Genomic DNA, 144,179 nt, shown 5'->3' on the forward strand with positions numbered 1-144,179 from the left:
TTTTTAGTTAGCTTTGCGACAGTATCAAAAAGAAATTTCGGATTGTTCTTATTTTCCTCAATTAAGTTGGAAAAATAGGATGATCGAGCAGCAGTGAGGGCTCTTTGATACTGCACGGTACTGTCTTTCCAAGCTAGTCGGAAGACTTCCAGTTTGGTGTGGCGCCATTTCCGTTCCAATTTTCTGGAAGCTTGCTTCAGAGCTCGTGTATTTTCTGTATACCAGGGAGCTAGTTTCTTATGACAGATGTTTTTAGTTTTTAGGGGTGCAACTGCATCTAGGGTATTGCGCAAGGTTAAATTGAGTTCCTCGGTTAGGTGGTTAACTGATTTTTGTCCTCTGACGTCCTTGGGTAGGCAGAGGCAGTCTGGAAGGGCATCAAGGAATCTTTGGGTTGTCTGAGAATTTATAGCATGACTTTTAATGCTCCTTGGTTGGGGTCTGAGCAGATTATTTGTTGCAATTGCAAACATAATAAAATGGTGGTCCGATAGTCCAGGATTATGAGGAAAAACATTAAGATCCACAACATTTATTCCATGGGACAAAACTTGTTCCAGAGTATGACTGTGGCAGTGAGTAGGTCCAGAGACATGTTGGACAAAACCCACTGAGTCGATGATGGCCCCCTGAAAGCCTTTTGGAGTGGGTCTGTGGACTTTTCCATGTGAATGTTAAAGTCACCAAAAATTAGAATATTATCTGCTATGACTACAAGATCCGATAGGAATTCAGGGAGGAACACTGCATATGGCCCAGGAGGCCTGTAAACAGTAGCTATAAAAAGTGAGTGAGTAGGCTGCATAGATTTCATGACTAGAAGCTCAAAAGACGAAAACGTAATTTTTTTTTTTTTTGTAAATTAAAATTTGCTATCGTAAATGTTAGCAACACCTCCGCCTTTGCCGGATGCACGGGGGGTATGGTCACTAGTGTAACCAGGGGGTGAGGCCTCATTTAACACAGTAAATTCATCAGGCTTAAGCCATGTTTCAGTCAGGCCAATCACATCAAGATTATTATCAGTGATTAGTTCATTGACTATAACTGCCTTGGAAGTGAGGGATCTAACATTAAGTAACCCAATTTTGAGATGTGAGGTATCACAATCTCTTTCAATAATGGCAGGAATGGAGGAGGTCTTTATACTAGTGAGATTGCTAAAGCGAACACCGCCATTTTTAATTTTGCCCAACCTAGATCGAGGCACAGACACGGTCTCAATGGGGAAAGCTGAGCTGACTACGCTGACTGTGCTAGTGGCAGACTCCACTAAGCTGGCAGGCTGGCTAACAGCCTGCTGCCTGGCCTGCACCCTATTTCATTGTGGAGCTAGAGGAGTTAGAGCCCTGTCTATGTTCGTAGATAAGATGAGAGCACCCCTCCAGCTAGGATGGAGTCCGTCACTCTTCAACAGGCCAGGCTTGGTCCTGTTTGTGGGTGAGTCCCAGAAAGAGGGCCAATTATCTACAAATTCTATCTTTTGGGAGGGGCAGAAAACAGTTTTCAACCAGCGATTGAGTTGTGAGACTCTGCTGTAGAGCTCATCACTCCCCCTAACTGGGAGGGGGCCAGAGACAATTAATCGATGCCGACACATCTTTCTAGCTGATTTACACGCTGAAGCTATGTTGCGCTTGGTGACCTCTGACTGTTTCATCCTAACATCGTTGGTGCCGACGTGGATAACAATATCTCTATACTCTCTACACTCGCCAGTTTTAGCTTTAGCCAGCACCGTCTTTAGATTAGCCTTAACGTCGGTAGCCCTGCCCCCTGGTAAACAGTGTATGATCGCTGGATGATTAGTTTTAAGTCTAATACTGCGGGTAATGGAGTCGCCAATGACTAGGGTTTTCAATTTGTCAGAGCTAATGGTGGGAGCCGTCGGTGTCTCAGACCCCACAACGGGAGGAGTAGAGACCAGAGAAGTCTCGGCCTCCGACTCCGACTCGCTTAATGGGGAGAACCGGTTGAAAGTTTCTGTCGGCTGAATAAGCGACACCGGTTGAGCATTCCTACAGCGTTTCCCTCCAGAAGCCATGAGAAAGTTGTCCGGCTGCGGGGACCGTGCGAGGGGGTTTATACTAACGTTACTATCTGTACTTACTAGTAGCACAGACGCTGTTTCATCCTTTCCTACATTGAAATTACCCTTGCCTAACGATTGCGTCTGAAGCTGGGCTTGCAGCACAGCTATCCTTGCCGTAAGGCGATCGTTCTCCTGTATATTATAAGTACAACGACTGCAATTAGAAGGCATCATGTTAATGTTACTTAGCTTCGGCTGTTTGAAGTCCTGACGAACCATGTCCAGATAAAACCTCCGGGGTGAAAAATTTGAATGAAAAAAGTTGAGTGAGGGAAAAAATTAAAATATACGGTAATGAAAAAGTAAAAAACCGTCAGGTAGCAAAGTAAGATCGGCAACAAAACGCACAGCAGCGTAAACAAGTCTGCAAGTTGTGACCGGAAACAGGATGATCATCAAGATTCTTGGAAGAATGTTTTATGGACAGATAATTCAAAAGTATAACTTTTTAGACATAAACAGAAGGTTACTTAATGCAAAAACTAAAGCAGGGTGGTTGGTCTAGCAACCCAAAGGTTGCGTGTTCGAATCTCATCCAGGCCCCCAGTGTCCGGTCTAGAGAGTGAAGTCACAAGCCCTGGTCTGCCCTATGTACCGTAACTTACAATTGCCAAAAAAGCCAAACCAAACATTTTTAGATGGCCATTTTGGACTGCGTTTATTATGATCAAGTTTGATCCCCACAGTGAATTATTTAAAAGTTTGCTACAAATCGAGATATTTAATGAAATAGTGATCCATTCTGACTACTACATTTGTCGTCACACAGGACCACGTGCTGACACAGACCAATCATGGGCTGACAAGATACAAGGAGGCTCCATAGACATTAAGGTTGACTCTCTCAGGTAGGATGAAAACAATTACATCAACCATGATCCTTTGCTAGTTACGGCCACTTTCAACATGATATTTTGCAATTTTTTTGTGCCATTCAGACCCATTCAGCAATATGGCACGCTTCAAATTCATCGGGACTTCTCCATAGAAATACTTGGATGACATCACCGCCATCACTATCTACTGGTTTTAATGTCTATGATTTCATCATGGACAACTTCAGCATTTTAGCTAATCAGCAACTTTGCAACTACTTAATACTTTTTAGCTACTTTGCAACTACTAAGCATGTTAGCCAACCCTTCCCCTACTAACCCTTTAACCTAACTCCTAATCCTAACCTTAAACCTAACATGAACCCCTTACCTTAACCCCTAGCCTATCTAACGTTAACCACCTAGCTAATGTTAGCCACAACAAATTGGAATTTAACATATCATACTTTTTGAAAAGTCATAGCATATTGTATGAATTGCAATTGGTAACATATATACAAATTGTAATTTGTAATATATAATACGAAATGTATGATCGACATCCACAAAATAATACATACAGTACCATACGAAATGAGTGTCTTTGATTTACATGTACTGTGTTACGTCTACCCCTATGTCCAGGTTGCTCCATAATAAAGCAAAATGTAAAATATAAATTTCTGTTTGCACATGATTTTCAGTAAAGTGGACTGTTCACTAGATAATGCTTCTCAGTCTACTGCATGATGGATCACATCAATTTCAAGGACTAATGATGACTAATGATGACAAAGAAATTCATAGAAGAAGCTGGTGATCCTGATAGCATGACCATACCAATGTTCTTTGAGTGTGTAATAGAGCCACACAAATTGGAGTAACATGTGTGGCTCTATGCTAAATATCATTACTCAAACGCATAGTTTAAACTTCAGTATTTAGTAAAAAAATTCATAACATGTATAATCTATGCTTATTTATCATTGCTCAAACGTATAGTTTAAACTTCGGCATTTAGAAACAACAAAAATGTATCCTCTTGTAACTTATCTGTAGCCGCAGAAGGTATCTCATAGTCACCTTCTCTTGCTCCATCCATGAAAGAAAATAAATAAATAGAGATAAATAAAGAATTAAAGAGAAGAAGAAAACAACATGTAATTAGCAGCTCTGATTATTGTTGTTAAGATGTACCTTGTGATTAGGATGCCTTTGAGCTGAATGTGTTGGTATGCTTGGGAGATTGCCTCAAACAAGAGCAGTGGGAAGAATGTGAATGTCAAAAGGAGGACATTCACATTTTGAATATCTGTTTGCCTAAAAAAATCCTAATTTAAAGTACAAATGCGCTCAATTTCCCAACTCTTATATGGTGCCCCATATTTGTATAATACCTTGCGGTCCACAACATTACACAAACACGATTATTCTCAGGAATCAAATTACAACGTCAATTAACAGTAGATTAATCTTTAAAACAGTGGTCAGTCAATCACGACCACACAGTATTGATTTCTTAATCATTTTAATTGGTCTCCTCTAATGCAGCTTCTTCTGCAAATATTATTAAGATAGCCTTTGATTGATGAAGGTTGTTAATTTCTTCACACTCTTTCTAACCAAGACATGACTTTCTTCAGTGGAAAAAAAAGGTAATTTTCGTCACACTTTAAGAAGTTGTAGTTGTAACACTGGAAGTTTTGTTCAAGTGAAGTGGAACCAACTAGTGTGAGAAAGGAGACACAAAATACAAAAGATAAAGAGCTAGAGAGAGTGTAGGAGAGCCATAGTGAGAGCAAGACAGAGAGCTATAGAGACAGAGCGAGAGGACAAGAGAGAGCTGTAGAAACAGAGGTAGAGAGCGAGAGAGAGCTATAGAGAGAGCGAGAGAGCAATAGAGACAGAGGGATGGAGAGCAAGAGAGCTATAGAGACAGAATGAGAGAAAGCTATGGAGACAGAACGAGAGATAGCTAGAGGCAGATGGAGAGAGAGCAAGAGAGCTATTGAGACAGAGTGAGAGAGAGCTAAAGAGACAGACAGAGAGGGAGCTATTGAGAAAGAGCGAGAGAGAGACTGTAACGGCTGTCTTTGGAGAGAGTGGACCAAGGTGCAGTGTGGTTAGTGCTCATCATGAATTTGTTGAAGATAGAACACTATAAACACAAAAAAACAAGAAACCGACAGCCAAACAGTTCTGTCAGGTGAAAAACACTAAACAGAAAATATCTACCCACAAAACACAAAGGAAAAACATGCTGCCTAAGTATGACTCCCAGTCAGCAACAACGATGTACAGCTGTTCCTGATTGGGAGCCATACCTGGCCAAAACAAAGCAATCCCCAACATAGAAATACAGACATAGAATGCCCACCCAAATCACACCCTGACCAAGCCTAAATAGAGACATAAAAAGGCTCTCTCAGGTCAGGGCGTGACAACCCCCCCCCAAAGGTGCGGACTCCGGCCGCAAAACCTGAACCTATAGGGGAGGGTCTGGGTGGGCATTTCTCCGCAGTGGAGGCTCTGGAGCGGGACGCAGACCCCGCTCCACCACTGGCTCACCCCACTTCACTGGCTCCCATAGAGCGTGATCTCCTACCGCCGACCACAGACTGGGGACCCTCTCAGCGGGCACCGGACTGGAGGGCGACTCTGGCTGCGCCCGGCTGGTGGGCGACTCTGGCGGCTCCGGACAGGCGGGCGACTCTGGCGGCTCCGGACAGGCGGGCGACTCTGGCGGCTCCGGACAGGCGGGCGACTCTGGCGGCTCCGGACAGGCGGGCGACTCTGGTGGCTCCGGACAGGCGGGCGACTCCGGCTGCTCCGGACAGGCGGGCGGCTCCGGCGGCTCCGGACTGGCGGGCGGCTCTGGCGGCTCCGGACTGGCTCTGGGCGCAGGCACAGGATTCACCAGGCTGGGGAGACATGCAGGAGGCCTGGCTATGGGCGCAGGCACAGGACTCACCAGGCTGAGGAGACATGCAGGAGGCCTGGCTCTGGGCGCAGGCACAGGACTCACCAGGCTGGGGGAACATGCAGGAGGCCTGGTTCTGGGTGCAGGCACAGGATTCACCAGGCTGGGGAGACATGCAGGAGGCCTGGCTCTGGGCGCAGGCACAGGATTCACCAGGCTGGGGAGACATGCAGGAGACCTGGCTCTGGGCGCAGGTACAGGACTCACCAGGCTGGGAAGACATGCAGGAGGCCTGGTTCTGGGCGCAGGCACAGGATTCCCCCAGTTGGGGAGACATGCAGGTGGCCTGGCTCTGGGTGTAGGCACAGGACTCACCAGGCTGGGGAGACATGCAGGAGGCCTGGCTCTGGGCGCAGGCACAGGACTCACCAGGCTGGGAAGACATGCAGGAGGCTTGGCTCTGGGCGCAGGCACAGGACTCACCAGGCTGGGAGACATGCAGGAGGCCTGGTTCTGGGCGCAGGCACAGGATAGACCGGGTCCTGAAGACGCACTGGAGGTCTAGAGCGCACGGCCTGCACAACACGTCCTGGCTCGATGCCCACTCTAGCATGGAACTTGCGGGGGGCCGGGATGTTTCGCACCGGGCTATGAGCGCGCACTGGAGAAACCGTGCGCTGTACCGCATAACACGGTGCTTGACCAGTACTACGCCGCTTCCGGTAAGCAAGGGGAGTTGGCTCAGGTCTAACGCCTGACTCCGCCAATCTCCCCGTGTGCCCCTCCCAAATAATTTTTGGGGCTGCCTCTTCACCTGCTTCCCCGGCAGGTTGTCGCAATGGTCAAATAGCTGTTTCCAAGTCCAGTCTATTCTTCCCTCCAATTCCTCCAGCGACCAGGATGCCATCACCTCCCGAGCACGCTGCTTCCTCCACTCCTGGTCCTGCTCCCCTCCACGCTGCTTGGTCCGTTTTTGGTGGGTAGATCTGTAACGACCGTCGTCGCAATGAGACCAATGTGCAGCGGAGGATGTGTTCATCATAAAGGATTTTAATAAACGAATGAACACTACAAACAAAAGACGAAAAGAAACGACAGCCAAACAGTCCTGTCAGGATTAACACAAACCAAGACAGAAAATAACCCACAAACCCCAAAGGAAAAACAGGCTGCCTATGTATGACTCTCAATCAGCAACAACGATCTACAGCTGTTCCTGATTGAGAGCCACACACGGCCAAACCAAAGAAACAAACCAACATAGAACGCCCACCCATGTAACACCCTGGCCTAACCAAAATAGAGAACAGAAAAAAACCTCTCTATGGCCAGGGCGTTACAGAGACAGAGCGAGAGAGAGCAATAAAGACAGAGCGAGAGTGAGAGAGAGAGAGCTATAGAGACAGAGTGAGAGAGAGCGAAAGAGAGCTATAAAGAAAGAGCGAGAGAGAGCGAGAGAGCTATGGAGAAAGAGCGAGAGAGCACAAGAGAGAGCTAAAGAGACAGAGCAAGAGAGTTTTTAGTTTTAACCTCTCTAGGGTATGTGGGACGAAATCGTCCCACCTACTCAACAGCCAGTAGAATCCCGTGGTGCGTTATTCAAATACCTTAGAAATGCTATTACTTCAATTTCTCAAACATATGACTATTTTACACCATTTTAAATCGGGTATGTTTTTTATCCGGCCGTGCAAATACTGCCCCCTACCCTAGAGAGGTTAAATAATCTTTATTGGGTCTGGGAGCCCACAACACAATAAATATTCATACAAAACCATAGTTACACATCAATTAAAAACACAACTCCAAATCCTCCTCCACTGTAACTAAACACAACAGCCTCTGAATACCCCATATACTCATAAACAGATCAACATTGTTGAACAGTTTATAATAGGCAAACTCAACACTCAGTCTCGCTGCCAACATTCCCTCCAGCATTCCCACCACATCCACAGACCCCTGTCTCGAATACTGTTCTTTCGGGTCTTCCATATCGCTAATTTAGCTGCCCCTAACACAAAATCAAGCAAAACAACTACACCCTTTTGACTAAACCTGTTCTTTAGCCCAAAGATAAACAGTTGGGAAGAAAAAACCTTTCCCAGAGCTGAGAACCAAGAAGTGATCAGGTCAATCATCCCGACCAACCTGGGACACTGTAAGAACAGATATGCCAGAGTTTCAGACTCAGCACAGAATGGACACCCCTCCCCAGCGGTAGGATCCAGGTGTACCAGATGCATATTGGTGGCTATGGCTCCATGTATTATCCTCCATTGGAGGTCAGCTGTCCGCTTTTCAATAGGCAGTTTGTATAGTGATCGCCAACAGCCTTTTGGGGATGCCTGGACCAAACACACCCGCCCACCTCGTCAATTTTACCTCTTCCAGGGAAGAGGCATGGGACACTTTTACACATATTCTGTACATGGCCTTCTTTCCCACCTCCTTGAACTCCCCCAGCTGGGGTATCGAAGGAAAGCAGCATCCCCACATCCTCCTCGAATTCCCCCACCACAGCACTAACAATCAGTGCTGGGAACACATAATCCAGACCCTCCTTCCACCGATCAGAATTGGACGTGTCAGTCACATACTGCAGATGAAGTACTGGCAAGGAGTCACAGATCTCAGGGACGACCTTCCTCAGTAGGCGAGATGACCGGATCCCCGCTCTTTCTCCCAGCTCCTCCAACGATCTGCTCCTGCTCCGCATCAAATTACCCAGCTTGGTACACCCCACACCTAACAGGCATGAACACAGGCTGGCTGAACCCAGAACACGGGACTGGATGGCAGTGTTGTAAAAAAGAGGCTCTTCAAAAAGCCACATCCCTGGTAGCGTGCCGGCCTTACGGGACTTGACAAGAACTCTCCAAGCCTGCATGACAGACTCATAGAATGGAGTCAGGCCAGACAAATCACCCCCCTCCAGCTTTAAGAGGAAAAGGTGCTTGTCTAAGCCCAAACAGCCCGCTCTCCTCATCAATGTATAGGCTGTGTCGACCCAGCTAGAACCGTCTCTGTACAACAGTATCTGGGCTGCTTGAAGCCGGAAAGCCATGATCCTGGAAGAAATGTCCACCAGGCCTTGCCCACCTTCATGCAGTGGCAGATACAGGGCCGCAGCTTTAATCCAGTGTTTTCCAGACCAGAAGAAATTCACAAGGGTCCTCTGAAGCTCTTGTATCAGACTGGCTGTAAAATCATTAGTCTGTGCAACAGGGTAGAGGCAGCAAGATTATTAGCTACCAGTACTCTTCCTCTATAAGACAGCTGGGGTAGCACCCATTTCCACCTTGACAGTCTGGCACACACTTTCTCCACTACACCCTCCCAGTTCTTTTTCTGAAAGACATCGGAGCCTAGAAAAATCACCAATGTCTTCATCCCATCTCTGCCCCACTGAAGCCCCCCTGGTAATGGTGGAGCGGACCCTGTCTGAAGCTGACCTGCCCACAGCGCTTCACTCTTTTCCCAATTGACTCTGGCTTAGGAGGCCCCCTCATACACCTTTAAAGCATTTGAGAGAACCTTAACATCCTCACCCCCTGTAATAAAAACTGTCACGTCATCTGCATACGCAGACAGTGCTATCGTGGGACCCTTCATTACACCTGGCACAGAGAAACCAGTAAGCCTCGCCCTTAAAAAACAAAGCATTGGTTCAATTGCCAGACTATATAACTGCCCTGAAATGGGGCATCCCTGCCTGGTGCCCCTTTGGACAGGGATGGGGCAACTCAAACCACCCCCCACCTTCACCATACACGAGGCCCCAGCATACAGTAAATTCATCCAAGACAAAAAAACATCCCCAAACCCAAAGGCTTTCATTGTTTTAAACAAGTACTGGTGGTCCACACGATCAAAAGCCTTCTGCTGATCCAAAGAAAGTAAACCCACATTTACAGCAGACAAATTACACATATCTAAAACATCTCTAATTAGAAACAAGTTGTCAACAATAGAGCGGTCAGGTACACAGTAAGACTGGTCCTTGTGGACCAACAATCCCAGATACTCTATCAACCTGTTTGAGAGACATTTAAATACAATTTTATATTCTGCGCACAGCAAAGCAACAGGTCTCCAATGTTTTATGAGAGCCAAATCCCCCTTTTTTGGCAACAGTGAAAGCACTGCACATTGACAGGATACAGGACGAGAACCCTCATGAAAGGATTCACACACTACTTCATAAAAATCCTCCCCAATAGACCCCCAAAAGTGCTTATAAAACTCAGATGGTAAACCATCGATGCCAGGGGCTCGGCCTGTTGAGAGCTGCATAACTGCTGTGGACAGCTCTTGCAGAGTAATGTCAGAGTCCAAAGCAACTCTCTGCTCAGGTCCCAAGTGAGGAAGACCATGTAAAAACTGTTCAGTACACAGAGAATCACAATCCTCCACATAATAGAGGGCAGAGTAGAAATCCACGGCATGTTGACGCATTTCACTGTCATCCGTGGTCACCTTCCCATCAGGGAGACAAAGGCAGACCATCTGTTTATGTTGCAATGTCAACTGTCCTAGGTTTCTAAAAAAAGCGCTAGGAGCATCCATATCCTCGAGGGAAGCAAAACGAGACCTAATCAAATGCACCCTTCACTCTTTCATGTAGAAACAACCTCAGTTCATGTCTCTTGTCCTGTAAGTTCATGACTAATGCAGGGTCGTTCTGAGTGAGCGGCTTCAATTCAATAGATTTGATGTCCTGTTCAAGGGCCCTGATAGTCTCTTTAACTTCAATACGAGACAGAGCAGTATACTGTTGACAGAATAATCGTATTTGGGCCTTCACAACCTCCCACCATTGTCTCAAGGACTTAAAATTCCCTTTTATAACTCTCCATTTTTCCCAAAACAACAAAAACCTTTCCCAAAACATGACATCATGTAACAATTTAACATTAAAATACCAGTAAGATGATGACCTTTGTGGACAGGACAAATGAATATCAACAGTAACAAAATGGTGATAAGAGAAACCCACAGGAGTAATGTCACACCTTCCAACCCTACTACAGTTTGCTCAGATACATACAACCTGTCTAACCTGGCTGTACTGACACGACCTTCATTTACTTTTAGCCATGTGTACTGCCTAACTTTTGCATTCCTTACTCTCCACACATCAGAAAGCTCAAACTCAGTTAATAGACCAAACAGGCAAGTGGCTAACCGCAGGTGAGGTTCTTCAGCGGTGCGATCAACCCCTCTTGGTCACACTGTCTTAAGGTTTCCTTTATTTTATCAAAAACAACAATACGCTCTGTACCCTCATTATGAGCATAAACATTAAAGGAAAAAAAAGAAAAAAACATAACATCCGCCTTGACCAATAAAACCCGACCCTTGACAATCTCTGTTGTAGATACCACAGTCACCCCTAAGCCTGAGGAAAACAAGATTGCCACCCCAGCACTGAAATTAGTACCATGACTGAGTATATGCTGCCCCTCACACCACATACCCCAGTCAACCTCATTAGCCTCATCACTATGTGTCTCCTGTAGAAAAACTACATTAAGCCTTTTTTGTTTTATTACTTCTAATGCCCAAGCCCTCTTATTCCTGTCCCTTCCCCCATTAATATTGAGAGAACCTACCCGTAGTACCTCCATATGGAAAAGAGAAAGGAAAAGCAGAAGAAATCACAGAGAAACCAGACAAAGAGAAAAAACACCCTATGAGGCATGATCATCATCATTGTTAATTTTCTCTTAACCTGACCACGTTTCCCACTACCTTTTGCTGCTGTGACAGCAGTAACAAATTTCCTCAAGCGAAAACGCTTCTTCTCACTCAACTGGTCTAACCCCAGCGTCTTCTGTAACATCACAGCTGACCTCACAAACTTATCAACATCAAAAAAATCTGCCAATTTGACAGATTTCCCAAAAGTCTGATCCAGAAACCCATTTACCTCCTCTAGATTGTAAATTGAGTCCTCACCAGCTGCTATCGTATCAGGAGAGATATCCATATCCTTCTCCTGATCCTCCTCAACAGAGGCCACAGACCCCTGACTCCCCTCCACCACATCCCTTTCAACACTCCCCACTTGCACCCCATCACTCGTACCAGGCATCTCCTCCACTACCTGGGAGACTAGCTCCACCTGAAACCCATTACTCGTAGTGGGCATCTCCTCCACTACCTGGGAGCCTAGCTCCACGTGAACCCCCTCCGGTACCCCATTACTCATAGTGAGGATCTCCTCCACTACCTGGGAGCCTAGCTCCACATGAATCCCCTCCTGTACCCTAGCACTCATATTGTGCAACTCCTCACCAGTCTGAGGAAAAGGCTCTTCAGATACATCCTTACCTTCTACAACAATGTTTTTCTGCTGCATAACATTTCCCTCTGGTACAAGTTGCAACTCTGTGCCCTCAACACGGACAACGTGTTCCTCAGCAACAGGTGCTTGTGGCTGATCTACCGCTGTCGGCCCACCTCTCCTTACATCAGTGGGCCCAGGCGTTACGAGGACCACCTGCGCCCCTCCCTCCGCACTCCGCCCTTTTCGGACAAGCATGTCGCTTATGGCCAACATCCCCACACTCAAAACACCGTTGACTACCCATACTAGCATAAGCAATATACAGTCTGTTGTCAATACTTAGCTTTAAACGATAACTCAAGTCTTCTCCGGTGAGTCCAAAAACATAAACACCTGTCGCCGAAACGACATAACCTGTTTCAACGCCGGGTGTTTGCAACCCAATGGGACAATCTTAATTGAACTTGCAATAATTCGCGCTTCAATAGCTCATTGGGAATAAACGACGGTACATTCAAAATCGTTACCCTTGTTGACGGAGAAAAAAGCAGCATAACGTGAATAAACATACCTTTAAGAAGTACGCCATGCTCAACCATACGATCAACAAGGCGCTCTTCTTTAAGAAAAACCACCACCGCTTTTTTCATCCGTGAAGCATAAGCAACATTCTCTTAGCCTGCCTTCTCTCCTACGGCGACCAGAACCTCCTCCACTGTGACAGTAGCTTCAGTAACACACCTAAAGCCGTGCCGAAGTGACAGGGACGGCATCCCCATTTGGGTCACCATCCCTGCCAAAGTCAGGGTAATTTCGACACGAAAAACAATATACTTAATTCTACCACAACAAGTAAATAAAAATAATAACCTTTAATCATGCATAGAAGAAAAGGGGTATCACCAAGAAAAAGAAAACCGAAAGAAAACCCAGGATATCTAACTCTACACAACACTCGTGCTAGCACTCACTCAAACAATTCCCAGCATGCACCAAACACTCCCAGCATGCAGAGAGAGCGAGAGAGTGCGAGACGGAGCTATTGAGAAAGAGCAAGAGAGAGCAAGAGAGACAGAGCAATAAAGACAGAGCGAGAGTGAGAGAGAGAGAGCTATAGAGACAGAGCGAGAGAGAGAGCTATAAAGAAAGAGCAAGAGAGAGCGAGAGAGAGAGAGCTATAGAGAAAGAGCGAGAGGGGGCAAGAGAGAGCTATAGAGAAAGAGCGAGAGAGAGCAAGAGAGAGCGAGAGAGACAGAGTGAGAAAGAGCGATAGAGAGTAATAAAGACAGAGAGAGAGAGAACTATTAAGAAAGAGCTGTAGAGACAGCGAGAGAGCTATAGAGACAGAGCAAGAGAGATTGAGAGAGAGCGAGAGGGAGCTATAGAGACAGCAAGAGAGAGAGCTATAGAGACAGAGCGAGAGAGAGTGAGAGAGAGCTATGGAGACGGAGCGAGAGAGATTGAGAGAGAGAGAGAGCGAAAGGGAGCTAGAGACGAAGCGAGAGAGAGTGAGAGCTGGAGAGAGAGAGGTATAGAGATAGACGAGTGAGAGCTAGAGACAGAGCGAAAGAGAGCTAAAGAGACAGAGCGAGAGAGAGCTATGAAGACAGAGCAAGAGAACGCGAGACACAGCTATAGACAGCGAGAAAGATCTATAGAGACAGCGCAAGAGAGCGAGAGAGAGTGAGAGAGAGCGAGAGAGTTCTATAGAGACAGAGCAAGAGAGAGAGCTATAGAGACAGAGCTAGAGAGAGCGACAGAGTGAGAGAGAGCTATAGAGACAGAACAAGAGATAGCTAGAGACAGAGGGAGAGAGAGAGAGCAAGAGAGCTGTTGAGACAGAGCAAGCGAGAGCTAAAGAGACAGACCGAGAGAGAGCGGGAGACAGCTATAGACAGAGCGAGATACAGAGCTATAGAGACAGTGAGAGAGAGCTATAGAGACAAAACTAGAGTGAGAGAGAGCTATAGAGACAGAACGAGAGATAGCTAGAGCGAGAGAGTGCTATAGAGACAGAGCGAGAGGGAGGTATATAGACAGAGCGAGAGAGATATAGAGACAGCAAGAGAGAGAGAGCTATAGAGACAGAGTGAGAGAGATTGAGAGAGAGACAGAGCGAGAGACAGCTATAGACAGAGCGAGATAGAGAGCTATAGAGATAACGAGAGAGAGCAAGAGATAGCTAGAGACAGCGAGAAAGATCTATAGAGACAGAGCGTGTGAGCGGGCGAGAGAGAGCTATAGAGACAGAGCGATAGAGAGCGAGAGAGAGCAAGAGAGAGCTATAGAGACAGAGCTAGAGAGAGCGAGCAAAAGAGAGCTATAGAGACAGAGCGAGAGAGAGCGAGAGAGAGCTATAGAGACAGAGCTAGAGAGAGCAAGCAAAAGAGAGCTAAAGAGACAGAGCGAGAGAGAGAGCTATGAAGACAGAGCAAGAGAGAGCGAGAGACAGCTATAGACAGAGCGAGATAGAGAGCTATAGAGACATAACGAGAGAGACAGCAAGAGATAGCTAGAGAAAGCGAGAAAGATCTATAGAGACAGAGCGAGAGAGAGCTATAGAGACCGATCGAGAGAGAGCGAGAGAGAGCTATAGAGACAGAGCTAGAGAGAGAGAGAGCTATGGAGACAGAACGAGAGATAGCTAGAGACAGAGGGAGAGAGAGCAAGAGAGCTGTTGAGACAGAGCAAGAGAGAGCGAGAGACAGCTATAGACAGAGCGAGATAGAGAGCTATAGAGACATAACGAGAGAGACAGCAAGAGATAGCTAGCGAAAGCGAGAAAGATCTATAGAGAGAGCGAGAGAGAGCGAGAGCTATAGAGACAGAGCGATAGAGAGCGAGAGAAAGCTATAGAGACAGAGCTAGAGAGAGCAACAGAGAGTGAGAGAGAGCTATAGAGACAGAACAAGAGATAGCTAGAGACAGAGGGAGAGAGAGCAAGAGAGCTGTTGAGACAGAGCAAGCGAGAGCTAAAGAGAGACCGAGAGAGAGCGGGAGAGAGAGCTATAGAGACAGAGAGAGAGAGAGAGAGAGAGAGCTATAGAGACAGAGCAAGAGAGAGCAATAGAGACAGAGCGAGAGACGGTGAAAAAAAATACATAATATATCATATTAGGGAATTGGGCAGTATCACTGTTGTTATGTGAAATAAGGTCCCCCCACTGCAGGTTGGTTCCAGGCAGTAAAATGATACATGAAGAGGATAAAAGACTAGTCAATTACGGCAGCGCATTATTAACCTAAACTAATTAAGACCTCTGGGTAATGTGGGAAATGAAACACTAGCCGCGCCTTCCACAATGTGGAGTCCCATGGCTATGCCATACCGAAGCTGTCTTTGTTCTGCATGTCCCTCTCCCCAGCTCTACTGGCACCTTCTGAGCTTGTGTCTGTGTGTGTGTGTGGCCAACAATCTTGGCTGAGTAGTGAAGGGATAACCATGGAATGAGGACTTGCAGTCCAGGCAGCAGCAGAGATACAGGCTCACTAATCAAACATTCTACTCTCCACAACTCTACTGCATACTGTATATAGATTTTCCTCCCGCACCAAATTGCACTTCACACTCAAAAGGAACGACCTCCATCAACTCTATTGTGTGAGAGAAATCCACTCAGAAGTGGGTTTGGGGAATGTTCAAAGAGGACGGACATAGGACTAATATAAACAGTGGAGGAAAAAAGGGAAACCTTACAGGCTCAGATATAGATTAACCACAAGCCAGTTCCTTGATTGATTTAGTGTGTTTTCCTCAGTGCTACCAACAACAACAGAGTGTGTTTGGAATGTAGAAACACTGTGAAAACAAAGGTCATGAGAGCTCAGTGGTCATGACCAAGTCGCATGTATATGGCCTGTTCTCAATCTAAAGTCTGAGTACCCAGATCGAGGAAAATTCATGTTTTTAGACAAATAATCTATTTTCACAAATTTGGCGCAGCATTCACAACTTTAAATGGTTTTCAACAGGCTTCACTAATCTGTGACCTTGTATAGAGATTGTTTCGCAGTCTGTGAAAGCTTGTATGGTATATTCTCATTGGATAGAGTACAAAGTGTGGCTTGCTCTTATTGGATAGATTTTGTTGGTTAAACTCTTAGAAAAAATCTGCTATTTTAAACCTTAAAAGGTTCTTCGACTGTCCCAATAGGAGAACCCTTCGAAGAACCCTTTTTGGTTACAGGTAGAACACTTTTGTTTCAGGTAGAACACTTTTGTGTTCCATGTAAAAGTCGTTCTACAGAGAGTTCTACATGGAACCCAAATTGGTTCCACTTGGAACCAAAAATAACCCTTTTGGAACCCTTTTTTTTCTAAGAGTGTAGCTTCCCAAGCAAACTTTGCCTGCATGTTGTCAAGTAGTAGCTGAAACATAGTGTTATGATATCTGCTAGAGTGATAGCAACACTGTACCACTCTGTAACACTCCAGTGAGTGAAAAGAACAACAGTATACCACTCTAAAACACTTACCTGAGTAAAAAGATGGTTATCATTGACTAGATAGTCTGTTCATCCCCCCCATGTTATTCATGCCTTTGTCCACTCTTACTGCAGCCAACATTTTCTAGATGAGATACGTTCTACATACTTTGCATATTAGGTCTGGGTTGGAGTCACACATGAGGAAGGAAACACTCAACTTGCTGTCATACAGCATGAAGTCATGAATTAAAGCATCCTGTCATGCTAATTGCACTGCTGCACTTCAGAACTGCTTCACTAAAATTACAACTTCCTTTCCTTCTCTGTGAATGTCTCCTCTGGAAAGGAATGCTAACTATAACCTGTTGGGTCCAGCAGCTCCCTGGAGCAGTGTTGTAAGCCGTGTACATAAGCGACGGATAGCCATCAGTGCAAACAAACGAGTTTGCATACGGTACACAAATGTAATCTGCAAACATGAGCAAGGCTTGGTCACTGAATTTGAAAAACAAAGCTAATGAGACTAGTCGCAAACGTGATCTCTAGGTGTTACTGCTACTGATTCAGTCTCAGTGGTGATCGGTGTGGTGCTTTCCTTTTTGAAAGACGTTATGCTACAGTCACATAGAGGGAACATGACAAACGCACAGAGCTAAATGATGCAGATCAGTACGTCCCTCTCTAACCAGGAGGTTCTAATGCAAATACTGTCTCACAGGTGACCTGAATCCAGCTCGCTTTGAAGTTCTGTGTCAGTGATCTTGCTAGTCATCAATTTGTGGAGCTTATATCATTTCTAAAACTTCCTCTCTGTACAGGGAATTGCAGCAGGCCTTTTCTCCTCTCCATGATGTGGTTATGATGCCGCTGTAGGGCTCGAGAAAGTAAAGTGCTGACGTCAGCGAATGCATCTGGCATTTCCTAATCCTTCTTTAAAACTTTATCCATTTATTTACCAAGGGATGTCTCCATGTGCACCAGTGGGCTAAGATTTACTTAGTCATGAATTATTATAGTTTTAATATGTAACACGCCAGAAATAGCATCATTAATTAGATCATGCCAAACAGTTGTTGTTGCTCAGATCATTTTCAGTGTCACGAAAGTCAAGAGTAGATTTTCTGAAGACACATTCAAAGCCATACTTCCAATTAAAAACGGACAGACAAAGACTGTGTCAAGCTTTCAGTATGTCAACAACAATCATGACTTTTTAACAACATGCAGTACTGTACATACTTCTCTGGATGAAAACCTTTAACATTCATCACCAGTACTGATTTGAATTCTGCTACTTCATCTGGCACTACTTTGTCACCCTCAGGCCTAGTTTACGTCAGTCAAACAGTGGCAGGATGTGAAGTCTGGACAGGCCCTCACTAGATCTTCACTAATGATAGGATTCTATGACATTACATTATCTTGATTGATTTATTCCCCAAAAACCTGTCTTTCACACAGCTATTCTTTGACTTTCCTAATGAAGTGATTTTCTGTTCAGGTTGTGACCTATCCAAATGCCGTCTTTTTCATATTTCATGTTCATATTTCCATGTTCAAACGTCAACTTCTAGTCCCTCTGCCTTCGATATCTACACTGTATTAGTCTGAGTGGACTAATTAAAAAGGACTGCATGCGTCAACAGAAATACATCATCATGCATCAATGGATTGATACATTGATACAGTATTTGAAGCAAGTGTGGATGTGATCAGAAACACTACTGAGCAGAAACTATTGCTCTTGTAATGTTTGGTTTGTTGGCCTATTCTTAAATACGAATCTGTACATTTCCAGATCGGAATTCTCCAAAATGAACTACACACCAACAGAAACAAATACATTTTCTTGTCAAACAACGATCAGATCCTTAGAGAACATTGTGCACTCCTCAAAGGAATTCCTTCTAAATTCCATAGACACATGTACTCCCAGATTGCTGCTCTATAACATTCCCTTCTCTAAATTGATCGTATGAAGCTGAATTATTAATAGCTAAATGATTTTTCAAACGCTCTATGAAAGTTTCCAGACTCACATCTTCATGTAGTTAACCTATGAATGAAGGACTGCCCATGATCCAGGCCTTTACATGTGTTGAGACAGTAATACACCTAGACCAAGACACCAACGTAGCTCTGCTCTCCGATCCTAACATGGCTGAAAGTGGCTAGGCTGGATTATAAAGAAAGCCCTGAGCTCTGCGTTTGTTGCTTGTGTTCTATGTATTGCTCTAAGCCTGAAGCAGCAGACACAGGCTCCCACAGAAACAATGAGGATTTGAACCTGGAAAAGTGATTTCAACTGCAGACGTATTGCACTAGGACGTTTCAAGACAATTTCCTGACTGTGTGGGTTACTAAGTTGAAACCATCCAAGTAAACAGAACCCTACCAGTTTAAAGGACAGTTTAGACCATGAAACACATCTGAACTGATTAATAGTGTCACGACTTCCACCGAAGTCGGCTCCTCTCCTTGTTTGGGCGGCATTCGTCGATCCACGTCACCGGCTTTCTAGCCATTGCCGCTCCACTTCTCATATATCCATTTGTTTGTCTTGTTCCATTACACACCTGGTTTTCATTCCATAATCACTGCATGTATTTAGTCCTCTGTTCCCCTCCATGTCTTTGTGTGTAATTGTTTATTGTTATGTGGATATTGTCAGGCGCTATACTTTTGCTATGTTCCGTGTTTTTGGCACGTTTTTGTTCTTATGTGCTGTCATTTTTGGACCGGAATAAAAGTGCGCCTGTTTACTACACTCTGCTCTCCTGCACCTGACTTCGCCTCCCGTACACACCCATAGCAGAATTACACACCGAACCATGGAGTCAGCAGGAGCAGGGACCCCGGTTAGAGGAGTCGAGGAGCGCGTCCTGGAACATTCTGCTATGTTACATCATCTTGGTGCCATGATGGATCGCGTTGTCCAGACTATGGACCGCTGGGAGAGACAGGAAGTCTCCCTAGTGCCTCGACCAGCGCAACCAGGGTTACCTCTACCTGTCCTGTCCGGAACCAGTCCCAGTGGGATGCGTCTCTCCCTTCCCAGGTGGCTGCTCCCATTACTTCACTGCTGAAGGGGGGTCCCGTACGGTTACAGTGGTCGGCTGAGGCGGACGGGGCTTTTGGGCAGCTAAGAGCTCTGTTTACTTCGGCTCCTGTGCTGGCCCATCCGGATCACTCTTTGGCGTTCATAGTGGAGGTGGACGCGTCCGAGGCTGGGATAGGAGCCGTGCTCTCACAGCGCTCGGGTACGCCACCAACACTCCGCCCCTGTGCTTTCTTCTCGAAGAAGCTCAACCCAGCGGAGCGTAACTATGATGTGGGGGACCGGGAGCTGTTGGCTGTGGTTAAAGCGTTGAAGGCGTGGGGACATTGGCTTGAGGAGGCTAAACACCCTTTTCTCATCTGGACTGACCACCGGAACCTGGAGTACATCCGGGCAGCGAGGAGACTGAATCCTTGTCAGGCAAGGTGGGCCATGTTCTTTACCCGTTTTGTGTTTACCCTGTCCTACAGACCAGGTTCCCAGAATACGAAGGCAGATGCACTGTCCCGACTGTATGACACAGAGGAGCGGCCCATGGATCAGACTTCCATACTCCCGGCCTCTTGCCTGGTAGCGCCGGTCGTGTGGGAGCTGGACGAGGACATTGAGCAGGCGTTGCGTACAGAGCCTGCTCCCCTCCAGTGTCCTGTCGGGCGTATGTACGTTCCGTCTGCTGTCCATGACCAGTTGATCTATTGGGCCCACACGTCACCCTCCTCTAGTCATCCGGGGATCGGTCGGACGGTGCGCTGTCTGACTGGGAAGTACTGGTGACCCACCTTGGCTAGGGACGTGAGGGTTTATGTTTCCTCCTGCTCGGTGTGTGCCCAGTGTAAGGCTCCGAGACACCTGCCCAGATGTAAGCTTCACTCCTTACCCGTTCCACAACGACCTTGGTCACACCTGTCTGTGGATTTTTTAACTGATCTACCTCTTTCACAGGGAAACACTACTATCCTGGTCGTTGCGGATTGTTTCTCTAAGTCCTGTCGTCTCCTCCCTCTGCCCGGTCTTCCTACGGCCCTACAGACTGCCGAAGCCCTGTTCACTCACGTCTTCCGGCACTACGGGGTGCCTGAGGATACAGTGTCTGATCGGGGTCCCCAATTCAATTAGAGAGTCTGGAAGGTGTTCATGGAACGTCTGGGGGTCTCGATCAGCCTTGCCTCGGATTTTCACCCCAAGAGTAACGGGCAGGTAGAGAGAGTCAACCAGGATGTGGGCAGGTTTCTGCAGTCCTATTGCCAGGACCGGCCGGGGGAGTGAGCGGCGTTCGTGCCCTGGGCCGAGATGGCGCAGAACTCGCTTCGCCACTCCTAAACTAACCTCTCCCCCTTTCAGTGCGTATTGGGGTACCAGCCGTTCTGGCGCCGTGACATCAGGGTCAGACCGAGGCTCCTGCGGTGGACGACTGGTTCAGGCACGCGGAGGAGACATGGGAGGCCGCCCATGTTCACCTCCAGCGAGCTGCGCTTCGCCAAAAGAACAGCGCGGACCGTCATCGCAGTGAGACCCCGATGTTCGCACCGGGGGACCGGGTCTGGCTCTCGATCCGAAACCTGCCCCTCCGCCTGCCCTTCCAGAAGCTGGGTCCGCGATTTGTGGGGCCATTCAAAGTCCTGAGGAGGGTGAACGAGGTGTGTTACAGATTACAGCTTCCCTCTGATTACCGTATTAACTCCTTGTTCCATGTGTCTCTCTTCAAGCCGGTGGTGGCTGGTTCGCTCCAGGAATCTGAGGTGTGGGAGATCCCTCCGACCCCTCTGGACATTGAGGGGGCCCCGGCGTACTCCGTTTGTTCCATCCTGGATTCGAGGCGTCGGGCAGGGGGCCTTCAGTACCTTGTGGAGTGGTAGGGGTACGGTCCGGAGGAGAAGTGCTGGGTTCCAGTTGCGGATGTTTTGGACCCCGAACTGCTGCGGGAGTTTCACCGTAGCCAGCCAGATCGCCCTGCGCCTCGCCCTCCAGGTCGTCCCCGAGGCCGGTGTCGGCGCGCCGCTGGAGCCGTGCGTCAAGGGGGGGCAATGTCACGACTTCCACTTCCAGAAGTCGGCTCCTTTCCTTGTTCGGACGGCGATCGACGTCACCGGCTTTCTAGCCATCACCGCTCCATTTCTCATATATCCATTTGTTTTGTCTTGTTCCATTACACACCTGGTTTTCATTCCATAATCACTGCATGTATTTAGTCCTCTGTTCCCCTCCATGTCTTTGTGTGTAATTGTTTATTGTTATGTGGATATTGTCAGGCGCTATACTTTTGCTATGTTCCGTGTTTTTGGCACGTTATTGTTCTTATGTGCTGTCATTTTTGGACCAGAATTAAAGTGTGCCTGTTTACTGCACTCTGCTCTCCTGCACCTGACTTCGCCACCCGTACACACCCATAACGAATAGTACCTGTGTCCTGCTGGTAATAACCAAAATCATTAAACCTGTAATCTTACATTTTTTTAAATGCCATTCCCCTTAATTAGTTTGACTTTATTATGACATAGACTGTTCAGTAGTTCCTTAATGAATCAAAACAATTTTGATAAAATTACTGGAAATACTGTTTTCCCTGTGTAATACTGGAACACCTTCCTTATGAAGTGTTGGTAGCTCTTTGTACAACATATTATTGGGCCTCCGCCAGACTATTGATGTCTGAGATCCGTTGGGGATACAACACATCTTCTTTACCTCTCTGCCAGCTGACAGGTCCTTTAGGATTACGTTTAGAGGTGGAGAAGATGGGAGTAATAGTTTTAGAGTAATAGTGTTACAATGTGCGTTAATGCTTTAGAACGAACACTCTCTGCTGGTTGAACAGATGAGATGTGGCAGCAGACAGCCTCTGTCATGAACAGTTAGACACGCTTCATTACTCCAACCATTCCCTCTCTGTTTATGATACAGTGATACCTGTGGACACCGCCAGTCACTGGACCATATTTCCAGTTTACATAGCTTTACTCACGGAAAGGGCATCTGTGTTTACTTGCTTGAGTAGTAGTCGCACAGATTAATTCAAATTAGACAGAATATTTGAGAACTCCTTTAGTATGGGTGCATGTAATTACTGCCTTCCCATAATGCTCTGATAAGCCTCAATGAGAGGGTATGAGGAGAGGGGCGTGTAAGGTTCTAGTTGGTTTTCTGAACAAAAACAAATTAGTGTAATGGCATAAACCCATTTGAGTGCTTTGATCAGGAAGCAAGGAATGTAGGGATACTTTTTTCACTTCTGAATTAACATCCCTACTTTATTAAGCTTCTCAAAAATTGGACCTAACAGTAAAGTAGTTCTAATGCTGCTAGTCCTAAAAGCTACAGGGATTTTAAAACCGTTTTCAAAATTCTGCTTTTCTACTTACTTCATTACGTTACAGTTTGCCTGTGGTGTTTGAGTGAATAATCTAAAGGAAAGATGTGGAGATGTAAGCCTCAAGTGAACCCATAGATAAGGGTGGTCGAAAGAAGTGAACAACAACTTTTCAAATAGTGGCTGCCCATACACTATACTCTCTTTCACAAACCATGTCTGTATTTCTAAGAATCAGCAAGTCCCATTCTTCTGCTGCCTTTTTAAAAGCATTTTGTAAACAGCCCTTTTAAGCCTTGGAGTTTAAAGGCAGAGGTTTACACAAGCCAACCAGAGCACCTGGGTAGACGTCAGACGAGTAGTGTTTTGTTGTGTCAGTGCCATGTAAGATGTGCTCCACTCTCTAGATCAATCAGACTTTCATTATTAATTCAAAGGGAGAGTTTTCCTTTCATGTCCTGCAGTCTATTAAAAGAGAAGTTAACCATACAGGGAGGTAAATGGTTGACAGACCTTTTGCTCACTGAATTACCCAGCCCACATGCTTCTCTGGGATTGCATGATGCCCCGCTCCTGTTTATCGTCCTGCATTGCCTAATGAAGCAATTGCTCCCTAACACCTAAAGCAAGAAACAATAAGCACTCTCAATCCCACAAGGTTAATGGGATATTTTATCAAGTGAGAGTTGCACAGCCACTTTCCAGTTAATAATCTGGAAAAATATGATGAGAAGGTAGCGGAGATATGATAGGCAGTAATCAGGGGGACATCACTAGGACTGAGGGAGGGTTGGACACAAGGACATTAAGTGGAGAAGATTTTGAAATGAATTGAAATGGCGGCGCCTCACAGAAGCCAAGCGTCTCTGTTTTGATGGAGGTGAGACCAATCAAAATGGCCCTCTCTACACACAAAGGGGGAAGGGGGTAAGTGGGGAGAGGGGAGAGCAAAACCTCTGCAGAGTACCAGTGACTGTGCTCTGTGCCTTTTGCAGGAGAGGAAAATACCAGCAGGTCAAAGGGTAATGCAAAAGAATAAGCTGGTTCAGTGTATCCTGAATTAGTTCATTTGATCCTCAGACCTGCTGTGTATCATCTGCAACCCAGCAGCAGCAGGTGGTAAAATGACATTTACTAAAAGAAAGTATACCTAGACACACACATGCATGCACACACAGATGCACATACACACAAATATGTTCTCTTGTTTTTGATCTGAATTATATTTGCTTAGATCTAACCGTTATGAGTGCCTGAACATTTAATTATAATTATTAAAGCTTCAGCGGTGAAGATACACATATTAAAACTACATGTTAGCACCCCTGCGGTTGCTGCTGAATTCATTCCTTTAAAAGCCTAATATATTTTCATTATAATGATGTCATTTATTTATTTGTTTATTACTTTTGCGTACAGAAGACTTAAGACAAATAGCATTTGTGACCCATGTCATTTGAAACTATAATTTAAGCATCTACAATCACTTAAGGACACATACTGTATTCATAAAGACAAGTCCAGCTCATTGAATATTGCAATTCAATATATTTGTTGAACTGACCAATGCAGTCAATGGCCAATGGGCACTAAGTACAGTGCCTGTACTCAAACCAGTTCAGAAGAGTGGGTCTAGGCCTCTAATGAACTGTGAAATTACGTTACATAAAGCAAAGACTGGGCTGAGATTGTCTTGGTGCCTAGTGCCTGGCTTCCGGTTTGGAGCGAGCAGCCGCACCACGCTTCGCTCCACAGGTAATATTACACTTCACTACATTACAACGGCTTGATTTGTTTGATCTGAGCAATTCTTCTTAGCTAGCTACATAGCCGTCTTTGTATCAAAGATAATTGTGTAGTTTAGAGTAACTGAGTAATTATCGAGGCTAGCTATCTTCGTCCTCCTAACGTAGTCAACACTGCTAGCTGCTAGCTAGCTAGTCATCACTGCTAGCTAGCCAACTTCTACCGACTAACAGCACTGCAGAAACTATTACATCGTAACGACTTGATTAGTGTGGTGTTAGTGTTAGTTAGCCAGCTACATAGTTGTCTTTGCTGTCTCTGTATCTAAGATAATTGTGTAGTTTGAGTTTGAGTATTATCGAGGTGAGCCAGCCAGCCCGCGACGCGGCGCCAGACTTACTCAACACACCTAGTCATCATTAACCCACTGCCAGCTAGCCAACCGTTACCGACTAGCAGCGCTGTAGATACTAATACTATACAACGGAACGATTTGACTAGTGCAGTGTTACCTAGCTAGCTACTTAGTTGTCTTTGTCATAGCTTGATAATTGTTAGCTAGCCAGCCATCGAGGTTAGCTAGCCAGCTATTTCCGTCCCCCGCGACGCCATTTTTCCTAACCCAGCCAACTATTACCGACGCGCAGCATTGTTGAAACTAAATACACTACAAGGAACGTCTTGATTAGTGTTATGTTAGCTAGCTAGCTACAAAGTTGCTTTGTATCATGACAAGGTGTAGTACTGAAACTACCGAGGTTACCTAGCCAGCTATACGTTCAAAGTCAACAACGCAGCCACTGCTAGCTAGCCTACTCCACCAGCCAGCAGTACTGTATCATTTTAGTCAATAAGATTTTTGCAACGTAAGCTTAACTTCCTGAACATTCGAGACGTGTAGTCCACTTGTCATTCCAATCTCCTTTGCATTAGCGTAGCCTCTTCTGTAGCTTGTCTACTATGTGTCTGTCTATCCCTGTTCTCTCTCCTCTGCACAGGCCATACAAACGCTCCACACCGCGTGGCCGCTGCCACTCTAACCTGGTGGTCCCAGCGCCCACGACCCACATGGAGTTCCAGGTCTCCGGCAGCCTCTGGAACTGCCGGTCTGCGGCCAACAAGGCTGAGTTCATCTCAGTCTATGCTACCCTCCAGTCCCTAGACTTCCTGGCGCTGACGGAAACATGGATTACCACAGATAACACTGCTACTCCTACTGCTCTCTCCTCGTCTGACTACGTGTTCTCGCATACCCCTAGAGCATTGAGCCAGCGGGGTGGTGGCACTGGAATCCTCATCTCTCCCAAGTGGACATTCTCTCTTTCTCCCCTGACCCATCTGTCTATCTCCTCATTTGAATTCCATGCTGTCACAGTTACCAGCCCTTTCAAGCTTAACATCCTTATCATTTATCGCCCTCCAGGTTCCCTTGGAGAGTTCATCAATGAGCTTGACGCCTTGATAAGTTCCTTTCCTGAGGATGGCTCACCTCTCACAGTTCTGGGTGACTTTAACCTGTTAGGGCTAGGGGGCAGCATTGACACGGCTGGATAAAAAACATACCCGATTTAATCTGGTTACCACTCCTACTCAGTAACTAGAATATGCATATACTTATTACATATGGATAGAAAACACCCTAAATTTTCTAAAACTGTTTGAATGGTGTCTGTGAGTATAACAGAACTCAAATGGCAGGTCAAAACCTGAGAGATTCCTTTACAGGAAGTGGCCTGTCTGACCATTTGTTGAACTTCTTTTCCATCTCTATCATTTACTAAGGATCTCTGCTCTAACGTGACACTTCCCACGTCGTCCATAGGCGCTCGGAGCCCGGGAAAAAACAGAATGTCGTCATTCCAGCCACAGGCTGAAACACATTATCGCCTTTCTCAAGTGGCCGATCAAGAGACACTAGCTTATGCGCGTGACCCCGACCGCCCCCGCCTTTGGGATTTTTTCCTCTGTTTGCCGAAAAGGAGATTCCCTGTCGGAATATTATCGCTTTTCTACGAGAAAAATGTCGTAAAAATTGATTTTAAACAGCGGTTGACATGCTTCGAAGTACGGTAATGTAATACTTAGAATTTTATTGTCACGAATTGCGCCAAGCGCGTGACACTTCTTTACTATTTCGGATAGTGTCTGGAACGCACGAACAAATCGCCGCTATTCGGATATAACGATGGATTATTTTGGACCAAACCAACATTTGTTATTGAAGTAGCTGTCCTGGGTGTGTATTCTGACGAAGACAACAAAAGGTAATACAATTTTTATAATAGTAAATATGATTATGGTGAGTGCTAAACTTGCCGGGTGTCTAAATAGCGAGCCCGTGATGCCTGGGCTATGTACTTAGAATATTGCAAAATGTGCTTTCACCAAAAAGCTATTTTAAAATCGGACATATCGAGTGCATAGAGGAGGTCTGTATTTATAATTCTTAAAATAATTGTTATGCTTTTTGTGAACGTTTATCGTGAGTAATTTAGTAAAATGTTAGAGAATTCCCCGGAAGTTTGCGGGGGTATGCTAGTTCTGAACGTCACATGCTAATGTAAAAAGCTGTTTTTTGATATAAATATGAACTTGATTGAACAAAACATGCATGTATTGTATAACATAATGTCCTAGGGTTGTCATCTGATGAAGATCATCAAAGGTGAGTGCTGCATTTAGCTGTCTTCTGGGTTTTGGTGACATTATATGCTGGCTTGAAAAATGGGTGTCTGATTATTTCTGGCTTGGTACTCTGCTGACATAATCTAATGTTTTGCTTTCGTTGTAAAGCCTTTTTGAAATCGGACAGTGTGGTTAGATTAACGAGAGTCTTATCTTTAAATGGCTGTAAAATAGTCATATGTTTGAGAAATTGAAGTAATAGGATTTTTAAGGTTTTGAAAATCGCGCCACAGGATAGCCGTGGCTGTTACGTAGGTGGGACGAATTCGTCCCGCCTAGCCTAGAGAGGTTAACCTCCCCACGTCTACCTTCGACTCATTCCTCTCTGCCTCCTTCTTTCCACTCCTCTCCTCTTTCGACCTCACCCTCTCACCTTCCCCCCCTACTCACAAGGCAGGCAATACGCTTGACCTCATCTTTACTAGATGCTGTTCTTCCACTAATCTCATTGCAACTCCCCTCCAAGTCTCCGACCACTACCTTGTATCCTTTTCCCTCTCGCTCTCATCCAACACTTCTCACTCTGCCCCTACTCGGATGGTATTGCGCCGTCCCAACCTTCGCTCTCTCTCTCCCGCTACTCTCTCCTCTTCCATCCTATCATCTCTTCCCTCTGCTCAAACCTTCTCCAACCTATCTCCTGATTCTGCCTCCTCAACCCTCCTCTCCTCCCTCTCTGCATCCTTTGATTTCCTCTGTCCCCTATCCTCCAGGCCGGCTCGGTCCTCCCCTCCTGCTCCGTTGCTCGACGACTCACTGCGAGCTCACAGAACAGGGCTCCGGGCAGCCGAGCGGAAATGGAGGAAAACTTGCCTCCCTGCGGACCTGGCATCCTTTCACTCCCTCCTCTCTACATTTTCCTCTTCTGTCTCTGCTGCTAAAGCCACTTTCTACCACTCTAAACTCCAAGCATCTGCCTCTAACCCTAGGAAGCTCTTTGCTACCTTCTCCTCCCTCCTGAATTCTCCTCCCCCCCCCCCCTCCCTCTCTGCGGATGACTTCGTCAACCACTTTGAAAAGAAGGTTGACGACATCCGATCCTCGTTTGCTAAGTCAAACGACACTGCTGGTCCTGCTCACACTGCCCTACCCTGTGCTTTGACCTCTTTCTTCCCTCTCTCTCCAGATGAAATCTCGCGTCTTGTGACGGCCGGCCGCCCAACAACCTGCCCACTTGACCCTATCCCCTCCTCTCTTCTCCAGACCATTTCCGGAGACCTTCTCCCCTACCTCACCTCGCTCATCAACTCATCCTTGACCGCTGGCTACGTCCCTTCCGTCTTCAAGAGAGCGAGAGTTGCACCCCTTCTGAAAAAACCTACACTCGATCCCTCCGATGTCAACAACTACAGACCAGTATCCCTTCTTTCCTTTCTCTCCAAAACTCTTGAACGCGCCGTCCTTGGCCAGCTCTCTTGCTATCTCTCTCAGAATGACCTTCTTGATCCTAATCAGTCAGGTTTCAAGACTGGGCATTCAACTGAGACTGCTCTTCTCTGTGTCACGGAGGCTCTCCGCACTGCTAAAGCTAACTCTCTCTCCTCTGCTCTCATCCTTCTAGACCTATCTGCTGCCTTTGATACCGTGAACCATCAGATCCTCCTCTCCACCCTCTCCGAGCTGGTTATCTCCGGCGCCACCCACGCTTGGATTGCGTCCTACCTGACAGGTCGCTCCTACTAGGTGGCGTGGCGAGAATCTGTCTCCGCACCACGTGCTCTCACCACTGGTGTCCCCCAGGGCTCTGTTCTTGGCCCACTCCTATTCTCACTATACACCAAGTCACTTGGCTCTGTCATATCCTCACATGGTCTCTCATATCATTGCTATGCAGATGACACACAATTAATCTTCTCCTTTCCCCCTTCTGACAACCAGGTGGCGAATCGCATCTCTGCATGTCTGGCAGACATATCAGTGTGGATGACGGATCACCACCTCAAGCTGAACCTCGGCAAGACGGAGCTGCTCTTCCTCCCGGGGAAGGACTGCCCGTTCCATGATCTCGCCATCACGGTTGACAACTCCCTTGTGTCCTCCTCCCAGAGTGCTAAGAGCCTTGGCGTGACCCTGGACAACACCCTGTCGTTCTCCACCAACATCAAGGCGGTGACCCGATCCTGTAGGTTCATGCTCTACAACATTCGCAGAGTACGACCCTGCCTCACACAGGAAGCGGCGCAGGTCCTAATCCAGGCACTTGTCATCTCCCGTCTGGATTATTGCAACTCGCTGTTGGCTGGGCTCCCTGCCTGTGCCATTAAACCCCTACAACTCATCCAGAACGCCGCAGCCCGTCTGGTGTTCAACCTTCCCAAGTTCTCTCACGTCACCCCGCTCCTCCGCTCTCTCCACTGGCTTCCAGTCGAAGCTCGCATCCGCTACAAGACCATGGTGCTTGCCTCACGGAGCTGTGAGGGGAACGGCACCTCCGTACATTCAGGCTCTGATCAGGCCCTACACCCAAACAAGGGCACTCCGTTCATCCACCTCTGGCCTGCTCGCCTCCCTACCTCTGAGGAAGCACAGTTCCCGCTCAGCCCAGTCAAAACTGTTCGCTGCTCTGGCACCCCAATGGTGGAACAAGCTCCCTCACGACGCCAGGACAGCGGAGTCAATCACCACCTTCCGGAGACACCTGAAACCCCACCTCTTCAAGGAATACCTGGGATAGGATAAAGTAATCCTTCTAACCCCCCCCTTAAAAGATTTAGATGCACTATTGTAAAGTGGTTGTTCCACTGGATATTATAAGGTGAATGCACCAATTTGTAAGTCGCTCTGGATAAGAGCGTCTGCTAAATAAATGACTTAAATGCTATGAAACTGACTATAGGACGAGGAGGGCCAGGGCTACTGATCTACCGTAATTTCCAGACTATAAGCCGCAACTTTTTTCCCAGGCTTTGAACCTCGCGGCTTAAACAATGACGCGGCTAATATATGGATTTTTCCCGCTTTCAATTTTTTTTTTCTCCAAAAAAACACATTCTGTGACGTGCTCAGTTTTTTGCCGGCATGAAGCTTTCATTAGACCAATGAAATTGCCGAACGGGTTAAGGTCAAACAACTTTTTTGTTTACTGTTTAGATTAAATCGAGCGCTCTCAAACTTCCCATCATTCTGATTACGGTAGTCATTTTGTCACCCTCATCATGGCAAAGACACGGAGAAATGCATATGATGCAGCTTTCAAGTTGAAGGCGATTGATCTGGCTGTTGGAAAAGGAAATAGAGCTGCTGCACGGGAGCTTGGTCTTAATGAGTCGATGACAAGCCGTGTTTCATTAAAGCCTATTTATTTTTTGTTACAAGCCGTGTTTCGTTAAAGCCTATTTATTTTTGTTACAAGCCGTGTTTCGTTAAAGCCTGTGTAAAGTGAATTTGTTTCAATGTACCGGTAGGCACCTGCGGCTTATTTATGTTCAAAATATGATTTATTTTTAAATTCAGTGGGTGCGGCTTATATTCAGGTGCACTCAATAGTCCGGAAATTACGGTAACTTAAAGCTAGGTGAATGAGAAGGAGACACTACCGCAGTGGGTTTGGAAGCTTACCTCACTGTTATTGTTTAAATTGAAGAACTTCCTTGAGATTTACTGTATGTGTGGATAGCGATGGTTGGCTTCCCTCTTCCCTAAATAGGGGGGAATCGTTAAGCAGGGTTTCAGGTGGGCAATTGGCTGTCACGATCGTGAGGAGAGACGGACCAAGGAGCAGCGTGATTGGAGTTCCACATCTTTATTTTAGTGAAACTTAAACAAACCAAGAAACAAACAATGACCGTGAAGTACCATAGTGCTGCATGCACTCACTCAAAACAATATCCTTCAAAACACAGGTGGGAAACAGGCTACTTAAATATGATCCCCAATTAGAGGCAACGATTACCAGCTGCCTCTAATTGGGAACCATACAACTCACCAACATAGAAATACAATGACTAGAACACCCCCCTAGTCACGCTCTGACCTAAACACCATAGAGAACCAAGGGCTCTCTATGGTCAGGGCGTGACCGTACCCCCCCTCCAAGGGTGCGAACTCTGGCCGCAAAACCTGAAAACAAATGGGGAGGGTAGGGGGTGCCTAGCCTGTTAGGGCTAGGGGGCAGTATTGACACGGCTGGATAAAAAACATACCCGATTTAATCTGGTTACCACTCCTACCCAGTAACTAGAATATGCATATACTTATTACATATGGATAGAAAACACCCTAAAGTTTCTAAAACTGTTTGAATGGTGTCTGTGAGTATAACAGAACTAAAATGGCAGGTCAAAACCTGAGAGATTCCTTTACAGGAAGTGGCCTGTCTGACCATTTCTTGAACTTCTTTTCCATCTCTTTCTTTTACTAAGGATCTCTGCTCTAACGTGACACTTCCCACGTCGTCCATAGGCGCTCAGAGCCCGGGAAAAAACAGAATGTCGTCATTCCAGCCCCAGGCTGAAACACATTATCGCCTTTCTCAAGTGGCCGATCAAGGGACTCTGGGCTTATGCGCGTGACCCGACCGCCCCCGCCTTTGTGATTTTTTTCCTCTGTTTGCCGAAAAGGAGATTCCCTGTCGGAATATTATCGCTTTTCTACGAGAAAAATGGCGTAAAAATGTATTTTAAACAGCGGTTGACATGCTTCGAAGTACGGTAATGGAATATTTAGAATTTTATTGTCACGAATTGCGCCATGCGCGCGACACTTCTTTACCATTTCGGATAGTGTCTGGAACGCACGAACAAAACGCCGCTATTCGGATATAACGATGGATTATTTTGGACCAAACCAACATTTGTTATTGAAGTAGCAGTCCTGGGTGTGCATTCTGACGAAGACAACAAAAGGTAATCAAACTTTTATAATAGTAAATATGATTATGGTGAGTGCTAAACTTGCCGGGTGTCTAAATAGCGAGCCCGTGATGCCTGGGCTATGTACTTAGAATATTGCAAAATGTGCTTTCACCAAAAAGCTATTTTAAAATCGGACATATCGAGTGCATAGAGGAGGTCTGTATCTATAATTCTTAAAATAATTGTTATGCTTTTTGTGAACGTTTATCGTGAGTAATTTAGTAAAATGTTAGCGAATTCCCCGGAAGTTTGCGGGGGTATGCTAGTTCTGAACGTCACATGCTAATGTAAAAAGCTGGTTTTTGATATAAATATGAACTTGATTGAACAAAACATGCATGTATTGTATAACATAATGTCCTAGGGTTGTCATCTGATGAAGATCATCAAAGGTGAGTGCTGCATTTAGCTGTCTTCTGGGTTTTGGTGACATTATATGCTGGCTTGAAAAATGGGTGTCTGATTATTTCTGGCTTGGTACTCTGCTGACATAATCTAATGTTTTGCTTTCGTTGTAAAGCCTTTTTGAAATCGGACAGTGTTGTTAGATTAACGAGAGTCTTGTCTTTAAATAGCTGTAAAATAGTCATATGTTTGAGAAATTGAAGTAATAGGATTTTTAAGGTTTTGAAAATCGCGCCACAGGCTGCAAGTGGCTGTTACGTAGGTGGGACGCAAGCGTCCTACCTAGCCCATAGAGGCTAGTGTCGGTGTCGGCTCCGGTGCGGGTCGAAGCCCCCGCCCAGACCTCGGATCCGGCCATGGCGCCAGGCTGAACGCTGTGCCTGGACTGGGCATCGGCGCAGAGGAAGGCTCCGGCCTTGGAGCGGTACTGGATGCCGTGCCTGGACTGGGCACTGGTGCAGAGGAAGGCTCCGGCCATGGAGCTGGGTTGGCCACCGTGCCTGGACTGGGCACCGGCACAGAAGAAGGCTCCGCCTTGGAGCGGGACTGGACGCTGTGCCTGGACTGGGCACCGGCGCAGAGGAGGGCTCCGGCCATGGAGCTGGTTTGGACGCCGTGCCTGGACTGGGCACCGGTGCAGAGGAAGGCTCCGGCCATGGAGCTGGGACTGGACGCCATGCCTGGACTGGGCACTGGCGCAGAGGAAGGCTCCGGCCATGGAGATGGGTTGGCCACCGTGCCTGGACTGGGCATCGGCGCAGAGGAAGGCTCCGGCCATGGAGCTGGTTTGGCCACCATACCTGGACTGGGCACCGGCGCAGAAGAAGGCTCCGCCTTGGAGCGGGACTGGATGCTGTGCCTGGACTGGGCACCGGCGCAGAGGAGGGCTCCAGCCATGGAGCTGGTTTGGACGCCGTGCCTGGACTCGGGATCGGCACAGAGGAAGGCTCCAGCCATGGAGCTGGGACTGGACGCTGTGCCTGGACCGGCACTGGCACAGAGGAAGACTCCGGCCCTGGAGCGGGACTGGACGCCGTGCCTGGACTGGGCCCCGGCACAGAGGAAGGCTCCTGCCATAGAGTGGGAATGGACACCGTGCCTGGACTGGGCACCGGCACAGAGGAGGGTTCCGGCCATGGAGCGGGACTGGACGCCGTGCCTGGACTGGGCACCGGCGTAGAGGAAGGCTCCTGCTTTGGAGTGGGACTGGACACCGTGCCTGGACTGGGCACCGGCGCAGAGGAAGGCTCCGGCCTTGGAGCAGGACTGGACGCCGTGCCTGGACTCCTGGGCTGTTGACTGTTGCTGGAAGCTCCGGACCGTTGACCGTCGCTGGAAGCTCGGGCCATTGACCGTCGCTGGAAGCTCCGGGCCTTTGACCGTTGCTGGAGGCTCCGTGCCGTTGACCGTCGCTGGAAGCTCCGGACTATGGATCATCACTGGAAGCTCCGGACTGTGAACCGTTGCTGGAAGATCCGGACTGTGAACCGTCGCTGGAAGCTCTGGACTGTAAACCGTCGCTGGAGGTTCTGGGCTGTAGAGGCGCACTGGATGCCTAGTGCGTGGAGCCGTCACAAGACGTACCGGGCTGGGGAGGCGCACTGGAGGCCTGATGCGTGGAGCCGGCACAGGTTGCACCGGACTGGTGACATGCTCTTCAGGGCGAGTGCGTGGGACTGGCACAGGACGTACCGGACTGGGGAGGCACACTGGAGGCCTGGTGCGTGGAGCCAGCACAGGTGGCACCGGACTGGTGACACGCACTTCAGGCTGAGTGTGGGGAGCTGGCACAGGACATACCGGACTGGGGAGGCACACTGGAGGCCTGGTGTGTGGAACCGGCACAGGTGGCACCGGACTGTTGACATGCACTTCAGGAAGGGTGCGGGGAGCTGGCACAGGACTCACCAGACTGCTGACAGGCTCTTCAGGTCGAATGCCATGCAGAACACACCTACATAACATTTCTCTCCTCTCTCTTTCTCTCTCCCAACTCCTCCATCGCCTCCCTGACGGTCTCTGGCTCTTCAGGGTGAGTGCGGGGAGCTGGCACAGATGGCACCAGACTGGTGTCACGCTCTTCAGCACACCTGCGCTGCAGCATACTCCTCGCCAAAGTCATTCTCCGATAACCCTGCTCACACTGCTCCATCGACTCCCAGGCGGGCTCTGGCTCCCTCCTTGGCTCGGCCGACCACCCCTCATGCACCCCCCCCCCCAAAGAAATCTTGGGGTTTCTGTGGCTGCGGTCCCCGGCGTCGTCGCTGTCCCCCTATGCTCCTTGGCGACTCCCGCCAAGGAAGGGTCTCGTGTCCTCCCATGATTTCTTCCCAGGTCCAAAACTCCTTTACCTCCATTACACGCTGCTTGGTCCTTGCTTGGTGGGATATTCTATCACGATCGTGAGGAGAGACGGACCAAGGTGCAGCGTGATTGGAGTTCCACATCTTTATTTTAGTGAGACTTAAACAAACCAAGAAACAAACAACAACCGTGAAGTACCATAGTGCTTCATGCACTCACTCAAAACAATATCCCACAAAACACAGGTGGGAAACAGGCTACCTAAATATGATCCCCAATTAGAGGCAACGATTACCAGCTGCCTCTAATTGGGAACCATACAACTCACCAACATAGAAATACAATGACTAGAACACCCCCCTAGTCACGCTCTGACCTAAACACCATAGAGAACCAAGGGCTCTCTATGGTCAGGGCGTGACATTGGCGCATGAGAAGAGGGGTATGTGAAGCCAGCAAATGATTGACATTGTAAGAAGGAATTCTGACTGATGCGGTGAGACAGTGCTCTTCTTGGAGGGATTCACTAGGATTCACATGCCTTTCATTATTTCACTGTGCTGAAAAGTTACTGGCAAAATCCCAGAATTTCAAGTATTATACATTTAACAATACATTATAGAAAGTACGGAACATGAGACAAAGTATGAGTGTCCATAATATGGGCACATTTTGAATTGAATTGTCTGACAGTATGTTATGTTCTGTTTGATTTTATTTAATGGGGAGTTGAGCACATTTGAAGCACATGCCCTTTCAGACTCATTCCCCTTGATGTAATGCTCACAGGCATGGGTATGGAATTTTTCATTTTGTTGTTCCTTCTGAGTCTTGAACGACTCCATCAATATCCACCGTAGAGGCTGATTATGTAGCAACTAAAACAGACTCAAGTATTGTTTGCTCTTGCAAAAAAAGGAAAGACACTGAAGTTCTTATCACACTCAATTGATTTCTACCTGTAGATAAGGCTGTGGCGCTGCTGTGCTTTTATAATACTGTTTACTGAGATCCAAGGGCAAGTGACTCAGCTGGCTCTCTGGTAACAACTGGGCCAGCTCATCTTGTTGCGAACAGGTGGAGAGCGTTGAGGCAGAACACACTCCCTGATTCGGGTCACTGTGGTTATTTTACTTATTTTTATTTATTTTTCTCCAGTGAGACTCCAACAGTCCAACACCCGACCCTCATTTCAACGATTACGGTCCCCCTAGGCCCGTGGGTGGTGCAGATAATTTGCTTAATTTGTTTCCATTCACTTTTAGGACATGGATCAAAGAGCTGTTAAATTGCACTGACGTGGCGTCTAGGAGTGACTGAGAGAGACGCATTGAGCCCTCTAGCTGAAGGAGGAGACTCTAGTTCACTGCTATGTGTATGCCAGAAGAAGATGGAGCCACCTACTCATTCCAAACCAGGCCAAACTCCATTACTGACTGGATAATAGTGACATCCAAATCACATTACATCAATGGAATATACACTACATTCGTGCACAAGTACGTTTCTTCAGTATTTTCGTATATATAGTCCCTAACATGAAGATAAAGTACTGTGTATTACAAACTCATACAAAGCTTCTCTAAACCTTATCTCACTCTGCTCCAAAAACTAATTCAAACTTGAGATCAGCGGTTTCTCTATACTTTCTTTCCACAACCTTTTCTTCTTGCTAATTAAAAAAATATGCTACATAAATCATCAACTTACCAGAGTGTATGATCATAAAAAGCACCATTCGAATGATGCAATTAGCCATATGACTCCGATGAGAGATATGCAATCAAAGTATAAAGGCAGCAGTGAGTTGGGGGAATGAAAGCAGGAGTCTTCAAAGAGCTGGAGCCCGTTGAAAGCCCAGGAGAGGGAGCTGGTACATGCTGCGGGAGGGTGGGATCAGTTGTCTTCTTAGGAGAGAAGTGACAGAGCTCCTTCTGGACTAGAGGACACAGGGAACCAATAATCAGCAGGGATTGTGTGTCTCTCTCTCTCTCTTTTGTCTTAGAAAGTGCAAGAAAGTAGAGGGGCCTGTGAAGTAATTAAAAGTGACAGTAACCTGTCACTTGAAAGAATAGGACACGCCAAGTGCCGAGTCAACAACTAAAATGTTGATAGGACAGCGTTTTGAGATGAACCTCCATGTCTACTGGGCTTTATTAGCTAGTCCAACAATCAAGGGCATTTATAAAAGGAAGAAACAGTTTTATAAAAGGAGGAGGAAGTTCAAAAGAGTGGATGTCTGATAGCAGATGTGCCTTTTTTAGAGACACAGGTAATGTACCTCTCAATCTTTAATCACACAAATGGACGGATTTCTGCACTAGATGCCAATTTCTGCATTAGATTCCAGTCTAGGGTATTTCAGAAAATGCTGTTTGTCTCCTCAGCTCTGGAAGAATCACATGGTAGGAAAGTGACAGGAGTCATTACAGGCAGCCGCTAATGATGAGAATGATCGCCTAGCTGGGAGAGGAAAAAAATGTACTTTCAAGTCTATTAAGACTCTTACAAATAACAGATAATTGCTGCTGCTTTAGCACACAGGCCTAATTGTGTTGACTGTGTAAATCAAGTAGCCTATGTGGTAATTAATGTGATATTTCTCCAAGCATTAGTCTTGTGGCCTCTGTCAGAGTAAGACAAGATGAAGAATATTGGGATTGCAGTTAATATAGCAGTGGTGCATAATAGGAGATATTAATTTAGTAAAACAATGTTCTACGCTAGACTCTGGTGCCCAGAGGACTCTGATTTCCTGAGGGTCAAAAGGTTGCAATGCATTTAAACTAGTGTAGTCTACCTGGAATTATGTCTCATTATGGTGTCGTAACAGCTGTGGGAGGAGTGCTTTAGCGACAGATTAACTGGAAAGGTCACATGCACACACACAAGTGCAATCCTACTTTGAGAATAAAGCATAAGAAAGTAAAATCCCACTGATAACACAATAAGCGCTAAAAACACAACAATGAGAACAAAATGTATTCCTTAACACATCTAACATCTGGCTTTTTGGAGATGTTTGCAACATCATGAATGTGTGAACAAGGTATTAGCATAGTCATTATCTTATGGAGGAAGTGTTTCATTAACACGTCCAAAAAATGTAAATGATTCAAATTATGTCTCTTATAAATAAATAGTGAAACAAACATATTCCTTAGCTATTACACTGATAAAAATAATACCTTCTTTGTATTAGACATGTAGTTATAGCTAAACAAATCATTATAGAATCCAATCACATTCCAACAAATCCTTACTTCAAATAAAACAAATCCTTACCAAACAGCCTTGGGATCACATACTATCAGTTCATTCTCAAGAAAAACATAGTTGACGATGCATTACATGTTTTTTACAACAACACACCTATTATTGTCAATACAATGCTGCATTGCATACTGCACGTTGAGGTAGGCAATACAAGTGTGGTTATAAAGTACGTAACTTTATCTCTTATTTATGACATTTCTCTTCTAATATTCATTTTTTCGTATATATATATATATATATATATATATATACAAATATATATAAACAAATATTTAATGTGTTCCAGGCTCTGTTGACAACCTCAAATGCATATATATATATATATATATATATATATATATATATATATATATATATATATATATATATGCATTTGAGGTTGGCAACAGAGCCTGGAACACATTAAATATTTGTTTTCAAGTTTGGATAAATGTCTTCTAGAATGTTCTGTTCAAGCGCCAATAAGCGATCCTAACAACTTGGGGCTCCAAGCTTTCATATTGAACTCCCAAAATCTCTTAGCCTTCAGATGCTGGCTTCTGCTATATGAGACTTCCAACAAAATCAATGGAAAACAACTTGTTTAGGCCTGCACAGAATACTAAATGCTGCTTTCACCTAGGCTTTCACTCTAATCACACACCCGTTGTACATTAGCAAAACCCAATATTCTTCAAGTGTAGCGGATGTTCTCTTTACAAACTATATTCCTGCCTCTGTTCCATTATGGACTTTGTTATTGTAAGACTATTTAAGGACATTGCTATTGTCAGACAATTTAGTGATTCTGTTATTTTAAGACAATTGAATGACTTTGCTATTGTAAGACTATTAAAGGACTTTGCTATTGTAAGACTATTAAAGGACGTTGCTATTGTAACACTATTTAATGACTTTACTATTGTAAGACTATGTAATAATACTGCACAGTATGATGCCAATAGAGCAGATGTCCACATGATAGCTAATGATGTCCATTACATGGATCATACACAGTATATATCTGCAACCATATTGACTATGTCACACTAGGACACATTTGCTTGCCCAGTACCCTCTTCAGTTTTGGACAAAGAGAGAGGGAGGGGGCTTTCAAGGTAGCAGGCAAGGGATTATGGGTCGATGATTTTAGGTAAACCAGAATCTACTGGGTGCATGACATGTTTTGACCTTCATAAAATATTGATTTACTGTTCACCTGTGAACATGCAGAGGACAAATAATAAAATAAAACGCTTTGAAGTTGTGCAGTTGTGTGTCACATTGTTTCAAAAATGTGAACAGTAGCTTTTTCTTATGCAACCAATTCTAGCAGAGAATGTATCATTATAATTGGAATGCAAGGTCCATAGTAATCGCTGTAATTACTTAGCAAAATAATTGGATCAACATCAACACTGTGCCAAGCATGACATGACCAGACTAGTATTTTCTTTTTAAATGCCTAAAGTGGGCTGTCAGATATTGATTGACAGGATCCCCTGTCAATCAGAAAATATGAAGATTGTATGAATACTGTATGAGTGACATTCTGTTTAGAATACTAAGCAGTAGGAAAATCTGTTGGATTCAAAGACAGTATGTTAAATTCCCCAGATACTTCCAAACACAGGGTAAAATAAGTGCACAGTTAATGCTGTATTTTCTGCTTGCATACTCTGAAGTGGGGTTACTAGCTCACATTAACATGAACTCACTGTGTGCTAAATTCTATTAGTCTAAATTCTAGTACATTTATGGACCTCAACACTGAAATTATTGTGGAGAAAGTCTGGAAGTGGTTAACATATTCCATGACATGTATCTATTTTGTCTTATCTTACATAATAAGAATTACAGATGAAAATTTGTACTTTAGATGATGTGTGTTTTGTTACAATTCACTACATCTGGAGAGTTTTATATAACAAAATAATGAAGTATATTTGAAATTCAGAACAAAGAAAATAACTGTAAATCCGAACTGGTCCTTCACTCCCTCGTCACGTAAAGAGTGGGTTTTGCATTGATCAGCAAAGGTTAAGTAGAAGATGTTAATGAATCTTGAGAACTTTGATAAATGAATATTGAGTTTATTTTTTTTTTAATTATCCTGCCAATTATAGCTGTGCTAGATGATTCCCTCTAGACAAGAGCGGAGTGGATCTATTTTTGAAGCAGCTTTAATATTGTTGAAAAGAGTCTTGGGCAGCAGTGCTGTATGAATCCTCCAGAACCTTAGCTCTCTTCTGAACACCCCACCAAATGATATTAGATACACAAGAGGGCTTGACGCCGTGAGCCATTGTGGAGAAAGCAATAAATAACATGGCAATGTCAGAGATGTCATAAATCAAAATTCAGAAATGGCTGAACGCTGTTGGACATTTTCCTCTCCAATACTGTTTTATTCCGCTGAATAATGAATAAATTAGAGAGAGGCAAGGCAGGAGGGGGTGTTTGAATGTACAGTATTCACGTGTGTCTTTACCATTTATGTTTATGTGTATGCATACGGGTGGGTGTGTAAATGTGACCGACCGGCTCGATTCGGTGTTACGTAGCAACATTTGAAAAGGTGTTTTTTACATTGGATAAAAGTAAAGACTCAGAGCTAGAAAATGTATATCATACACTATAGTTGAGGAACAATGGGAAAGTAATTCTGCTTTGAAAGTTGACAAACTTGTCACCTCACTTTTGAGAAAATGGCCCGTGAATCTTTTGGTACACCTACTGGAGAGCTCTTCTTTGTCTACACCCATTCAGCATCATTCACACCCTCTTAAGCTTTAGCCCCACCCAGCTCTTCAAGGATTCACATGTGAGGCCATGTGCTAAACAACCAAAGATTTCAAGACTAAAGGCTGGTTTGCACTACGGGTGTGTTCGTTAATTTAATCTGGAGTGCCAGAGTGTGCTCTGGGTGTTTGTAAACTCAGAGCATTGTCAGATTGACTGTTCGTAAATTCAGACCCTTTCGTTCTCAGAGCGTTCAGAGCGCACACTGGATGCTCTAGCCGAGGAGAAGGGTTGATCCGAGCGTTCTGATCTAACAACAGCAGTCAAGAACACAAGCTAACTCGCTAATGTTGGCAGCTTGCTAGCTATTTCCAGACACAAATGAGAGAACAGCTCACTCTGACCATTTTACTCACCCTAGCAGAGCTTGTTAGGCTGTTTTTATGTTATCCAGAGTGTTGGTGACTGCAACAATTGGTGCTGGCAACAATTTAATTACGCTTTTTTGCCAATGTTTACTGACACCTGCCATATTCAATGGGTGTTAGTTCATGAGAGTTCGGAACTTTGTCAGTTATTCTGCACTCTGGCACACTCAGACGAGAGTTCTCTGAAATCAGAGGAGACAGCCAGTGACATCATGAATATTATATGGACATTTTTACATTTACATTTACATCATTTAGCAGACGCTCTTATCCAGAGCAACTTACAAATTGGTTAATTGCATGGTGTAGTCTTTTGTTTAGACATGTAGCTAGCTAGCTAAACAATGAACCATAATCACAACTCATAACATTACATGCATGGTGACCAGATGCTGAAGTGAGTAGTCGTGCTGTACCTCACTCCGCGGGTAATATTACATTTCATTACATTACATTACAACGGAACGATTTGATTAGTGTAATGTTAGCTAGCTACATAGTTGTCTTTGCTGTTTTTGTATCAAGGATAAAGGTGTAGCTTTGAGAAACTAACAAGGTTAGCTAGCCAGCTGTATTCGTTCGCAGCGACGCCGTTTTCCAAACAAAGTCAACACCACAGCCACTGCTTGCTAGCCAACTTTACCAACTAGCAGTACTGTAGAAACTAAATACATTACAACGGAACGATTTGATTAGCGTAATGTTAGCTAGCTACATAGTTGTCTTTGTATCAAAGATAAAGGCGTAGTACAGAGTAACTATCGAGGTTAGCTAGCCAGCTACATTTTCAAACAAAGTCAACAACGCAGCCACTGCTAGCTAGCCAACTCTACCAGCTAGCAGTACTGTATCATTTTTAGTCAATAAGATTTTTGCAACGTAAGCTTAACTTTCTGAACATTCGAGATGTGTAGTCCACTTGTGTAGCTAACAGGACTGACTTTGTGTTAGCTAGCCAACGTTTAATTACTTCTGCATTATGAAAGGAACTAGACACGGACACGAATGATCCATTGGTAGTTTGTTGTAACCAAGTATTGGTGCTAACCGTGTGTTATTGGATGCTAGCATGCTAGTTAGCTACGGCGTCATAGGATACGGTGCACTGGGTGGGTTTCACGGAAGAATACTGTACCAAGTTATCTAGCTGAATAAACTAAGTTTGAGCCTATTCCTGGAAACATTGAACCACTGTAGTTTACATCAATTATAATTTCTAAAGTGGAAGTTGGAAAAGTTATATTTCAGTGTTTCAGTGAATGGTTAGTGAGGGAGGCCCTGCTCTCTCGCTTCCCCAGTTGTTTAGTTAATTTTCATGCCAATCTCCTTTGCATTAGCATAGCCTCTCCTGTAGCTACCCTCCACTCCCTTGACTTCTTGGAGTTGACGGATACATGGATTACCACAGAAAACACTGCAACTCCTACTGCTCTCTCCTCGTCTGACCACGTGTTCTCGCATACCCCGAGAGCATGTGGTCAGCGGGGTGGTGGCACTGGAATCCTCATCTCTCCCAAGTGGACATTCTCTCTTTCTCCCCTGACCCATCTGTCTATCTCCTCCTTTGAATTCCATGCTGTAATTCTGAGTTTAGTGAGCTCCGAACTTGGCGGGTGTCAAAATAGCTAGCCTTGATGGCTGAGTTATGTACTCAGAATACTGCAAAATGTGCTTTCGCCGAAAAGCTATTTAAAATCTGACATATTGATTGCATAAAGGAGTTCTGTATCTATCATTCTTAAAATAATTGTTCTGTATTTTGTCAACGTTTATCATGAGTAATTTAGTAAATTCACCGGAAGTTTTCGGTGGGGATACATTTTCTGAACATCACATGCCAATGTAAAAAGCTGTTTTTTGATATAAATATGAACTTGATTGAACAAAACATGCATGTATTGTATAACATAATGTCCTAGGAGTGTCATCTGATGAAGATCATCAAAGGTTAGTGCTTCATTAAGCTGTGTTTTGTGTTTCTGTGACATATATGCTTGCTTTGAAAATGGCTGTGTGATTATTTTGGGCTATGTACTCTCCTAACATAATCTAATGTTTTGCTTTTGCTGTAAAGCCTTATTGAAATCGGACAATGTGGTTATATTAATGAGAGTCGTATCTTTCAAATGGTGTAAAAAAGTCCTATGTTTGAAAAATTGAAATTATTGCATTTTTGAGGTTTTTGTATTTTGCGCCTCGCGGCTCCACTGGCTGTTGAATAGGGTGGGATGGTGACGTCCCACTAGCCCAGACAGGTTAACCTCCCTACGTCTACCTTTGACTCATTTCTCTCTGCCTCCTTCTTTCCACTCCTCTCCTCTTTTGACCTCACCCTCTCACCCTCTCACCGTCCCCCCCTACTCACAAGGCAGGCAATACGCTTTACCTCATCTTTACTAGATGCTGTTCTTCTACTAATCTCACTGCAACTCCCCTCCAAGTCTCCGACCACTACTTTGTATCCTTTTCCCTCTCACTCTTCTCCAACACTACTCACTCTGCCCCTACTCAGATGGTATTGCGCCGTCGCAACCTTCGCTCTCTCTCCTGCTACTCTCTCCTCTTCCATCCTATCATCTCTTCCCTCTGCTCAAGCCTTCTCCAACCAATCTCCTGATTCTGCCTCCTCAACCCTCCTCTCCTCCCTTTCTGCATCCTTTGACTCTCTATGTCCCCTATCCTCCCGGCCGGCTCGGTCCTCCCCTCCTGCTCCGTGGCTTGACGACTCATTGCGAGCTCACTGAACAGGGCTCTGGGCAGCCGAGCGGAAATGGAGGAAAACTAGCCTTCCTGCGGACCTGGCATCTTTTCACTCCCTCCTCTCTACATTTTCTTCCTCTGTTTCTGCTGCTAAAGCCACTTTCTACCACGCTAAATTCCAAGCATCTGCCTCTAACCCTAGGAAGCTCTTTGCCACCTTCTCCTCCCTCCTGAATCCTCCTCCCCCTTCCCCCTCTTCCCTCTCTGCGGATGACTTCGTCAACCATTTTGAAAAGAAGGTTGACGACATCCGATCCTCGTTTGTTAACCTGTTGGGGCTAGGGGGCAGTATTTGCACAGACGGATAAAAAACGTACCCGATTTAAACTGGTTACTACTCTTGCCCAGAAATGAGAATATGCATATAATTAGTAGATTTGGATAGAAAACACTCTAAAGTTTCTAAAACTGTTTGAATGGTGTCTGTGAGTATAACAGAACTCATATGGCAGGCCAAAACCTGAGAAGATTCCATACAGGAATTGCCTTGTCTGACAATTTATTCTCCTTCTGTGGCATCTCTATCAAAAATACAGCATCTCTGCTGTAACGTGACATTTTCTAAGGCTTCCATTGGCTCTCAGAAGGCGCCAGAAAGTGTAATGGGGTGTCTGCAGTCTCTGGGCGAAAAACAGTAAGGGTTTTGGAGAGTGGTACTTCTCTGTGTCACGGAGGCTCTCCGCGCTGCTAAAGCTAACTCTCTCTCCTCTGCTCTCATCCTTCTAGACCTATCTGCTGCCTTTGATACTGTGAACCATCAGATCCTCCTCTACACCCTCTCCGAGTTGGACATCTCCAGCACGGCTCACTCTTGGATTGCGTCCTACCTGACAGGTCGCTCCTACCAGGTGGCGTGGCGAGAATCCATCTCTGCACCACGTGCTCTCAGCACTGGTGTCCCCCAGGGCTCAGTTCTAGGCCCTCTCCTATTCTCGCTATACACCAAGTCACTTGGGTCTGTCATATCCTCACATGGTCTCCAACTGCATGTTTGCAATCACACGCTAGCTTTTTCTCCATCTCCTTAGCTATCATACTCTAATTCCACTGATTTCAAAACTCGGTCCTCCAGAAAGTGGAGAGCAACACTTGTGCAGTTCTACTACGTGATATCTTTCAAAAAAGATGCGTTAGAAAGAATTACCTACAAATACAGACCAAATCATGTTATAGAAAGAAGAGTGCTACATGGCAGACCAATCCAAACTCATCTCTCAGCTTGTCCAGCCCACTCATTATCTCAGCCAATCATGGCTAGCGGGAAGGTTGCTGGCTTTTTCCGTAGCTAAACCGACCTGGCTCGTAAATTTAACAATTTTGTTCATATTTTCAGATGGCATACAATTTTGTTATTAAGGCACTTCCAGAAGGCATTTCTGCAACAACAAAAAAAAGCATTTTGATTAAAAAAAGAACGTTTACGTTCAAATGGCTCTCGCGTGAAGTAGTGAAGCATGACATACGCCTAGTTTCCTGAAATGAGTCACATATATGTGTGTGTGTGTGCATGCGTGCATGTGTGCATGTGTGCATGTGTTTTTGTGTCTGTGTGCATGCGTGTGTGAGTAGGCCTATGTGCACTTAGCTTACAATGACTGTAAACTGAGACAGGCAAGGGCCAGGTGTGTATGGACAGTCCTAAACATGACCCACACTACAAAGGCCACATGTGTCACAAAGGATTCACATTTCCCACTGTCAAGACAATTTACAAGTCAGGCAGACTCCCTATGCGGAAGCACTGTGGAGGATCGGGATGGTTATTTCCAAATCGGTCACGCTTTCATTACAGTGTGAAACTCTCCTCTGTGACTTAGCTGTGGTGTCTCAGAGCCTGTCTCTGCCTTTGACGATATTTCCCAATGCCAACCCACCCCAAAATAATCATTCATTGTATTCTTATTTTGTAGCATATCATGTCCGTGAGTAAGTGGCAATTACATGAACATTGACTATGATGATTGCAGTTTTCACTCAACTGTGGTTTATCTTCTGACTCAGGGAGCAGTTCTCTACTGTATTTCCAGCTCATTGCTTCACACTTCCCACCTCCATCACACACATGCACACGCGCGCGCACACACACACACACACACACACACACACACACACACACACACACACACACACACACACACACACACTGACAGGGTTGCTCTTCTCTGTCAAACCAGGCAGAACACTCCATCTGTGCCACACTGTACAGCATAACTCTGTCTAAACTCTGCCAAAGCTAAGTGGTAACAGTCATTTTCTTTCAACTGAGTGTTCAATATACTTCTGAGTTAATGTACCAAGGGTGACTTTGTCCTCTCATTTTATTACTTGATCCGCAAACAATCTATTCAATTTACACTACCGCTCAAAAATTTGGGGTCACTTAGAAATGTCCTTGTTTTTGAAAGAAAAGCACATTTTGTGTCCATTAAATTGACATTAAATTGATCAGAAATACAGTGTAGTGTCACGACTCCCACCGAAGGTGGCTCCCCCTCCTGATTGGGTGGCGGTCGTCGTCACCAGCCTACTAGCTGCCACTGATTCCCTTTTGTTTTCCCCCTTTCCATTATTGTTTGCACCTGTTCTGTGTTGGGGTGATTAGCGGGGCTATATTAGCCAGTAGGCCCGCCTGCTCTTTGTGCGGGATTGTTTCTCATTTGTATTGCTTGTGTACACACTGTTGGTGTTTTGCGCTAGTGCGTGTTTTTGCGCCGACTGTGTTTGTCCCCTTTGTTTGGGGCACTTTGTTTTGTGTACGCTCCTATTGCTATTTGGGGTGGCTTGTGTTTTCACCGTTTGCCTCATTAAAAGCCATTACCCTATATCGCTGCTTCCTGTGTCTGATTCCTCTCCCACAACGCTCAAGCCTTACATGTAGACATTGTTAATGTTGTAAATGACTATTGTAGCTGGAAATGGCTGATTTTTTATAGAATATCTACATAGGCATACAGAGGCACATTATCAGCAACCATCACTCCTGTGTTCCAACGGCACGTTGTGTTAGCTAATCCAAGTTTATCATTTTAAAAGGCTAATTGATCATTAGAAAACCCTTTTGCAATTATGCTAGCACACCTGAAAATGCAGTCCTGATTAAAGAAGCAATAAAACTGTCCTTCTTTAAACTTGCTGAGTATCTGGAGCATCAACATAAAAAATATATATATATATTTTCTTTTGTATTACTTTTTTTACCTTTATTTTACTAGGCAAGTCAGTTAAGAACAAATTCTTATTTTCAATGACGGCCTAGGAACAGTGGGTGCCTTGTTCCTTTCGGTTACTAGTCCAACACTCTAACCACTAGGCTACGCTGCCACCCCGGCATTTGTGGGTCCTCTTGCTCAGCTGTGCACCGGGGCCTCCCACTACTCTTTCTATTCTGGATAGAGCCAATTTGCGCTGTTCTGTGAAGGGAGTAGTACACAGCGTTGTACGAGATCTTCAGTTTCTTGGCAATTTCTCGCAATTTCTCAGAACAAGAATAGACTGACAAGTTTCAGAAGAAAGTCTTTGTTTCTTGACATTTTGAGCCTGTAATCGAACCCACAAATGCTGATGCTCCAGATACACAACTAGTCTAAAGAAGGCCAATTGTATTGCTTCTTTAATCAGTACAACAGTTTTCAGCCTTTTAAAATGATAAACTTGGATTAGCTAACACAACGTGCCGTTGGAACACAGGAGTGATGGTTGCTGATAATGGGCCTCTGTATGTCTATGTAGATATTCCACAAAAAATCAGCCGTTTCCAGCTACAATAGTCATTTACAACATTAACCATGTCTACACTGTATTTCTGATCAATTTGATGTTATTTTAATGGACAAAAAATTTGATTTTCTTTCAAAAACAAGGACATTTCTAAGTGACCCCAAACTTTTGATTGGTAGTGTAGATTGTAGAGGCTGTTAACTCATGTAACAAATGTATGGGTCTTGTGATCCATTCAGAACAATGTATGTTCATGTTTGACGGTTTTTACTGGAGCGTCTCTGCATACTTCTAAATAGTGTCAGCATACACACATTGTCTGATAATGACACTGGCTGTCAGGATTTGACATTGGCATCTCAGCCCATAGCCTAGTGGGAGTAGCTACCTGAGGAAACGTACAAGACTAAGCAGTGTTTGACGAGAGCAGAGGGACCAGTGGTTAGACACTCAATCAGAAGGGGACAGAAGGGGTACCAAACCTCTGGGGGTCACACAGCAGCTGTTGTCTGTCGTTTTGATGTCCCACCAACCACATATACAGTACCAGTCAAACGTTGTGACACAGCTACTCATTCAAGGGTTTTAATATATTTTTACTATTTTCTACATTGTAGAATAATATTGAAGACATCAAAACTATGAAATAACACATATGGAATCATGCAGTAATCAAACAAGTGTAAAACAAATCAAAATACATTTTACATTTGAGATTCTTCAAAATAGCCACCCTTGACCTTGATGACAGCTTTGCACACTCTTGGCATTCTCTCAACCAGCTTCATCTGGAATGTTTTTCCAACAGTTTAAAAGGAGTTCCAACATATACTGAGCACTTGTTGGATGCTTTTCCTTCACTCTGCGGTCCAGCTCATCCCAAACCATCTCAATTGGGTTGAGGTCGGGTGATTGTGGAGGCCAGGTCACCTGATGCAGCACTCTATCACTCTCCTTCTTGGTCAAATAGCCCTTACACAGCCTGGAGGTGTGTTGGGTCATTGTCCTGTTGAAAAACAAATGATAGTCCCACTAAGTGCAAACCAGAATGGATGGCGTATTGCTGCAGAATGCTGTGGTACCCATGCTGGTTAAGTGTGCCTTGAATTTGAAATAAATCACTGACACTGTCACCAGCAAAACACCCCCACACCATCACACCTCCTCCCCCATGATTCACGGGGGGAACCACACATGCGAAGATCATCCGTTCACCTACTCTGTGTCCCCCGGCGGTTGGAACCAAAAATCTGAAATTTGGAATCATCAGACCAAAGGACAGCTTTTCACCGGTCACATGTCCATTGCTCGTGTTTCTTGGCCAAAGCAAGTCTCCTCTTATTATTGGTGTCCTTTACTAGTGGTTTCTTTGCAGCAATTCAACCATGAAGGCCTGATTCACACAGTCTCCTCTGAAAAGTTGATGTTGAGATGTGTCTGTTTCTTGAACTCTGTGAAGCATTAACATGGGCTGCAATTTCTGAGGCTGGTAACTCTAATAAACTTATCCTCTGCAGCAGAGGTAACTCTGGGTCTTCCTTTCCTGTGGCGGTCCTCATGAGAGCCAGTTTCATCATAGCGCTTTAAATTTTTTGCGACTGCACTTGAAGAAACTTTAAAAGTTCCGTATTTACTCACCTTCATGTCTTAAAGTAATGATGCACTGTCGTTTCTCTTTGCTTATTTGAGCTGTTCTTTCCATAATATGGACTTTTACCAAATAGGGCTATCTTCTGTATACCACCCCTACCTTGTCACAACACAACTGATTGGCTCAAAAGCATTAAGAAGGAAAGAAATTCCACAAATTAACATTCAACAAGGCACACCTGCTAATTTAAATGCATTCCAGGTGACTACCTCATGAAATTGTTTGAGAGAATGCCAAGAGTGTGCAAAGCTGCCATCAAGGCAAAGGGTGGCTACTTTCAAGAATCTCAAATATAAAATATATTTTGATTAGTTTAACACTTTTTTGGTTACTACATGATTCCATATGTGTTATTCATAGTCTTGATGTCTTCACTATTATTCTTCAATGTAGAAAATAGTAAAATAAAGAAAAAACCTTGGTGTGTCCAAACTTTTGACTGGTACTGTACAAGAAAACAAGCATGCACACACACACACACACACACACACACACACACACACACACACACACACACACACACACACACACACACACACACACACACACACACACACACACACAGAGAGAGAGAAGAGAGTAGCTGGTAATGAGAAACGTTCAACCATTGACTGGGACTTTGGCCACTGAATTAGTGGACACAATCAAATGAGAGAAGAAATTAGCAGCTTGCCCCAAGAGGTTGTCAAGCTGAGGATGGGGTTAGCTGAGGGATAGTTAGTGTCTGTCTGTGCTGCTCTACAAACACATTGGACTTCTTCAAAACAAAATCAAACCTTCATTTGATAGCCAAATGACCAAACCTCTCTTTTAGGTTGTAGTACAAATACATCTGAAACAGACAGCTGCACATCCAAACACACTGAGCTACTCCTCTCTTCCAATCTTTTCCTATCTCTCTCATTATAAACATGAATTTACCCATCAGGAGAGAACGCTCTTTGATGTGGTGAAGTCTTTTGATGAGGTTAGCTATATTTCCCAATCAAATCATAGACAAATGGAGTGAGGTAGTCCCTTCAACCAGGCAGCAGCATACTGATGCAATGAAAGTATTTTCTTCCCTTGGAAAGTAAAGTGTACATACTTTACTATGCTACAACTAAGAAAACTTATGAAATAATGATATGGCTTCTGTTTATTGCAAGGCTGGGTTTTATTATTCTGCCACAAATAAAAGAGACGAAAGCAGCGAGCGTCTTTAAGTGGTACATTTAAACAATTTTGTTTGCTTGTCTCTTGTCACTCAAATGGGGTATTTAAGGCTCAAGGCTTTCAGGAAATTCCCCTGTGCCAAGCAAGCGACTACTCATGAGGAATATGATCAACCCTCACACTGTACTGTTTACTCTGGACTGAGAGAAAGTACATTAGCATGGATTTGCATAAGTTGAATGTGGTTTTTTTCTCCATTAATATTTATCTAAGACAAATTTGGCATCCATATCTGGACATAAGGGACAGTTTCTATATTGTCCCTGTATTCTCAACTTAATGACTTACCAGGTCAGTAGTGAAGTGTGGGAAGTATGTGTGTGAGGGGGAGGTGGTAGATTCAAACCCTCATGCTGAGCATTGTCAAGTAAATGTAGGGTTTGTGATAGCTGTGTAGGTGGTGGTTGCGTTTTTTTGTCAAAGCCAAAATGTGTATATATGATATGTATTTAAATGAGTGAATGAGTGTGTTTCCGACCTGTGCAGTCTAGTCTACGTAGCTACCATGAGGCCTCAGAATGACAGTAAAAGGGGGGAGCTGAGCCTGGCTGTGCTGCCATAGAACCGCGGCGGGGCTAATCTCTTTGTGAAAATGCTGATATGCCTTGAGACTCCACATTAGGAGGCCATCCTCCCCTGTCATCAGGGCTTTAATTGCCACAGCCAGGTGCAAACAGCATGTAATCTTGTTTGTCAGCTCTGGCATTTTATTTCTAATTTCGTCCTTTTGACAAGCAATTTGGGAATAGAGACGGATTTGGAAGAGCAGGCTGCTGTACACTAGAGGGGTGGAGTCTGATTTAGGGGAGAGAGAGAGAGTGCGAGAGAGGGTGGAGACATAGAGAGAGAGAGTGTGTGTATGTGTGAGCATGCATGTGTGTGTGCGTGTACGCTCCCTTCATCACTCATGCTCTGCCTTGTGATCTATGTATCTGCCCAGCCCCAGTCTTGACCTGAGGAATCCCTGGCTCAGTGAGTGCAGAAAATGACCCTCTTGTTCCTAGGCCTCATGAATAGAAAGCCCTTGCTTTGACTCATCTGGCTAGAACACTATAGGATGTGAAATTGGATCATTCCTTCGCCTGCTTTTCGTGGACGTTCCCTGCAGGCTTCGTCTAAAGCTCACACAGACAAAAAAAAACATCATAACAGCCAGCCAATAATAATACACAATACATATGCAGCGACAACATTGCATTGACGGAGGATTGACAGGCAGTGGTGTCACATCTCCAGCATCGAGATGTGAAGCAGATGACCGGAGCTGAGGGTTTGAATGAGGTTGGAGAAGAATACCTTTGCTCCCACAATGCAACAGAGCTAGTGGCCCACAGAGTCACGGGAGCTTGGCCCTGGTCGGGCATGAGCTGCCCTCAATCCCCCTCCTATTGTCCCATTGTTGTGGCTGATAGTGTGTTTGGATACTCAGGTGTGCCTCCTCTTGTGGCTCACCATGCTCCTATTCCCTTCGCGTGCCCCAACCCCGTCTCCATTTTTGCCATTGTCACATTGTTTAGCATAGGGAAGAGGTCCTTTGTGCAGAGGACCAGGAGGTATCTTCTGCTGTGCCTGTACAGAATGATGAGGGTGCTTTAGTAGCTGGAGTGCTTCCTCTGCCGGCTTAGTATTCAAATGGAGGACACAGCCATGGAGAGAGCACCCTCAGAGATAGAGGGCACGTTTAACAAATGGATCTTTCAGAGGAAACCTGAGCTGATGTAGTTTACTCCATATGAGATGAGGAACATCCATGGAGATGAGAGCAGGAGCATGTGACAAAGAGAAGAAGAAAAGAACAGCAAGCCACCGTGGCACACTGCTCCTGCATGTCTTATGACAACAGCACGGCTTTCTCCATACAACCAGCGACTGCACTGGAGGTGAACGGAAATTAATTTCTCAGTCTACGAAAACAAGAGGGGGATTCAAATGGAATTGTGACAAAGAGCGCAAAAGCTCATGCTCCTGCTCACTTCACATACAGAACATTAGCTGTGACAGTGTGTGTGTGTGTGTGTGTGCGTGCGTGCGTGCGTGCGTGCGTGCATGTGCTCTCTCAGGGTGAAGGCAGGGTGCTTCATTTCATTTGAAAATACACTCTTCCATCTGAAAACTGTGGAGTATAATAAGATTTTTAATTAAGTCCCCTGCTTTATCATGTTTTACAAAGGAGACTGGGGGTGCCATCATGAATGTCCCGCATTAATTAATTGTTTTGGAAACTTTTCAGTGTGTTTGATGATAGCGCTTTAATCTGCAATATGGGAAGAAATATGGTATTTTTAATTCTACTGGGTTTTTCATTGGCTCACATGCACCACATCCCTGACCATACCCACAATTCCTCAATTATTGATGTTGTGGTGTTGGTTAATGTTGATTGTAGCCGTGTGGCTTTTTTCTCTGGGAGTGCAGAGTAGCAGTCTGCTGTCCTATGTGCAGTGAAGCAGTCAGCACAGCTCCTTATGGAGCAGAAGCAGCATAGAGCAGAGTGCTGTTTCCCCTCAGGGTTGGTAGAGCTTATCACATGACTGACTGGAGCACCTGGGACATTCTGTACCAGAGGAGGAAGAGAGATAAGGAGAAACCGGCTGAGAAGGAAGACACTCTTCCCATGAGACTCACTGGTTTGGCTTGCCTGGACTACTGGGAATACGGTGACTACTGGGGGCATGATGCTGTGACACATGTCTAAGGTGAACTTCTACTTCTTGGCTCTGCTACCCAGAGAGGTGATGCAATCAATGTCATCTTCCATTCAACATATTGTTTGTCATCTGAAAGTGTCAATCAGGCCTAATGTTATGTTCTTGAAGACTTGGATATCGGTTCACATATGGAAGGAGGGGAAGAACTAGGGAGTAAGTTTTCCGAAACAGTGTCTGGGAGGAGGGGATATGTACTTTTAAACCTCTGCTTGCCAATCTCTCAGCTAAGTGTATTTACTAATTCTGGTCCAACATTCAACTCCCACTCTCTCATAGATTGCCCAGCTATTACTTTCTACTATCTGGACCCCTCTTCTTCTCTGTTGACCACCATCTACAACTTCAGAGCAATGGACTTACTTTCCTATTCCAGCTGTCCCACTTCACCCTTTATAGCCTCCATCTTGGGTCAATTCAAAATGCATGTCTTCGCACTGAGGTCCTCCACCCAGGAGTCAAAACTTCTGAAGCTGGTTATTGATTCGTTTCTATTGGAGTCTATCGCCTCTGGCTAGAGGCAGGTATTCTAGGGTGTTTTGGTTATTGTAATAATTCTTGTTCATATTCGATCAAGGTTTTCAATTGGACTCTATCTGTCTATCTTACATTTTTCAAAAATGTTGTGTGTTATACGGTACATGGCTGGCAGTCAGTCAGTTTGATTAATGAGTACTATACACGGTCATTAAGCTACTGTCATTACTAATGTCACCTACTTTTATCATCTGGCCCTCAGTGAACTATGTTCCCCTTTATATTTTGATCAGTGTCTCAGCTCTAGTGTCCTGGGGTCCCAGCATATCAGAAACCTCAACCAGACCAAGGCTTTGGATGGCTCGCCCTTTCATTTCTGAAGTGTACTAGCCGCATGCAGAGCAACTTTTTCTCCTTCTCCAGACGAGTCTCGAGGATGGTCTGAGCCCCCCTGCTACGCCACACTTATTCATGCCAGAAAAAGGCAAAAGCAATGGGTGCATTGTCCCTGTGACATCAAAGGCCAACACATGAAACACTTTGGTGTCCGAGTCTGGTCTGCCTTCTCCTTCAGCCTGATTCTTGATCAGGCCCTTCCTTCCTTCAGCCAGAGGATGTGGGAGGCTGGCTGCAGTCCTACGGTGGCCAGCCTTGTCTTCATCCTGTATCCCCTTTAAGCCTGGCGTGCCACTGAGACTACTGTTTCACTTTGTGCTGCCTATTTTAGCCATCCATCCATCCATGGATCCGTCCCTCTACCCATCTGCCTGTGTGCCTGGCAGCTATGATACCCACAACTTCTGTCTGGTCTGGTTCAAAGCTCCAGCCTGGAAGTCCCATAGAGGGAGGGATAGGGTCGGGGGCTTGATGTCTGTGGAGACAAACTGTTGGAGGGATTCTAATGAGACCAGTGGGGATGAAGGGGGATACTAGCATGGCCTGCTATAGAGGAGGGGACAAGGTGTAGAAGAGAATGAGAAGTCGTCACGTCATAGAAAATGAAAGTAGAGGGAAGGAAGGACCGGGAAGATAGATAGATAGATAGATAGATAGATAGATAGGTAGGTAGGTAGGTAGGTAGGTAGGTAGGTAGGTAGGTAGGTAGGTAGGTAGGTAGGTAGGTAGGTAGGTAGGTAGGTGGGTAGGTAGGTAGGTAGGTGGGTAGGTAGGTAGGTAGGTAGGTAGGTAGGTGGGTAGGTAGGTGGGTAGGTAGGTGGGTGGGTGGGTAGGTAGGTAGGTAGGTAGGTGGGTGGGTGGGTAGGTAGGTGGGTAGGTGGGTAGGTGGGTAGGTAGGTAGGTAGGTAGGTAGGTAGGTAGGTAGGTAGATAGATAGATAGATAGATAGATAGATAGATAGATAGATAGATAGATAGATAGATAGATAGATAGATAGATCTAGATAGAAAACAAAACCCCACTGTGATTGAGATGAGTGGTGAAAAAACAATCAATCAAAGACTGAGGCTGTAAGTACATGGCATCATAGGCATCAGCACTCCTTTGTTTCCCCCCTACCTGGGCCCAAACAGGATGTATCCCTGGGAGAAAAAGGGCTAACGTATACTACCTCGTGGCAAGCAGCAGGTGATATCTGCACTCACAACACCATGGGTGCATCCTGGTTACATTAGAACACATGATTCAGTTATCTGAAGTTTCTGGACATGCAAACTTCTCTAAGGTAAGCTCTACATATTTCCCAATCAGAAATACTAAATGTAATTTTTGAACCCCTACTGATCTGATCATTACAAAGAGAAACATAATGTGTTGTAGTGTTGTAGGTGAGAATATAGCACTTGATTACTAGGTGACATGACAGTACTGTACACTGAGTATACCAAACATTAGGAACACCTTCCTAATATTGAGTTGCACCCCCCCACCCTTTTGTATTTGCCCTTAGCATGGAAAGCGTTCCACAGGGATGCTGGCCCATGTTGACTCCAATGCTTCCGACAGTTGTGTCAAGTTGGCTGGATGTCCTTTGGGCGGTGGACCATTCTTGAAACACATAGGAAACTCTGGAGCGTGAAAAAACTATTAGCGTTGCAGTTGTTGACACAAACCGGTGCTCCTGGCACCTACTACCATACCCCCTTCAAAGGCACTTAAATATTTTGTCTTGCTCATTCACCCTCTGAATGGCACTCACACAATCCATGTCTCAATTGTCTCAAGGTTTAAAAATCCTTCTTTAACCTGTCTCCTCCCCTACATCTACACTGGTTGAAGTGGATTTAACAAGTGACATCAATAAGAGATAATAGCTTTCACCTCGATTCACCTGGTCAGGCTATGTCATGGAAATACACTCAGTGTATGTACAGTTGAAGTCGGAAGTTTACATTCACTTAGGTTGGAGTCATTAAATAGGGTGACCATATTTTAGTTTTCAAAAAAGAGGACAGTGGGAGCGGGAGGCAGACGGACACAGTGGGCGGTAAATACAAATGCTTTCACAACCATGCAACTATGTTATTGAACTTTAATACATAAAGTAATACATCCTTTCCATTCAACTGTTGGCCCTCAACAATAGAATAATAACAACAACAAAAAACTTTTTTTTTTTTAGCTTTTAACACCTTTCTTTTCATGGCCATAGGTTAAAATAAAAAACAGTTATAAAACAATCCACTATTTCAGTCAAAAATAATGTCAGTCCTCCTGATGCTCTCTGGTATACTTTCCCGAAGATCGAATCTTTCCCAACAGACCTTGATTACCAATCAAGTAGGCATGAAAGTCTTTGCAAGACATGTTTTTAAAGTTGTATTGTGTACACAGAAGCCCCTTCAGTGACTCAACAGACAAGTGATTCCTTTCCTTTGTCCACTGGCTTTGCATCAGTGAAAAAACTCTCTCTACATTTGCATTGTGAGAAGGAATAGCAAAGAAAAACTGTGCAATCTTCAGTAGCACTGAATGAAAATCTATGCTTTTGGACCTTTCAAAATATTTGGTCCACTTCTTGTGTGCTTGCAGATTACTGAACTCTCCATCACTGTTACGCCTTTCTGTGAATTTCTTCAGGACGGTGACCTGATCATAGAACTCTGCATCATCAATTGGCACCCCCTTTTCTCCCAGGTGTTTTATACAGGCTTCTATGTCATTCCAGTCAGGTGTCTCACTCAGATCCATCCACGTGAAAGAGGAGAACTCCTCCATGGGTGCCATCCATTTCTCCAGATACTCCAGGCATGAACTGTACAGACCTTGTACTTGAGCACTGAAATGGTCACAATTCTTACCAAGTCCATCCTTGTGCTTTTGTGCCAATAGTCCCTTAACTTTAAGGGACATGAAGTTATTGGTCTTGCGTTCAAGAAGCATGGTGTGGACTTTGTTCAAAAGGTTCTTCACTTCCACAATTTAATTACTATCCCTTTCCATCTCCTGAAAGTGTGAATGAAACACACACATGAGTGAGTGCATGTGCCAGAGGTACATTTCACTGAACTCATCTTCAAAAAACTTCTTGATGAAGGAGGGTGTTTTTTCCTGTGACAAAAATAATGCTTTCATGGCTGGAAACATCTGTAGCAGCCTCTCAATGCCTGGGAATAATGACAGCCATCGCGTCTTGCTGTGAGAAAGGAGACTTCTGTATTCAACATCAACAAATTCACAGTACTCCTTCAGATTCTCTGTGCGCACAGTGTAGATGTGAAAGTATTGACATATTTTGAAGATGATGTTCTCAATATCGACATCTAGTGTGTCTGCCCCGTAATGAACACAATTGTTCAAGACGTGTGCTGGGCAGCCCACACCGATTGAAGACTTGTTGCAATGACTTCTTTAAGTTTGCGAAAACATTCTTTCCTTCTTCATCACGCCGGATTCCCCCGAACATTGTATTGCACTTGCCACCTGTAAATGCAATACATTTGGAAAAAATCCCATTATTTTCAGTGTTTCTTTGATGTATTGTGGGATCGTATCAGCTGTCTCATTTGGAGTGTTTTTAACTTCGACTAATTTACTTTGCACGCCACCATTCTTCCAATCAAAATACTGAATAAGCAGAGGGAATATTTTCACAGCACCGTGATTGCTCCCATCAGTAGAAACACCACAGTAAGGTATGTCTTCTAGTACTTTCTGAGCTATGTCGACAGAATGTGGTACTATCACAGCGTTAACAATTGCTTCGGCCTTAGTACGAGCGCTTTAACATTTTTGCGCAGTCTCGGAATTAGGGAAAGCCTTTTTTAACAAGGCAGACGTGCAGTCCATTGATCTGTAGCTATTGTGATGCTTCGTGTTGTGGAATGCAAAAACTCCCTCCACAGCAGTAACAGCATCTTCTGTTTTACCTGCTATCACAAAATAGTCAGTTAATTTATCTGACGAACTCTCTCCTTTAGCTGCAATTTTGTGTTTTGCGGAGCTTATGTGGGCTTCTAGGTCGCTAGCACCTTTATTTGACACTGACACGTACGTGCCAGCTTTGCAGGTCATGCATTCTGCTTCACACGGATCCCGACCAAGACGAAAACACGGGAATTTTCTTTGTAAATCGTCTGTGAATTTACATTTGCGTTTGGGCATTTTTACGCTGTTCTGGAGCCATGTGCCACTGTTGACAAGCAAGCTGCTGCTCTGTCTCTTGGCCATGGTGAGGGTAATGATTGTTATGCAGTGTGACCAATGTTTGCGTAGGCCTATATGACCCACCAATGGTTGCGTGTGAGAAGCCTGTGTTTCAGACATAAAGAAGTGGATGGCTGCAAACTTTCTACTTTTAAACTCGGACAAAACAGAGATGCTTGTTCTAGGTCCCAAGAAACAAAGAGATCTTCTGTTGAATCTGACAATTAATCTGGATGGTTGTACAGTCGTCTCAAATAAAACTGTGAAGGACCTCGGCGTTACTCTGGACCCTGATCTCTCTTTTGAAGAACATATCAAGACTGTTTCAAGGACAGCTTTTTTCCATCTACGTAACATTGCAAAAATCAGAAATGTTCTGTCCAAAAATGACGCAGAAAAATTAATCCATGCTTTTGTTACTTCTAGGCTGGACTACTGCAATGCTCTACTTTCCGGCTACCCGGATAAAGCACTAAATAAACTTCAGTTAGTGCTAAATACGGCTGCTAGAATCCTGACTAGAACCAAAAAATTTGATCATATTACTCCAGTGTTAGCCTCCCTACACTGGCTTCCTGTTAAGGCAAGGGCTGATTTCAAGGTTTTACTGCTAACCTACAAAGCATTACATGGGCTTGCTCCTACCTATCTTTCCGATTTGGTCCTGCCGTACATACCTACACGTACGCTACGGTCACAAGACGCAGGCCTCCTAATTGTCCCTAGAATTTCTAAGCAAACGGCTGGAGGTAGGGCTTTCTCCTATAGAGCTCCATTTTTATGGAATGGTCTGCCTACCAATGTGAGAGACGCAGACTCAGTCTCAACCTTTAAGTCTGTACTGAAGACTTATCTCTTCAGTAGGTCCTATGATTAAGTATAGTCTGGCCCAGGAGTGTGAAGGTGAACGGAAAGGCTGGAGCAACGAACCGCCCTTGCTGTCTCTGCCTTGCCGGTTCCCCTCTTTCCACTGGGATTCTCTGCCTCTAACCCTTTTACAGAGGCTGAGTCACTGGCCTACTGGTGTTCTTCCATGCCGTCCATGGGAGGGGTGCGTCACTTGAGTGGGTTGAGTCACTGACGTGGTCTTCCTGTCTGGGTTGGCGCCCCCCCCTTGGGCTGTGCCATGGCGGAGATCGTTGTGGGCTATACTCGGCCTTGTCTTAGGACGGTAAGTTGGTGGTTGGAGACATCCCTCTAGTGGTGTGGGGGCTGTGCTTTGGCAAAGTGGGTGGGATTATATCCTGCCTGTTTGGCCCTGTCCGGGGGTATCATCGGATGGGGCCACAGTGTCTTCTGATCCCTCCTGTCTCAGCCTCCAGTATTTATGCTGCAGTAGTCTATGTGTCGGGGGGCTAGGGTCAGTCTGTTACATCTGGAGTATTTCTCTTGTCTTATCCGGTGTCCTGTGTGTATTTAAATATGCTCTCTCTAATTCTCTCTTTCTCTCTTTCTGTCTTTCTCTCGGAGGACCTGAGCCCTAGGACCATGCCTCAGGACTACCTGGTATGATGACTCCTTGCTGTCCCCAGTCCACCTGGCCGTGCTGCTGCTCCAGTTTCAACTGTTCTGCCTGCGGCTATGGAACCCTGACCTGTTCACCGGACGTGCTTGTTGCACCCTCGACAACTACTATGATTATTATTATTTGACCATGCTGGTCATTTATGAACATTTTAACATTTTAACATTTTGACCATGTTCTGTTATAATATCCACCCTGCACAGCCAGAAGAGGACTGGCCACCCCTCATAGCCTGGTTCCTCTCTAGGTTTCTTCCTAGGTTTTTGGCCTTTCTAGGGAGCTTTTCCTAGGGAGTTTTTCCTAGCCACCGTGCTTCTTTCACATGCTTTGCTTGCTGTTTGGGGTTTTAGGCTGGGTTTCTGTACAGCACTTTGAGAATATCAGCTGATGTACGAAGGGCTATATAAAAATAAATTTGATTGAAATTTGATTTGATTGAGAAAGCGGGACCTAAAGAGAAAGGTCAAAGCAATGCAAAACCCCAAAAACACACACAATGAATGGCGACCGTATCCCGGACATTTTGGGCTATTTAGAAATCCCGGCCGGACGCATTTTTTTAGGTCCAAAAAGAGGACACATCCAGGAAAAAGAGGACGTACTGTATGGTCACCCTACATTAAAACACTTTTTTCAACCACTCCACTGCCGAACGCCGCTCGAACAAGGAGAGAAGCCGACTTCGGCGGAAGTCATGACAGTACCGCCCCCCCTCGACGTGCAGCTCCAGTGGGGGCGGGGACGACCCGGAGGGTGAGGCGCAGGGTGATCCGGCCGGCGATGGTGGAACTCACGCAGTAGTTCAGGGTCTAATACATCCGCCACCGGAACCCAGCACCTCTCCTCCTGACTGTACCACTCCCACTCCACGAGGTACTGAAGGCCCCCCACCCAATGACTTGAATCCAGGATGGAATAGACGGAGTACGCCGGGGCCCCCTCGATGTCCAGAGGGGGCTGAGTAACCTCCCGTACCTCAGACTCCTGGAGCGGACCAGCCACCACCGGCCTGAGGAGAGACACATGGAACGAGGGGTTAATATGGTAATCGGGGGGAAGATGTAAACTGCAACATACCTCGTTCACTCTCCTCAGGACTTTGAATGGCCCCACAAACCGCGGGCCCAGCTTCCGGCAGGGCAGGCGGAGGGGCAGGTTTCGCATCGAGAGCCAGACCCTGTCCCTTGGTGCGAACACCGGGGCCTCACTGCGGTGATGGTCCACACTGGTCTTTTGGCGCAGTGCTACCTGCTGGAGGTGACCATGGGCAGCTTCCCAGGTCTCCTCTGCGCATCTGAATCCTCAGGCACCCCGTAGTGCCGGAAGATGTGTGTAAACAGGGCCTCCGCAGTTTGTAGGGCCGTAGGGAGACCAGGCAGAGGGAGGAGACGACATGACTTAGAGAAACGATCCATAACGACCAAGATCGTGGTGTTCCCCTGTGAGGGAGGAAGATCCATTAGAAAATCAACTGACAGGTGTGACCAAGGCCATTGTGGAACGGGTAAGGGATGTAGCTTACCTCTGGGCAGGTGTCTAGGAGCATTACACTGGGCGCACACGAAGCAGGAGGAAACATAAACCCTCACATCCCGAGCCAAGGTGGGCCACCAGTACTTCCCAGACAGACAGCGCACCGTCCGACCGATCCCCGGATGACCAGAGGAGGGTGATGTGTGGGCCCAATAGATCAACTGGTCACGGACAGCAGACGGAACGTACTGAAGTCCGACGGGACACTGGAGTGGAGCAGGTTCAGTATGCAATGCCCGCTTAATGTCCGCGTCCAGCTACCACACGACCGGCGCTACCAGGCAGGAGGCCGGGATAATGGGAGTCTGATCCATGGGCCGCTCCTCTGTGTCATACAGCCGGGACAGTGCGTCTGCCTTAACATTCTGGGAGCCTGGTCTGTAAGACAGGGTAAACACAAAACGGGTAAAGAACATGGCCCACCTTGCCTGACGAGGATTCAGTCTCCTAGCTGCCCGGATGTACTCTAGGTTGCGGTGGTCAGTCCAGATGAGGAAAGGGTGTTTAGCCCCCTCAAGCCAATGTCTCCACGCCTTCAAGGCCTTAACCACAGCCAACAGCTCCCGGTCCTCCACATCATAGTTCCGCTCCGCCGGGCTGAGCTTCTTTGAGAAGAAAGCACAGGGGTGGAGCTTCGGTGGCGTGCCCAGCACTGAGAGAGCACGGCTCCGATCCCAGCCTCTGACACGTCCACCTTCACTATGAATACCAAAGAGTGATCCGGATGGGCCAGCACGGGAGCAGAGGTAAACAGAGCTCTCAGCTGCCCAAAAGCCCTATCCGCCTCAACTGACCACTGCAGACGTACAGGACTCCCCTTCAGCAGTGAGGTAATGGGAGCAGCCACCTGGCCAAAACCCCAGATAAATCTCCGGTAGTAATTGGCAAACCCTAAAAATCGCTGCACCGCCTTTACCGTGGTGGGAGTCGGCCAATTACACACGGCTGCTATGCGGTCACTCTCCATCTCCACCCCTGATGTTTAAATGCGATACACTAGGAAGGAGACGGCCTGCTGAAAGAACAGGCATTTCTCAGCCTTGACGTACAGGTCATGCTCCAACAGTCGTACAAGTACCCTGCGCACCAAGGACACATGCTTGGCGCGTGTAGCGGAGTATATCAGAATGTCATCGATATACACCACTACACCCTGCCCGTGCAGGTCCCTGAAAATCTCATCTACAAAGGATTGGAAGACTGATGGAGCATTCATCAACCCGTACGGCATGACGAGGTACTCATAATGCCCTGAGGTGGTACTAAACACCGTCTTCCACTCGTCTCCCTCTCGGATACGTACCAGATTGTACGCACTCCTGAGATCCAGTTAAGTGAAGAAGCGCGCCCCGTGCATTGACTCAATCGCCGTGGCGATAAGAGGAGTAACTGTAACTGTACCTCACCGTGATTTGATTGAGACCTCTATAATCAATGCACGGGCGCAGACCTCCATCCTTCTTCTTCACAAAAAATCAAATAGAGGAGGCGGGTGAAGTGGAGGACCGAATGTACCCCTGACGCAGGGATTCGGAGACATATGTCTCCATAGCCACCATCTCCGCTTGCGACGGGGGATACGCGTGACTCCTGGACGCGTTCCTCGACTCCTCTGACCGGGGTACCTGCTCCTGCTGACTCCATGGTTGGTGTAGGATTCTGTTAGGAGTGTGTATCGGAGGCGAAGTCAGGTACAGGAGAGCAGAGTGTAGTGAACAGGCGCACTTTTATTCCGGTCAGAATGACAGTACAAAAATAACATAAAATGTGCCCAAAACACGGAACATAGACAAAAAGTAATGCGGTGTAAAATTATCCACAATATCAAATTACACGTAACACAAACAATCCTACACAAAGACATGATGGGGAACAGAGGAATAAATACATATGAATTGATTGGTGAATGAAAACCAGGTGTGCAGGTAACAAGACAAAACAAATGGATACATGAAAAATGGAGCGGCGATGGCTAGAAACCCGGTGACGTGGACCATTGAACGCCGCCTGAACAAGGAGAGGAGCCGACTTCGGCGGAAGTCGTGACAATTCTCTCTACTATTATTCTGACATTTCACATTCTTATAATAAAGTGGTGATTCTAACTGACCTAAAACAGGGAATTTTTACTGGGATTAAATGTCAGCGATTGTGAAAAACTGAGATTAATTGTATTTGGTTATGGTGTATGTAAACTTCCGACTTCAACTGTATGTGTAGTATGTATGTATACTCATTACACAGGATGTGTGGGTCTATTTGTTAAAACTTTGAATGAATTATGTGGTTTTGTTGTGCTGTGTCTTCCCGTATTTCTGTGCATTTTACCTGCAGAGTACATCGTACTCCCAAAGACAAGAGATTATGGTGTTGATTTGAGAGTGTGAATTAATTGACTCCTACCACATTTGCAATCAAAAAATAGCAAAGCCATTGACAGGATTTTACGTCCATCCACCTCCTACTGCCAAATCGTCCTCCCAAGCTTTGAGCTCAAGCTGACTTTAGGCAGTCAGAAGAAAATGACCATTCTTGGCATGCTTATCTCGATTTATACTAAGCAATAGGACTGGAGGGACCAGGAGCAGGGTTCTTCAGAATCAAAGATGGATTTATGTCATGATTGTCAATGATCTGTTCACCTGCTCCCTGAGACAGAGTCTGCAGTCAGTGAAGCTCAGTTTGAAATCCTGGTTTTGGAACTGTCAGATAGACAGGGGTGTGTCCATATCTGCTGCAGGCCAGTCAATGAGGCATTGATTTAGAGAACCTGGCCTTTGTCTGAGATGCCCAAGTGATGTATGGGCCTCATCTTAAACAGGAACAGAATATCAAATAAAATACAAAGCAATTAAAATATGAAGGTATGGTTGCATGATCTGAAACTTTGATTTTAGCACCATCTACCATATGGAATAAACTCTTGATAAGTGTGTGTATTTCCTGTTTACTTTTGATGTGTTTCATACTTTAGTACCATGATTGATTACATTTATTCTCTGATAAGCAGAAACAAAAAAGTCCATATGCAGTCCGCATATTTGATGCAAATATTTATCCTCAAAGACCTTAGTTGGTTAATGAATGCAACGTGGCATAGACACTGGCTGTGTGTAGCAGAGACACACACCACGAACGATCCATCATTATTCTGTTTTATTATCAGCCAGGTATTGAAATGCTGCCAATTAACTACCGATTTAATTTTCTCTAATTCATGGCCACTACTTTATAGGATTTACCTGGACTGAGATGTGAAGTGAATGTCAAATTAAATTCATAAAATACAAATATGACGAACAGCGCTCAAAATTGCCTTCCAAAGGCCGTCCCTGGCTGTCAAAGTGAGACGGTTTACTAAGCCATGTTTATTCAGGTTTGTTTAGGATGTATTTTTGTGTGTACGCTTAGATGTGGAGTTTATCAAGTCACAGCGAAATCAAAATTAAGCCAATTGGTGCGGCACCAGCTCAAAGCATTGGCTTGTTAGTTCAACACTGGGTTAGCCGGAAACACTCCAACTCTCATTATTTCGGTCCTTTGTTTATTCTGGGTCAAAAATAGACACTGTTACGTGTTTCTGAAAAATGTGAAAATAATCTGTTGGGGGGGGGATCTGCTATCTCCAGCACTATTGTATCAGTTGTGTTTGTGTTCCCGGTAGTGTTGGCTGGACTCAGAGATTAATCAGGCCAACACACAGTCCTCAGTGGGGCCTCGGGTTCTCTACTGGGACTTACTGCATTTTACAGATACCCTGCTTTCTCCATCCCTGACAAACTGTTACAGACAGGCTTAATTTAGTCCTTAGATTGATGAACAGGAGTGATGCTCATTGTCTAGTATTGTCATTATCATAGATCAATATTATTAGTTGTTGGCCACAGTCTGTGTTGTGCTCATTTGTTGACTCATTAGCAACAGAGATGCAATTTGTTGATCTTATTTCATTGGACCAGCAATAGCAACTCAGCCTTGTGTCTTCCATTATTTTTTCCCATGGGCATAGTGGTAAATGTGTCACCCCATCCATCCATCCCCTCCTTTCTGTTCGCAGCGAGGGGGTGAATGTAGATTAAAGCTACTGTACAATGAGCAGCAGTTGATTGGGAAGAACCCGGGCTTCCATGTGATGGAATGGGCTTTAAATGATATAACCTGATGGATTAAGTCCCTCTATTCCTCTTATCGCCCTCAGCCGTGCACATTAGAGTAAGTGCCTTGATCATCCATGTGCAAACCCACTGGGGAAGGTGCAATACGCCGGGCATATTCCTAGCATCACATGAAACTCCATTTCACGGCCGGCTAACCTGATTGAAAGTAATAGGGGGGCCAGGACGTGATGAAGTGACATACCCAATAACTTTCATTACGTGTCTGTAACCTTGTCCCATCCAGCTAATTCATTTTCCTGTGGCAGTCATATGCCGTCAGTGTGGTGTGCTGCCTTGGCCAGAGAGAGACAAACCTCCATTTCACCTCCCACTGTGGTGCCTGGGAATGAAAATATAACATTGGTCATAGCTGTCTTGGTGGATTTTTCTTCGTGTGGACGATTTAGAACCAATATCGGTTTGCTTTGGAGACAGGGTTTTTTTCTATGGTCGCTGCCTCCTCACCCTTACATAAAACCTCTCCCTCTTCCTGATGAGTAGGGTTGCTCTGTCCCATTTCACTGTGACAGTCTAGCCATAAAACCAGCTCCTCTTCAAGGTCTTGATTTAGTTTCCCCCAAGGATGTAAACACTATACATTAAAACTTGTTCGTCAATGGGCTTGTTTTCTTTAAGATTTTGTGGGTTTGAAAGAATTGGATGAATGCATAATACATCACAAGACCAGGTCCTAAGATGCCTTAAAAGAAAGTAACATGTTTTCTACCAGCACTAGACTTTATGGCCATGTTAACATTTCCACTAGTATCTCCAGTACCACAGAATGGGAAGGTTGTGTGCCTGTCCTCTGTTTAGTCTTACCTCAAATGCTTGGAATATATTATAGCTTTATTGTATTTCTCATGTTATTGCAGCTATATTTTCCTTTATTTTTCTTCCAAACCACAATTAAATCGGAGACTGTTACTTTTTCCACAGCACAACTCTCCCCAGCCTGGTGATCCATGCAGCCACAGACATGGAGGACAGCATATGAGCACCACCTAGCGTTAGCTTCCCAGAGAGGACAAACTCACTGCTCAAACAGGATTAGTGTTGGTAAATACAATTCTGGCAAACAAATTTCTTCACGATAGAAGCTAAACAAACGGCAATTCCCCTGGCAGCTCACCAGAAACCACACAGAGGTCAGAGAGCTGTATGTGTCTGACGCAGTGACAGAGGGGGTTGTGATGAAAATCCGACAGACAACCTTGATTGCAGCAGTAAGACAAATGTGTGTCTCCATGTTAGTTGGCTCTTTCATAGCCATTTACATAGCTTGGGTTGCTTCATCCATTTTGGACTTGCCTCATGAGCTACGTTCAACTGTTCAAAAGAACCCAAAATATAAGCTTGTTTTACTGCAATTTTTGTAAACAAAATAAATGTAAACAAAGACTATATAGCCTCAAAACATTGTTAAAACTATAATTTTGATATCATGAAGGCTCAGTCCTTGCATCTCTGTTTATGAATTTGTTAGTGGTTACATTTCTTCAGCCCCATGCCTCAGCGTTTTGCTAAAACGGGCAGGGATTACACTTTGTTATTGTTTAAACTGCTGATTGCCACTTTAAAAGAAATTGTATTAGCACAAAACCTTTACCTGAGATGGCAATGAAAGTAGTATTCCATTAAATGTCATCGTTGTTGATTTTGGTTCTTTTATAACATTACCCCAGGGAATATTACCAGATCAGAAATGCTGCATTATAATGTTGTCATTATGCTTATTACAGGTCTAATGTATTGTTTTGTCCTTATTGCAAAGATAACTGCATCATTAACAAAGGTTTATGTTTCCTATAATGTATGTCTGTCATCGTTGTAAAAAGCCAGAGTGAGGAAGGACTGTTTTCTCCACCTTCCTAGCTCACACTCCATTCCTCTTCCTTTTATTTATTGTGTTTTCATGTTAATGCTCAAAAATGTCTACATTTGTCACATACAGTAGAATATCTTCAACTCAGAGTATTTCCTTAATGACAGCATTGCCTTTATGGAGCTGTGGCCCCCCTGTTTCCTCTCCTCCACTGATATCAGATTATATTGTGAATGAGTTCATTGCCTCTCTCTGCCAGTGCCCTCGCTACCTCTTCCCAAACAGTGTCTAAGCTACAGACAGCAGAGGAAAGTACAGACACCTCCACTATGGGGCTTTGTTTGGTTTCTGTGTACCTCTGAGACAGTAGCTAAAACACACTGGTGATGAAAAAGAAATGTCCTAGATTTGGAGGGAAGGGGGCCAGGAAAGACTAAGACAGAATAAAGGGTATGTTTGACAATGGCATTCTGCTTCAGTTGGAGTAGCTTCACTACTTTCTCCCCATCTCTTCTCTCCACATCTCCCAGCAGATAGAAATCCAGCCATGACATAGACTCATAAATCCCCTCTCTCCTCTACCCTGGTCCCAGACTAAGCGCCCAGCCTCCCCAAGGGTAGTGGGCCTCTGTCAGTCACTGAGCTATGCCCCCCTCTCCCTTTAATAATAAGGCTTTAATAAGGTAGGGAAGTCAGCGTGCCTCTTCATCACGCTCAGCCCCATGGTCCTGGCCAGATCACTGGGCTGTCTGCTAAGCGGCCCCTTGCAATGGGGGAGGGATGGATGGGGTGCAGAGGGGCTGGGCTGGGAATGAGGCCTCAGCTATTTCAAGGCTTCCATGCGTCATGCTGTCCGGGGCCCGTCAACACATGGTCGTCTTTGCATTAGCCTGTCCTCAATATGAATGGCTATCATGGATCCCGGCTTTCTATCAAAGAGAGTGGCTTGATACACAGAAACAGGTGCAAGCTAGGGGAATGCAAAGAGCTGAAGCTAATTATTGTGGCTGCAAGGGGATTTCAGGCCCCTGGACAGTTCCTTTTAGAGCTGTTGGTGATCAATGACAATAGGTCATTTTAGAAGTTACTGATATCTATTGGTTACACTCAACATGATGTCATTGGCAGTAGGAGATGATTGAAATGGGGTTTTATAGTCTTTACTTTACTTAAGAGTTCAGTGTGGTAGGCAAGATCAACATGGATCTGCTATTTATGCAGCTATTGTCTACTTTGGTGGTTATTAGTGATCATAAATTCAGGCCAGATTCTTTCTCTCTCTTTCTTATTATTTCGATCCTTCCTCCTCTCCATCCTACTGGCTGGTGTTTTGTCTCAGAAGAGGAAGGAATGTAAACACGCTCCAGGCCAGAGAGAAGGCCAACAGTTGCATGTCCAGAACATTGTGAATGGGGTGGCCAAAGTGGGACACAGACCAAGTTTAGGGGGAATATAACATTTTGATGATTTTTGTTACAAGGTGGATTTTTTTCAAAGTAATTATGATGGTTCAACACTTTACATTTTACATTTACATTTTAGTCATTTAGCAGACGCTCTTATCCAGAGCGACTTACAGTAGTGAATGCATACATTTCATACAATTTCATACATTTTTTTCTGTGCTGGCCCCCCGTGGGAATCGAACCCACAACCCTGGCGTTGCAAACACCATGCTCTACCAACTGAGCTACAGGGAAGGCTATGTACCAAACCTAAGCTAAATGCTTCAGCTTAGGTTTCCCTGTTCAAATAAATCATAAATACATTCCAAAAGTCTTCTTACAGTTTACATGCAATATTAGAATTGAGCATACATCAGTAAATTCACTTGAAAGTGAATTGTACTGTGACATTTTAGGGGGGGGTCTTTATTTTTTTACGGAACCTCCTATGTGTGCACTCGCTTGCGCATGACCGGAAATGTTTTATGGGCTTCATAGAAAAGACATGTATTATTACCTTTTAATGTGTCAGGGACACAACCAGTCATGATGTTTTAATCTGATTGTCAAACAAAGCACTTCAAAAAGTAGGTTAAGTCTATTCCAAAATAAGTCCAGCATCCGAACACAATTTTGGTGCACTGGAAAGGGAAATCTGTTACAAACACCATAGGTGTAATGACCTTCAGCCTACAAAGTGGTGTGTATTCATGGATGCCAAGGAAAGCCAGGCTTCCCCAAATGTTTTGATAACTTCTGATTCGTGTCTTTCTGTGTTTGTTCGCTCTGAGGCTTTCTTGGTGAGATTGATGAGTCTTGCTGCTGGTGCGCGTCTTGGTCAAAATTTCCATGGGGGGAGTGAAGGCCAGAGAGAGCAAGCAGTGGATCATGTACCATTATACTGCTGCTTTGTTCACATTTCCCATTCAGCTTTCATTTCTCCGTCTCAAAGGTCAAATCCTTTCAGAGGGAAAGCCGCATAATGACACATAAGAATCCATAATTGCCTCACATTCGAAGAAAAGAACACGGATCCTATTGGAGTTGTATTATAACTGGCAAGGAGAATAGCCTATTAAAGGACGGAGGGGAAACTGATGAGATGAAATCATGTGACGAACGGTTAGTGGTAAGATGCCAGCGATACAAAGACACACCATGTCAATAGCAAGCTCATTATTCTGCCTTGGTCTGTGAACATTGTAGGAAAGGCAGAGGACTGGAGACTGAAGTCAAAAGCTCCCAGAGTAAATGACTGTAAATCAACTGCATATTCCACTCATCTACTGGGGAGAGGAGGGTGGTAGGGGAGGGTGGGTGGTGGATGTTTGTCGCTTCAAAGAGTACGCGAAGGTTTTACATTTCACATCCCAAGTGACCTTTGGATGGTTGGTGTCAGAGGCTTTTGTCTCCTCTTTATTAATGTGGTGTGGGTTGGCTGAGTCTTGGCGGTATGCTGGGGGTGGACTGGGCTGCCTGCTGGATGCCTGCCTCTCTGAACACTGTGCTAATTGAATTCACTAGACCTACTATCAGGGTGCCTAATGAGACAAAGTGGAAGTGAGGTCTGGGGCCTATCGACAACCCCCACCCCTACCAGCTCCCCTCCCCCATCCCTCACACACCAAGCAGTGCCTGGGGCAAATGCTTCACTCAGATCTGCCTCAGATCTGTCAGCATGGGGCTTGTGAAGAGGACCACAGTCAAAGGCCTGGCACACAACAGCCACCCTAGAGCTCACCTGGGAGATCACAGCCGACGTGGACTCTGGACAGGCCACTGCATGCTGCTGGAGAGGCTGAGGTGTGGAATCACTGTAAAATCAGAGCAGAGCAGTCTTGTTATTAGTATTAATATCAAGCATTCGTTTTATTATCAGCATCTACAGCAGAAGCAGCCACAACATTCATCACCATAATCATTTTTACATTTTACATTTTAGTCATTTAGCAGACGCTCTTATCCAGAGCGACTTACAGTAGTGAATGCATACATTTCATACATTTTTTTCCCTGTACTGGTCCCCCATGGGAATCGAACCTACAACCCTGGCGTTGCAAATAATCAACATCAGTAGTTACTGCTAGTGATACTGACAATGATTCTGAAGGGGTGGAACATTTACATTTCTCACAACAAAAGTCAAAACTGATTATAAGAAAAATCTATGTCAGTTGATATACAGTATTTGCATGTATGTAAGTAGCACAAACATTATTTTTAGAGCTTTATTGTGTGATTGCCTAGTGAGCCCACACAGCATGAAAAGCAGCAGACCAAGCCTGATGAAAGCGATCCAGCAGCCCACACAAAGCAAGTGTCACGTAAAGTGTTCCTAAAATAAGAGAAACTGAACTAATTACGCTCTGTTGTTGTTTATATGTCATTTGTGCCTCCATGTTTTATTCATCAGGACGCCAGGCGGCTATGCCATTTCTTTTTTTCCTCTGTTAAATCTCATTTCAAACGGGACCGTTGAGCCATGGAACTGCATTCCGAATCCCAATGAATGTGTTTCTCCATGGTGAAGGAATAAAATATATATCTTTGTGAGAGTGAAGCTTCGGCATGGCAAATAGATTGAGAGGGCTTTCTAAATGTTACCTGACAATCACTGCCACACAGCAAGTCAGGCCATCTGAGGCCGCGGGTTAAAAAACTGGAAAGAGATGACTTGTTTTGGTACTAAGACACCTGGTTCAGAGTGCCTCCAGAGCACTAATTGCTCAAAACACTTTGATGTTTGTTGTTATTCCGAGCAGGATGCTCCACCATCTTGACAGGCCAAACTTTAAAACATGTTGAGTCCCCAATTACAGAGAAATACAGGAAAGACAGAGTATTAATTGGCTAAGTCAATCTTCTATAGACACTATGGCTCTGGATGGCTTCCCTTGGTCCTCACATTACCTGCTAAGCTGTGCTTATTTGTTGAGTGATGCAAACAATGCTCAATAACTACCTGTAGGATCTCTCCCAGTTAATATGCCTGTCATATTCCCTGCAGACTGTGATATGTGTATGGTATGCACCAGCTTCCCTCCGGGAGTGATCAGAGTCGCTAGGGAATGTCTACTTGTTCGAGCAGCACCACATCAACAACCACCATAAGCTACAGTAAAGGTTATACATGAATACTGGTAGTGTACATTTTGAAAATAAAAAGTAAGGAAAAGTGCAATGTAAGGCATCTCTCCTACAGGTCTACAGAGGATAAGGTCAAACACATGGTATACATGCTCACAATAAACCAAACATACACTCTCCAGGTCTCAGAGCTCATATGAAACCTTTCTACTTTCCTCCACTGGGCTTTCATTAAGCATTTCTGAGCAGCCATCTGGCTGACTCTCAGTTGAAGGCTCTGCTCTGAGCCCAACACCTGATACTCCGCTCTGCTACTGGGATCACAAGGCCTGTCTCAGAGCCTGTCTCAGTCCAAGAGAGAGAAAGCATGAGAGAGAAAGAGAGAGAGGATGAAAGAGAGAACTAGAGAGAGAACAAGAGAGAGAATTAGAGAGAGAGAGAAAGCATGAGAGAGAAAGAGCAAGAGAGAGAAAGATTGAGAGAGAGAGTCAGAGAGAGAGATGTGGAGACTGGAGAGGGATGTGGAGACTGGAGAGGAAAAGAGAGAGAGAGAGAGAGAGAGAGAGAGAGAACGAGAGAGAGAGAGAGAGAACGAGAGAGAGAGAGAGAATGCATGAGAGAGAAAGAGAGAGAGAGAGAACGAGAGAGCGAATGGGAGAGCGAGAGAGAACGAAAGAGGGAATGAGAGAGAAAGAGAGATGGAGAAAGAGTGAACAAGTGAGGGAACGAGAGAGAGAGAGAGAGAGAAAGAGAAACTGAGAGCTACAGACCGAGAGAATGGGAGAGTGAATGAGAGAGAGAGAGGGAGAGAGAGAGCTACACAGAGCGACATAATAAGAGAAAGAGAGAGCGAATGAGAGAGAGAAAGATGTACTCAGTAGGAGAGGATGTACTTAGAATAAGAAGTAAAGGAGAGAGGAGTGGGGCTTTTGAGTACATGTGCCCCAGAGAGGATAGTGTAAAGTGCCCATTGTCTTCTTTCCATCAGGAGCTACTTCTGGGGTAAACCTAGCCAAGCATTTTCTACCTGCAAATCCCACTTTGAAGGTGGGCAAAGCGAAGCCTCTATTGTGGCCGTTGAATGGAACTGCACCTCAGCACAATAAATCCCCTACTCAATGCTGTGGGTGTGTACCAGGCTTTAGTCTACGCATGATTCATTTTCTCTTTCCACTTTGACAAACCGATGGGCTAAATGCAGAAAGACAGTTTCACCTTGGATACACCTGCATACCTAGTCTGAGGTGATTGGCAAGGCTCTGTGACCAATATAACTTAAGGCTTGACTTAGCATTCCTATATTCCCAGCAGAAGTGCGTGCACAGGGGAACAGTGTAAAACAACAGTGCAGATTTCTCGCCACAGGATCCACAAGGGAAATAACAAGCTTGCTTCATCCCAAATGATAATCTTAATGATAACCTCTAATTGTTTACCTGCAGGTGTACTCTTCTGGAGAGTGGAGGGGAAGAGGAGTTAATCGTGGGAAGCGATGGAGCTGGAGAAGGGAGGATTAGAGAAGGGGTCCTGAGCTCCTGACTGCTGAAACAAAAGAAGGATTTTGTCTGATCAGAGAGAGCACTTAATTAAGCCTGGGGCAAGGTGGTAATGGATCTGTACCACAGAACAGTCATCTGGCTGTCTACTCTCCTTGCTCATAGCACTCTGATCACTTAGAGGAGCACAATCAGGTTCACGGACAAGACACACTAACACACACAAGATACACTAACACTCGCCATCTGAACCCATCTCTTGGGAGATTCTGAAAAAGAAAATGCTGCACTATGAGCAACAAGCCTTGAGAAAAGAGTGGAGTGATGCAAATTATAGCCACACAATGTAGGTGTAGGCCTATTTCTTGTACGCATTAATATGTGGAAGAAAATGTTCTGCCTTTATCCACACACCTGCTTATGAAATGGCTTTTGTTATTTAATGGCTTGTCATTGTATAACAAATGAGAACACTGTTATTGAACTTGTACTTAGTTTTGTCTGCTTTCATTAATTAGGAGGAATTAACAAAAAACATTAAAAGTGTGGTTTAGTATTACCAGGATCCATTAATTAGTCTATCCTGGTGTTTTCTAAAGCACACTCAGCAATGCTAATTGGAACCTAAAAGGTTTAATCAAAGTAGCCCCTTTCTTTCTTGGAACACATGAAATATTTATTTTTCTCAATGTTTACTTGTGTTCCACTCCATGATGATAAAAAACATGGTGACCTAAATGCAACAGTCGTAAAGAAGCGTAATTATATGAATGTGTAGTACTCCTCGCTGCCTAAGGACAATGAATATTGCACTGCAAAATTGACTGTCTCTTTGTATTTCAAAGTTCTCATTAAAGAACTTCACATTGCCTATGTTCTCTGTTTCTCATCTCTTGAACAAATAAGATGGTCGCAGAACAAACCACAGGCTGATCCCCCACCCGTTGGCTTCGTGATTTTGCTCATATGAAATCATAATGATGATAATTTATCAAGCAAGCCAAATCAGAGGAACACAGATGGTATCTACTACAGTAGTTATTTAAGGAACAGGTTGAATGAGTGACAACAGAAAGTTTCCCCCCAGCTCTATGGTAACTTCTGGTCCCTGTAGTAAAATTCAGTTTTACTCAGACCTCATCAACATTTTTAGTTAGCTAGGCAAGTCAGTTAAGAACAAATTCTTATTTTACAAACCCGGACAACGCTGGGCCAATTGTGCGCCACCCTATGGGACTCCCGATCACGGCCGGTTGTGATACAGCCCTTTGTCAATTTGTCTGTTTTTGCACTGTGTATTCTTTTGAGCAACTGCAATCTTCATTACCCCTAAAGCCCCCCTTTGGTGAGCCACTCCAAGCAGTATTAGGTATGTGTTCCTAATGTTTTGTACACTCACTGTATGCTCTACTTTTCTTCTGTTATTTTATTCCACAGAGGAAGCCCTATGATTTCTAGATCCTGTACTTGGTGTCCAAGGTGAAAAAGGCATTTACATAATCTTTCACAGGTAGATATTTTCCATCCACAAGCCATGCAATTTGTATTCAACCAATATTGTATTACAGCCATTTACAATGCATGTCTGTTTCTTTGTAAAGCTAGTCCCAGTATAATAACGTGTCTAACACCTTCAAATAGACTGTACTGAAGAACAGCCTCAATTCGTTGGGGTATGGACTCTACATGGTGTCGAAAGCATTCGACAAGGATGCTGGCCCATGTTGACTCCAATGCTTCCAACAGTTGGCTGGATGTCTTTTGGGTGGTAGACTATTCTTGATACACACAGGAAACTGTTGATTGTGAAAAACCCAGCAGCGGTGCAGTTCTTGACACATTCAAAACGGTGTGAGTACTACCATACCCCGTTGATAGGCACTTAAATATTGTGTCTTACACATTCACCCTCTGAAACGTGCACATACAAGGCTCAATTGTCTAAAAAAAACCTGTCTCCTCCCCTTCATCCACACTGATTGAAGTGGATTTAACAAGTGATCATAGCTTTCACCTGGATAGTCCATATCTTTATTTTATTTAACTAGGCAAGTAAGTTAAGAACACATTCTTATTTTCAATGATGGCCTAGGAACAGTGGGTTAACTGCCTTGTTCAGGGGCAGAACGACAGATGTGTACCTTGTCAGCTCGGGGATTTGATCCTACAACCTTTCGGTTACTAGTCCAACGCTCTAACTACTAGGCTACCCTACCGCCCCATATCATGGAAAGAGCAGGTGTTGTTAATGTTTTTTACACTTACTGTATATCAAGTATGAAATTCACAGTGCACACAAAAAATGTGCAGTTGCTGTTTATGACTTGTGGGTTCCACATGATTTCTTTATTCTCAAGTCACTGGATTCATTGTTGAGTGTTAGAGAGCTATACAGTTTGATAAATAGAGTTGCAACTGGGAGGATATTGAATAATTGCCCAGAGAATTTGTCAACCTGTGTACCTTATCCTCAAGGCTGAGTAATATTTTCTGACAGTACAACCAATGTATAAAGAATACCAAATACAAACAATCGTCATACAGTTGAATCAAGCAACAGAAAATAGAGAAAATCCTAAGCATCTTCATTTGTCACTGTTGTGATGAAAGCAAGGATTAATTCATGCAATTCTGGAAGAGACAATTAAATGTGGGGAAAAGCTTCGAGCAACACTAAAGCATTAAAATTGCATTAAAATGTTGTTTTTTTACCAAAATAAATAACTCCCTAAATATGTTTGGTTTCGTTTTTTACTTACAAGACCTTGTCTTTTTCATTTGATTTCCAAAGTACTAACTTTTTTGGTATGCCAGTCAAAAGTTTGGACACACCCACTCGTTCAAGGTTTTATTAGTTTAAAAAAAAAAAAAATTTACATTGTAGAATAATAGTGAAGACATCAAAACTATGAAATAACACATATGGAATCATGTAGTAACCCAAAAAGTTTTAAACAAAACAACATATTTTATTTTTATATTTGAGATTCTTCAAAGTACAGTAGCCACCCTTTGCCTTGATGACAGCTTTAAATACTCTTGGCATTCTCTCAACCAGCTTCACCTCGAATGCATTTCCAACAGTCTTGAAGGAGTTCCCACATACATTACTGTTCAAAAGTTTGGGGTCACTTAGAAATGTCCTTGTTTTCCATGATGAAATGAGTTACAAAATGAATAGGAAATATAGTCAAGATGTTGACAAGGTTATAAATAATGATTTTTCATTTAAATAATTATAGTGTCCTTCAAACTTTGCTTTCGTCAAAGAATCCTCCATTTGCAGCAATTACAGCCTTGCAGACCTTTGGGATTCTAGTTGTCAATTTGTTGAGGTAATCTGAAGAGATTTCACCCCATGCTTCCTGAAGCACCTCGCACAAGTTGGATTGGCTTGATGGGCACTTCTTATGGTGTCACTTCTTATATGGTCAAGCTGCTCCCATAACAGCTCAATAAGGTTGAGATCCGGTGAATGTGCTGGCCACTCCATTATACATTTTACATTTTTTTTTTACATTTTAGTCATTTAGCAGACGCTCTTATCCAGAGCGACTTACAAATTGGTGCATTCACCTATAATATCCAGTGGAACAACCACTTTACAATAGTGCATCTAAATCTTTTAAGGGGGGGGGTTAGAAGGATTACCTTATCCTATCCCAGGTATTCCTTGAAGAGGTGGGGTTTCAGGTGTCTCCGGAAGGTGGTGATTGACTCCGCTGTCCTGGCGTCGTGAGGGAGCTTGTTCCACCATTGGGGTGCCAGAGCAGCGAACAGTTTTGACTGGGCTGAGCGGGAACTGTGCTTCCTCAGAGGTAGGGAGGCGAGCAGGCCAGAGGTGGATGAACGGAGTGCCCTTGTTTGGGTGTAGGGCCTGATCAGAGCCTGAAGGTACGGAGGTGCCGTTCCCCTCACAGCTCCGTAGGCAAGCACCATGGTCTTGTAGCGGATGCGAGCTTCGACTGGAAGCCAGTGGAGAGAGCGGAGGAGCGGGGTGACGTGAGAGAACTTGGGAAGGTTGAACACCAGACGGGCTGCGGCGTTCTGGATGAGTTGTAGGGGTTTAATGGCACAGGCAGGGAGCCCAGCCAACAGCGAGTTGCAGTAATCCAGACGGGAGATGACAAGTGCCTGGATTAGGACCTGCGCCGCTTCCTGTGTGAGGCAGGGTCGTACTCTGCGAATGTTGTAGAGCATGAACCTACAGGATCGGGTCACCGCCTTGATGTTGGTGGAGAACGACAGGGTGTTGTCCAGGGTCACGCCAAGGCTCTTAGCACTCTGGGAGGAGGACACAAGGGAGTTGTCAACCGTGATGGCGAGATCATGGAACGGGCAGTCCTTCCCCGGGAGGAAGAGCAGCTCCGTCTTGCCGAGGTTCAGCTTGAGGTGGTGATCCGTCATCCACACTGATATGTCTGCCAGACATGCAGAGATGCGATTCGCCACCTGGTTGTCAGAAGGGGGAAAGGAGAAGATTAATTGTGTGTCATCTGCATAGCAATGATATGAGAGACCATGTGAGGATATGACAGAGCCAAGTGACTTGGTGTATAGCGAGAATAGGAGTGGGCCAAGAACAGAGCCCTGGGGGACACCAGTGGTGAGAGCACGTGGTGCGGAGACAGATTCTCGCCACGCCACCTGGTAGGAGCGACCTGTCAGGTAGGACGCAATCCAAGCGTGCGCGGTGCCAGAGATGCCCAGCTCGGAGAGGGTGGAGAGGAGGATCTGATGGTTCACGGTATCAAAGGCAGCAGATAGGTCTAGAAGGATGAGAGCAGAGGAGAGAGAGTTAGCTTTAGCAGTGCGGAGAGCCTCCGTGACACAGAGAAGAGCAGTCTCAGTTGAATGCCCAGTCTTGAAACCTGACTGATTAGGATCAAGAAGGTCATTCTGAGAGAGATAGCAAGAGAGCTGGCCAAGCACGGCGCGTTCAAGAGTTTTGGAGAGAAAGGAAAGAAGGGATACTGGCCTGTAGTTGTTGACATCGGAGGGATCGAGTGTAGGTTTTTTCAGAAGGGGTGCAACTCTCGCTCTCTTGAAGACGGAAGGGACGTAGCCAGCGGTCAAGGATGCGTTGATGAGCGAGGTGAGGTAGGGGAGAAGGTCTCCGGAAATGGTCTGGAGAAGAGAGGAGGGGATAGGGTCAAGTGGGCAGGTTGTTGGGCGGCCGGCCGTCACAAGACGCGAGATTTCATCTGGAGAGAGAGGGGAGAAAGAGGTCAAAGCACAGGGTAGGGCAGTGTGAGCAGGACCAGCAGTGTCGTTTGACTTAGCAACGAGGATCGGATGTCGTCAACCTTCTTTTCAAAATGGTTGACGAAGTCATCCGCAGAGAGGGAGGAGGGGGGGAGGGGGAGGAGGATTCAGGAGGGAGGAGAAGGTAGCAAAGAGCTTCCTAGGGTTAGAGGCAGATGCTTGGAGTTTAGAGTGGTAGAAAGTGGCTTTAGCAGCAGAGACAGAAGAGGAAAATGTAGAGAGGAGGGAGTGAAAGGATGCCAGGTCCGCAGGGAGGCGAGTTTTCCTCCATTTCCGCTCGGCTGCCCGGAGCCCTGTTCTGTGAGCTCGCAGTGAGTCGTCGAGCCACGGAGCAGGAGGGGAGGACCGAGCCGGCCTGGAGGATAGGGGACAGAGGAAATCAAAGGATGCAGAGAGGGAGGAGAGGAGGGTTGAGGAGGCAGAATCAGGAGATAGGTTGGAGAAGGTTTGAGCAGAGGGAAGAGATGATAGGATGGAAGAGGAGAGAGTAGCGGGAGAGAGAGAGCGAAGGTTGGGACGGCGCAATACCATCCGAGTAGGGGAGAGTGAGAAGTGTTGGATGAGAGCGAGAGGGAAAAGGATACAAGGTAGTGGTCGGAGACTTGGAGGGGAGTTGCAATGAGATTAGTGGAAGAACAGCATCTAGTAAAGATGAGGTCAAGCGTATTGCCTGCCTTGTGAGTAGGGGGGGAAGGTGAGAGGGTGAGGTCGAAAGAGGAGAGGAGTGGAAAGAAGGAGGCAGAGAGGAATGAGTCGAAGGTAGACGTGGGGAGGTTAAAGTCACCCAGAACTGTGAGAGGTGAGCCATCCTCAGGAAAGGAACTTATCAAGGCGTCAAGCTCATTGATGAACTCTCCAAGGGAACCTGGAGGGCGATAAATGATAAGGATGTTAAGCTTGAAAGGGCTGGTAACTGTGACAGCATGGAATTCAAATGAGGAGATAGACAGATGGGTCAGGGGAGAAAGAGAGAATGTCCACTTGGGAGAGATGAGGATTCCAGTGCCACCACCCCGCTGGCTCGATGCTCTAGGGGTATGCGAGAACACGTAGTCAGACGAGGAGAGAGCAGTAGGAGTAGCAGTGTTATCTGTGGTGATCCATGTTTCCGTCAGCGCCAGGAAGTCTAGGGACTGGAGGGTAGCATAGGCTGAGATGAACTCAGCCTTGTTGGCCGCAGACCGGCAGTTCCAGAGGCTGCCGGAGACCTGGAACTCCACGTGGGTCGTGCGCGCTGGGACCACCAGGTTAGAGTGGCAGCGGCCACGCGGTGTGGAGCGTTTGTATGGCCTGTGCAGAGGAGAGAGAACAGGGATAGGCAGACACATAGTAGACAAGCTACAGAAGAGGCTACGCTAATGCAAATGAGATTGGAGTGACAAGTGGACTACACGTCTCGAATGTTCAGGAAGTTAAGCTTACGTTGCAAAAATGTTATTGACTAAAATGATACAGTACTGCTGGCTGGTGGAGTAGGCTAGCTAGCAGTGGCTGCGTTGTTGACTTTGAACGTGTAGCTGGCTAGGTAACCTCGGTAGTTTCAGTACTACACCTTGTCATGATACAAAGCAACTTTGTAGCTAGCTAGCTAACATAACACTAATCAAGACGTTCCTTGTAGTGTATTTAGTTTCAACAATGCTGCTCGTCGGTAATAGTTGGCTAGGTTAGGAAAAATGGCGTCGCGGGGGACGGAAATAGCTGGCTAGCTAACCTCGATGGCTGGCTAGCTAACAATTATCAATTAACAATTATCAAGTTATGACAAAGACAACTAGGTAGCTAGCTAGGTAACACTGCACTAGTCAAATCGTTCCGTTGTTTAGTATTAGTAACTACAGCGCTGCCAGTCGGCAACGGATGGCCAGCCGGCAGTGGGTCAATGATGACTAGGTGTGCTGAGCAAGTCCGGCGCCGCGTCGCGGCCGGCCAGCACACCTCGACAATACCCAAACTCAAACCATACAACCATCCTAGATACAGAGACAGCACAGACAACTATGTAGCTGGCCAACCAACACCAACACCACACCAATCAAGTCGTTGCGTTGCAATGCAATAGCCTCTGCGGTGCTGCCAGTCGGCAGAAGTTGGCTAGCCAACAGCGATGACCAGCTAGCTAGCAGCTAGCAGTGTCGACTACGCTAGGAGGACGAAGACAGCCAGCCTCGACAATTACTCAGCTACTCCAAACCACACAACTATCCTCGATTATAGACAGAATACCAGCTGACTGCTTCTTCACTAAATAGTTCTTGCATAGTTTGGAGCTGTGATTTGGGTCATTGTCCTGTTGTAGGAGGAAATTGACTCCAATTAAGCGCAGTCCACAGGGTATGGCATGTCGTTGCAAAATGGAGTGATAGTCTTCCTCCTTCAAGATCCCTTTTACCCTGTACAAATCTCCCACTTTATCACCACCAAAGCACCCCCAAACCATCACATTGCCTCCACCATGCTTGACAGGTGGCACTCCTCCAGCATCTTTTCCTTTTTTCTGCGTCTCACGAATGTTCTTCTTCGTGATCGTGACACCTCAACCTTAGATTCGTCTGTCATAACACTTTTTTTCCAAACTTCCTCTGTCCAGTTTCTGTGTTTATCTTAATCTTTTCTTTTTATTGGCCAGTCTGAGATATGGCTTTTTCTTTGCAACTCTGCCTAGAAGGCCAGCATCCCGGAGTCGCCTCTTCACAGTTGACGTTGAGACTGGTGTGTTGCAGGTACTATTTAATGAAGCTGCCAGTTGAGGACTTGTGAGTCATCTGTTTCTTAAACTAGACACTAATGTACTTGTCCTGTTGATCAGTTGTGCACTGGGGCCTCGCACTCCTCTTTTTATTCTGGTTAAAGCCAGTTTGCTCTGTTCTGTGAAGGGAGTAGTACACAGCATTGTACGAGATCTTCAGTTTCTTGGCAATTTCTCACATGGAATAGCCTTCATTTCTCAGAACAGGTATAGACTGACGAGTTTCAGAAGAAAGTTCTTTGTTTCTGGCCATTTTGAGCCTGTAATCGAACCAACAAATGCTGACGCTCCAGATATTCAACTAGTCTAAAGAACGCCAGTTTTTAATCAGGACAACAATTTTTAGCTGGGCTAACATAATTGCAAAAGGGTTTTCTAATGATCAATTAGCCTTTTAAAATTATCAACTTGGATTAGCTAACACAATGTGCCATTGGAACACAGGAGTGATGATTGCTGATAATGGGCCTCTGTACACCTATGTAGATATTCCATTCAAAATCTGCCGTTTCCAGCTACAATAGTAATTTACAACATTGACAATGTCTACACTGTATTTCTGATCAATTTGATGTTATTTTAATGGACAAAAAAATAGGACATTTCTAAGTGACCCCAAACTTTTGAACAGTAGTGTATATCTAGCACCATCTCAATTGGGTTGAGGTCAGGTGATTGTGGAGACTAGGTCATCTGATGCAGCACTCCATCACTCTCCTTCTTGGTAAAATAGCCCTTACACAGCCTGGAAGTGTGTTGTGTCATTGTTCTGTTGTCCTGTTGTAAAACAAATAACAGCCCCACTAAGCGCAAACCAGATGGGATGGTGTATCGCTGCAGAATGCTGTGGTAGCCAATCTGGTTAAGTGTGCCTTGAATTCTAAATAAATCACAGACAGAGTCAACAGCAAAGCACCCCCACACCATCAAACCTCCTGCTCCATGCTTCACGGTGGGAACCACACATGCAGAGATAATCCGTTCACCTACTCTGCATCTCACAGAGACGGTTGGAACCAAAAAACAGACCAAAGGACAGATTTCCACCGGTCACATGTCCATTGCTCGTGTTTATGGCCCAAGCAAGTCTCTTATTATTATTTGTGTCCTTTAGTAGTGGTTTCTTTGCTGCAATTTCACCATGAAGGCCTGATTCACACAGTCTCCCCTGAACAGTTGATGTTGAGATGTGTTTTTTACTTGAATTCTGTCAAGCATTTATCTGGGCTGCAATTTCTGAGGCTGGTAACTCTAATGAACTTGTCCTCTGCAGCAGAGGTAACTCTGGGTCTTCCTTTCCTGTGGCTGTCCTCATGAGAGCCAGTTTCATCATAGCGCTTGATGGTTTTTGCGACTGCACTTCAGGAAACTTTCAAAGTTCTTGAAATGTTCCAGATTGACTGACCTTCAGGTCTTAAAGTAATGATGGACTGTCGTTTCTCATATCTTATTTGAGCTGGTCTTGACATAATATGGACTTGGTGTTTTACCAAATAAGGCTATCTTCTGTATATCACCCCTACCATGTTACAACACAACTGATTAGCTCAAACGCATTAAGGTCAGGCACCATAGGCAAGAATTGTGATTTTGCTTCCATCTGTCAATTTTCTGATTTTGGGATATTTTGCAACTGTAACTTCCATACTTACATATAATGCACAAATGAATATATAAATACTTTATTTGTATCATTTCATCCGAACCCCATCAACTACACCTACCATAAATCTCGTTCATGATAGCATGTTTCATGTAGAACTTAAACCGCTTCTAGCTTATTAACTCTCCATGTTGAATCATATATAATTCAAAAGCTGGTTTTCCGGAGCATATCGTTAGCTATTCCATACATGGCTATATCCTTTGTAGACGAAGTGCTTCGTGCTGAAAGATTAGTAATTTCCTGACATCCGATTGGTTACTGGCATTTAAAGGGCCTTTCCGGCAACCTGATTGGTAAAAATGCCTCACGTGCCGCGCAGCATTTCTTTGTCTCTCAACGTAAAGAGAGACAAAATGAGAAAATCTCAAATAATATTCCTACAGTAAGCAAATAAAAATAGGCGATCTGTTAGCCAATGTGAGAAAAGCAGTGAATTAACCTCTCTGGGCTAGGCTGGGTACTCTGCTGACATAATCTAATAATAATCTAATCAATTTGTCTTACTGTAGACTGATGAACATCAAGGCTTTTAGAGATACTTTTGTAACCCTTTCCAGCATTATGCAAGTCAACAATTCTTAATCTTAGGTCTTCTGAGATCTCTTTTGTTCGAGGCATGGTTCACATCAGGCAATGCTTCTTGTGAACAGCAAACTCAAATTTTGTGATTGTTTCTTTATAGGGCAAGGCAGCTCTAACCAACATCTCCAACCTCGTCTCATTGATTGGACTCCAGTTTAGCTGACTCCTGACTCCAATTAGCTTTTGGAGAAGTCATTAGCCTAGGGGTTCACATACTTTTTCCAACCTACACTGTGAATGTTAAAATTATGTTTTCAATATAGACAACAAAAATACAATCATTTGTGTGTTATTAGTTTAAAACCTCTTGACGTTACCCTACGATAGGGGGCGCCACAGCGCATTTTGGAAAGAATTCGTGCCCATTTTCAATGGCCTACTAATCAGACTCAGAAGCTAGGATATGCATATAATTAATACCTGTGGATAGAAAACACCCTAAAGTTTCTAAAACTGTTTGAATGGTGTCTGTGAGTATAACAGAACTCATATGGCAGTCAAAACCCCGAGACCGATTGAACCAGGAAGTGGAATTCTGAATTGTGGACTCAACTTCACGTCGTTGCCTATTATTCACACCGTGAGCTATCGTTAGTTGAGCACTTCCTATTGCTTCCACAAGATGTCGCCAGTCTTTACAAAGTGTTTTGAGCCTTCTACTGTCGAAACTCAGTGAATGAGACGTGTTGGAAATTGGTCACAGGGGGAGGGCCATCACCATTATGACGCCGGCGGCCCTGTCTACCCCCACCTTTGGAAACGTTTTGAAACACAATGAAATCATCCCCCTCTAATCTTATTGGCTCTCTTGTTGAAACAGGCCCTGAAGATTTATGTTATACAACGTTTGACATGTTTGAATGAACCTAAATGGGAAAAAATAAAAATATTTCGAAACGGCTGTGGCGCGCTCGGCAGAGTAGTTGGATACAGCATTCGGACGCGCTAACAACAGCAAGCTAATGGAACATAAAGGATGGACTTTTTCGACCGAAAATACATCTGTTGTGGACCTGGGATTCCTGGAAGTGCTTTCTGATGAAGACAACTAAAGGTAAGGGATTATTGACAATATTATACAACATTAGATGTGATATGCGATTGTTCCAAGATGGCGCCGAGCTGTATTTACTAGCTCATTTTCTGAGTATCGCATCCCCTTTTATCGCTAAGTGTGATTACCCAGTAAAGTTATTTTTAAATCTGGTATGACAGGTGCTTTCAAGAGATATTCATCTATAAATCTTAGAATGACAATATTACATTTTAAACATGTTTTCGAATAGTAATTCAGTAAATTGTAGCTCTGTTTCCCCGGATTGCATTTGACGGGAAAATAGTTAGTCAACGTCAGACGCCGATGTAAAATGCTGTTTTCATATATAAATATGAACTTTATTGAACAAAAGAATGCATGCATTGTGTAACATGATGTCCTAGGTGTGTCATCTGATGAAGTTTGTAAAAGGTTAGTGCTGCATTTAGCTGTTTTTTGGTTATTTGTGATGCATGTGGTTGGTCGGAAAATGGCTATGTTGCTGCTTTTACGATGGACTCCTCTAACATAACCTAATGATTTGCTTTTCCTGTAAAACCTTTTTGAAATTGGACGACGTGGGTCGATTCAGGAGAGGTGTATCTATAAAACGATATGAGACAGTCCTATATTTGAAAAAAATATATATTACATTTCGTTATGCTAATGTCGCTAGGAGTTTTCCCTGGATTTTCCCTGGATTTTGATCCCGCTGACGGGACGAGACGCTGAAGAGGTTTTAAGCACACAATGTTTGTCTATTGTTGTGACTTAGATGAAGATTAGATCAAATTTGATGACCAATTTATGCAGAAATCCAGGTAATTCCAAAGGGTTCACATACTTTTTCTTGCCACTGTAGTTAGTTAGTAAATAAAGAATTAAACCAATTTGTGTAGTACTGAATAATCAGCAAAGGTTGGGGTTCTTGCAGATCCAGGAAGCTTACGACTGTTCAGAATGAGAACTGATATGAGGTAATGATTAAAAGGTGATTGTTATCGATATACTGTTATAACTTATATCTTCTAGAGTTTAATTCAGGAGCTTGCGTCCCACCTACTCAACAGCCAGTGGAATCCCGTGGCGCGTTATTCAAATACCTTAGAAATGCTATTACTTCAATTTCTCAAACATATGATTATTTTACACAATTTTAAAGACAAGACTCTCGTTAATCTAACCACACTGTCTGATTTCAAAAAGGCTTTACAACGAAAGCAAAACATTAGATTATGTCAGCAGAGTACCCAGCCAGAAATAATCAGACACCCATTTTTCAAGCTAGCATATAATGTCACAAAAACCCAGAAGACAGGTAAATGCAGCACTAACCTTTGCTGATCTTCATCAGATGACACACCTAGGACATTATGTTATACAATACATGCATGTTTTGTTCAATCAAGTTCATATTTATATAAAAAAACAGCTTTTTACATTAGCATGTGACGTTCAGAACTAGCATACCCCCCGCAAACCTCCGGTGAATTTACTAAATTACTCACGATAAACGTTCACAAAAAACATAACAATTATTTTAAGGATTATAGATACAGCCATCAAGTTCATATTTACATCAAAAACCAGCTTTTTACATTAGCATGTGATGTTCAGAACTAGCATACCCCCCGCAAACCTCCAGTGAATTTACTAAATTACTCATGATAAACGTAATTACTCATGATAAATTATTTTAAGAATTATAGATACAGAACTCCTTTATGCAAATGCTATGTCAGATTTTAAAATAGCTTTTCGGCGAAAGCACATTTTGCAATATTCTGAGTGCATAGCTCAGCCATCACAGGCTAGCTAATTTGACACCCAAGTTTGGGGCTCACTAAACTCAGAATTACTATTAGAAAAATTGGATTACCATTGCTGTTCTTCGTCAGAATGCACTCCCAGGACTTCTACTTCAACAACAAATGTTGTTTTGGTTCCAAACAATCCATAGTTATATCCAAATACCTCAGTTTTGTTTGTGTGTTCAGGTCCCTATCTGACGGGTAACGCGCATTTCGTGACAAAAAAATTCAAAATATTCCATTACCGTACTTAGAAGCATGTCAAACGCTGTTTAAAATAAATTTTTATGCTATTTTTCCCCAAGAGAGGATGGCTTTCACTTCAGCAGTAATAAATTCATGAACTTCTTTGAGGAAAAGATCATGATCATTAGAAAGCAAATTACGTACTCCTCTTTAAATCTGCGTATTCCTCCAAAGTGCAGTTGTCCTGAGTCTGCACAACTCTGCCAGAAGTGAGGATCAAGGGAGACAGTAAAGTGTTTTATTACTATATCTCTTGACACAATGATGAAAATAATCATGACCTCTAAAACTTCAAGCTGCATACTGTACCCTATTCCAACTAAACTACTGAAAGAGCTGCTTCCTGTGCTTGGCCCTCCTATGTTGAACATAATAAACGGCTCTCTATCCACCGGATGTGTACCAAGCTCACTAAAAGTGGCAGTAATAAAGCCTCTTGAAAAAGCCAAACCTTGACCCAGAAAATATAAAAAACTATCGGCCTATATCGAATCTTCCATTCCTCTCAATTTTTTTTTAAAAAGCTGTTGCGCAGCAACTCACTGCCTTCCTGAAGACAAACAATGTATACGAAATGCTTCCGTCTGGTTTTAGACCCCATCATAGCACTGAGACTGCACTTGTGAAGGTGGTAAATTACCTTTTAACCTGTTAGGGCTAGGGGGCAGTATTTGCACGGCTGGATAAAAAAATGTACCCGATTTAATCTGGTTACTAATCCTACCCAGTAACTAGAATATGCATATACTTATTATATATGGATAGAAAACACCCTAAAGTTTATAAAACTGTTTGAATGGTGTCTGTGAGTATAACAGAACTCATTTGGCAGGCAAAACCCTGAGACATTTTCTGACAGGAAGTGGATACCTGATGTGTTGTATTACCTTTAAACCTATGCCATTGAAAAACACAGGGGCTGAGGAATATTTTGGCACTTCCTATTGCTTCCACTAGATGTCACCAGCCTTTACAAAGTGTTTTGAGTCTTCTGGAGGGAGATCTGACCGAACAAGAGCCATGGAACGATGATGGCCCATTAGACACCTGGCGCGCGAGTTCATGTTGGGTACCCTCGTTCCAATACGTTATAAAAGAGAATGCATTCGTCCACCTTGAATATTATTCATGTTCTGGTTAAAAAGGCCCTAATGATTTATGCTATACAACGTTTGACATGTTTGAATGAACGTAAATATATTTTTTCCCCTCGTTCATGAAGTGAAGTCCGGCTGGCTTAGATCATGTGCTAACAAGACGGAGATTTTTGGACATAAATGATGAGCTTTTTTGAACAAAACTACATTCGTTATGGACCTGTGATACCTGGAAGTGACATCTGATGAAGAGAATCAAAGGTAATGGATTATTTACATAGTATTTTCGATTTTAGATCTCCCCAACATGACGGCTAGTCTGTATCGCAACGCGTATTTTTCTGGGCGCAGTGCTCAGATTATTGCAAAGTGTGATTTCCCAGTAAGGTTATTTTTAAATCTGGCAAGTTGATTGCGTTCAAGAGATGTAAATCTATAATTCTTTAAATTACAATATAATATTTTACCAATGTTTTCTAATTTTAATTATTTAATTTGTGATGCTGACTTGACTGCCGGTTATTGGAGGGAAACGATTTCCTCAACATCAATGCCATAGTAAAACGCTGTTTTTGGATATAAATATGAACTTGATAGAACTAAAAATGCATGCATTGTCTAACATAATGTCCTAGGAGTGTCATCTGATGGAGATTGTAAAAGGTTAGTGCATCATTTTAGCTGGTTTTATGGTTTTGGTGACCCTGTCTTTGAATTGACAAAACATTACACACAACTCTTGTAAATGTACTGTCCTAACATACTCTAAATTTATGCTTTCGCCGTAAAACCTTTTTGAAATCGTAAAACGTGGTTAGATTAAGGAGATGTTTATCTTTCAAAGGGTGTAAAATAGTTGTATGTTTGAAAAATTTGAATTTTGACATTTATTTGGATTCAAATTTGCCGCTCTTGAAATGCACCTGCTGTTGATGGAGTGCACCACGGGTGGGACGCTTGCGTCCCACCTAGCCCATAGAGGTTAATGGCGTCAGACCGAGGCTCTGCATCTGTCCTCGTGCTCCTAGACCTTAGTGCTGCTTTTGATACCATCGATCACCACATTCTTTTGGAGAGATTGGAAACCCAAATTGGTCTACACAGACAAGTTCTGGCCTGGTTTAGATCTTATCTGTCGGAAAGATATCAGTTAGTCTCTGTGAATGGTTTGTCCTCTGACAAATCAACATGTAAATTTTGGTGTTCCTCAAGGTTCCGATTTAGGACCACTATTGTTTTCACTACATATTTTACCTCTTGGGGATGTCATTCGAATACATAATGTTAAATTTCACAGATAACACATAGCTGTACATTTCAATGAAACATGGTGAAGCCCCAAAATTGACCTCGCTAGAGGCCTGTGTTTCAGACATAAGGAAGTGGATGGCTGCAAACATTCTACTTTTAAACTTGGACAAAACAGAGATGCTTGTTCTAGGTCCCAAGATACAAAGAGATCTTCTGTTGAATCTGACAATTAATCTTGATGGTTGTACAGTCGTCTCAAATAAAACTGTGAAGGACCTCGGCGTTACTCTGGACCCTGATCTCTCTTTTGAAGAACATATCAAGACTGTTTCAAGGACAGCTTCTACGTAACATTGCAAAAATCAGAAACTTTCTGTCCAAAAATGATGCAGAAAAATGTATCCATGCTTTTGTTACATCTAGGTTGGACTACTGCAATGCTCTACTCTCCGGCTACCCGGACAAAGCACTAAATGAACTTCAGTTAGTGCTAAATACGGCTGCTAGAGTCCTGACTAGAACCAATTTTTTTTTATCATATTACTCCAGTGCTAGCCTCCCTACACTGGCTTCCTGTTAAGGCAATGGCTGATTTCAAGGTTTTACTGCTAACCTACAAAGCATTACATAGCCTTGCTCCTACCTATCTTTCCAATTTGGTCCTGCCGTACATACCTACACGTATGCTACGGTCACAAGACGCAGGCCTCCTAATTGTCCCTAGAATTTCTAAGCAAACAGCTGGAGGCAGGGCTTTCTCCTATAGAGCTCAATTTTTATGGAATGGTTTGCCTACCCATGTGAGAGACGCAGACTCGGTCTCAAGTCTTTACTGAAGACTCATCTCTTCAGTAGGTCCTATGATTAACCTCTATGGGCTAGGTGGGACGCTTGCGTCCCACCCGTGGTGCACTCCATCAACAGCAGGTGCATTTCAAGAGCGGCAAATTTGAATCCAAATAAATGTCAAAATTCAAATTTTTCAAACATACAACTATTTTACACCCTTTGAAAGATAAACATCTCCTTAATCTAACCACGTTTTACGATTTCAAAAAGGTTTTACGGCGAAAGCATAAATTTAGAGTATGTTAGGACAGTACATTTACAAGAGTTGTGTGTAATGTTTTGTCAATTCAAAGACAGGGTCACCAAAACCATAAAACCAGCTAAAATGATGCACTAACCTTTTACAATCTCCATCAGATGACACTCCTAGGACATTATGTTAGACAATGCATGCATTTTTAGTTCTATCAAGTTCATATTTATATCCAAAAACAGCGTTTTACTATGGCATTGATGTTGAGGAAATCGTTTCCCTCCAATAACCGGCAGTCAAGTCAGCGTCACAAATTAAATAATTAAAATTAGAAAACATTGGTAAAATATTATATTGTCATTTAAAGAATTATAGATTTACATCTCTTAAACGCAATCAACTTGCCAGATTTAAAAATAACCTTACTGGGAAATCACACTTTGCAATAATCTGAGCACTGCGCCCAGAAAAATACGCGTTGCGATACAGACTAGACGTCATGTTGGGGAGATCTAAAATCGAAAAATACTATGTAAATAATCCATTACCTTTGATTCTCTTCATCAGATGTCACTTCCAGGTATCACAGGTCCATAACGAATGTAGTTTTGTTCAAAAAAGCTCATCATTTATGTCCAAAAATCTCCGTCTTGTTAGCACATGATCTAAGCCAGCCGGACTTCTCGTCATGAACGAGGGGAAAAAATATATTTACGTTCGTTCAAACATGTCAAACGTTGTATAGCATAAATCATTAGGGCCTTTTTAACCAGAACATGAATAATATTCAAGGTGGACGAATGCATACTCTTTTATAACGTATTGGAACGAGGGTACCCAACATGAACTCGCGCGCCAGGTGTCTAATGGGCCATCATCGTTCCATGGCTCTTGTTCGGTCAGATCTCCCTCCAGAAGACTCAAAACACTTTGTAAAGGCTGGTGACATCTAGTGGAAGCAATAGGAAGTGCCAAAATATTCCTCAGCCCCTGTGTTTTTCAATGGGATAGGTTTAAAGGTAATACAACACATCAGGTATCCACTTCCTGTCAGAAAATGTCTCAGGGTTTTGCCTGCCAAATGAGTTCTGTTATACTCACAGACACCATTCAAACAGTTTTAGAAAATTTAGGGTGTTTTCTATCCATATGTAGTAAGTATATGCATATTCTAGTTACTGGGTAGGAGTGGTAACCAGATTAAATCGGGTATGTTTTTTTTATCCAGCCGTGTCAATACTGCCCCCTAGCCCTAACAGGTTTTAAGTGTAGTCTGGCCCAGGAGTGTGAAGGTGAACGGAAAGGCTCTGGAGCAACGAACTGCCCTTGCTGTCTCTGCCTGGCCGGTTCCCCTCTCTCCACTGGGATTCTCTGCCTCTAACCATTTACATTTACATTTACGTCATTTAGCAGACGCTCTTATCCAGAGTGACTTACAAATTGGTGCATTCACCTTATGATATCCAGTGGAACAACCACTTTACAATAGTGCATCTATACGTCAGTGACTCAGTACCCTATTACAGGGGCTGAGTCATTGGCTTATTGGTGCTCTTACATGCCGTCCCTAGGAGGGGTGCGTCACTTGAGAGAGTTGAGTCACTGACGTGGTCTTCCTGTCTGGGTTGGCGCTGTGGCGGAGATCTTTGTGGGCTATACTCGGCCTTGTCTCAGGATGGTAAGTTGGTGGTTGAAGATATCCCTCTAGTGGTGTGGGGGCTGTGCTTTAGCAAAGTGGGTGGGGTTCTATCCTGCCTGTTTGGCCCTGTCCGGGGGTATCATCGGATGGGGCCACAGTGTCTCCTGACCCCTCCTGACCCCTCCTGTCTCAGCCTCCAGTATTTATGCTGCAGTAGTTTATGTGTCGGGGGTCTAGGGTCAGTCTGTTATATCTGTCTTATCCGGTGTACTGTGTGAATTTACCTATGCTCTCTCTAATTCTCTCTTTCTGTCCTTCTTTTTTGTCTCCCTCGGATGACCTGAGCCCTAGGACCATGCCTCAGGACTACCTGGCATGATGATTCCTTGCTGTGCACAGTCCACCTGGCCGTGCTGCTGCTCCAGTTTCAACTGTTCTGCCTGTTCCACCTGTTCACCGGACGTGCTACCTGTCCCAGACCTGCTGTTTTCAACTCCCTTGAGACGGCAGGAGCGGTAGAGATACTCTGAATGATCGGCTATGAAAAGCCAACTGACATTTACTCTTGAGGTGCTGACTTGTTGCACCCTCGACAACTACTGTGATTATTATTATTTGACCATGCTGGTCATTTATGAACATTTGAACATCTTGGCCATGTTCTGTTATAATCTCCACCCGGCACAGCCAGAAGAGGACTGGCCACCCCTCATAGCCTGGTTCCTCTCTAGGTTTCTTCCTAGGTTTTGGCCTTTCTAGGGAGTTTTTCCTAGCCACCGTGCTTCTACACCTGCATTGCTTGCTGTTTGGGGTTTTAGGCTGGGTTTCTGTACAGCACTTTGAGATATCAGCTGATGTAAGAAGGGCTATATAAATACATTTGATTTGATTTGATCTGGAGCATCAGCATTTGTGGATTCGATTACAGGCTCAAAATGGCTAGAAAGAAAGCACTTTCTTTTGAAACTCATCAGTCTGTTCTTCTTCTGAGAAATGAAGGCTATTCCATGCGAGAAATTGTCAAGAAACTGAAGATCTCGTACAACGCTGTTTACTACTCCCTTCACAGAACAGCCTTTTGCAATTATGCTTGCACAGCTGAAAACTGTTGTGTTGATTAAAGAACCAATAAAACACGGCAAACTGGTGCTAACCAGAATAGGAAAAGGAGTGGGAGGCCCCGGTGCACAACTGAGCAAGAGGACAAGTACATTAGAGTATCTAGTTTGAGAAACAGATGCCTCACAAGTCCTCAACTGGCAGCTTCATTAAATAGTACCTGCAAAACACCAGTCTCAACATCAACAATGAAGAGGTGACTCCGGGATGCTGGCCTTCTAGGCAGAGTTGCAAGGAAAAAGCCATATCTCTGACTGGCCAATAAAAAGAAAAGATTAAGATGGGCAAAAGAACACACACACTGGACAGAGGAACTCTGCCGAGAAGGCAAGCATCCCGGAGTCGCCTCTTAACTGTTGACGTTGAGACTGGTGTTTTTGCGGGTACTATTTAATGAAGCTGCCATTCATATAATACGATAATATATTGTATTTATGTATACTTTCAACTGGTAAAGTTTCAGTCTGATGAGAGTAAAGAAAAAACAGCCTAAATAAGTACAGGAGTAAATGTGCTTAACAAGTCACATAATAGGTTCCATGGACTCACTCTGTGTGCAATAATAGTGTTTAGCATGATTTCTGAATGTACCCCACACATACAATTCTCTGTAAAAAATATTCCAAAACAGTCATCCTGTTTGCAACAATGCACTAAAGTAAAACTTTTTGTCTCTAAATACACTGCTCAAAAAAATAAAGGGAACACTTAAACAACACAATGTAACTCCAAGTCAATCACACTTCTGTGAAATCAAACTGTCCACTTAGGAAGCAACACTGATTGACAATACATTTCACATGCTGTTGTGCAAATGGAATAGACAACAGGTGGAAATTATAGGCAATTAGCAAGACACCCCCAATAAAGGAGTGGTTCTGCAGGTGGGGACCACAGACCACTTCTCAGTTCCTATGCTTCCTGGCTGATGTTTTGGTCACTTTTGAATGCTGGCGGTGCTTTCACTTTAGTGGTAGCATGAGACGGAGTCTACAACCCACACAAGTGGCTCAGGTAGTGCAGCTCATCCAGGATGGCACATCAATGCGAGCTGTGGCAAGAAGGTTTGCTGTGTCTGTCAGCATAGTGTCCAGAGCATGGAGGCGCTACCAGGAGACAGGCCAGTACATCAGGAGACGTGGAGGAGGCCGTAGGAGGGCAACAACCCAGCAGCAGGACCGCTACCTCCGCCTTTGTGCAAGGAGGAGCAGGAGAAGCACTGCCAGAGCCTTGCAAAATGACCTCCAGCAGGCCACAAATGTGCATGTCTCTGCTCAAACGGTCAAAAACAGACTCCATGAGGGTGGTATGAGGGCCCGACGTCCACAGGTGGGGGTTGTGCTTACAGCCCAACACCGTGCAGGATGTTTGGCATTTGCCAGAGAACACCAAGATTGGCAAATTCGCCATTGGCGCCCTGTGCTCTTCACAGATGAAAGCAGGTTCACACTGAGCATGTGACAGACATGACAGAGTCTGGAGACGCCGTGGAGAACGTTCTGCTGCCTGCAACATCCTCCAGCATGACCGGTTTGGCGGTGGGTCAGTCATGGTGTGGGGTGGGGTGGCATTTCTTTGGGGGGCCGCACAGCCCTCCATGTGATCGCCAGAGGTAGCCTGACTGCCATTAGGTACCGAGATGAGATCCTCAGACCCCTTGTGAGACCATATGCTGGTGTGGTTGGCCCTGGGTTCCTCCTAATGCAAGACAATGCTAGACCTCATGTGGCTGGAGTGTGTCAGCAGTTCCTGCAAGAGGAAGGCATTGATGCTATGGACTGGCCCGCTCGTTCCCCAGACCTGAATCCAATTGAGCACATCTGGGACATCATGTCTCGCTCCATCCACCAACGCCACGTTGCACCACAGACTGTCCAGGAGTTGGTGGATGCTTTAGTCCAGGTCTGGGAGGAGATCCCTCAGGAGACCATCCGCCACCTCATCAGGAGCATACCCAGGCATTGTAGGGAGGTCATACAGGCACGTGGAGGCCACACACACTACTGAGCCTCATTTTGACTTGTTTTAACCTGTTATGGCTAGGGGGCAGTATTTTCACGGCTGGATAAAAAACGTACCCGATTTAATCTGGTTACTACTCCTGCCCAGTAACTAGAATATGCATATAATTATTGGCTTTGGATAGAAAACACTCCAAAGTTTCTAAAACTGTTTGAATGGTGTCTGTGAGTATAACAGAACTCAAATGGCAGGTCAAAACCTGAGAGATTCCTTTACAGGAAGTGGCTATCTGACCATTTCTTGAACTTCTTTGCCATCTCTATCTTTTACAAAGGATCTCTGCTCTAACGTGACACTTCCTACGTCTTCCATGGGCGCTCAGAGCCTGGGAAAAACCTGAATGTCGTCATCCCAGCCCCAGGCTGAAACACATTATCGCCTTTCTCAAGTGGCCGATCAAGGGACTGTGGGCTTAGGCGCGTGCCCTGGCCGCCCCCGTGTTTGTGATTTTTCCTCTGTTTGCCGAAAAGGAGATTCCCGGGTCGGAATATTATCGCTTTTTTACGAGATAAATTGCATAAAAATGGATTTTAAACAGCGGTTGACATGCTTCGAAGTACGGTAATGGAATATTTAGAATTTTTTTGTCACGAATTGCGCCATGGGCGCGACCCTGATTTACCATTTTGGATAGTTTCTGGAACGCACGAACAAAACGCCGCTATTCGGATATAACGATGGATTATTTGGGACCAAACCAACATTTGTTATTGAAGTAGCAGTCCTGGGAGTGCATTCTGACGAAGACAACAAAGATAATAACATTTTTGTTATAGTAAATCTGATTTTGGTGAAGGCTAAACTTGCCGGGTGTCTAAATAGCTAGCCCGTGATGGCTGGGCTATGTACTTTGAATATTGCAAAATGTGCTTTCACCAAAAAGCTATTTTAAAATCGGACATATCGAGTGCATAGAGGAGTTCTGTATCTATAATTCTTAAAATAATTGTTATGCTTTTTGTGAACGTTTATCGTGAGTAATTTAGTAAATTGTTAGTAAATTCCCCGGAAGTTTGCTAGTATGCTAGTTCTGAACGTCACATGCTAATGTAAAAAGCTGGTTTTTGATATAAATATGAACTTGATTGAACAAAACATGCATGTATTGTATAACATAATGTCCTAGGGTTGTCATCTGATGAAGATCATCAAAGGTTAGTGCTGCATTTAGCTGTCTTCTGGGCTTTTGTGACATTATATGCTAGCTTGAAAAATGGGTGTCTGATTATTTCTGGCTGGGTGCTCTGCTGACATAATCTAATGTTTTGCTTTCGCTGTAAAGCCTTTTTGAAATCGGGCAGTGTGGTTAGATAAAGGAGAGTCTTGTCTTTAAAATGCTGTGAAATAGTCATATGTTTGAAAAATTGAAGTTTTTGTATTTTTGAGGAATTTGTCATTCGCGCCACGCCTATCATTGGATATTGGAGCAGGTGTTCCGCTAGCGGAACGTCTAGATGTAAGAGGACATAACATCAAAAGTTAGATCAGCCTGTAGTGTGGTTTTCCACTTTAATTTTGAGTGTGACTCCAAATCCAGACCTCAATGGGTTGATAAATTGGATTTCCATTGATTATTTTTGTGTGATTTTGTTGTCAGCACATTCAACTATGTAAAGAAAAAAGTATTTAATAAGATTATTTCTTTCATTCAGATCTAGGATGTGTTGTTTAAATGTTCCCTTTATTTTTTTGAGCAGTATACAAAGTGTTATGTTTGGGTTAAATCCAATACGTTCACATTACTGAGTACCACTCTCCATATATTCAAGCATAGTGAAGCTGCATCATGTTATGGCTATGCTCATAATTGTTAAGTACTGGGAGTTTTTTAGGATAAAAAATGTATGGAACGGAGCTAAGCACAGGCAAAATCCTATAGGAAAACCTGGTTCAGTCTGATTTCCACTAGACACTGGGAGATGAATTCACCTATCAGCAGGACAATAGCCTAAAACACAAGGCCAAATCCACACTGGAGTTGCTTACCGGGAAGACAGAAAATGTTCCTGAGTGGCGGAGTTAAAGCTTTGACTTTAATCTGCTTGAAAATATATGGCAAGATCTGAAAATGGTTGTCTAGAGCTTGAAGAATTTTGAAAAGAATAATGGGCAAATGTTGCGAAATCCAGGTGCGGAAAGCTCTTAGAGACTTACACAGAAAGACTCATAGCTGTAATTGCTGACAAAGGTGATTCTAACATGTATTGACTTAGGGGGTTGAATGCTTATCTAATCAAGATATATTAGTGTTTTATTAAACAAATGTTTGATTTAATTTTTTGACTTTGACATTAAAGTATTTTGTGTAGATTGTTGACCAAAAATCTAAATTAAAGCCATTTGAATACCACAAAATGTGGAAAAAGTCAAGGGGTGTGAATACTTTCTGAAGGCACTGAACATGCAGGGGATTAACGTAGTACTGTAAATGGAATGCTACAAGCTGATCTTGAGCATTGAAGTAGATTGTTTTATTCTGTAGATATTCATCCTAGAAAAAACTAAGAAAATTACAAATGTAATTCATAGGGCTGTCAGATTAAATCAGTTAACTCAAGTTAACTTATTGTAATTTTAGTGCACAATTATTATTTTTAAATCTGAACGCATTCTCAATACACTGCAAACATCCCAAATACATAATCAATACAGCTAAAAACAACAATGCAATGTAAAAACAAGTTTACACTGAGATATCAGAAAGTTTGCTTTCTCAATTAAAACATTTTTTTTCTCACCAATACTTCAGAGAAAATCAATACATCTATGTTCTTGTAATGTTTTTGTAAGAAAAATCTTAAATTAAAGTTAAATTTAATAGTTTAAAAATGCTTTTGTTTTTTTTAAGTCTAAAAACGCCACTCTTTCGAGATCAGAGAAATTGGATCCACTAAAATGTGCATGACGCCAACTAAGGGGGTTTAATTTTCCAATCGACAGACAGGACAGATCACTTACTTTAATTCTCAGAATGGATTAACACATTTAATGGTGTGGGTTTGGGGGACCGTAATACTGTATGTAGGACACTCAGTAATCAGAGACAAAAATTTGATATGCCGGATTTAATAATGTCCTACGCCCACCTACCCTGGCTTTATTTCAACGGGGATTAAAATGTGGGCTGCCAATGACAACCAAACAGAGTCATTACTGTAAGATGGGCAGCTCTGGCTGCTGGGGGAGACTGACTGGTTCTCACCAGGATTTCTTCACCATAATAGATTTTTCAGACATCTCCTTTATCATAGTATCTAGTAAATTGGTGTATTATGGGGTACCATCAGGCATATGGGAGAAATTTGAAGGAATCTCTCAACAACAGTCAACAATGAAGAAATACACCAGACAAAGTCTCTGAAAGAGATAAGGTCCTCTCTCATCTGAATGTAATCCATAGTGACCAGCAGTGGTGTAAAGTACTTAAGTAAAAATACTTTAAATGTATACTTAAGTAGTTTTGGGGGGAATCTATACTTTAATTTACTATTTATATTTTTTACATCTTTTACAACTTCCACTGCATTCCTAAAGCAAATAATGTACTTTTTACTACTTACATTTTCCCTGACACCCAAAAGTACTCGTTACATTTTGAATGCTTAGCAGGACAGGAAAATGGTCCAATTCACACATTTATCAAGAGAACATCCCTGGACATCCCTATTGCCTCTGATCCGGCAGGCACACTAAACACAAATGCTTCGTTTATAAATTATGTCTGACTGTTGAAGTGTGTCCCTGGCTATCCGTAAATTAAAAAAACAAGAAAATTGTGCCGTCTGGGTTCCTTAATATAAAGTATTTGAAATTATTTGTTATTTTACTTTCATACTTAAGTATATTCAAAACCAAAAACTTCTAAATTTTACTCAATTAGTATTTTACCGGGAGACTTTCACTTTTACTTTTAAGGTACAGTTGAAGTTGGAAGTTTACATACACCTTAGCCAAATACTTTTAAACTCACTTTTTCAAAATTCCTGACATTTAATCTTAGTAGAAATACCCTATCTTAGGTCAGTTAGGATCACCACTTTATTTTAATAACATACAATGTCAGACTAATAGTAGAGAGAATGATTTATTTCAGATTTTATTTCTTTCATCACATTCCCAGTGGGTCAGAAGTTTACATACACTCAATTAGTATTTGGTAGCATTGCCTTTAAATTGTTTAACTTGGGTCAAACAGTTTGGGTACCCTTCCACAAGCTTCCCAAATAAGTTGGGTGAATTTTGGCCCATTCCTCCTGACAGAGCTGGTGTAACTGAGTCAGGTTTGTAGGCCTCCTTGCTCGCACACATTTTTTCAGTTCTGCCCACAACATTTCTATAGGATTGAGGTCAGGGCTTTGTGATGGCCACTCCAATACCTTGACTTTGTTATCCTTAAGCCATTTTGCCACAACTTTGGAAGTATGCTTGGGGTCATTGTCCATTTGGAAGACCCATTTGTGACCAAGCTTTAACTTCCTGAATGATGTCTTGAGATGTTGCTTCAATATATCCACATCATTTTCCTACCTCATGATGCCATCTACTTTGTGAAGTGCACCAGTCGCTCCTGCAGCAAAGCACCCCCACAACATGATGCTGCAACCCCCATGCTTCAAGGTTGGGATGTTGTTCTTCGGCTTGCAAGCCTCCCCCTTTTTCCTCCAAACATAATGATGGTCATTATGGCCAAACAGTTCTATATTTGTTTCATCAGACCAGAGGACATTTCTCCAAAAAGTACGATCTTTGTCCCCATGTGCAGTTACAAACCGTAGTCTGGCTTTTCTATGGCCGTTTTGGATCAGTGGCTTCTTCCTTGCTGAGTGGCCTTTCAGGTTATGTCGATATAGGACTCGTTTTACTGTGGATATAGATACTTTTGTACCCGTTTCCTCCAGCATCTTCACAAGGTCCTTTGCTGTTGTTCTGGAATTGATTTGCACTTTTCGCACCATAGTACATTCATCTCTAGGAGACAGAACGCGTCTCCTTCCTGAGCGGTGTGACGGCTGTGTGGTCCCATGGTGTTTATACTTGCATACTATTGTTTGTACAGATGAATGTGGTATCCTCAGGCATTTGGAAATTGCTCCCAAGGATGAACCAGACTTGTGGAGGTTTATACATTTTTTCTGAGGTTTTGGCTGATTTATTTTGATTTTCCCATGATGTAAAGCAAAGAGGCACTGAATTTGAAGGTAGGCCTTGAAATACATCCACAGGTACACCTCCAATTGACTCAAATGATGTCAATTAGCCTATCAGAAGCTTTCTGGAATTTTCCAAACTGTTTAAAGGCACAGTCAACTTAGTGTATGTAAACGTCTGACCCACTGGAATTGTGATACAGTGAATTATAACTGAAATAATCTGTCTGTAAACAATTGTTGGAAAAATTACTTGTGTCATGCACAAAGTAGATGTCCTAACTGACTTGCCAAAACTATAGTTTGTTAACAAGAAATTTGTGGAGTGGTTGAAAAATGAGTTTTAACGACTCCAACCTAAATGTATATAAACTTCCGACTTCAACTGTATCTTTACTTTTACTCAAGTATGATAATTGGGTACTTTTTCTACCACTGGTGATCAGAGTATGTTGGATGGGTAGGAACATATCCTCTTACCAAAAACGTATGCAAAACCCTATCCGTTTGTCTCACTCATCGCCTGTTGAATCCATATAAATGTCCTTGGTATCCTCAAATATGCTAGGAGGAAGACCACTGTCATGACATAATAAACATGATACAAGGTACTTTATACCCCTTCAGAGAGAATTTAGGATATGATCAATAATATTCCTAGAAAGATATTGGATACATCCTTTTGCTAGCAGTAGGTCTAATGCTTGTAGTGTTATTGGATTCAATAACTACAGATAGATTGGTTCTGGGTATTTTTAAATCTGTGTGTGTGTGTGTGTCTACAGTACTCAGTCTTGCAGGGTGGTGTGTGGGCAGTGCTGCTCTGGCCCTGTCTGCTCTCCCTGGGTGTCCCTCTGGAGTGTAAGGACGAGCAGGGCAGCATCACACACTGTGCCTCCATCTCCCAGGAGAAACTACTGGAACGGGTCATCCAACATGCCGAGCTCATCTACAGCGGTTCTGAGTCATTCTGTACTCTGTTTGTGAGTACCACACAACTCCTACGTACTTCCCGCATTTCCAACATACCTCCTCTGACAGCACTCACCTAAGAAATGTGTTCATTCATATCTGTGTGCAGACTGTAAGCTTAGTGTTTCACATTATACGTGTCCTGTGTTTTGGGGAAGTCCTACGGAAATAATTACCCTACCAATCCCTTTGCTATATGCTCAACCAATACAACCAACACATTCTGGCTTCATAGTAGTTCCCCAACTCTCCTCAGACAAAGAAGGATTAAAATCAAGACCATGCTGATAATTATATACAGTGCTGTGCATTCATATTGTGGTTTTCTGTAGAAGGAAAGCCCATAAGATTCCCTTCCATACTGAGAGTAGGGAACCAGCATCGGCTTTGAAATGGAAACATCATCTATCTCCTCATTATTGGAAAGACACTGCATTTTATTTTATTTAACCTTTATTTAACTAGGCAAGTCAGTAAGGAAAACAGTATTATTTCCAATGACAGCCTTCCAAAAGGCCTCCTGCGGGGACAGGGGCTGGGATTAAAAATGATAATATAGGACAAAACACACATCACGACAAGAGAGACACCACAACACTACATAAAGAGAGACCTAAGACAACAACATAGCATGGCAGCAACACATGACAACACAGCATGGTAGCAACACAACATGACAACAACATGGTAGCAACACAACATGGCAGCAGCACAAAATGGTAGCAGCACTAAACATGGTACAATCATTATTGGGCACAGACAACAGCACAAAGGCAAGAAGGAAGAGACAACAATACATCACGTGAAGCATCCACAACTGTCAGTAAGAGTTTCCATGATTGAGTCTTTGAATAAGAGATGGAGATAAAACTGTATAGTTTGAGTGTTTGTTGCAACTCGTTCCAGTCGCTAGCTGCGGCTAGCTCCTGAAAAGAGGAGCGACCCAGGGATGTGTGTGCTTTGGGGACCTTTAACAGAATGTGACTGGCAGAACGGGTGTTGTATGTGGAGGATGAGGGCTGCAGTAGCTATCAGAGATAGGGGGGAGTAAGCCCTAAGAGGGTTTTATAAATAAGCATCAACCAGTTGGTCTTGCGACGGATATACAGAGGTGACCAGTTTACAGAGGAGTATAGAGTGCAGTGATGTGTCCTATAAGGAGCATTGGTGGCAAATCTGATGGCCAAAGGGTCAAAATCATCTTGCTGCCCGATAGCACCCTTACCTGACGATCTATAAATTATGTCTCTGTAATCTAGCATGGGTAGGATGGTCATCTGAATCAGGGTTAGTTTGGCAGCTGGGGTGAAAGAGGAGCGATTACGATAGAGGAAACCAAGTCTAGATTTAACCTTAGCCTGCAGCTTTGATATGTGCTGAGAGTAGGACAGTGTACCATCTAGCCATACTTCCAAGTACTTCCATGAGGTGACTACCTCAAGCTCTAAACCCCCAGAGGTAGTAATCACACCGGTGGGGAGAGGGGCATTCTTCTTACCAAACCACATGACCTTTGTTGTTTTGGAGGTGTTCAGAACAAGGTTAAGGACAAGGAAAGCTTGTTGCACACTAAGAAAGCTTTGTTGTGAAGTGATTAACACAAAATCCGGGGAGGGGCCAGCTGAGTATAAGACTGTATCATCTGCATATAAATGGTTGAGAGAGCTTCCTACTGCCTAAGCTATGTTGTTGATGTAAATTGAGAAGAGCATGGAGCCTAGGATCGAGCCTTGGTGTACTCACTTGATGACAGGCCATAGCTGAGACAGCAGCTGTTCAGACTTTATACACTGCACTCTTTGAGAGAGGTAGTTAGCAAACCAGGCCAAAGACCCTTCAGAGAAACCAATACTCCTTAGCCGGCTCACAAGAATGGAATGATCTACCATATCAAATCAAGTCAATAAAAATAGCAGGACAACATTGCTTAGAATCAAGGGTAATGGTGACATCATTTAGGACCTTTAACCTCTCTAGGGAAGGTGGGACGAAATCGTGACTAAATATGACTATTTTACACCATTTTAAAGACAAGACTCTCCTTTATCTAACCACACTGTCCGATTTCAAAAAGGCTTTACAGTGAAAGCAAAACATTAGATTATGTCAGCAGAGTACCCAGCCAGAAATAATCAGACACCCATTTTTCAAGCTAGCATATAATGTCACATAAATCCAAACCACAGCTAAATGCAGCACTAACCTTTGATGATCTTAATCAGATGACACTCCTAGGACATTATGTTATACAATACATGCATGTTTTGTTCAATCAAGTTCATATTTATATCAAAAAACAGCTTTTTACATTAGCATGTGACGTTCAGAACTAGCATACCCACCGAAACTTCCGGTGAATTTACTAAATTACTCACGATAAACGTTCACAAAAAACATAACAATTATTTTAAGAATTATAGATACAGAACTCCTTTATGCAATCGCTATGTCTGATTTTAAAATAGCTTTTCGGTGAAAGCACATTTTGCAATATTCTGAGTAGATAGCTCGCCATCACGGGCTAGCTATTTAGACACCCACCAAGTTTAGCCCTCACCAAAGTCAGATTTACTATAAGAAAAATTTGATTACCTTTGCTGTTCTTCGTCAGAATGCACTCCCGGGACTTCTACTTCAATAACAAATGTTGGTTTGGTTCCAAATAATCCATAGTTATATTCAAATAGCGGCGTTTTGTTGTGCGTTCAAGACACTATCCGAAGGGTGACGAAGGGTTACGCGTCCGACGCGATTCGTGACAAAAAATTTCAATATATTCCATTACCGTACTTCGAAGCATGTCAACCGCTGTTTAAAATCAATTTTTATGCGATTTTTCTCGTAAAAAAGCGATAATATTCGGACCGGGAAACCCTGTTTTCGTTCAAAGACGAAAAAATTAAAACATGGTGTTGCCTCGTGCACGCGCCTCAGGCTCATTGTTCTCAGATCGACCACTATCCAAATGCGCTACTGTTTTTCAGCCAGGGCCTGCAAAGGCATCATTCAGCGTTTTGCCGCCTTCTGAGAGCCTATGGGAGCCGTAGGAAGTGTCACGTTACAGCAGAGATCCTCAGTTTTCAATAAACAGAGTGTAGAAGGCCAAGAAATGGTCAGAGAGGGCACTTCCTGTAAGGAATCTTCTCAGGTTTTGGCCTGCCAAATGAGTTCTGTTATACTCACAGACACCATTCAAACAGTTTTAGAAACTTTGGAGTGTTTTCTATCCAAAGCTAATAATTATATGCATATTCTAGTTTCTGGGCAGGAGTAATAATCAGATTAAATCGGGTACGTTTTTTATCCGGCCGTGAAAATACTGCCCCCTAGCCATAACAGGTTAAGGGGTTCTTCTCCAGGTTCATCTCTCTGTAGGTGATGGCTTTGTTTTGGAAGGTTTGGAATCGCTTCCTTTTAGGTGGTTGTAGAATTTAAGGGCTCTTTTCTGGATTTGGATAATTAGCGGGTATCAGCCTTATTCTGCTCTGCATGCATTATTTGATGTTTTGCGTTGTACATGGAGGATATTTTTGCAGAATTCTGCATGCAGCGTCTCAATTTGGTGTTTGTCCCATTTTGGGAACACTTGGTTGGTTGGTGAGCCGACCCCAGACCTCACAACCATAATGGGTTCTATAACTGATTCAAGTATTTTTAGCCAGATCCTAATTGGTATGTTGAATTTTATGTTCCTTTGGTGGCATAGAAGGCCCTTCTTGCCTTGTTTCTCAGATCGTTCACAGCTTTGTGGATGTTACCTGTGCCGCTTATGTTCAGGCCAAAGTATGTAAAGTTTTTGTGTGCTCTAGGGCAATGGTATCTAGATGGAATTTGTATTTGTGGTCCTGGCAACTGGACATTTTTTGGAACACCATTATTTTTGTCTTACTCAGATGTACTGTCAGGGCCCAGGTCTGACAGAATCTGTGCAGAAGATATAGGTGATGCTGTAGGCCCTCCTTGGTTGGTGACAGATGCACCAGATCATCAGAAAACAGTAGACATTTGACTTCAGACTCTAGTAGGGTGAGGCCGGGTGCTGCAGACTGTCCTTGTGCCCTTGCCAATTTGTTGGTATATATGTTGAAGAGCGTGGGGCTTAAGCTGCATCCCTGTCTCACCCCTCGGCCCTGTGGAAAGAAATGTGTGTGTTTTTTGTCAATTGTAACCGCACACTTGTTGTTTGTGTACATGGATTTTATAATGTCGTATGTTTTTTCCCCAACACCACTTTCCATCAATTTGTATGGCAGACCCTCATGCCAAATTGAGTCAAAAGCTTTTTGGAAATCAACAAAGCATGAGAAGACTTTGCCTTTGTTTTGGTTTGTTTGTTTGTTAATTAGGGTGAATATGTGGTCTGCCGTACAGTAATTTGGTAGAAAGCCAATTTGACATTTGCTAAGTACATTGTTTTCACTGAGGAAATGCACGAGTCTACTGTTAATGATAATATAGAGGATTTTTCCAAGGTATTACACGGTAGTAATTGGGGTCAAATTTGTCTCCACATTTGTGGATTGGGGTGATCAGTCCTTGGTTCCAAATATTGGGGAAGAGGCCAGAGCTGAGGATGATGTTAAAGAGTTTAAGTATAGCCAATTGGAATTTGTGGTCTGTATATTTTATAATTTCATTTAGGGTACCATCAAAACCACAGGCCTTTTTGGGTTGAAGGGTTTTTATTTTGTCCTGTATTTCATTCAATGTAATTGGAGAATCCAGTGTGTTCTGGTAGTCTTTAATAGTTTATTCTAAGATTTGTATTTGATCATGTATATGTTTTAGCTGATTGTGCTTTGTTATAGGGCCAAAAAGAGTGGAGAAGTGGTTTACCCATACATCTCCATTTTGGATAGATAACTCTTCGTGTTGTTGTTTAGAGTTATTACATTTTCCCAGAATTGGAAAAATTACATTCCTCAATTACATTGAACGGATTTCTGACGTGCTGTTCCTTATTTTTCCGTAGTGTATTTCTGTATTGTTTTAGTGATTCACCATAGTGAAGGCGTATGCTCAGGTTTTCTGGGTCTCTATATTTTTGGTTGGATAGGTTTCTCAATTTCATTCTTAGTTTTTTGCATTCATCATCAAACCATTTGTCATTGTTGTTAATTTTCTTAGGTGGTCCGCTTGACATTTTTATATTTGATAGGGAAGCTGAAAGGTCAAATATACTGTTTAGGTTTTCTACTGCCAAGTTTACACCTTCACTATTACAGTGAAATATTTTGTCCAGGAAATTTTCCAGAAGGAATTAAATTTGTTGTTGCCTAATTGTTTTTTAGTAGATTTCCACTCTACTTTCCATCCATCTATAGCATTTCTTAATATTATTCAGTTCCTTTGGCTTTGATGCCTCTGTTTAAGTAGACTGTGATTTTCCTGTGATCTGATAGGGGTGTCAATGTGCTGACTGTGAACGCTCTAAGAGACTCAGGGTTGAGGTCAATTATAAAGTAGTCAACAGTTCTACTTCCAAGAGATGAGCTATATGTGTACCTATCGTAGCAGTGCCCTCGAAGCCTACCATTGACTGCGTACACAAACAGCGTCCGACAGAGCTGCAGGAGTTGTGACCCGTTTGTGTTGGTTATGTTGTCGTAGTTGTGTCTAGGGGGGATGGAATGCTGTCACCTCCAGGTAGGTGTTTGTCCCCTTGTGTGCTGAGCAGAGGTGTGGACTCGGGTCAAATGACTTGAACTCGAGTCAGACTCGAGTCACAAATATGATGACTTGCAACTCGACTTTGACTTTAACACCAATGACTCATGACTTGACTTGGACTTGAGCCTTATGACTCGACCTGGTTTGATACCCTCCCCAAGCCCAAATATAAAAGATAATGCTATTTAAAAAAGTGTGCAGCGCATCAACTCTTCATTTAACGGATTACAGTTTGAATCGGACAGCAGCCAATCAAATTGTGCCAGCTGCGAAAAAGTTCTGCGTGGCAGTGTAGAGGAACGTCAGCGGGTGAATTCAGATGGAGCCCTTCGAAAGATGATAACCCAAAATTATTATTTCGGATATAAAGATGACTCTGTATCAACAAAAAACGGATTGCAACTTGCAAAACATGCGGGAAGAAAATTACAGACGGAGGCGCAACAATTTCCAACTTTGTTCGACATTTGAAGCTGCACAAAGAATGGTAAGTCGTGGCTAATATAGCCGACAGTTATATATTTTATTACTTTACTAGTGTATCATGTAGGCAAACGTAACGTTAAATCAATGAGCCTCCACACAGTCAGTCAGTGCGGGAACCTGATCATTGCACCCAAGGTTGAGCTACAACTGGCTAGGCAGTTGGTAGCCTAAATCCTGCCTGATGTTACTGCTGTTCCTAAAACCATTGACATACATTAGCCCAATGTAACCACAGAGAGAGAGAGAGAGTGTGTGTGTGTGTGTGTGTGTGTGTGTGTGTGTGTGTGTGTGTGTGTGTGTGTGTGTGTGTGTGTGTGTTAAGGTTGGGTGATTGTGTACAAGCCTACATCGCCCGATTGCACCCCATAGCAATCCTCGATAGTCGATCATTTCCATGGAAATATAATGTTTATTTGGAAAGTAATAAATGTATATTTATATCATTTCCATGGAAATATAATGTTTTTTTGGAAAGTAATAAATATATATTTATATTTAAAAGCCTTCATGATTTGCGTAAATGTAACTATTACTGTTGTTAAAAATATGAAATGGTATTACATTTGGTGAAGAGCACATCGAAACTCAAAGTTTAGGACTTGAGACTTGAGTTGATACTTGACGGTCTTGACTTGAGACTTGACTCAGACATGCCTGTCTTGACTTGGGACTTGACTTGGGACTTGAGTGCTAAGACTTGAGACTTACTTGTGACATGTAAAACAATGACTTGGTCCCACCTCTGGTGCTGAGGGTGTCGGGTTCTTGTCCAGTTCTGTCATTTAGGTCGCCACAGACTAGGGTAGCACACATAGGTAGCATACATGTTGACATTTTTCTCTGTTGAGATAATTTCCTTATTAATTTCTAGCCAGATGTAAAATGTTCCTGTTTTGACTAATTTAATAGAGTGGGTTAGGTCTGCTCCATATCAACTTAGCATACCCCCTAAGTCTCTTCCCTGTTTCACACCTGGTAGTTTGGTGGATGGGGACTACCAGCTTTCTGTAACCTAGAGGGCAACCAGTGGGTCCATCTCCTTTATACCATGTTTCTTGTAGGATGACAATGTCTATATTTCCAATTTATTTGATGAAGTCTGAGTTCCTGCTCTTTAGGCCAAAGACAGATGACCTCAGACCTTGTATATTCCAGGATGAGATAGTAAAAGTGTTGTGTTCCATAGTGTCTAGTGTTGTTTTTGTGTGTTTTGTGTGGTTTTGTGTCGCAGGATGGGGCTTGGGCGGGTGAAATAGTGGGGGTTGGGCCTGTTGCTCTGCTAACAACCTGGGCATATGTCCTGCTGTCATGTTGAGGTCCTTGCTGGGGGGCATGCGGTGGGCAGAAGGGGCATAGGACTAACATGGGGGGGCCTATTTAGGGTGTGGCCAGGGTTTTCTTGGGGTGGTCTTAGCTGGTTGGAATGTGGCTGGTGATGCTGTGGTCTGGGTGTAGGTCCTTTTGGCGTGGGTTCTCTCGGTGCAGATACTTCGGGAGGGGGTCTTGCAGGTCTGGGAGGGTGTCTCGCTGGTCTGGCTGGGGTGTACGTTGCTCTGTTGGTCCTGTGTGAGGTGCTGGGGCTACGGTTGAGGTTGACGTCCTTCAGGGTCCTGGCAAAAGTTGTGATTGCTGCCTTGTAGAGGTGGACCTGGTCGTAAATGCTGTTCAAGTCCAGGGTGGAGTGGTGGGCCAAGTAGACATTAGGTTTTGAGGCAGAGTCTCGCGAAATGCTTGCATTCACCCCCCACTTGTGCATTGGGGTAAGTGGAAGAAGCTTTTTCAATCACTCCCTTGAGTGCTGTGGCCACCCTTTCCAGCTAGCCCCTCAGGTCATTTGTGCCTGTGTGAATTATGATGTTTCTGGGGGGACCCTAGTCTTTTCTCTGACAACAGTGCCAGGGAATGCCTAGTTTTTGGGCACCAGAGTTTAGCCACTTTGTGTTTGGGAAAAGTTAATTTTCTTGAATGTATTTGCCATTTGAGTCAAAGAGGAGCACACTTTCTGGCTTTGTGTGTCCTCAGTGGATGGGGGTTGTCAGAAGGGCTATCTGGGGATTTGTGTGTCTCTCTCTCTCTCTGTGTGTGTGTTTGTTTGGACTTTTGTCTTAATTTCTGGTGATTGAGATGTCTTCCTTCTATGATTGTGTGTGTGATTGTGGGACTCCACACACACACACACACACACACACACACACACACACACACACACACACACACACACACACACACACACACACACACACACACACACGTGCCTGTGTGTGTAGCCCCAAAGCACAAAACGGCCTTGGCGGGACATAGAAACAGCACGTAGCTTTGCAGTTATGGTCACTTAATGTATGAGTGAGTCTTCTGTCCCTGTAGTGCCATTTCTGTGGTGGATTGTTTTCGCCGATTGAATATTAGTTGGGCCTAATTATTCTTGTATCTTGTTCCCACCATTGTTATAATTATTTGTGTTTTATATACCTTTATTTTGACAGGGAAGAAATACTGACACTAGAGTCTCTTTTACAGATGAGCCCTGCTTAAATACATCAAACATATACAATATACAAAATCACAAAACATATTAAGAAAAACAGACACATTTATCAACAGAGGTCTCCAACTCTGAACTGACCAAGGGGGCCGGAACATCTAATTTCAGAGAGTTCTGGAAGTTGTTCCACATACCAAGCTAAAAAAACAAAAATCAGCTTCACCCAACTCTGTCGAGACCGAAGGGGCCTCCAGTGTTATCCAAGCCTGAGACCGGATTTGGTCATTTGTAAGTCTAAATTGAATTAATGATGACAGATACATAGGATGTTTCTGCATGAGTGCTTTGTAGATAAACACAAGAAAATGCTGCTCTCTCTTTACATACAAAGAGGCCCAAACTACTTTTTGATACAGAACACAAAGGGGAGTTCTATAACCATCATCAGTAATCAACCTAAGGGGACAATGGAAAACAGCATTTAGTTGTTTAAATGTAGATGCTGTTGCATGCCTATAAATCATATCCCTATAATATAAAATAGATATTAACAAAAGTCATAGATGCATTGTTTCTGTAAAATAAACCTTCTTTGAACTTCAACTTCTTCACCAGCTCATTGACAGATTTTTTAAATTACACTTTATCATTAAGCCAGATATAATTTGTGTACCGTTCAAACTAGTCATTGCAAATTTCATTTAAATCCGGTTTATGGGATTTAGAAAAAAATCATGCATTTTGTCTTGCTTGCATTTGGCAATAACTTTAGATCCAATAGTGCTGCAGTGCTTAACAATCAGACTTAAAATGTGAAAAGGCTTGGCCAATCGATGGAGCAATGGAATACTATACTGTTTCATTTGGATACAAATTAATATATATATTTTTTTTACAGCAATACCAATGTTATTTATATAGATTGTAGGTGTCTAGGTGTCTGGTTAGACTGTAAACTCTCCTTCCAGACTCACATCAATCATCTCCAATCCAAAGTTACATCTAGAATTGGCTTCCTATTTCGCAACAAAGCATCCTTCACTCATGCTGCCAAACATACCCTCGTAAAACTGACCATCCTACCAATCCTCGACTTCGGCGATGTCATTTACAAAATAGCCTCCAATACCCTACTCAACAAGCTGGATGCAGTCTATCACAGTGCCATCCGTTTTGTCACCAAAGCCCCATATACTACCCACCACTGCGACCTTTACGCTCTCGTTGGCTGGCCTTCGCTTCATAATCGTCGCCAAACACATTGGCTCCAGGTCATCTACAAGACCCTGCTAGGTAAAGTCCCCCCTTATCTCCGCTCACTGGTCACCATAGCAGAACCCACCTGTAGCACGCGCTCCAGCAGGTATATCTCTCTGGTCACCCCTAAAGCCAACTCCTCCTTTGGTCGTCTCTCCTTCCAGTTCTCTGCTGCCAATGACTGGAACGAACTACAAAAATCTCTGAAACTGGAAACACTTATCTCCCTCACTAGCTTTAAGCACCAGCTATCAGAGCAGCTCCCAGATCACTGCACCTGTACATAGCCCATCTATAATTTAGCCCAAACTACTACCTCTTCCCCTACTGTATTTATTTATTTTATTTATTATTTTGCTCCTTTGCACCATATTATTTATATTTTAACTTTGAACTTTCTTCAAATTATAATTCTACCATTCCAGTGTTTTAATTGCTACACTTTATTTACTTTGCCACCATGGCCTTTTTTTTGCCTTACCTCCCTTATCTCACATCATTTGCTCACATTGTATATAGTCTTATTTTTGTCTACTGTATCATTGATTGTATGTTGTTTTACTCCATGTGTAACTCTGTTTTTGTATGTTGTCGAACTGCTTTGCTTTATCTTGGCCAGGTCGCAATTGTAAATGAGAACTTGCCTACCTGGTTAAATAAAGGTGAAATAAAAAAAATAAAAAAATAAAAAAAAGATTGTAAACAGTAGTGACCCTAGTATAGAACCTTGGGGTCGCAAGACAAGGAAGCCTGGGCATGGGTTGACAATTATCAAGACCATTACTATCCCCATCCTTATGGAGTGGTAGCGCAAAATATGCTTTCCAAACTTTTGGAATATTTCATGATACTTAAATTAAATAAATAATGTGTGTTACTGAGCCAGCAATGAGAGGTGCTGCATACTTAAGCAAAGAGGGGTCCAAATTGTTAGCCCCTAATGACTTATTGGTGTCAATAGCTAATAAGGCAGCAAGAACTTCTGTTTCTGTGAGTTGCCGAAAAGAAAAACCCTGACTACCATTTCACAAGTCATGTGAGGTTGACTGATCATCCATCAAGGCAACTGGCCCAGCCTTGATTTGTTATCAAGAGGAAGTCAGAGTATAGGAGAGTACCATGGATTAGTTAGTTCTTTGACTCTGAGTGGCATGTTTGTCAGCCAGAGAGGTAAAAATGGATGAGAAAAAATGTAAGTGCCAAAACAGGGTCCGCTATGCGGCTAGTAGAAAAAAGATTGCCTGGGGTGAGAATTCAAATTAAATATTTTCACAATTTTACGAGGGTCAGAGTTTTTCAATTTGGTAACTCTAATGCAAGCATAGGGCAGTGGTCACTGATATAATCAGCAAAAACACCACTAACCAAATACTTATGGGGATGGTTAGTCAGGATAAGGTCAGTCAATGAGGAATTTTCTAGGTTCTTTCATCTGAGTGAGTTTCATTATCAGCCGAGTCAAGTTGAAGTCGGGACAGATATTCTTAAACTGATCTGAGGCACGTGTAAGACAATCAAGAATTAGATCTCCTGACACACCAGAAAGGGTTTTAAATAATCAGAAATAATATTAACAGTCTCCGCCAAAGTAGCTGTGGGTGGTAAACCACAGCAATAAATATATGCATATTTTGACTTATGGACACTTTTATAACCAAGAGCTCACACAGTGTTGGGACAGAGATGCTAAGAAAGCATGATGCCGTAAGGGAAGATCTTACATAAACAGCCATCCCTCCCCCTTCTTATTTGTCTATCACATTTGAACATTTTGTCCTCAATGGCAAAGTCTTTATCCATAATGGAATTATTCAGCCAGGTCTTTGAGATAACCAGAACACCTGGGCGAGTGTTATGCACCCAGACATACAGAAAGTCCAGTTCAGACATCAGGCTTCGCACACTTATATTTAACAGTCCAAGCCCTGTGCAAGATCTTAAAACAGCAGAAGTATCCATAGTGACACAGGGGTCAATAGAACAGGATGAGCTAGCCACAATATGTTTCCTAATTGTATCCAAAGTTTGAAAGCTAATTGTAGAATTCTGGTAAATGTGCAAAGGATTACTATTGACAATACCCTTATGCTGATGAGCACATGTAGCAAAACAATAGCTTGATATAAAACTATTAATAGTATCACGTTTGAGGTATGACCCAGATGCAGACAACAGGGGCAGGCAAACGACAGGCCAAGGCAGGCAGGGGTCAATAATCCAGAGAAGGTAAAAAGGGTCCAGAACTGCAGGCAGTCTCAGGGTCAGGGCAGGCAGGGTTCAGTAATCCAGAATGGTGGGATAAGGTACAAAACAAAACGGCAGGCAGTCTCAGGGTTAGGGCAGGCAGGGTTCAGTAATCCGGAATGGTGGGGTAAGGTACAAAACAAAATGGAAGGCAGGCAGGCAGGCAGGCAGTCTCAAGGTCAGTGCAGGCAGAACGGTCAAAACCGGGAAGAACTAGAAAACAGTAGGAGTAGGAAAACAGGCGCTGGTAGGTTTGACGAACAAAACGAACTGGCAACAGACAAACAGAGAACACAGGTATAAATACACAGTGGATAATGTGGAAGATGGGCGACACCTGGAGGGGGTGGAGACAATCACAAAGACAGGTGAATCAGATCAGGGTGTGACAGTACGGGGAGTACCCTCCTAGGGGTGCCACCTGGCATCCTACCTGGGCGCATACCTGGTTGGTACGGTCACGCCTGCTCCCGCTCTTCCCTCCTGGCGCTCGAGGGATCCAGGTTCCCCAGCATTATGCACTCCTGCCACCATCATTATGCACACCTGCCTCCCCCGGAACACGGATCAGCGATTATTGGACTCAATCACCTCTGTCATTACCTCCCCTATATCTGTCTGTTCCTCCACTCTGTTCCCGCTTCAGCATTGAAGGTCTTATGTTCTTGTATACCCGTGCTCTGATGCTGTTCCTGTCTTGTTTCATGTCTGTTCCTGATTAAATGTTTGACTCCCCGTACCTGCTTATCTACTCCAGCGTAGGTCCTTACAGAATGCTGAAGCCACCAAGCAAAGCATCGGAGGAGTGCTGGCTTTCCAGTTGGTGGTGACGTCGGGTCCGGGGGCTGCCACCGATGGAACCGGGGATGCCTAAGCCAGCTCATCGGGCTGTCACGCCTTAGCTGGCTCGAGAGGTTTCTTGCCCCAGTTGGCTCGGAAGGTGCCCATCCCACGTCAGGCTTCAGCCGGATTGCCAGGTTTTTACGCCCAGCCGGCTCGTCAGGCTCCGCCGGATCATCGGGCTCCAACGCCTCAGCGGGATCAACAGGCCTTCATGCCTCAGCCGGCTCGCCAGGCTCTCACACTTCTGCTGGTTCATTGGGAAAATAGCCGGCGAAATGGAAGAGGAAATCTGCCCATTCTTACACCTCGCATGATTCGGAAGACCCATCGAGAACTTGCAAGAGGCAGAATCTCGCACGTTCACAACTCATGGCATCCGGTTCGAGCCTCCCACAACCAGTGAAGCCTCATTCATGTAGAAGCCACCGGAGAGGGAGTCAGGACAGAGGACGAAGGCGCAGGTACCTCCGGATCCAACCTCGAAGCAAAAGCCACCAGGGATGAAGGTGACGGATCCAGGGCGGCAAAGCTGTTTGAAGTCTGTATCCGGTCCAGGCTTCCCACTGCCAAGGAGGCCCCAATTGCCAAAGGCCGCTAATTTCGACTTCCACGGAGAGTGATGTGCCTCCATGGCTGGTTGGCAAGTTCAAGAAAAGGAATCATCCACTAAGTCATTCAGAAGCATCCTACTAACTCCATTTTCCAGCTACTGGAGTAGAAGAGAAACTGAAAGTAGGCGGACGTGGATTCCCCAGTAGCTTGTGTAAGTTAGCTACTTGTTCGCTAAGAGTAGCCACTTCGCCTCTGTGCTCCTCTGCAAGCAAACAGTTGCTACATTGAATGTCCGGATGGTCCACATTGCCCCGGAATAGAGCTAAATAATCACAGCTCCTGTAGCGTTGAAACCATTCGTTAGCGCCCTCCATTTGAAACTACAGGCTAGCTAGGCTAATTGAGCTTCCATGTATCTCTTCTTGACAGGAATTTACTAAAAGTTTGCTATAAGCTACAGTGGGTTCGCAAATACTGCCCACACCCCATCTCCTGAAACAAGCACACCCCATGAAATGGCAAACACACAAGCAACAAACACCTGAGTCACACGACCAGTATGGCAAACAGAGAGAAAGTGGAGGATTTGCTCACTGTATGGATCCTGGCTGCACATACTCCATGCAAGCAGGAGATGACCAACTCACAAGTTGGTACTGTAGAAACAAGCAGTAAATTGTGGGGCAGTAAGCCAAAACACTGGTCAACAAGTTAAGGAGAGCAGGTAGCAGGAGCATTCGCGTACCAATGAGCAGTGTAGCATGGCGAGCTAGCAGCATTAGGACATGTAAAAGCATTAGGACATGCTGTTAATGGGGATTTTTTTTCAAATGCACTAATCCAATACCATTGAACAACAGACCACTTTTAACTGTGATCCAGCCAGGGCTTTTTAGCTTTAAAACTTATTCGGAATCAGTGTCCCTTCCATGGGACGGTTGAGCTAACATAGGCTAATGCGTTTAGCATGAGGTTGTAAGTAACAATAACATTTCCCAGGACATAGACATATCTGATATTGGCAGAAAGCTTAAATTCTTGTTAATATAACTGTACTGTCCAATTTACAGTAGCTATTACAGTGAAATAATACCATGCTATTGTTTGAGAAGAGTGCATAGTTTTGAACATGACAAGTTATTAATAAACAAATTAGGCACATTTGGGCAGTCTTGATACATCATTTTGAACATAAATGCAATGGTTCATTGGATCAGTCTAAAACATTGCACTTACACTGCTGTCATCTGGTGGCCAAAATCTAAATTGCAGCTGGGTTGGAATAATACATTATGGCCTTTCTCTTGCATTTCAAAGATGATGGTACAAAAACAATACAAAAGAAAGGTTTTTTTTCTTCTTTGTATTATCTTTTACCAGATCTATTGTGTTATATTCTCCTACATTCCTTTCACATTTCCACAAATGTCAAAGTGTTTCCTTTCAAATGGTACCAAGAATATGCATATTCTTGCTTCAGGGCTTGAGTAACAGGCAGTTAGTTTTGGGTATATAATTTTAGGCAACATTTTTAAAAAGGGGCGGATCCTACAGAGATTTTAAGGTCAGCTAAGTCTGGGAGTTGGAAACTAAGCAGCAGCACTCGTATAAAGGTTGAGGTGGGAAGATTTGGATTGCTTAAACATGCATCTCTATAATTAATACTCTACATCGTACAAAAGGCAAGTGCAATGCTGTGAGTTTGGAGCAGGGAGACAATAATTGTTCACTCCTATAACTGCTAGCTCCTATAACTGCTAGTTCACTCCTATAACTGCTAGACCAGATCCCACTCAGCTAATTTCTGACCTTGCATTCTACATTGAATGCCAAAAAGTTTAATTGAGTACAGAAAAACCCTTTCCTTGTACTTTTAGCACTGTAATGCTTCTGTCAGATATATCGATGACTTTACTGTTGAAGGTATTGCCTCTGTGCCTCTGTGATTTGAGAGTAATTATTTTTAGGTTAGTATATAATTGCTTTAGCTGAATCCAGTTACATGACTATACTAAAACTGCACAATAGCACCAATGCAAATCAATTATTTCTAATATACAGTACTGTTCAGTACACAATAGTCACAAAACTCAAACTGTGCTCCCTAAACTGTGTTGTGCGGGACAAGTGGCTCCTCCACTCAGTCCTAATGCTGGTCCAGTCCTGGTCTGAGCCTTCAGTGTACCTGCAAACCACCTTGGATAATTATGACGATGTTCCTGACACTACTCAACAAGACCAAATGGGTGTCGGAAAAACTCCTTAGTTTGGAGCAAGGAGTGGTGGTCCTCATCAGGAAGGTACTTCAGTGTCATTACGCATTGTCCTCTTAAGCCCAATGCATGTTCACCTAATGTAAATCCATTAGCACTCATTTGCTCACATCTTGTAGTCCTCTATCAATAGCTCATTTCCTTGACTTCACCTCTCTCCCTCTCCCTCTCTCTCCCTCCCTCCCTCTCTCCTCCCCCATCCCCCATCCCTCTGTCCTGTCCTTCCTGTGTACTATAGATGCTGGACGAGGGCATGCTGACCACCTCCTACTATGAGCAGGGCGTGACTCCATACAACCTGCAGCCTGAGGTGCTGGAGTCAGTTCTGAGGGACTACACTCTGCTCAGCTGCTTCAAGAAGGACCCGCACAAGTTGGAGACCTTCCTCAAGCTCCTCAAGTGTCACCAGACTGACAAATACAGCTGTTTCCTTTATGAGAGAACAACTATTTCCACCCCATTTAACCCCCCCATTCACTACCCCCCCCCCTCTCTCACAATGAGGCTAGCAACATTTTTCCTCCCTGCTTCTGGTGCCCCCGCATTTGCCTTGAACACATAGAGAGGTCGACTGATATGACCTCTGCCTTAGGGTGTCTAACATCATCAATCAAATGTATTTATAAAGCCCTTTTTACATCAGCCTATGTCACAAAGTGCTGTACAGAAACCCAGCCTAAAACCCCAAACAGCAATCAATGCAGATGTAGAAGCATGGTGGCTAGGAAAAACTCCCCAGAAAGGCCGGAACCTAGGAAGAAACCTAGAGAGGAACCAGGCTCTGAGGGGTGGCCAGTCCTCTTCTGGCTGTGCCGGGTGGAGATTAACAGAACATGGCCAAGATGTTCAAACGTTCACAGATGACCAGCAGGGTCAGATAATAATAATAATCACAGTGGTTGTAGAGGGTGCAACAGGTCAGCACTTACTCAGGAGTAAATGTCAGTTGGCTTTTCATAGCCAATCACCATGTGTGTGCCTGGTGCATTACAGTATGTTAGCAACTGACTGTTTCCAAACATTTTCGTACACGCAACACTAAGTAGGTGTAATGGTTTGCCACTTTATTTGAAAAGCTGCATTTCATATTTTCCTTTATATTTTTTTAACCTGGCAAAGCATTGCAGGGTGAAGTCCCAAAGGGGGATTTGCATCTTGCTCTTTCAAAAAAAGAAGAAAAATCTGCATATTTTACGATTGATTTCCATTTCCTTTGTTCTTAACTGGAGTTTGTATTCCTCCCTGGTTCTGCAGTGTTTCGATTATTTCTGTGGCCCCTTGTGTATTCGGAGAGATCCTGTTCTTCTAGTCGAGCTGGCTTCACCTCTGCATTAGTGAAATGGAACACACTCGGTAGGAGACGGAAGTCAAAGGAAGCTACAGACAAAGAGAAGAGCTAAAGATATTCTGACAGGGAGAGAAGAGATAAAAATAAGAGAGGAGAGTAAAATAAGGAATGGAGAGGAGAGTAAAATAAACATATGGTTTGTTGGACAGGATATGAATTAGCATTATTTTTAGTTATGCCCATACCAGATTGTGTTTATCTCAAATTGACACAAAGGTCAGAATGAGGACTAAGTAAGGACTATTTTTAGAGTGTAAAATACCTTGATGATTTTTGTAACTGGCAGGACAAAAATAGGAAACAATTTTTGTCATGATAATCACTAAACATTTCCCAGAAGTTATGGAATCCTACTTTTTGTCAATTTGATGGAAAATCAATTTGTCTTTATTATTCCAAATGGAACATTGCTTGAGGGTTAGCATGAAACTGTTCCATTGGTCCAATGGTAATGCATGGTAAAGAGTAGAGGCATGCATGTGTCAATAACAAATGAAAGGACATAACAATCAGTCACTGAAGAGTTGCAAGAAGGGAATTCTCTCTGAACTGAAATGTTGTCTTTGTGAGAATGCTTTTGGTCAAAGATATGGTTCAAAGATATGGTTCAATTAATCTTCTTATCTATGGCAGGGAAGCTATAGGAAGTATCTTGGAAGGACAATGAAATGGAAGAGAGAAAAAAAACTGTTTGACAGACAGACTAATTACAAACTTGGATTAAAAGCTCCTGTCTGCAACCCCAAGGCACCATATTAAACACATCGTCTAGAGTTTCTGTATCCTATGGCAACACTGATGGTCTGTTATTACGGAAAACATTGTGAGGGTGGAAAGGGGTACAGTGCCAACACCCTTGCCCTATAACCCATCACCGTTTCTCCTAATTTTAAAGTACATCTGGTTCCATAAAAATTACTCACCTTTTCTGCTGTAAGAGCTCAAAGCTTCCCTTCCAGTAACTAGGCAATATGTCAAAATGTCCCCTTTTCTAATGAAAAATGTGTTCCTCAAAAATGTCTCAGTTGTAAAATGATCTGTAGAAAAAAATTACATGCATTTCAATCCACATTACCAAATTACGGATTTACTAGAAAAAAAGCAAGTATGTTTGTGTTTATCAATAAGGACAATAGTATATGTAGCAAATTTGATATTATGTAAATGGTGTTTCATTTTATTGGTGTGTTGATATCTCTTTTGGACTACATCAGTGGTTCCCAAGCCAAGGGGTTTTGTTGTAATGTTTGAGTCACTCAGATATCACATGAGCACACATTCGACTGGGTAGGTGGGAGGGGTGGGGGGGGTTCCCCAACGATGGAAGGGGGGCTGAGTGAAAATGTTTGGGAACCGTTGGGCTACATGATTGTCCTCTCCTTCCCAACCCATTGCACCAGGTGGCAGCAGTGCTCTGTCTTCAAGGTCTTTTGATCGGAGAAGATTGCAGTTTGGTCAGTCCATTTAGAATACACTCTTTGATCTAGTCCTACATGTACACTACCATTCAAAAATTTGGGGTCTCTTAGAAATGTCTTTGTTTTTGAAAGAAAAGCACATTTTTTGTCCATTAAAAAAACATCAAATTGATCAGAAACACAGTGTAGACATTGTTAATGTTGTAAAAGGCAGAATTTTTATGGAATATCTGCATAGGTTTAAAGAGGCCCATTATACGCAAACCGTCACTCCTGTGTTCCAATGGCACGTGTGTTAGATAATGCAAGTGTATCATTTTAAAAGACTAATTGATCACTGGAAAACTCCTTTGCAATTATGTTAGCACAGCTGAAAACTGATTAAAGAAGCAATAAAACTGGCCTTCTTTAGACCAGTTGAGTATTTGGAGCATTAGCATTTGTGGGTTCGATTGGCCAGAAACAAAGTACTTTCTTCTGAAACTCATCAGTCTATTCTTGTTCTAAGAAATGAGGGTTATTCTATGTGAGAAATTGCTAAGAAACTGAGGATGTAGTACAACACTGTGTACTACTCCCTTCACAAAACAGGGCAAACTGGCTCTAACCAAAATAGAAAGAGGAGTGGGAGGCCCCGGTGCACATGTGAGCAAGAGGACAAGTACATTAGAGTGTCTAGTTTGAGAAACAGATGCCTCACAAGTCGTCAATTGGCATCTTCATTAAATAGTAACTGCAAAATACCAGTCTCAACGTCAACAGTGAAGAGGTGACTCCAGGATGCTGGCCTTGGCAAAATGGCATAAGAACAACAAAGTCAAGGTATTGGAGTGGCCATCACAAACCCTGACCTCAATCCTATAGAAAATTTGTGGGCAGAACTGAAAAAATGTGTGCGAGCAAGGAGGCATACAAACCTGACTCGGTTACACCAGCTCTGTCAGGAGGAATGGGACAAAATTCACCCAACTTATTGTGGGAAGCTTGTGGAAGGCTACCCGAAACATTTGACCCAAGTTAAACAATTTAAAGGCAATGCTACCAAATACTAATTGAGTGTATTGAAACTTCTGACCCACTGGGAATGTGATGAAAGAAATAAAAGCTGAAATAAATCCTTCTCTTTACTATTATTCTGACACTTCACATTCTTAAAATAAAGTGGTGATCCTAACTGACATTAGACAGGGAATTTTTACTAGGATTAAATGTCAGGAATTGTGAAAAACTGAGTTTAAATGTATTTGGCTAAGGTGTATGTAAACTTCCGACTTCAACTGTATGTAGATATTCCATAAAAAATCAGCCTTTTCCAGCTACAATAGTCATTTACAACATTAACAATGTCTACACCATATTTCTGATCAATTTGATGTTATTTTAATGCACAAAAAAAAGTCATTTTCTTCCAGAAACAAAGACATTTCTAAGTGACCCCAAACTTTTGAATGGTAGTGTAACTTAAGATGCCACCTATTGAGAGCAAAATGTAAATGTAGCAGTGGAATGCTGATGTGTAATAGAACTGGACACATGCTTTCAACATTTGACACATATTTAACGCAAATATTTATAATTTAACCTACTGCTTCAGGAAGGTAAGAAAGTGAGACACATTGCAACATAAAATCATATTCAGAGGAACTAGTATGGTCCCTCTCTCTGCGTATTCGTACAATATATATACTGTATTTTAGAGTCAGAGGGAATTTGTCTCACAGCTTCACGTTCTCAGAGAGGCTCATGTACTTGAGACGACCAGGGTTTGAGCATGCTTATGAGGAAATAATTGTATCCCTCATAGGAAAACTCCGGACTGCATCCGTGACTCTGGTTGTGAGTGATGGTTTGACAAAATAAAGAAGTAGAAGTACTGTTCGTCCTGCTCTCTGGAGAATGGGCCTAACTTGGCGGTCCTTATTGTTTGTTCCTGTTTATACCCAACATCACACTAGCAAGGAGCAACACAATAAAGGAAGCGGCCAACAAAGACGGTTGTTCCTTGTCTGGGTTTCCTGCCAGTAATGCAATCCTCTATGATTGTCTTCTCATCTATAGCTCCTCCACGTCAATACCACACCAGCTCCCTTCATCACAAGATGTAAATCAGCCAGTGGTTGTCACGGCGAATCAAGTGTCAGTGTGGCGAGGGTTTTGCAGGCAGGATGTGGCGGTGGGGCCTAGTGTCAGCAATGTCAGGTTCAGCTTCCTGTGCCTTAATCACTTCAGTATGGGGGCCTAGACCCCGGGTTGCCTGCCCTGCTCACCACCACCACCCAGGCCAGTCCACTTACAAAATGCAGGGAGCAGTAAACCAGCCCCTCACCCCCACCCGCTCCCCAGGCTTTGCATCCATAAATATTAAAGATCTGCTATAAGTGACTGGGGGAGGAGGGCGGTATGGATGATTTCACAGTCTAACTATTATAACCCGAGGTAAGGAAATCCAGACTGCTGGGATGCAGGAGCGGAGCGGAGTAGAGAGAGAGAGAGAGAGAGAGAGAGAGAGACAGAGCGACAAAGAGAGAGAGAAAGTGAGAGGGAGCAGAGGAGGGATCTGTGTGAGAGAGGCAACGATAGGGATCAAGGGAGAACATGGATTGCTGGAAGGCAGGTAGTTGGAAGAAGTTGGGAACTAGATTTGGAACTGGCTTGATATGGAATGAAGCCTCGGTATTCAATTGCACCTCATGTTCTGACAGCCGGGCTGCAGTTCTTCACTACAAAGCCATTTCTATCACGCCACCTCAGACCAGAGGGAATGTGATTCAGGCCATGAAAGAATGACAGAGGGCTTCTTATCCTCCCTCCAAGAACCCAGGACCACTGGGTCTGCAGCGCGCGGAGCTGTCAGACAACACTGTGTGTGTGTGTGTGTGTGTGTGTGTGTGTGTGTGTGTGTGTGTGTGTGTGTGTGTGTGGTGGAAAGGTCCAAACCAGGAGTAAGGGGCCCATTCAGCTCTGACCCCCCCAAACCCCTCTCCCCACGTCTTCCCTGGGGGTATCTCAGGGAGGCTGCATGTACGTGTTAGTGGAGGTGAGGTCAGGAGGTCAGGGGGTCAAGCCCCTTCTAACCGTTCCAGTGTGTTGGGAGATGTCAACCCGAGTCCGTCAGATTGTAATAGCAGGCTAGGGTTTCACCCAGGAAAGCTGCTAGTAAGAAAGAGGAGATATGGGGACGGCTTAGAATAGAGTGAAGTCCGTGAAACATTTTGAAATCCTATAATGATCCTCTGTTAAGGCAGTGACTGAGGTTTGGTGTGACACATTGATCAAAGAAATGATTTGAATGTACATGACAAATCATGCATTACTAGAATGACATAATGCAAAAGATGGTCAAATATCCTCTTGCTTCAACTGATTCTTTGTTTTATCTCCAACAGTATGTACTGTTTACTTAGAGAGAGAAATTCCATCAGTCAACCGTTCTTTTACATTACCATTGTGTGCTGTTCTGTGTCATTTACAAAAAGCAGTGGGGACAACAATGGTGCAAAACAGTTTGTTGTTGTTTTTAATCGCAGGCAAACAGATGGGCATGCTGAAACGGCCCTGTGGGTGTCCCCCATTTGTGGTGAGTGCGGCGAACTGCAGGATTTACGCCACAAGGAAATGAAGCGATTACCCAGGAGGGTGCAGGGAATGGGCGATGGACTGTGAACTCAGCGGGGTAGGGACCATCAATCGTCGCTATGTGAAGCCCTGGCATCCCTCCACTGTTCTGCTGGTCAACTATCTTACGCTGCACTATATTCCCATGCCACAAATAGAAGAAGGGAGGAAAGAAACCTAAAAAAATATAGATGGACTCTGAGTTACTGTCATGAAGTCTCACAAACCTCTAGCAAAGGTTAACTCGAGCAAGTGTCACTAACTCGAGAGGGTTAGTCATTTTAGGAAGCATATACAGTGGTAACACAAACTGGTGTCAAAGTTTACTGGAGAGTAGTGTCCATTATCTACTCAGTGCCACTGAATGGACATATTAACTTTTTTCATCATCATAAAATTATTATTTATTTAAAACCCCTATTGCAGAAACTGTAGCTACTCTTTGTTGCTTCCACACAAAATGTGATGATAGACAAGGACAGTCACAAAAATGAAATTTATAATGATATGCAAATAATAAAACAAAAAAAATATGCTATTACAACTTAAGCCTTTGTATAAACCTTTGTGCATTTAGAGTCTTACATCCTGAAACCCTCTCATGAATGAACAAACTAGTACGTTTGTGTATTTCTGTAAGACTGTTCACCTTTTTCTATATGGTACCAGTTCAGGTTAAACAACGCTAGCTGTTTTAAACCAGGCAGCCTCTGTCACATCCTCTTACCATTGCCATGGATATATAAAAAAAACACAAAAAAAAACATGTTACACTACTGTATCGAAACCAAACGGCCTGGAACAAACGTTCTCACTTAGGGAAAGAAAACAAAAAAAAGGACAGATGCCAAAAGAAGCTGAGCTTAAATCAATGCAATTTCCTCCCCTCACTTCTCTGGCCAGAGGAACCTTTGGAGTTTTCCAGCCTTTTTTTCCTCCTGACATAAATTGCAATGCACATAGTGGGACTGAGGTAGCGGGTGGGGGCTGAAAGGGTGGCAGGGGGGCAGAGGGGGATATATTTGTCTGTCTGCCAGGATGCTCTGTGTTTTTCTTAGATCAGGACACAAGCATAAAAATCTAGTGCATTTCCCCCACTTCAGGAAGCTCTGCTGCCATAACTTCAAATACAATAATTTCCTTTTTGGAAAGACGGAGGATTATCCCACTTTCATTTATTTATGTATGTATTTCTGCCTTGAAAGAAAAGCATTGGAGAAAAGGGGGGATAGATGGTTGGACCTCTAAATGGTTGGACCTCTAGCCTGTGAATCTAAAAAAGTTTTGATAGGTGTGTTGCTGAATTTAGTTACGGTTCAGGGATTAAACCTGGCTGACTCTGTCCCTGGTGAGCCTCCATGGAGGTGGGTTGGGATGGGACAGCCGAGCCTCTGAAGAAAACAATAATACTGGGAGCTGTCAATACAGTGAACAACACAACACACTGAACATCTAAGGTATGCAAAGAACTGTGACCCTTTATTTCAAATGGGTGGATTGTGTGTTTCAACTTTGACAATGTATTGCTTTTTTCGAATAAAAATGTAATTGATAATACTGATATATTGATAATACTATGAATGCAAATATGTGCTCTCATATTACTGAAAATGCTAAGAAAAGGAAAGAGGAACCACAAAAAGGTTATGTAGGTTATTTAATAATCAGTGAATAGAATAGTAATCATTGGGTCTCCATTGGTCTCCTGTATAGCATCTCAGTCTGTTGACTGGTTTTCAGGGTAAGACAACACTTTGAACACATTGCAATGGTTTCAGCAAGAACGAGTGGCAGAAACTGTAATGATATTATGTCCTCTCAATTTGACTGGATCTCCACTGGGAAGGCCTGTCTGTGTAGCCACTCTCATTCATTTAAGCTCATGAACGTTTTAAATTATATCTTGTATACTTGTTGTGGTTTCCCTGCTCTAACCCCAAATTGGTGGCTTCCTCACATCTCCCCCACAGCTGACCAGCCTTTTCTCTGCGGTCTCAACCCCTCCGAGTAGACCATGGTGCTCCCTCCCACATGCTGTTGGTTTGCAGCACATACAATAGACACACTGCCTTAGCAAACCTGAAGGGTCTGTGGGACGAGGGCTTTGTCGGCCAAAACCAGCAACTCCATACATCCCAGTGTTGGTCTAGTCTAGCCCAGTGTAGAAGTGGAGGTTGGGGTGGTGCAGGATAGTTAGCATCCATCCCCATGGGATGCTCCAGATGTGTTTCCATCAACAGTGGGAAAGTGAAGGCAGGATGGGAGATCTGCTCCCCTCAGACTCAGATTATAAATACAGACATTACGTCAGTGGCGTGGTGTGTCGCGGAGGTGGCGGAGATGGGGGAGAGGTGAACCGGGGAGAGAGGCCTTGTCTGGGCAGGGTTTTTGATTTGATTTATTAGGATACCCATTTGCTGATACCAAAGGTGACAGCTAGTCTTACTGGGGTCCGACATACGTATACTTTATAATGGACATACATTTAAAAACATTAACAAGTAGTTTGTGTGTGCATATATCAGTTACACATGCATGTCAGTACATACACACAACATTGGGCGAGGCATTGTGCTGTGAGGTGTTGCTGTACGTGTTTTTTGAAACCAGGTCTGCTGTTCACTTGCACTATATAAGATGGAAGGGAGCTCCATGCACTTATGACTCTGTATAGTACTGTGCATTTCCTTGAATTTGTTCTGGACCTGGGGACTGTGAAAAGACCCCTGGTGACATGTCTGGTGGGGTAAGTGTAGGTGCCAGAGCTGTGTGTAAGTTGACTATGCAAACAATTTGGCATTTCCAACACATTCATATTTCTTATAAAAACAAGAAGTGACGCAGTCAGTCTTTCCTCAACTCTTAGCCAAGAGAGACTGACATGCATAGTATTAATATTAGCCCTCTGATTACAATGAAGAGCAAGACATGTTGCTCTGTTCTGGGCCAGCTGCAGCTTAACTCAGTCTTTCTTTGCAGCACCATATGACTGGACAATAATCAAAATAAGCTAAAACTAGAGCCTGCAGGACTTGCTTTGAGGAGTGTGGTGTCAAAATAGCAGAGCATCTCTTTATTATGGACATACCTCTCCCCATCTTTACAACCATTGAATATATATGTTTTGACCATGGCAGTTTACAGTCTTAGGTAACACCAAGTAATTTAGTCTCCTCAACTTGTTCAACAGCTACACCATTCATTACCAGATTCAGCTGAGGTCTAGAACTTAGGTAATGATTTGTACCTAATACAATGTTTTTAGTTTTAGAGATGTTCAGGAACAGTTTATTACTGGCCACCCAGTCCAAAACAGACTGCAACTCTTTGTTAAGGGTTGCAGTGACTTCATTAGCTGTTGCGTATATGGTTGAATCATCAGCATACATGGACACACACGCTTTGTTTAATGCCACTGGCAGGTCATTGGTAAAAATAGAAAAGAATAGAGGGCCTAGAGAGCTGCCCTGCGGTACACCACTCTTTACATGCTTGACATTGGAGAAGCTTCCATTAAAGAAAACCTTCTGAGTTCTATTAGATAGATAACTCTGAATCCACAATATGGCAGAGAGGACTGTGGGCCGGGGTGGTCAAATAGGACTGTCAGAAAACAGAGTGACCATACATTTACATTAGGCCTGGCTCACCAGAGACCCTGGAACAGTTGTTAAACAGAGAGAGAGAGAGATGAATGAATACATGGTTGTTCAGACTGACAAAGTCAGGAAGTCTAGAGAGAAGACACCTCTGCTGAACTGGAGACTGGAGGTCTGATGAGGAACTGAAGCTAGACTCTGAGCAGAGTTGTTGGGTTTGGGGTTGGGGGGTATGTATGTTTGTGGGGTGGTAGAGGAAAGAGGTGGACCACAGGCTTTGTGTCTGAGCCTGTCGGATAAACGTCAGACAGTAAATGAGAGAGGGAGTGGAACGCGCAGTGCCTGGGCTGTCACTGTGGCTACACAGCCCCAACCCAGCACCTGCTCCACACAGAAATGGCCATACTGTACAACTGTACACATTAAAGATACAGCTGAAGTCGGAAGTTTACATACACTTAGATTGGAGTCATAAAAACTTGTTTTTCAACCACTCCACAAATTTGTTGTAAACAAACTATAGTTTTGGCAAGTCTGTTAGGACATATACTGTGTGCATGACACAAGTAATTTTTCCAACAATTGACATATTATTTCACTTATAATTCACTGTATCACAATTCCAGTGGGTCAGAAGTGTACATACACAATGCTGAATGAGCCTTTAAACAGCTTGGAAAATTCCAGAAAAGGATGTCATGGCTTTAGAAGCTTCTGATAGGCTAATTGACATAATTTGAGTCAAGTGGAGGTGTACCTGTGGATGTATTTCAAGATCTACCTTCGAACTCAGTGCCTCTTTGCTTGACATCATGGGAAAATCTAAATAAATCAGCCAAGACCTCAGAAAAAAAATTGTAGACCTCCACAAGTCTGGCTCATCCTTGGGAGCAATTTCCAAACACCTGAAGGTTCCATGTTCATTTGTAAAACAATAGTACGCAAGTATAAACACCATGGGACCACGCAGCCGTCATTCCGCTCAGGAAGGAGACGAGTTCTGTTTCCTAGAGATGAACGTACTTTGGTGCGAAAAGTGCAAATCAATCCCAGAACAACAGCAAAGGACCTTGTGAAGATGCTGGAGGAAACGGGTACAGAAGTATATATATCCACAGTAAAACGAGTCCTATCTCGACATAACCTGAAAGGCCTCTCAGCAAGGAAGAAGCCACTGCTCTAAAACCGCCATAACAAAAGCCAGACTATAACTGCACATGGGGGCAAAGATCGTACTTTTTGGAGAAATGTCCTCTGGTTTGATGAAACAAAAATGGCCATAATGGCCATAAAGAGCATCATTATGTTTGCAGGAAAAAGAGGGAGGCTTGCAAGCCAAAGAACACCATACCAACCGTGAAGCACGGGGGTGGCAGCATCATGTTGTGGGGGTTCTTTGCTGCAGGAGGGACTGGTGCACTTCACAAAATAGATGGCATCATGAGGGAGGAAAATTATGTGGATATATTGAAGCAACATCTGAAGACATCAGTCAGGAAGTTAAAGCTTGGTCGCAAATGGGTCTTCCAAATGGACAATAACCCCAAGCATACTTCCAAAGTTGTGGCTAAATGGCTTAAGGACAACAAAGTCAAGGTATTGGAGTGGCCAACTCAAAGCCCTAACCTCAATCCTATAGAAAATTTGTGGGCAGAACTGAAAAAGCATGTGCGAGCAAGAAGGCCTACAAACCTGACTCAGTTACACCAGCTCTGTCAGGAGGAATGGTCCAAGATTCCCTACAATTTATTGTGAGAAGCTTGTGGAAGGGCACCGGAAATGTTTGACCCAAGTTAAACAATTTAAAGTCAATGCTACCAAATACTAATTGAGTGTATGTAAACTTCTGACCCACTGGGAATGTGATAAAAGAAATAAAAGCTGAAATAAATCATTCTCTCTACTATTATTCTGACATTTCACATTCTTAAAATAAAGTGGTGATCCTAACTGACCTAAGACAGGGCATTTTTACTAGGATTAAATGTCAGGAACTGTGAAAAACTGAATTTAAATGTATTTGGCTAAGGTCTATGTAAACTTCCGACTTAACTGTACGTCTAGAACTGAGAAGCAGCACCCACCCTCATAGAGCCATCCAGAACAGGCAGTCTTTTTCAATAGCTGTGTTGATGACTGCATGTTGAAACGGAACCTGTTGTCTAGTAAATGAATTCCACTTGGCATGTGGAGATAACAGTATACTATGCAGCGAGGACATAGACAATAAAATCAGAAATCAAATTGTTTGTTTTGAGTTGTATTTTGGGAATGATTTGTGTGCCAGTGGATTAGAATAGTGTCTGGGTCCGGTATTCACTAAAGCCTCACTGCTCTCCTGTCTTCTCATTCCTTTTAAATTCCTAGTGCTTCCTCTCTGCCTATTGTTCATGCGGTGTAGCGTGGACGCAGCTTCCTGGATTCCCGCTCAGCGAGGCGAAGGCCGAGGCTCCAACTCCCTGCCAAGACACCTTATCTAGACCTGGCAGCCTGAAAACAGGATGGGAGAGGACAGAGGGGATAAGGCTACAGGAGAGAGGCATGGTCGTCTGCCCTTTAACACTGGGGGGTTGGGGTCTGATGACATTGAGTCTAGAGGATCTCTCTCTCTCTCTGTCTCTCTCTCTCTCTCTTTCTCTCAGTGAGATCTCAGCTCATCTTCGGCCAGCTGCAGCCCCCTTACAGTTTCCCCCTGACTCAGAACAGGGCAGCACAGCTGGCCCTTAATAGTACACAGAGAGTTAACTAATAATATGCATGCAAATCTCTCATGGCTGAAAGTGGAGGAGAGATTGATCTCATCACTACTGGTGTCTGTTTAAACTACTAGCACACAGCTTGGACACCCATATATACCCCACAAGACATGCCACCAAAAGTATTTTCACAATCCCCAAGTCCAGAACAGACTATGGGAGGAACAGAGTACTACATAGAGCCATAGCTACATAGAACTCTATTCCACATCAGGTAACTGATGCAAGCAGGAGAATCAGATAAAAAAAAACCCAGATAAAATCAAATCAAAGTTTATTTGTCACGTGCGCCGAATACAACAGGTGTAGACCATACAGTGAAATGCTTACTTACAGGCTCTAACCAATAGTGCAAAAAAGGTATTAGGTGAACAATAGGTAGGTAAAGAAATAAAACAACAGTAAAAAGACAGGTGATATACAGTAGCGAGGCTAAAGAAGTAGCGAGGCTACATACAGACACCAGTTAGTCAGGCTGATTGAGGTAGTATGTACATGTAGATATGGTTAAAGTGACTATGCCTATATGATGAACAGAGTAGCAGTAGCGTAAAAGTGGGAGTTGGCGGGTGGTGTGTGGGACACAATGCAGATAGCCCGGTTAGCCAATGTGCGGGAGCACTGGTTGGTCGGCCCAATTGAGGTAGTATATACATGAATGTATAGTTAAAGTGACTATGCATATATGATAAACAGAGAGTAGCAGCAGCGTAAAAAGAGGGGTTGGGGGGGCACACAATGCAAATAATCCGGGTAGCCATTAGATTACCGGTTCAAGAGTCTTATGGCTTGGGGGTAAAAACTGTTGAGAAGCCTTTTTGTCCTAGACTTGGCACTCCGGTACCGCTTGCCATGCGGTAGTAGAGAGAACAGTCTATGACTGAGGTGGCTGGGGTCTTTGATAATTTGTAGGGCCTTCCTCTGACACCGTCTGGTGTAGAGGTCCTGGATGGCAGGCATTTTAGCCCCAGTGATGTACTGGGCCGTACGCACTACCCTCTGTAGTGCCTTGCGGTCAGAGGCCGAGCAATTGCCGTACCAGGCAGTGATGCAACCAGTCAGGGTGCTCTTGATGTTGCAGCTATAGAACCTTTTGAGGATCTCAGAACCCATGCCAAATCTTTTTAGTTTCCTGAGAGGGAAAAGGCTTTGTCGTGCCCTCTTCACAACTGTCATGGTGTGTTTGGACCATTCTAGTTTGTTGTTGATGTGGACACCAAGGAACTTGAAGCTCTCAACCTGCTCCACAACAGCCCCATCGATGAGAATGGGGGCGTGCTCGGTCCTCCTTTTACTGTAGTCCACAATCATCTCCTTAGTCTTGCTTACATTGAGGGATAGGTTGTTATTCTAGCACCACCCTGCCAGGTCTCTGACCTCCTCCCTATAGGCTGTCTTGTCGTTGTCGGTGATCAGGCCTACCACTGTTGTGTCGTCTGTAAACTTAATGATGGTGTTGGAGTCGTGCCTGGCCATGCAGTCGTGGGTGAACAGGGAGTACAGGAGGGGTATGAGCACGCACCCCTGGGGAGCTCCAGTGTTGAGGATCAGCATGGCAGATGTGTTGCTACGTACACTCACCACCTGGGGGCAACCAGTCAGGAAGTCCAGGATCCAGTTGCAGAGGGAGGTGTTTAGTCACAGGATCCTTAGCTAGGTGATGAGCTTTGAGGGTAATATGGTGTTGAACGCTGAGCTGTAGTCAATGAATAGCATTCTCATATAAGTGTTCCTTTTGTCCAGGTGGGAAAGGGCACTGTGGAGTGCAATAGAGATTGCATCATCTGTGGATCTGTTTGGGCGGTATGCAAATTGGAGTGGGTCTAGGGTTTCTGGGATAATGGTGTTGATGTGAGCCATTACCAACCTTTGAAATCACTTCATGGCTACGGACGTGAGTGCCACGGCTCTGTAGTCATTTAGGCAGGTTGCCTTTGTGTTCTTGGGCACAGGGACTATGGTGGTCTGCTTGAAACATGTTGGTATTACAGACTCAATCAGGGACATGTTGAAAATGTCAGTGAAGACACCTGTCAGATGGTCAGCACTTGCCCGGAGCACACGTCCTGGTAATCCGTCTGGCCCCGCAGCCTTGTGTATGTTGACCTGTTTAAAGGTCTTTCTCACGTCAGCAACGGAGAGCATGATCACACAGTCATCTGGAACAGCTTATGCTCTCATGCATGCCTCAGTGTTGCTTGCCTCGAAGCGGGCATAGAGGTGATTTAGCTCGTCTGGTAGGCTTGTGTCACTGAGCAGCTCGCGGCTGTGCTTCCCTTTGTAGTCTGTAATAGTTTGCAAGCCCTGCCACATAAGACGAGCATCGGAGCCCGTGTAGTATGATTAGCCCTGTATTGACGCTTTGCCTGTTTGATGGTTCGTCACAGAGCATAGCAGGATTTCTTGTAAGCGTCCCGCACCTTGAAAGCGGCAGCTCTACCCCTTAGCTCAGTGTGAATGTTGCCTGTAATCCATGGCTTCTGGTTGGGGTATGTATGTACAGTCACTGTGGGGACGGCATCCTCGATGCACTTATTGATAAAGCCAGTGACTGATGTGGTGTACTCCTTAACCTGTTATGGCTAGGGGGCAGTATTTTCACGGCTGGATAAAAAACGTACCCGATTTAATCTGGTTACTACTCCTGCCCAGTAACTAGAATATGCATATAATTATTGGCTTTGGATAGAAAACACTCCAAAGTTTCTAAAACTGTTTGAATGGTGTCTGTGAGTATAACAGAACTCATATAGCAGGCAAAAACCTGAGAACATTTCATGCAGGAAGTGGCCTGTCTGACAAGGTGTCGTTCTTCTTGTCTCTGTTTATTGAAGAGTGAGGATCTTAGCTGTCCCGTGACACTTCCTACGGCTGCCATAGGGTCTCAGAAGGCGGTAAAAAGCTGAATCGTGGCTTTGCAGGCTCTGGCTGAAAAAAAGTAGCGTGTTTGGGTAGTGGCTGGTTACAGTACTGTGAGACTCAGGCTCGTGCCCGCGTCGACCGAAAGCTTTGTTTACTTTCCTCTGTTTAGCTAAATGGACATTCCCGGTCGGAATATTATCGCTTTTTTACGAGAAAAATGGCATAAAAATGGATTTTAAACAGCGGTTGACATGCTTCGAAGTACGGTAATGGAATATTTAGATTTTTTTTGTCACGAATTGCGCCAGGCGCGCGACCCTTATTTACCCTTTCAGATAGTGTCTGGAACGCACGAACAAAACGCCGCAATTTGGATATAACGATGGATTATTTTGGACCAAACCAACATTTGTTATTGAAGTAGCAGTCCTGGGAGTGCATTCTGACGAAGACAACAAAAGGTAATCAAACTTTTATAATAGTAAATCTGATATTGGTGAGTGCTAAACTTGCCGGGTGTCTAAATAGCTAGCCCTGTGATGCCGGGCTATGTACTTAGAATATTGCAAAATGTGCTTTCACCAAAAGCTATTTTAAAATCGGACATATCGAGTGCATAGAGGAGTACTGTATCTATAATTCTTAAAATAATTGTTATGCTTTTTTGTGAACGTTTATCGTGAGTAATTTAGTAAATTGTTAGCAAATTCCTCCGGAAGTTTGCGGGGGGTATGCTAGTTCTGAACGTCACATGCTAATGTAAAAAGCTGTTTTTTGATATAAATATGAACTTGATTGAACAAAACATGCATGTATTGTATAACATAATGTCCTAGGTGTGTCATCTGATGAAGATCATCAAAGGTTAGTGCTGCATTTAGCTGTCTTCTGGGTTTTTGTGACATTATATGCTAGCTTGAAAAATGGGTGTCTGATTATTTCTGGCTTGGTACTCTGGTGACATAATCTAATGTTTTGCTTTCGCTGTAAAGCCTTTTTGAAATCGGACAGTGTGGTTAGATAAAGGAGAGTCTTGTCTTTAAAATGCTGTGAAATAGTCATATGTTTGAAAAATTGAAGTTTTTGTATTTTTGAGGAATTTGTAATTCGCGCCACGCCTATCATTGGATATTGGAGCAGGTGTTCCGCTAGCGGAACGTCTAGATGTAAGAGGTTAATGCCATCTGAAGAATCCCGGAACATGTTCCAGTCTGTGATAGCAAAACAGTCCTGTAGTGTAGCATCTGCTTCATCTGACCACTTTTTTATAGACCGAGTCACTGGTGCTTCCTGCTTCAATTTTTGCTTGTAAGCAGGAATCAGGAGGATTGTCACGTCCTGACCAGCAGAGGGCGTAATTGTATTAGTTTTGGTCAGAACGTGGCAGAGTTTTTGTTTTTCTATGTTTAGTTAATTGAGGTTGGACTCCCAATTGAAGGCAGGTGTGTTGAGTTGCCTTTGATTGGGAGTCCTATATAGTAGTGTGTGTTTTTCTTTAGGGTTGTGGGTAATTGTTTCTTGTTTAGTGTGTTTGCACCTGAACACTAACTCTGCTGCATTTTGGTCCACTTCCTCAGACAGTCCTTACAGAATTACCCACCACAACAGGACCAAGCAGCGGAGGAATTCTGGCGAGGACTGGGGAACACAGCGGGTAAGGGAACCCGAGAAGCAGCCCCAATAATTTTTTTGGGGGGGGCACAAGGGCTGTTTGACGGGGCGAGGATGGAGCCCCAGGCCAGCTCCCCGTACCCTGTTTAGGCTGAAACAGACTGGACAGGTCCCGTGCTTTGGGGTTGGGGCTGTGGTGAGGCCTGGGAATTTCAGGCCGGTAAGCACAGTACCAGCGCCCCGCATGTGCCAGGGCGAAGTAAGCATCGAGCCTGAAGGGGTGATGCCAACCCTGCGCTAAAGACCGCCAGTGCGCCTCTACGGTCCGGTGTTTCCCGCTATACGCACTAGTGTGGAGGTGTGTGTCTCCAGAGCCGCCCGCCAGTCAGGAGTCGCCAGTGCCGCCCGCCAGTCAGGAGCCGCCGGAGCCGCCCGCCAGTCAGGAGCCGCCGGAGCGGCCCGCTAGTCAGGAGCCGCCGGAGCGGCCCGTCTGCCCGGGTCTGCTAGAGCGGCCCGACTGCCCGGGTCTGCCAGAGCGGCCCGACTGCCCGGGTCTGCCAGTGGCCCGACTTGCCGGATCTGCCAGAGTGGCCCGTCTGCCCGGATCTGCCAGGGTGGCCCGTCTGCCCTCTGGTCCAGCCCGAGTGGCCCGCCTGTCCTCCGGCCCAGCCCGAGTGGCCCGTCTGTCCTCTGGCCCAGCCCGAGTGGCCCGCTTGTCCTCCGGCTCAGCCCGAGTGGCCCGCCTGTCCTCCGGCCCAGCCCAAGTGGTCCGTCTGCCAGGGTCAGCCCGAGTGGCCTGTCTGCCCGGCGCAGCTATCGGCGCCACCGAAGTGGGCGACGCCGAAGGTGGAGCGAGGTCCACGTCCAGCACCAGAGCCGCCTCCTATATAGGTGGGTTGGGGAGGGGGGGGTGTAGCACAGTGCCGTCGTTGATGGCAGCCACCCTCCCTTCCCTCCCTTATTGTTTAGGGGGTATTGTTTATTGGTTTTGTTGGGGTATTTGGGATTTTTTGTGTTTTCTTTTTTAAGGTGCATTCCGGGGTCTGCACCTTTAGGGGGGGTACTGTCACGTCCTGACCAGCAGAGGGTGTAATTGTATTAGTTTTGGTCAGGAAGTGGCAGAGTTTTTGTTTTTCTATGTTTAGTTAATTGAGGTTGGACTCCCAATTGAAGGCAGGTGTGTTGAGTTGCCTTTGATTGGGAGTCCTATATAGTAGTGTGTGTTTTTCTTTGGGGTTGTGGGTAATTGTTTCTTGTTTAGTGTGTTTGCACCTGACAGGACTGTTGGCTGTCAGTTTTCTTGTTTTGTTTGTACAGTGTTCACGTTACTTAACCTCTATGGGACCGGCGGGACGAATTCGTCCCACCTACGTAACATCCACTGCCAGCCTGTGGCGCGATTTTCAAAATCTTCAAAATCCTATTACTTCAATTTCTCAAACATATGACTATTTTACAGCCATTTAAAGATAAGACTCTCGTTAATCTAACCACACTGTCCGATTTCAAAAAGGCTTTACAACGAAAGCAAAACATTAGATTATGTCAGCAGAGTACCAAGCCAGAAATAATCAGACACCCATTTTTCAAGCCAGCATATAATGTCACCAAAACCCAGAAGACAGCTAAATGCAGCACTCACCTTTGATGATCTTCATCAGATGACAACCCTAGGACATTATGTTATACAATACATGCATGTTTTGTTCAATCAAGTTCATATTTATATCAAAAACCAGCTTTTTACATTAGCATGTGACGTTCAGAACTAGCATACCCCCGCAAACTTACGGGGAATTCGCTAACATTTTACTAAATTACTCACGATAAACGTTCACAAAAAGCATAACAATTATTTTAAGAATTATAGATACAGACCTCCTCTATGCACTCGATATGTCCGATTTTAAAATAGCTTTTTGGTGAAAGCACATTTTGCAATATTCTAAGTATATAGCCCAGGCATCACGGGCTCGCTATTTAGACACCCGGCAAGTTTAGCACTCACCATAATCATATTTACTATTATAAAAATGTCATTACCTTTTGTTGTCTTCGTCAGAATGCACACCCAGGACGTCTACTTCAATAACAAATGTTGGTTTGGTCCAAAATAATCCATCGTTATATCCGAATAGCGGCGTTTTGTTCGTATGCGTTCCAGACACTATCCGAAATAGTAAAGAAGTGTCGCGCGCTGGCGCAATTCCTGACAATAAAATTCAAAGTATTCAATTGCCGTACGTCGAAGCATGTCAACCGCTGTTTAAAATCAATTTTTACGTCATTTTTCTCGTAGAAAAGCGGTAAAATTCCGACAGGGAATCTCCTTTTCGGCAAACAGAGGAAAAAATCCCAAAGGCGGGGCGGTCGGGGTCACGCGCATAAGCTAGTGTCTCTTGATGGGCCACTTGAGAAAGGCGATAATGTGTTTCAGCCTGGGGCTGGAATGACGACATTCTCTTTTTCCCGGGCTATGAGAGCCTATGGACGACGTGGGAAGTGTCACGTTAGAGCAGAGATCCTTAGTAAATGATAGAGATGGCAAAGAAGTTCCAGAAATGGTCAGACAGGCCACTTCCTGTAAAGGAATCTCTCAGGTTTTGACCTGCCATTTGAGTTCTGTTATACTCACAGACACCATTCAAACAGTTTTAGAAAATTTAGGGTGTTTTCTATCCATATGTAATAAGTATATGCATATTCTAGTTACTGAGTAGGAGTGGTAACCAGATTAAATCGGGTATGTTTTTTATCCAGCCGTGTCAATGCTGCCCCCTAGCCCTAACAGGTTAATTAAATATTGATCATGAACACTAACTCTGCTGCATTTTGGTCCACTTCCTCAGACGGTCCTTACAAGGATAGAGTTGTGGTCGGATTTACCAAATGGAGGGCGAGGGAGAGCTTTGTACGCGTCTCTGTGTGTGGAGTACAGGTGATCTAGAATTTTTCCCCTCTGGTTGCACATTTAACATGTTGATGGAAATTTGGTAGAACTGATTTAAGATACACCTTATGGAACAGCAGAGACTGTGAAGAGACACACATAAACATGATAAGACACGCACTCTACACACACGTAGACATGGATTTTGTATTGTAGATATGTGGTAGTAGAGTAGTGGCCTGAGGGAACACACTTAATGTATTGTGTAAAGTGTTATGAAATGTAATGTCAAGTAATATTTGAAATTGTATATAACTGCCTTAATGTTGCTGAACCCCAGGAAGAGTAGCTGCTGCCTTGGCAGGAACTAATGGGGATCCTTAATTAAATAAATAATAAAGAAAGGTCCAAGGCCAAACACACCAGCTAGCCAAACACAGGTCTTTACAAGGCAGCCGTCTAATTAAAGGGACATAATAAACACTGCTGTTGTTTGTTGGTCTGTGAGATGGCTCACCACCTCTTTTCAAAGCCCAGTCATTGTTGTTTTTATTTTGGTTCTCACTTTGATATCAAATCTATTTGAAGAGTGAATGAGATGTAGGCCTACTGTTGTTCAAAGTTCACTCTCTCTCTTCAAGATCAAGCTAATTTGATGTTATGTGTGAAGCTATCTTGTCACAATGAACACCCAGAAAGAGAAAGGCAGGGATAGGGGATATCTAGAGGGTTTGGGGACAAGCAGTCAAAATGAAAGAAGCTTGGCACATGTTGAATCAGAAGTAGTGAAAACTCACAGCCTCCTGAGCCCTTGGGTTTAGACTTCAGGATTAAAATATGTGAGTTGTCTTCAGGTTGGCATTTTAACCATTACTTGGTTCAAGAATTTGTCCTTATTATCTGTTTCAGGAGCAATCAGTCATTTACTATTTTCAGGTATTTGATGTATAACTTCAGATGTCATGTGTATTTGGCAGAGACATCTATCTAGAGCGGTTTAGTCAGTGCATTCAACTAAAGTAGGTGAAACAGCCACATATCACAATTCATTCCTAAATACTCAGCTGAGGCAAACACTTAACTCACTTTGGCCATTAGTTTTCCAATTTAAAAAAAATTATATTCACTTTACTTTGAAACACACAATAATCTAGGCTGCCCTACATGGTGAACATTCCCCATAATTTTAGTTTGGATTGAAAGAAGTAGAAGAATGTTTACTAAAATGGCACATCAGTTTATCTTGCCTTTTACGTAATCAGGGGGTAATTATGACCTGTGTGTTGCTGACTGACTAAAGCCGTAACTATACTTTGAGCCAGAGGGAGCACACAATAAGAAGCCTTGAGAGTGTGACATCAAACCCCTCCACAGGAGGTCCTCATTCTATATCCAAATCTTCTATATCACCTGCCTCTGGACTACATGGAGCAACTCCCCAGGAAATTGCCTAATAACAAAATACAAAATTAAGTTCATACTTTTTTTGCAGCTGGCAGGCAGGCGTGCGTTTTGGAAGGACGATGCAGCACAGGATAGCCTGGGGAGTTTACTTTACCAGTGAATCCGGGACACTTGGAACCAATTAAAGACGAGAGGCCTGCCAGAGTTTCTGTCTTTCCTCTCCCCCATGTACCGTTTTAAATCTTGTTTCCCTCTCTACCTCTCTCTTTTTTTGCTGTGCAGGTAGGGTAGCTTCCTTCCACCTTTTTCTGTCTGTAGAAGAAGGTGCAGGGAGGGGGGGGTTGGGGTGGTGGGTTGGAGGTTGAGATATACTAACCCCTGGCTGCTCCCTTGTATCCTGCTGTTTCTACACACACACACACACACACTACACACACACACACACACACACACACACACACACACACACACACACACACACACACACACACACACACACACACACACACACACACACACACACACAGCTCCACTGTAAGATGTAAGAAGCCTCTCAGAAGAACTAGACGTGCACACACACACACACACACACACACACACACACACACACACACACACACACACACACACACACACACACACACACACACACACACACACACACACACACACACACACACACACACACACACACACACACACAGCTCCACTGTAAGAAGCCTCTCAGATGAACTAGACGTGCCACACACACACACACACACACACACACACACACACACACACACACACACACACACACACACACACACACACACACACACACACACACACACACACACACAGCCTTACTCTCTTTGTAGAACATAGCCCAGCCTCTTACAGTAGGAGAACCCCAGCAGGGCAGCAGGCCTGTGTTTAGGCCTGAGTCTCTCTGTGTCCACAATCACTTGCACTGTATATAATACTACCATCAGGTGATCTTCTGAAAGAACAGGAAAACAAACCAAGTTGCAATTTCTCAATGATATGAGCAAAAAATGAGCGAAACAATACAAAGAAAGAGAGTGTGGAGGGATTTAAACATTGTCAGGTTAACAGGATGAGCTCTTAGTACCTAAGTCCATTGCATTTCACACTAGCAGGTTTGCTAATGGACCACGACCCCTCTGCAAGTGCTGTGTGAAGCCCGGGAAATCAGAATTAGCATCCCCATGTTTGTGTACAACCAGTGGGGATGACATGCAAGTACCACCACCTACCACTAGATGGCAGGCAAGCCCTGCACATTTCTACTTGTAGATCAATAGGGCATAAGCAATAGCATTCAACCAGGAAGATGTATTAAATGGGGGGGTATGAAATAAAATGAATGGATATTAGGGTTAGTATTTGTGAAGCCTTCTTGATTTTTTTATTTGATGGAATATGCAGATAGTTATGGTTGATGTAGGCAAAGTATGTGCATATGACTTCTCAATGACTTCTCCAGATGTGTGTGGTGTGTGTGTGTGTGTGTGTGTGTGTGTGTGTGTGTGTGTGTGTGTGTGTGTGTGTGTGTGTGTGTGTGTGTGCGTGTGCGTGTGCGTGTGTGTGTGTGTCTCTCTCTTTCTGCCAGACTGTTTTTGCAGAGCCATCTTTGAGGGTTATCAAAAGCTGAATTAGATATTTAACAGGCTACCAATTCCCATCAAGTTCTGTGTCCTTATTGCTCTGATCCGAAGAGAGGAGGGAAGGAGCCCAACGTGACATTACTCATCTAGAGTTGAGAACATGGAGTCCCTCAGTCCACCTGCCTGTTCCATGATGTCACCAGGGTTATGTGTAACTTGGGGGAGAAGCACTATCCCAGCATATTTGATGGCATTGACTAAGAGCTTCATTGTGCTTAAAAAAATATGTGTTGTACTTTGTAAAGGATGACCTCTTAGATAGATAGACAAAGATACCGAAAATACTGCTGGGGCGGCAGGTAGCCTAATGGTTAGAGCGTTGGGCCAGTAACCAAAAGGTTGCTGGATTGAATCCCTGAGCTGACAAGGTAAAGTCTGTTGTTCTGCCCCTGAACAAGGCAGTTAACCCACTGTTCCCTGGTAGGCTGTCATTGTAAGGAAGAATTTGTTCTTAAATAAAGGTTACATTTTTAAAAAGAATGGTCTTATTTGAATATCATTCTCGAGGGTCCTTGTTCATTTCATTCTTAGAGAGCATTAATGACATTGAGTCTCTCTCTCTCTCTCTCTCTCTCTCTCAGCAGGCCTTATGCAAACACTGGCCTCTTGTTTAGGGCAGGGTGTGTTCTCTCAGACCACTCCCTGGGTCTAATTACCACAGAGTTCTTTCCAAATTGCAATTACAGATAAACCGAGTGGGTGATGGGGACGGCCGATTGTGGAGGCCGAATGGGCATTATCTGGCATCAGCCTAATTGTTACAAACAATCTGCCCAGTTTTCTTTACCCTCCCCTCTGCTGTGATTGTGGAGTGCGTACTACAGGGGCAAACTGTTTATGAGCCAGCTCATTTGGGAGCACTTTGAAGTCAGCGCCCAGCCTTTCAGAAGAATTTTTTCAACAGCCTAGCTGCGTTCTGGGATCTTTTTTAAACAGTTGTTTTTGTTGGAGTCAGATGATAAACAGTCATTTGGAAGTTGTTTTTGATTCGTCATCGGAGATGGAGGGAATGCTAAGAGCATGACATACACTTCACTTTTGATGTCATGTTCCCAAGACACCGAAAGCACATTTTTATGTTTCAATCTGTTTTCCTTTATCTTGATTTTGTTGTATATTCAGTGATTTCTGTGGCTGTGTCATTCACAGAGCCAATGTGTTCTCCCTTTCACTCTCACACTGTTCCATTCAAGGCACATGTGCAGCAGTTTGAAACATGCTACATGTAACGTGTGGTTTTCTCAGGGTGTCACTGGTGAACAGATGCTTGGACTGTCGGAAACCCCAGACAGTGGTTTGGTCTCTACATCATGTTGTGAGGGAAGGAGAGAAAGTGTTAAGGTAGAGGTAGAGAGAAAGAGACAGAGGGAGAGAGAGCGAGAGAGAGAGAGAGCGGGAGAGAGAGCAAGAAAGAGCGAGAGAGAGAGAGAGAGAGAGAGCGAGAGCAGGGAGTGTTTCACAAAGGGGGGGGTGAAACCAGGAAACTGTGGCCTAGTCTTTCCCTCGTTCTCTCTATTCTTTAGTCACAGTGAAGAATAACCAACAGACCCTCCTGCATGGGGAGAACAGGAAATGACACAATAGGAGAGGAAGTGCTGCATGGTGACCAGTAGCTAGCCAATTCAGGAGGGGGGTGAGTGAGGGGGTTTGTTTGTCTTGGCCTAACCCAGGGCCTAGCTACGCCACTGTTTCAGCAGTTTGGAGGAAGGAAACAGCTGGATAAGGGAGGCAGCTAGGGGCAACAGTCTCCAGACAGCCGTTGGCTTGCTACAGTTTGAGTGAACATCAATCAAAAGCACAAGGTCAGACCAGACCTCCGCTATATTTAACCGCAGCATGTTAGCACATTTACACAAACATACTGTCACTGACTCAGAACAGAACAGTAGCCTACCCTCGCACACACCTTGAGGAGCAGGAATCATTGAATTACAGCTATCCAGGTGTTCTCAGACAGGCATAGTTTTCATGATTGTTTTTTTAAAGTAAAGGTATGATTAAATTAGAGGAAAAGTTCAAAGTCGTTCATGAAAGCGTGTAACTTTCCCTTTGCCACCGAGCCACCCACACCATCACAAGCAGGCCAAATGGGTGGGTTGCTTCTCTGTGGCTTTTTACCAGCCAGCCTATCTACATCTATGCCATCTGGTAATGAACAACACATCACAATGTATAAATGGAAAACAAAATGCAACGTTTATATTTTGTGCATGTATGTGCGTTTCTGTGTGTGTGTGTATGTTTGTGTGAAAGCGGGAGAAAGAAAAAGAGAGAGCAGAATGCTGACTAGACATGTCAGTTGTGTTGAACCCTGGCTGTGCTGTGACTGACTGTGGTCCAGAGGGGAGGCTGAGCAGGTAAGAAGAGAAGGCCCTCAGGGATAGTGTTAGGGTTATTGGGGGAACCCTGGGTGCCTCAGTGAAAGATGCCGTCAGCTCCACATCAATGACCTCAGCGTATTATTCCTTCTAAATCTTTACATAAACCAACGCAATAAGACAGACTTCACAAAAACAAAAGCCTGTCCCGGGGGGACTCCTTGAGGCCCCCTTGTGCTGAAAAAGGTTATTAATAAGCACGGTGTAATCTGTGGCACATTTTAATAATTATCTGATATTAATTAGAAGCAGCTGGTTTTGGTATTTATAGGATGATATTACATTTCATTGAATCTGTCACCCAGCTGCAGAGAGCACATCTGGCAACCGGACTGCTCTGCCTTGGATGCAGCCTCTCTCCTCTTCCTCGCTCTCTTTCTCTCTTCCGCCCTCTCTCTTTTTCTTGTTCTGCTCTCTGTTTCTCATTTTTAAATGCTACAAAAAAGTCCCTTTTTGGATGGATAATAAAACGGCAATGTTGCACTGCTTGGCTTCTAAAGAAACAAAGTGAGGTCTGGAAATAATCGCAGTGCATTTGTTGTTGAACCAGACCTTTTTCTTCACTTGTAAAGTCACCCTGGATAAGAGTGTCAGACAAATGAAGGTATGCTACTATGTTTAAACAGATTATAATACACTGCTCAAAAAAATAAAGGGAACACTAAAATAACACATCCTAGATCTGAATGAATTAAATAATCTTATTAAATACTTTTTTCTTTACATAGTTGAATGTGCTGACAACAAAATCACACAAAAATAATCAAAGGAAATCCAATTTATCAACCCATGGAGGCCTGGATTTGGAGTCACACTCAAAATGAAAGTGGAAAACCACACTACAGGCTGATCCAACTTTGATGTAATGTCCTTAAAACAAGTCAAAATGAGGCTCAGTAGTGTGTGTGGCCTCCACGTGCCTGTATGACCTCCCTACAACGCCTGGGCATGCTCCTGACGAGGTGGCAGATGGTCTCCTGAGGGATCTCCTCCCAGACCTGGACTAAAGCATCCGCCAACTCCTGGACAGTCTGTGGTGCAACGTGGTGTTGGTGGATGGAGCGAGACATGATGTCCCAGATGTGCTCAATTGGATTCAGGTCTGGGGAACGGGCGGGCCAGTCCATAGCATCAATGCCTTCCTCTTGCAGGAACTGCTGACACACTCCAGCCACATGAGGTCTAGCATTGTCTTGCGTTAGGAGGAACCCAGGGCCAACTGCACCAGCATATGGTCTCACAAGGGGTCTGAGGATCTCATCTCGGTACCTAATGGCAGTCAGGCTACCTCTGGCGAGCACATGGAGGGCTGTGCGGCCCCCCAAAGAAATGCCACCCCACACCATGACTGACCCACCGCCAAACCGGTCATTCTGGAGGATGTTGCAGGCAGCAGAACGTTCTCCACGGCGTCTCCAGACTCTGTCACGTCTGTCACGTGCTCAGTGTGAACCTGCTTTCATCTGTGAAGAGCACAGGGCGCCAGTGGCGAATTTGCCAATCTTGGTGTTCTCTGGCAAATGCCAAACGTCCTGCACGGTGTTGGGCTGTAAGCACAACCCCCACCTGTGGACGTCGGACCCTCATACCACCCTCATGGAGTCTGTTTCTGACCGTTTGAGCAGACACATGCACATTTGTGGCCTGCTGGA

The 144,179-nt window shown here is 44.1% G+C and overlaps 1 pseudogene; it reads left to right on the forward strand.

The window, feature by feature from the left end:
* Positions 1 to 21,054: 21,054 nt before the first annotated feature.
* Positions 21,055 to 117,538, forward strand: LOC106612946 (somatolactin-like; annotated as a pseudogene).
* Positions 117,539 to 144,179: the final 26,641 nt, after the last annotated feature.

The sequence above is a fragment of the Salmo salar genome, chromosome ssa09 (genome assembly GCF_905237065.1).
Source record: "Salmo salar chromosome ssa09, Ssal_v3.1, whole genome shotgun sequence".
Classification (NCBI taxonomy): domain Eukaryota; kingdom Metazoa; phylum Chordata; class Actinopteri; order Salmoniformes; family Salmonidae; genus Salmo; species Salmo salar.